The 138,640-nt window shown below is 37.6% G+C and overlaps 3 protein-coding genes across 3 annotated transcripts; all 3 read right to left on the bottom strand.

Annotated features, from left to right (window-relative positions):
• Nucleotides 1-31,332: 31,332 nt before the first annotated feature.
• Nucleotides 31,333-77,488, bottom strand: DSG4 (desmoglein 4). Its single transcript, XM_053571831.1, has 16 exons — nt 77,307-77,488; nt 65,679-65,714; nt 63,736-63,867; nt 62,064-62,219; nt 61,580-61,724; nt 60,401-60,567; nt 60,036-60,170; nt 59,003-59,188; nt 52,700-52,971; nt 51,244-51,383; nt 48,472-48,690; nt 46,104-46,400; nt 36,302-36,441; nt 36,091-36,154; nt 34,093-34,301; nt 31,333-32,424 (listed from the first exon to the last, which is right to left on the bottom strand). The coding sequence occupies exons 1-16, from the start codon at nt 77,352-77,354 to the stop codon at nt 31,657-31,659; spliced, it is 3,114 nt and encodes a 1,037-aa protein (XP_053427806.1). The 5' UTR covers nt 77,355-77,488; the 3' UTR covers nt 31,333-31,656.
• A 17,810-nt stretch (nt 77,489-95,298) lies between these two features.
• DSG1 (desmoglein 1) lies at nt 95,299-127,867 on the bottom strand. Its single transcript, XM_053571830.1, has 15 exons — nt 127,676-127,867; nt 119,240-119,275; nt 118,855-118,986; nt 117,615-117,770; nt 115,687-115,831; nt 113,723-113,889; nt 111,349-111,483; nt 110,869-111,054; nt 108,528-108,787; nt 107,097-107,236; nt 105,526-105,849; nt 102,708-102,841; nt 102,268-102,340; nt 100,134-100,342; nt 95,299-96,638 (listed from the first exon to the last, which is right to left on the bottom strand). Exons 1-15 carry the CDS (start codon nt 127,721-127,723, stop codon nt 95,643-95,645), a joined length of 3,141 nt encoding a protein of 1,046 aa, XP_053427805.1. The 5' UTR covers nt 127,724-127,867; the 3' UTR covers nt 95,299-95,642.
• Nucleotides 96,780-100,089, bottom strand: LOC128571963 (selenide, water dikinase 2-like). Its single transcript, XM_053571832.1, has one exon. It carries the CDS (start codon nt 99,657-99,659, stop codon nt 99,024-99,026), a length of 636 nt encoding a protein of 211 aa, XP_053427807.1. The 5' UTR covers nt 99,660-100,089; the 3' UTR covers nt 96,780-99,023.
• Nucleotides 127,868-138,640: the final 10,773 nt, after the last annotated feature.

The raw sequence follows: 138,640 nt of genomic DNA, 5'->3' as shown, positions 1-138,640 counted from the left end.
GGTGGGCATTTAGGCTGTTTCCACATTTTGGCGATTGTAAATTGAGCTGCAATAAACAGTCTAGTACAAGTGTCCTTATGATAAAAGGATTTTTTTCCTTCTGGGTAGATGCCCAGAAATGGGATTGCAGGATCAAATGGGAGGTCTAGCTTGAGTGCTTTGAGGTTTCTCCATACTTCCTTCCAGAAAGGTTGTACTAGTTTGCAGTCCCACCAGCAGTGTAAAAGTGTTCCCTTCTCTCCACATCCACGCCAGCAGCTGCAGTTTTGAGATTTTGTGATGTGGGCCATTCTCACTGGGGTTAGATGATATCTCAGGGTTGTTTTGATTTGCATTTCTCTAATATATAGAGATGATGAACATTTTTTCATGTGTTTGTTAGCTATTCGTCTGTCATCTTTAGAGAAGATTCTATTTATGTCTCTTGATATATGGGATTGTTGGCTTTTTTCATATGGATTAATTTGAGTTCTCTATAGATCCTAGTTATCAAGCTTTTGTCTGATTGAAAATATGCAAATATCCTTTCCCATTGTGTAGGTTGTCTCTCTGCTTTGGTTATTGTCTCCTTAGCTGTACAGAAGCTTTTCAGTTTAATGAAGTCCCATTTGTTTATTTTTGTTGTTGTTGCAATTGCCATGGCAGTCTTCTTCATGAAGTCTTTCCCCAGACCAATATCTTCCAGTGTTTTTCCTATGCTTTCTTGGAGGATTTTTATTGTTTCATGCCTTAAATTTAAGTCCTTTATCCATCTTGAATCAATTTTTGTGAGTGGGGAAAGGTGTGGGTCCAGTTTCAGTCTTTTACATGTAGACATCCAGTTCTCCCAACACCATTTATTGAATAGGGAGTCTTTCCCCCAAGGTATGTTCTTGTTTGGTTTATCGAAGATTAGGTGGTTGTAAGATGTTAGTTTCATTTCTTGGTTTTCAATTCGATTCCAAGTGTCTATGTCTCTGTTTTTGTGCCAGTACCATGCTGTCTTGACCACTATGGCTTTATAGTACAGCCTAAAATCTGGTATGGTGATGCTCCCAGCTTTATTTTTATTACTGCCTTAGAGAACTGCCTTAGCTATACAGGTTTTTTTCTGGTTCCATACAAAACGCAGAATCATTTTCTCCAAATCTTGAAAGTACGATGTTGGTATTTTGATAGGAATGGCATTGAATAGGTAGATTACTTTGGGAAGTATAGACATTTTAACAATGTTGATTCTTCCCATCCATGAACATGGTATGTTCTTGCATTTGTTAATATCCTCTGCTATTTCCTTTCTGAGGATTTCATAATTTTCTTTATAGAGGTCCTTCACCTCCTTCGTTAGGTATATTCCTAGGTATTTCATTTTCTTTGAAACTATGGTGAAGGGAGTTGTGTCCTTAATTAGCTTCTCATCTTGACTGTTATTGGTGTACACAAAGGCTACTGACTTGTGGACATTGATTTTATATCCTGAAACATTACTGTATTTTTTGATGACTTCTAGGAGTCTTGTGGTTGAGTCTTTGGGGTTCTCTAAGTATAAGATCATATCGTCAGCAAAGAGGGAGAGTTTGACCTCCTCTGCTCCCATTTGGATTCCCTTTATTTCCTTGTCTTGCCTAATTGTATTGGCTAGAACTTCCAGCACTATGTTGAATAGTAAAGGTGACAGAGGACAACCTTGTCTGGTTCCAGTTCTAAGAGGAAAAGCTTTCAGTTTTACTCCATTCAGTAAAATATTAGCTGTGGGTTTGTCATAGATAGCTTCAATCAGTTTTAGAAATGTGTCACCTATGCCTATACTCTTCAGTGTTCTAATTAGAAAAGGATGCTGGATTTTATCAAATTCTTTTTCTGCATCTATTGAGAAGATCATGTGATCTTTATTTTTGCCTCTGTTAATATGGTGGATAACGTTTATGGACTTGCGTATGTTAAACCAGCCTTGCATCCCTGGGATGATATTAAGAATTTTTATAATGTGGAATTTAGTGACCAAAATATTGGTTACCTTTCTGAATTTAGTGTTTGAATTTGATTAATAGTGATGAGAGTCTTGGCTTTATATGGATGTATATTGGTGCTTTTTTCTTAGAGTATAAGAGAGGAAATATATAAGCCTGGGCAAAGACTAGAGGGAACCACCATAATATACTACTAGAACTTTTTGAATGAAGGGATTATAGAGGTATTTTTTCATCATACCTTTATGTATTTTCTGATACTGTTTTTGTAATCAGAATTCATTGGTTTGATAATTAGAAAAGAAAATTATCTAAAAAATAACATAAGGAAAGCTAGCCTTTATGAATAACATTCTAAACTTCGGGGCAGAGAAGAAGAGACAAACTTAATAAACTTTTAATTTTTTCTTTCCCACCATCTAATATATCGCAATTCTTCAGAGCATAATTGTGCTAAAGACAAAGGAGATTTTTAATAAATAGTGGCCAGGAATTATGATATTTGTAAGTATACCCATTTAATTGCATTGTGGAATAAATTATAGGTATGGCTCACCTTATTCTGATTTGCCTTTCCTAAAACTCCTGTTTGCTGACAATTTTAATTAATTAGGACTTCAAAGTGGTAACTATCATTCTACTCTTTCCTTGCCTTAACATAGATTTGGAACTTCATCAGCATTTCACTTTTGTATTTTGAAATACCATCTAAGGATTCCTGGTTGGGGCTGGACACTTGATAGGAGTGGCATGTGTGGCATAGTTGGTTTGTGGCAGGATGGCTTCATCTACTTGTCCCAGACCAGGAGGATTGTAGAAAATGTGGGGAGATTGTAAGCAACAATAGTAAATCCCGTCTTGCTCTCCATAGGCAGACTGGGTTTTCTACTCTTTTTCTATGTGCACTTGACATTGCTGTAAGCCAATACTTCCTTTTCTTTGGAAGATCAGGGACCTCCATAAGGAAATAAAGCATCCTAGTTCTGGGGCCACCTTAACGCTGTGGTGGGAAGGTCGTCTGGAGGTGACCTTCTCCTGCTGCTGGGACATTTGCATTGTGCATTCTGGGCTAGGCAGTGCTTCCTCTCATTCTTTCATTTATGTTTGGGAAAAGGAAAGATGGAAGGACTTTCCAGTGTTTCCTAGTGAGTGGTTATGTTATCACTCTCTGGATAATGGTTTTGGAAAACCAAGTCCAACTTGAAACTGGCTCTCATTCAAGAGACTGAAATAAGCATAAGATTATAACAATAATAATCAGAATCATGAAAAGGGAAGTTCATTGCACATGTATATTGTCCTTCAGTTAGTGTGCCATGTTGAAAATTTAAGAGTTGGAGAGTAGATTCAACACATCACAGTTTTTGAAAGCTAACAAAATTAGTTTCTATTTGTTGGACATTGAATTATGACATACTGTGGCATGAAGATTGAAGCATTAAAAGTGAATATTCAAACGGGCAGTGTCTTCAGAGGATTCCATGATGCTCTGTTATCTATGGCAGTTCTATTGCCCATCAAGGAGAGAATGTTATTTAAACTCTGCCTCCCCTTCACTGCCTTTTGTTTGCTTTGACTGGGAACATGTATTTGTGTAACTTACATGTCAGATATTAGTACTTTTTGATATTTAACTGTTCTTGAATGTTCACAGATTTCATGAATTGAGGTATTAGGTTCACAGATTATGCATTAACAAAATCATACAGGTAAGCCTGGGATGGCCTGCAGTGGTAGTGACCCATCACTTTCTGTTTTTCAAGGTGATGGGGATCATGCACCTCTCCTGTTAGGACCATCCCCTGATGGCATCAGAAAAGTCAGGAAACGCAGTGACTGAGCATCTGCAGAGAACAGTCTGTGCTTTAATAATGAGAAAATGGAGATATTGACCCAATGTCTTGTTTGATCATATTAACAAGGTTCACTATGCTTCTGTGATTCCTAAAATGATTTCTTTAAAAATATTTGCATACTTTTTCACATACTTATTCAAATTCAGAAGGATAAATATGGATGAATGTAACTTTTAAAAAATGTTTCTTATGCTGTGGTCCAGGTCTGCTTCTTTTGGCTCTGATTTGGTATGATTGGACAATTGCTTATTTGTGGGAGTATTTTCTTTCTTTCTTTTTTTTTTTGTAGAGACAGAGTCTCACTTTATGGCCCTCTGTAGAGTGCCGTGGCCTCACACAGCTCACAGCAACCTCCAACTCCTGGGCTTAAGCGATTCTCTTGCCTCAGCCTCCCGAGGAGCTGGGACTACAGGTGCCCGCCACAACGCCCGGCTATTTTTTGGTTGCAGTTTGGCCGGGGCCGGGTTTGAACCCGCCACCCTCGGTATATGGGGCCGGCGCCTTACCGACTGAGCCACAGGCACCCCCCTTGTGGGAGTATTTTCACTAGGTCATAAGAAGTGTGAATGCGGAATTTTCCAATGACTCTTACTCTCACTTGCTTCAACAAAATGCTTCTTTTGGGAAAAACCTTTCTTTGGTTCTTGTTTGCTGAGAGTAAAACTGAGAAGGATGGATTTACTCACAAAACTCATCTGAACCCATTTAATTTCCTCTTCCTCACTAGTCAAATTCCTGATGTCTCTCATCCTCCTTACAACATCCAGTTTCAAGCTGGGCTTAGCTTTCCTCAGCCATTATGCAGAGTAATCTCACCACTGACCAGAAAACACTGGAAGATTCTCCCTTCTTTCATTTTCCCAAACATAGAGAGCCCTTGCTTCTTTCCCATCTCTTGCTCAGTTCACCCTCACTCAGCCAGCTGAGTGCTAGTCTTAAAAAGATGACAGCTTCCAGTGTACTTGGAACAGAATTGAAACTGTCTGCTATGGCTCAGAGGGACCTGCCCAGATCATTTCCCATTCTCCTCCTTAATCACCTCACACACTCCCTCCTTCTTGCACACAACTTCTTTTGTTCTTCCCAAACCCTCAACTCTTTCTGCCTTAGGTCTTCAATCAGTACCCGGCCCTCCCTCCCCAGACTGTAGCTAATGAGGCCTTCTGAGAAAGATCTTTATTCTCATAGCTTGGGCACCCTCATCCCCATTATTGTTATTACAATGATTATTATTTCTACCATTCATCCCAATTGGTTTCCTAATTAGTACTTAGTATTCTGGTGTGATTTATTTCTTAGCTCACTGCACTGAGGGATCATGTCTAATATTCCCAGGACTTTGCAAAGTGAACAAATGAGAATATCTTTAAAATCTGGACAAGTGTACCTTTTAGATCAAAGGGAACACCTAGTTTAAATTTTTAATAGATTGTCCTCTGAAAAAGGCAATTTACCTTCTTGTTGATAAAACGTGAGAATGCTTATCCCTCCTTCTTACCTCCTTGCCTCCCATAAAGTTTGTTATAGGTCATTCTTTTCTGCCTCTTTATTGAGAAAATATGACTTATGAAAAAGATAGATTTTGGTTCTATTAAGGATTATTATTTTTATTTTTTGAGACAGAGTCTCACTTTGTCACCCTTGGTAGAGTTCTGTGGCATCATAGCTCACAGCAACCTCAAACTCCTGGGCTTAAGTGATTCTCTTGCTTCAGCCTCCTGACTAGCTGGGACTACAGGTGCCTGCCATGATGCCCAGCTATTTTTAGATATGATGTCTCACTCTTTCTCAGGCTGGTCTCAAACCTGTGAGCTCAGGCAATCCACCTACTTCGGCCTCCCAGAGTGCTAGGATTATAGGTGTGAGCCATTGTGCTCAGCTCTATTAAGGAATATAAATGTTATTTTAGTAGTAATAATTTGTTAGACTAAAGGCAGTCCCTGGATTACAAATAAGATAGGTTCTGGAAATTTGTTCTTAAGTTGAATTTGTATGTAAGTCGGAACAGATACATTAACTTATTACCTGTAAAGGCCTCTGTTTGTAAGTATGAGTCATGTTTGTAACTTGGGGACCTGTTGTCATAGCCTCCATTCGTAAGTGGAAATTATACATAAGTTGGGAATGCCTGTATAAGAAATTCAAATAAAGTCAATATCATAAACGTATCAGTCTAAGACATTAGACTCAGAACTGAACAAATTCTGGATCTCATCCAGATCCGGGAGACTAGGGTCCCTCCTGGACTGAGCATTGTCCTGACCTTTCCATCCTTTTAGGTGATGTGATGATATGGTGTGAAAACGTATGAGAATCAAGTAGTTTACTATCCTCTCTGGTGATGCTACATCCCCTTCATTTGTATGTTATAAATCTGTGATGACAAAGAGCACATTTCACAGAAATCTTCAAACACTTTTAAGGTTTGAGGAAATGGTGACTTTTGTTTTTCTAGTAATCAAATGGTACAGTCTTGTTATTGGCAATACCCGAGGAAGGGGATTTTTCTTTTATAATTGCTTTAATTCAGATCGCAGCTGGGCATGGTGGCTCACACCTGCAATCCTATTACTCTGGGAGGCTAAGGTGGGTGGATCACTTGAGCTCAGGAGCTTGTGACTAGCCTAAGCAAGAGTAAAATTCCTATCCCTACTAAAAATAGAAAAACCAGTCAGGTGTGGTGCTGGGCACCTACAGTCCCAGTTACTTGGGAGGTGAAGGCAAGAGGATTACTTGAGCCCAAGAGTTTGAGATTGCTGTGAGCTATGACACCATGGCATTCTACCCAGGGTGACAGAGTGAGACACTGTCTAAAAAAAAGAAATTTAGATCATATGTGTTTCCTGCTTGTCACATATGCCCACTTGTGAAGGATAGAGTCTAAAGACAGCATAGAACACAAGGAAAAATACCCTCCATGGATTTTAGGATATACCAGCTGATCACCACCAGCTCTAGCATGGTGAGGACAGGGGATGCTTTTGAAGATGAAGAGCCTGTCATTCTTTATTCCTTGTGGTCAGCACATTTTTCTACCAAAGACTCATGTATTACTAGCTTCTTACCCACTGAGGCACCAGATGCTGATACTTTTGGGATCAGTAAATTCCAAGAAAGTTTGTCAAACCTGTAAAGCATGTATAGCTTATTATACTCTGTTTTAGTATTGATGTCCTAATGAGCAACTGTAAAACCTCTGGAAAAGATTGATCAGAGAGAGAGCAGAAATGTCACATGTATTTTGTTGCTGCCAATCTTCATGGAGGGCAGAACAACAGGTGATTCTGTTTTGTATTCACCTAATGCTTAGGGAAGCATTGAACTTCAAGTTTAAATGCATGAACATGTTTCTTCTACAATTCTGGGCATGTCTAAGTGGGCTCTTTTCAATAAACACCATTGTTCTCTTCACTGACATTAGGAAGGGGATTAGAGTCTGTTATTCACCGGAACTGTAATAAATCATCTTCCAGTGAAATGTTTTTTGGCCTATAGAATTTTTAAAATATTGTTTCCCATTAAGTTTTTTGAACATCCTTTCAGTTTCCTTGCCTTTATTGAAACTTCTTGAGACTCTTCTGGGTTCATTTAGTCTGAACTCTAGGTGTGTTTCTAAAAGCACAGTCTTCACAGCATGAATCTGTTTTCAATCCAAGACTAGCAGTGCTGAAGCAGGGTTGGTTTTTCTCTGGAAGGTGCAGCTACAGAGAGATTAGGGGTAGAGAAAACTCCACCTCTGTTCTCATTAGCACAGCACGTCCAAGAGCCAGCCCAGCCTTTGTTTTCCACGCATCAGACCCAGGCCAGTTTTGTGGGTGTCTGTGCATGTTTCTGAGCTTGTGCAACCTGGTGACTTAACGTTAATCTTCAGTTCTCCAGTGTGAAGTCAGGATTGACAGATTCTCAAAACAGCTTTTTATTACTTTAGACTTTGAAGTGATGCAATTTATGCAGAATTGGGTTGGTCAGTCTTCTTGTGAAGGAAATGCTTTGAAGTTCATGAAATTTGATCTGTAGTTACCAGCTCCTCAACAAATGTTGATCTGTTAAGTTTCTCATTTTTTTGGGGGGGTGACATTTTGGTAATTTATGTTTCTCTAAGAAATTATTTGTATCTTCCAGTGTTTTCAAATGTATTATCATATGTTTGCTTATAGCACTTTTCTTACAATTTTTAAGGTATACTTTTATGGAGTGAATGTAAAAGCAGTAATTTTCAATTGTCCTAGTAACAAGGATATACAAAGTGAATTGAGAAAAAGAATTCATTCTCATTTCCACTTAAAAATTGCAAAATATTTGGAAGTAATGTTCTTAAGAATGCATAGAAGAATATTAATGAAGGGCATAAAATAAGATCAAAGAAAGTAGAAAGACATTATTATATTCCTGGATGAGAAAAAAATGCTGTTATAAAATAACAATTCCTCTAAAAAGAAGAAAGAAAAGTTTAAAGCAATTCTCATACTTGATCCATAATCTAAGTGGGGGATAGAGGTAGAAGAGACAAAAATATCTAAAAGTGTGCATGGAAGAAAATAAGTCCCTAAGAACTAATAAAAGAATAAGTGAGAAGAATGTTAAAGAATCTTGCCTTAGCAGGTATCAAAATTTGCTGTAATAACGCTATTATCTTAAGAGCAACTGTTAGATAGAACTGTTGTTTCTGAGCTCATGTTCCTACATGGGGGCTTTGGCTACAGGTAGGCTGACTGCTTCCCACCCCTCCTTTGCTTTTATTTACGGACGCAGGAAGAGATCATCTGATTGATAACTTGGGAGAAGAAATTAAACTTGCTTGGTTCAGCCCACTGTTCCCTTGCCCCGTGAATTCACATGTAGGGTTTTCTCTCTTTTGGAGCTACCCTGATGACAAGACACATCTTGTGCTTATTCTAGCTGTAATCACAGAGGCACACTCCCTCCTTTGGTCACGGTGGTGGGGGTTGCCTGAAACTTGGAGAGTAAGTTCAATTCTGAGATGTCATCGTGATCACTTGTCTCAACCACATCATCCACATCTATTATATTACAAACAACAAAGCTTAGGGCTGTGCTCAGTGGCTCATTCACCTGCAATCCCAGCTCTCTGGGAGGCTGAGATGGATTGGTCACCTGAGCTCAGGAGTTTGAGACCAGGCTTTGTTCTTGACACAAGTCAAGAACCCTTATTGGGCACCTGTAGTCCCAGCTACTCAGGAGGCTGAGATAAGACAATTTCTTGAGCCCAAGAGTTTGAGGTTGCTATAATCTATGATACCAGGGCACTCAACCCTAGGGTGACTAAGGGAGACTCTGTCTCAAAAAAAAAAAAAAATGTGTATAGTTTTTACCTGTTTCCTATACCTTATATATCTAAAAAGAAAATGGAACCAAAATGATTTCACTATAAAGTCTTGACAGTACATATCCTAACATCACATTTATTTGTCTATGTCAAATTAAATAAATATGTATAAAACATTAAAAATATTTTGAGTCATCAGATGTTTAATATTTTTCTTTTCAAAGTATTAACTATAACAACAAGAGGGAACTTTACTGTTTGATGTTTAAAACCATTTAGAAAAAGATGAACTTGGCCTAAAACATGACAAGGTATGTGTAACTATCATTTTAGGGACTTGTCTGGTAACAAAAATAACATGAAAATACTGAGCTATTGAACTCATTTGAGTCATGTGTTTGCTCTAGATAAGAATAACATGATCTGAAAACACATGAATCAGCTATGCTTGTGGTGCCGAGGGTGTTGGCAGAGTGTTCAGTCCTGTTCATTTATTTCTTGTTATGACCGGTAGAGTTGTGCACTTGAATGGAGAGAGATGGAACAAAAAGTAAGAAAGAGTATTATTTTCACTAGCAGTTTGAAATGAACCCCCAAAGAGTATCTTTCACTATTTTGGAAATAATATTCTTATTGCTGAACATAAGAGAAGAAGAGAATTGCTGTCCTGGCAACATGCGTTAATGAAAATGGGACCTAATTAGGTGCACTGGGATTCAGTAGCAATTTCTAAGAGCATAAACATTTTCAAAAAGGGATCTCAGCTGCACTCGTGGAGAGCGTGGCCCAGAGCAGGTGGGAAGCTTCCAGGAGATGAGGGTGGGAGCCACTTGACTTCATCAACCAAGTCCAAGGCAATACTCTTGAAGAGTCGAGACGAGGGGTCCTCAAACTACGGCCCGCAGACCACATGCGGTGGTGTGAATTGTATTTGTTCCCGTTTTGTTTTTTACTTCAAAATAAGATATGTGCAGTGTGCATAGGAATTTGTTCATAGTTTGTTTTTTTAAACTATAGTCCGGCCCTCCAACAGTCTGAGGGACAGTGAATTGGTCCCCTGTTAAAAAAGTTTGAGGATGCCTGGTCTAGATGGCTGTGGGTCAGCATCTCCATCCAATGTGTCTAATCCAAAAGGCTAATGAGTGAGGAGAGGCAGTGGCTTCAGGAGGGCGGCTGCATGTTCAGTCAAGGCAATCCTGAGTCAATGTAATCAATGCAGGAAGCAGCATGCAGCCCAAGAGAAGGGAAGGACCAGACTACAAACTCAGAGGGCAGAGGCCATGTCTCTTTTATTTGCCATTTCTCACCTGGTCCACTACTTGGCTCTTAATAGCTATGTGTTGAGTAAATAAGGAATGGCTGATTCATTGAATGAGTGGGTAGAGATGAAGAAAACGGCTTTATGACTCTGGGCTGGGTTCCAGAGAGAGCAGAAAACTCAAATAAATGCTAGGAGCTGGAGTAGAGCAGAAGGCCTCTTAGGGGCCTTGGAGGTTATAGCCCAAAGAACACTGAACACCTAAACACACTTTCATTTCAGGCAGGCGAGGGGGCTGTTGTTTACTGAGTACCTACCCTTTAAGTACTTATGGGGCTAAGTATTGTCGTTTTACATTATTTATTTAATTATTTTATTTCCTAAAACATCCCGCAAAGAAGATGTTATTAACCCTGTCTTATAGACAAGACAACCAAGACTCAGAAGATGAATATAGGAATTCATTCAAAATTACTATCCTGGTAAGTGGTATATCTGGTATTTGAACCAGGTCTGTCTGGCTTCAAAGTTTATGTTCTTTTCTCAATACCAAAGCCTCTAAGAGGAGGGACATAACCACATACGAGAGAGTGTTTCCTAATGTGGCTGGTGGGTCTTTAGCCTGCAAGCCCCTTTATTTGGAGACTGAAAACAAAGCAACCTTGTATACCATTACTTTGGTTTTTAAAAAATCCTGGTATTTATTGGAATGTCAAATACCTACAGATTTGGGGTAGAGGGAGTGTGGATTCACGAAAGTTTAAAATACCATACTTGCCTATTTTGTGTTCACTTTCTTCTTAATATTTTAACTCCTTCTTTGGAAAGTTTTATTAAAAATAATCAATTAATTACAATATCTTAATATTTAACCAGGAGTTACTTGTTTTTTTTCTCCCCCAAATTTAAAGACTTTTTTTTTTTTTTTAGAGAGTTTTTAAGATTCACAGCAAAGTAGAAGAATGGTATGGAAGATCTCTCATGTGCCTGTTCCCTGTTATCTGCATTCCCTACCAGAGAGGCACATTCGCTACAGTTGATGACCCTACTTTGACGCATCAGAATCACTGTGGAACCTAGTTCACACTGGTTTTATGCTTGGTGTTGTATATCATGACAACCATCCATCATTATAGTGTCACACAGAATATTCTCATTGCCCTTAAAATCCTCTGCGCCCTGCTAATTTATCTTTCCTCCTTCCCAACCCCTGCACTGTCTCCATAGTTTATAGTTGGAATCATACAGAATGTAGTTTTTTCAGATTGGCTTACTTCACTTAGTAATGTGCATTTAGAATTCCTCCATGCCTTTTTATAGCTGGATAGCTCATTTCTTCTTAGCACTGAATAATATTCCACTATCTGGATGTACCACAGTTTATGTATCATTCACCTCCTGAACTTTGTTGCTTCTAAGTTTCGGCAATTATGAATTAAGCTGTTATAAACACCTGTATGCAGGTTTTTGAGTGGACATAAGTTTTCAGTTCCTTCAGGTAGATGCCAAGAATTGTGACTGCTCCATTATATGGAAGAGTATGGTTAGTTTTGTAAGAAATTGCCAAGTGTCCTCCCAAGTGCTTGCACCGTTTTACCATTTTACATTCTGATCAGAAATGAATGGGAGATCCTGTTGCAGCAGATCCTTGCCAGCAGTTGTTGTTGTCAGCATTCTGGCTATTTTAATTGATATTTTAAGTGGTATCTCATCATTGTTCTAATTTGCATTCCTTGATGACACGCCATGTGAAATGTATTTTCATTTGCTTACTTGCATCTGCATATCTTCTTTGGGTAGGTGTCTGTTAAGATCTTTGGCTCATTTTTAAATCACATTGTTCATCTCTTATTGCTGAATTTTAAGTGTTCTTTATAAATTATGAATAAAAATACTTTATCAGATTTGTCTTTTGCAAATAGATTCTTGCACTCTGTGGCTCATCTTCTCATTCTCTTGACATTGTCTTTTGTAGAGGTGGAGATTTATTTATTTATTTATTTATGTATTTATTTATTTATTTTGAGATGGAGTCTCACTGTGTTGCCCTTGGTAGAGTTCTGTGGCATCACAGCTCCCAGCAACCTCCAACTCTTGGGCTTAAGCGATTTTCTTGCCTCAGCCTCCCAAGTAGCTGGGACTACAGGTGCCCACCACAACTCCCAACCACAACTCTGCAACTGTATTGTTGCAGTTGTCATTGTTGTTTAGCAGGCCCCGACTGTGTTTGAACCAGCCAGCCTCGGTGTATGTGGCTGGCACCCTAACCACGGAGTATGGGCACCGAGTCAGAGACATTTTTATTTTAATGAAGTACGGTTTAGTCATTATTTCTCTCAGGGGTCATGCCTTTTATGTTTTAAAAAGTCATCGCTATACCCCAGGTCTTCTAAGTTTTCTCCTGAGTTATCTTCTAGGAGTGTCATAGTTTGGCATCTTACACGTGAGTCTATGGTCCATTTGAGATAATTTTTGTGAAGTGTGTGAGGTTCGTGTCTGGATTCATGTTTTTGCATGTGGCTGTTTAGTTACTCAGCACCATTTGTTGAAAAGACTGTCATTTCTCCATTGTATTGTCTTTGTTCCTTCATCAAAGATCAGTTGATTATATTTTTGTGGGTCTATTTCTGTGCTCTCTGTTCTGTTCCATTAATCTATTTGTCTGTACTTTTGCCAGTACCACACTGCTTTGGTTACTGAAGGTTTATGGTAAGTCTTGAATTCAGATAGTGTCAGTCTTCCAACTTAGTTCTCTTTTAGAATCATGTTGGTTACATTGGGTATTTTGCCTCACCTCATAAACTTTAGAATCAGATCGTCCATATCAACAAAATAACTTCCTGGGATTTTGAGTGGGATTGCTCTGGGTCCTTAAATCATGTTGGAAACATCTGACATCTTGACAATATTGAGTTTTTGTATCCATGACATGGAATGTCTTTTCATTTATATAATTCTTTGATTTTTTCCCCAAAGTTTTATAGTTGTTTTCATATAGCTCTAGTACATATTTTATTGGATTTATAGGTACGTACTTATTTGGGAGGATGATGTTAATGGAAATGATATGCTTTCAATTTCTTGTTCTTTCCTAATATATAGAAAAATTATTCATTTTTGCATATTAACATTGTATCTTGCAACTTTGCTACAATCATTTATTAGTTCCAGGTTGTCTTTGTTGATTCTTTCAGATTCTCTACATACACCATCATGTCCTATGCAAACAAAGACAGTTTTATTTCTTCCTTCCCAATTTGTATCCTTTTAATTTCCTTTTCTTGTCTCATTGAGTTAGCTAGAACTTCTAGTATAGTGTTGAAAAGGAGTGGTGAAAGGAGACATCTTTGCCTTATTCCTCATTTTAGTGGGAAGAGCTTAAAAGTCAGCTCAATTTCCTCCTTTATTTTCCACAAATTCAGCACCATAAAGGCACTGAAAAGATGTATCTGAATTGCAAATCTAAAATTTTTTTCTTACTTGAGTGTCTTCAATGTCTCTCTAGCTCTTGTAAGAGGAACATCGAGCTTTTTAGAGCAGATACAAGATTTTCTTTTTTATTTTTTTCTGAGGCAGAGTCTCACTCTGTCACTCTGGGTAGAGTGTTATGGCATCATATCTCACAGTAACCTCAAACTTTTGGGCTCAAGTGATCCTCTTGCCTCACCTCCCAAGTAGCTGAGACTACAGGCTCTCATCACAATGCTCAGCTAGTTTTTCTATTTTTGGTAGAGATGGGGTCTTGTTCTTGCTCAGGTAAGTCTTGACCTCCTGAGTTGAGGTGATCTACTCACCTCAGCCCCCCAGAGTGCTAGGATTACAGACATGAGCCACTGATCCCGGCCCAGACACAGGAGTTTCCATAATTGGTCCAATGAGCACTTCCAGCCTCATTTACTTCCTGGGCAGACATGGACTTTGTGCTTCTCATGTTTGTGTCATGCTGTTGCAGGAAGATGAGGCCCAATGGAGAGAACAAACACCCAAACACGGTGTTTAAAAGAAGAAGGGCTTTATTTAAGTTGGCAGAGAGATGGCACAGAAGAATTCAAAATGGCCGTGCTCCTTGACTGGCTCAGTCTTCTCCTTTTTATCCCCAGTCAAAAAGTTCTGGCCCACTGGTACCTTTTTCATTGGTCAGTTTGAATCAAGCTGCAAAAACTGGCTCTGGCTTTTACAGAACCCTGGACTTTTACAGAAGCAAAAGCAAGAATTAGTTTCCAGGTTCCGGGAAGTTAAGTTTACAAATTACTAAGAGCTGAGTCACCATGGGGAGGACCTCATAGGTGTATTCTTGGGGTCTCCTTGAGAAGACCTCTGTTTTCTTAGAACTCACTTCTTTTGGGTATCCTTTCTCAAGGCCTGACTGCAGACTGCTGGTGGCTGCCTCACCCCACAACAGCGCTTGCCCACCTCTTTGCCAGCAGCTCCCTGAACACTAAGCTCAGAATTCCTCTCCTGCTCTACCTCTGCATGTGCCTAGCATTCGGGTAGAGCTTTCTGAAAGGTTATACTAAAATATTTCCTTAAGAACTGATCTCTCCTGTTAGTCTGTAATATCTCCAAGGACAGGGTTCTCCTGGTACTCCCAGCATCTAGCCTGCCCATGGCAGACACTTCATAAATATTTGTTGAATTGAAGTGAACTCAGTGGATTGAAAGTTTGTGCAAGTTGTGGGCTGGGAATCATTCCTCTGAGGTTACATTAAAGAACAGGAAGACTGAGAGTCCTGGGAGGAAATCTAAGATCAGGGTCAGAAACATCAGGTCAGACTGTGGGATATGACATGTGTCTGAAAAAGATTTTGTTAAGCAACTGTTAGGTAGTTAGGAATGGGTTTCCTGTCCATCTTGGTGCCACCCACCTTAATTCTGCTCACACCTGGGGAGGAAGGACCGTCCTACCAATCTGCCAGTCAGAACTTAGCCTGCCCACTGCAAGAAGATGTAAAAGACTCTGTAGCCAGCAACAGGTACAGTAGAGTCTTGAAGGTGACCTAGAACAGCCTTAAGACTGTGCTTCCAAGGTGACCTCTGAATCACAAGGTAGGCCTGACCCAAACTGTACAAGACAGAACCACTGTCCATAACCTTGGCCTTGCATCCTTTTCTTTGTTTCAACAGTGAGGACCTGCGTGCTGTCTACGGCTAACATTTCTTGCTCTGTACATCTATACCTAGCTCTTACTCTGTAAACCTTTTCTTTGTCAATAGAACTTCCATTTCACTTTTCAATTATTTCAGCAACTGCCTTGAGCCACCGTGCTGCTCTAACACAACCATTCAGAGATCCACGTTCAGTATGAGGGGAGATGCAGTCAGAATAAAAGTAAAGACTTTGGGGTTTAGGACTAGCTTGAGGGGGAAAACCGAGCAAAAAGCAAGTGACAGGTCTGGAATACAAATTAGGACCATTACTTCAGGGATCAGAAGAGGCAGCTATTGAGTTCATCTAACTCCAAACCAGGAAATGATTGTCACAGGGCAAGGACACTCCCTGCACTCTGCCTGGTGCTGGATGGGTGTGGCTGGGTGGCGAGTGAGGCAGGTGAGGTGGGTCCCTCAGGGCTGGGTGCCTTGGCTTTCAGGCTGTGCCCTTCTTCCTGTCTCTCTGGATCCCGCCCACTCTCTCCAAGCTTCCTGTTATCTCTTCCTCCCTCCAGTTGTTTCAGTCCCTACCCACCCACATCCTTTTTTCTCTTTCCATGGTTTTTCTTTCATTTAATTGGCGAATGTCTTTCTCCTGCTAACTTATTTCCTTGGGACAGAATGTAGATCTGAAGTTTGTATCAATCTATTTAATGTGAGGAAATTTTAGGTTTTATATTTTCACTTGATAAAGAAAATGCCCCAAATAACTTTTTTTCACTCTTAAAAATCAACTAATTGGGTTTTTTTGGTTTTAATTTAGATTTAATTAAAACTTACTATGAAGGACTTGAATACAAAAAGCACGTTGTTGCATTTGTGGGGGTGTGAGCATGGGCGTCCTGAGCCTGACCCCAATAAAGGGGGACACGCTGGAGGTGGGGTGGACCCTGTCTTAGCCAATCAATAAGGGAAACCCAGGGAAAGGATGGGAGTACCACAGAATCCCCAGGAATTCTGGATATTCTATCAGAAGAGTTTTCCCTCAGGGGACAATTGTTCCTTGCTCTCTAAGAGGCTCTATCTCCACCTTTCTCAATTGGCCATAAAACATCCCAGGGAGGACATACTTGGGGTTTTACTCACAAAGAGGATTCTTCAGAACTGTTTTCTTCTTGAACAAAATGCCGGAAAGCCTCAAGTCACTCTTTTTTTTTTTAAATTAATTTATTTTTATTGTTAAATCATAGCTGTGTACATTAGTGTAATCAAGGGGTACAATGTGCGGGATTCATATACAATCTGAAATATTCTCATCAAACTGTTCAACGTAGCCTTCATGGCATTTTCTTAGTTACTGTACGTAGGCATTTGTATTCTGCATTTAGTAAGTTTTGCCTGTACCAATTCTAAGATGCACCATAGATGAGGCCCCACCCATTACCCTCCCTCCACCAAGACCTCCCCCCTCCCTTCCCCTTCCTTGGCCCTTTCCCCATAGTCTTGTGCTATAGTTGGGTATAGCCTTCATGTGAAAGCTATAATTTAGCTTCATAGTAGAGCTGAGTACATTGGATACTTTTTCTTCCATTCCTGAGATACTTTGCTAAGAAGAATATGTTCCAGCTCCATCCATGTAAACATGAAAGAGGTAAAGCCTCCATCTTTCTTTAAGGCTGCATAGTATTCCATGGTATACATGTACCACAATATGCTAGTCCATTCGTGTGTCGATGGGCACTTGGGCTTCTTCTATGACTTAGCAATTATGAATTGGGCTGCAGTAAACATTCTGGTACAAATATCTTTGTTATATTGTGACTTTTGGTCTTCTGGGTATAAACTTAGTAAAGGAATTATAGGATCGAATGGCAGGTCTATTTTTAGGTCTTTAAGTATTCTCCAAATATCCTTCCAGAAGGAACGTATTAGTGTGCATTCCCACCAGCAGTGTAGAAGTGTGCCCTTTTCTCCACATCCACGCCAACATCTCTGGTTTTGGGATTCTGTTATGTGGGCTACTCTTATTGGGGTTAGGTGATATCTCAAAGTAGTTTTGATTTGCATTTCTCTGATGATTAAGAATGATGAGCTTTTTTTTTCATGTGTTTGTAGATTGTGTGTCTGTCTTCTTTAGAGAAGTTTCTCTTCAATTCCCTTGCCACCCTGAGATGGGGTCACGTGTTCTTTTCTTGCTAATGCGTTTGAGTTCTCTGTGGATTCTGGTTATTAGACCTTTATAGGAGGTATAACCTGCAAATATTTTCTCCCATTCTGAGGGCTGTCTGTTGTTTTACTTACAATGTTCTTGGCTGTGCAGAAGCTTTTTAGTTTGATCATGTCCCAGTAGTGTATTTTTGATACTGCTTCAATTGCCTGGGGAGTCCTCCTCATAAAATATTCACCCAGGCTGATTCCTTCAAGGGTTTTCCCTGCACTTTCTTCTAGTATTTTTATAGTTTCATTTCTTAAGTTTAAATCTTTAATCCAGTGAGAGTCTATCTTAGTTAATGGTGAAAGGTGTGGGCCCAGTTTCAATCTTCTGCAGGTTGCCAGCCAGTTTACCCAGCACCATTTGTTAAATAGGGAATCTTTTCCCCACTGGATGTTTTTAATTGGCTTGTCAAAGATCAAATAACGGTAAGTAGCTGGATTCATCTCTTGGTTCTCTATTCTGTTCCAGACATCTACTTCTCTGCTTTTGTGCCAGTACCATGCTGTTTTGATCACTATGGATTTATAGTACAGTCTCAGGTCTGGTAGCGTGATTCCTCCTGCTTTGTTTTTATTGCTGAGTAATGTTTTGGCTATTTGAGGTTTTTTCTGATTCCATATAAAACGAAGTATTATTTTTTCAAGATCTTTAAAATATGACAATGGAGCTTTAATAGGAATTGCATTAAAATTATATATTGCTTTGAGTAGTGTGGACATTTTAACAATGTTGATTCTTCCCAGCCATGAGCATAGTATGTTTTTCCATCTGTAAACATCTTCAGCTATTTCTTAAAGTTTCATAGTTCTCTTTGTAGAGATCAAGTCACTCTTTATTTTATTTAAGAAGGCATATCTAATAGAGACTATCTGGTTAAACAGGAACAGGTGAGAACTGGGCAATTTCACACTTAGAGACTAAGAGTACAGGAGACTCACTTTCTGAAGGTGATGATCCTGAAGCCCAGAGGGGTCAGGGACCAGCCTCTCACTGCAGGGAGATGACAAAGTGCCAGTGGACCCTCTGCAACATGTGGTCTGTTTCATGTTCCACAAGTTGAAGGTCAAAGCAAAGAGAATAAAAAAATGGGGTCTTCTGGGTTTAATTTAAATGAATGAAGAACTATGATGCCCCTACAAACTACTGCCTCTTGTCTTTGTGTATTATAATTACAACACGCCTGTGGTAGGTGAGGATCTCTGAGGACTCAATTTTACAAATTCTTCTGTACTACTGCAGGGATTTAATGACTTATTTTTTCCAGAACCCAGTGCTAGCTTCCTGTGACATGAATAAAGTCCAGTACACAGATGCTTCTCCCATCTGCATAGCATTTTTGGCTTGCTCCTGGAGGCACTGCCGTGTGTCTGCTCTTTCAGTTTCCTGTTCTTAGTATTAAAATGCTTTATACATCTCTCTCAACTTGCTCAGAGAATTCTAGCATTTGAGAGCCCAAGGAAACTTATGATAAACTAGGCTGGTTTTTTCACATTTCCTTTAACTATAATTCATGGTCAAAAACATAGTTTATATCACCAACCACCGCGCACACACACATAAAGAAATGAAACAAAAGTATTGTGGACAATATTTTTACTTTGTGTGACATGCTGATATTTTCTTTTCTTTTATATCCTATTTAATTGCATTAAAAATGTCTAGATAGGGGCGGTGCCTGTGGCTCAGTGAGTAGGGTGCTGGCCCCATGTGCCGAGGGTGGCGGGTTTGAACCCAGTCCCGGCCAAACTGCAGCAAAAAAATAGCTGGGTGTTGTGGCGGGCGCCTATAGTCCCAGCTGCTCGGGAGGCTGAGGCAAGAGAATCACGGAAGCCCAAGAGTTAGAGGTTGCTGTGAGCCGTGTGACGCCACGGCACTCTACCCGAGGGCGGTACAATGAGACTCTGTCTCTACAAAAAAAAAAAAATGTCTAGATAGGCATGCTCAATTGACTTCATGACCCAGTATGGGAGGTGTGAGCAACAGTTTGAAAAACACTGACTTATTCAATTATCTAATTTTATAAATAAGCAATGAAAGGAGAATAGATTTTAAGTTACTAACCCAAGAATTAGACTCAAATATGATTAGAATCTCAATCCAGTCATGCAAAGCTATGAGCCTTGGTAGGTAGAATTTGAAGAATCAACTTTTTTCCTCTGACAGGTTAATAATATTTCTTTATGATTTCTCTTTTAGAAAGGTAGACTTTTTCCATAATCTACATAATTATGAGAGATAATTTTGATTAACAGTGTTAAGAAGTGATTGAAGATGGGTGATTCAATCAACAAACACCAATTTCACAGGCATTAATTAAGTACTTAATGTGTGCCAGGCAGAGTCTGGACTTAGAGATACAAAGATAAATGAGATTATGATACAATCTTGGATCAGGGTGTGCCCACAGGCATGGAAAGAAAGGAACTAATTTAGTTCATGCTATGAAGGATTGTACATGACAGATCGGGTCATGTGAAATTGGCAAATATTTAATGAGTTCACATTATAATGATAGTATTTTCTAAAGCTCAACCACTGTGATATTATGAATCTGTCCTGGAAATTAAGGAAGTATGATTACCATTAATTATGCACTAAATCCTAAGAATCACCAATTGTTTTAACTTTTAAAACTCACTAGAAAGCACTTCATGGATTTTGACCAGATTTTCTAGTCGGTAAATTGATGATGGTTTCTCTTTCAACTGCTAATCTGTCTGCTTATCACGAAACCTGGTGGTTTCAACTTCAGATTTCATTTCTCAGCCTTTTTCTTGTTAAGCCACATGCTTTTCTGTCTTAGCTAAGGGCCATTGACAAGTACTTTGCCAAAACATGCAGTGAACTAAACACACCCTTAGCGTCAGAGAAAGGACTCCCTTTTTTTATTCCACGGAAACTGTAATTCTTCCTAAGCCAGGGAGATTTTCTGTGATCTTTCCTTTGTTTCCCATCTTTTGACCTCTAGGGGAGGGAAGTGTGTAGAGAAAGGAATCAGGGAAGCCTGATGCCCCATTGACCTGCTGGACTTTGTTTTTGGAGGAAGAGCCTGGGAGAGGCTGGAGTGAAGAGAAGGTAGGTGTTCTATTCCCTTTTATTCTGCTAGAGAATTGCTTCCTCTTTCAGATTCTCGTGCAATCTTTCTCCCTTCAGAAAACAAGCCTCCCAAGCCTCCCATCAGGAAATCTGAAGATTGAGGTAGGAAGATACTAACTCCCTCAACTAAACTAGGGAACTTACCAGAATATGATAAAAAATTTTTCCTTTACTTTTTATTTCTTTAGATACTTAGCTGTTTTTTTCCTGATAAATTTTATGAAATTGGGCTGGGTGAAAAAGTGTTGAAGTTTCAATTAACTTTTTATAGTGTTTGCTCTGTAACTTGGTGCTCAAGTATTATACTATGAGATCTCAGTAGGTGGTGGAGGTAACTTGAGTTTTTGGATCCTAACTATGCTTATGAAGATTATATTGTTACCTAGTTTTTCGGTGTCATTTGTCACAGCACCTTCTTTCTGGCCAACACAGTGCAAGTGAGAAAAGAATGTAAATTCCCTATGGTAAGGAAGGCAAAGAGGAATGGAAATGGAAACTATAGAAATGGAAAATAACAGGGAACAGGTTAGTACATGCAATCCACAAGTTGTGGAAGATTAGCCACTGTGTAACGTATTCTGGATAGTATAAAAATCTCTAATGTTTTGAAATTAAGAATGAAGATAAGTAGTAAGTGCCATCTCAAGATGAGATTTACCATTATCATGTCAGATCGTCCTACCAGGGAATATTTTTCCCCCTCTAATGTATGTATTTGAATCTAGGATCCTACTTGATGGATGTCTACCTAGTTCTACCAATCAGCCCACATATGGTACCTGGGAGACGTTAGTATGACATCACGGTCCAGAGACTTTCTTTGGAGGAAAGGTTATTTTCAGGGTTCAGTTTGTTAGACATAATTCAATATTTTCTTACGTACAGTGGCTTTGGTTCTAGTATTATACTATACATACATAGGGGCTGGATTCACTGTAGAAAGCAGAGCCTGTATTGTCAGTGGTTAAAAATTAAGTTTTAGGCCTTTCAAATAACCCTGCCACAACCTAAGCCTTGAAAGCAGCGTTTGTCTATATAAATATTTTTCTATAATGCTTGCCTTCTTACAAACAATGTAATCTTCATGATGAAATGATACGTCTGTTAAAGTCACAGTCTCACAACTGGAAGAAAAACCGGCACTCCAGCGATTTAAAAAAAGGATAGCTATCATTACTGTACTTTGGTATATAAGATGTTTTCACTAATGTGCTGTTATATACAGATTTTTAAATGTGTGTATAGTATTTGACCCCCAAACTTCTATTCTAATGGAAATAATGTAAAGTGCATGTAAAGCTCTGTGCCCAAAGACATTAATCACATTATTATTTATGATATACAAAGGAAGGGGGAGAATCTCAATATTCATTGGTGGAATGAAATATCTCTTAAAATACTTTTACAAAGAATGCTAAATGTGAGAAGTAGACATTATACATAATAATCTACACTTTAAAAATATATACAATAAATAAGGGGTGCCACAGAAAGACTAAATGAACAGTAGCACATTTGGGTTCCTCAGTTGGAGGACTGAGTTGTGTCCTCCAACAACATTAACTGAGGAAAACTGTGCTAGTGTTCGCATTTTCTTTGGGCGATGGAACGTTATTTCCATTTTGATTTGGATATTTTCTAAATTGTCTACAATGAGCACACAATTTTATACTAGGAGAATAATCAATGCCACGCCAACAACAAAACCATGCTTGAAGTTTTAACACTTCATCTTTTGGTTTCATTTCTGTTTGTTAAAAATGTAAAACGCAGAAGTGGACGGCGGGGTCTGAGCCTGCAGATTCTGCTCCTCCCACACGTGACCCTGCTGGGAGCCTCTGAACAGTGTTTAGGGCCATTTTCCAAACCTCGAAGTTTTGGGGTGACAGCGCCACCTTTGGGATATAGCTGGCATCACTGGTTACCACTATTTGCTGATGTGAAATGCACAATTAGTTATGATTTTGCGATAGGGGCGGTTAGTTATTCGGTTATCCCAAGGATTAAAATGTGCAACTGGAATTTAAATCATTCTCCTTCTTCCTTGATTCATTGCACACCCTCCTCGTTGGTTCCCTTAGCAAAGACTTCATGTCCCTCCTAGGCAAGTTGGGGCAGACTCCAAGAGTGACTTCAAAGTCACTGCTTTCCTTTAAAGATTTCAACAATTCTCTCTAACTTTCAGGTTAAATAGAAATCCGTCAGCTTGGCGCACATGTCCAGGCTCTGACTGCTCGTCCGTGTAACCATCTTCCTTTTCTTCACTCTTACCAACTGCTTCCGGCTTTCAGAGGCCCCAAGCCCTTTCTCCACCCTCCTGGGTTCTCCTCTTTACTCCCATCCTGCTCTATTGGGCCTGGAATGCCTTTCTCATTTCTCATCTGACTGGATTTCCCGTGGTTCTTTCCAGACTCCGCTCAAAGTTCATTTCTTGTGAGAAGCCTTTCTCAACCCCCAAGGCTGGATGCCCTGCCCTTCCCACCATGAGCATTTATTTGATGCCATGGTATTATTTATCCCTTTGAGTCTTCCTGCATCTGACTGTGAGGTCCTTGATGTTAAGGACCCTAGTTCCCCTTTGAACCCTATCCCCTAGCTCACAGGCAAAGGGTAAAAATGCAAATGAAACACAACAAAACAAAACCATTTAATGACTGAGTGAATAAACATTGCACTAGGTTACAGTGACTTCCATATAGTTTTTATTTCTCTCAGTTACATCCATCTGTAAACAAAAGATCATAAGATGCATTAAATGAGAAAAAATTTGACAAGCAATTAACCTCATGCTAGGTGTTTAAGAATAAATATTTGTTTTTGTTTTTTACTGTTTTCTTTGTAAAATCCATCCATATCTGGTTTCATGTTCTCCACACCTGGTGGCTCATGCTTCACAGATACCGAAGTCCTTACCCAGCCAGTGCCTCCCTGTTAAATTCATAATGAAAAAGTCCTCATCAAACAGTATTTATTCTAATCACATGCACGCACTGTGACTTTTGCACCAACACCTCATCATCACTCACCACGAGTGTTAAATGTCATGGCCTGCCTATTAAACTCATATTCATCCTCTCTTACCTTGGACTCAGTCATCTTACTAATGGCTGAGTTCTGTGGATTTTTAACCAAAGCGTGGTCCTCTTTTTAAAGAAAATCTTTTTCAATGATTATGGTTGATCTTTGGTGCTAACAACAATACATTCTGGTAATCTCCAATGTCATTTGCTCCACTTTCATTCAATTCCCTTTATCTACATTACATATTGGCACTCCTACACTAATTTTCTTCTGCACAGTTCAGCCTGTACAGGAGCTAATGAGCAAACACTTTGTACTAGAACGTGCTGCCTGCCAACACTTTGGTAACTAGACAATAGCCACTGTTATCTGTAAAAAAGAAAATATTTGTATCATTATTTGGATAGTTTTATTGCTTTTTGTATTATTATTTTTTAAAATGATAAGACATCTCACAATCTCTTATTTATTTGCTTTCTTAGTCCATACCCAAAGTACTGGCAAAATTGACGCCAGGAATTCCTTCTCAACATAAACTCACTTTCTTTACTTTCTTCTACTGTTATTTCGAGTAAGCTAAAATACGATTTAAAGAAGTTGTCAATTTTTGTTACCTGTATTTATTATTAGTCTATGTTTAAACTACTGTAACAATCCCATTTACACATTTTAACCTTCATGAGGTAGTAAAGAATTATACCATATTTAGTGATAATAAGTTGACTTTCTGGAAATGGGATTTTTCTACCTAACATGTAAGTCTAATGTTTAGTGTTTGTTTATTTTGTTTTAATGACTGTTTTGAGAAATAGATTATGATTAAAGGTAAATAACCTTTATCCTGTTCTTAATATTAGGAACTCTATTTTGCCTCCTGCTGTGTGAGTTTTTTGGTTACTAAATTTATACATAAGAAATATCTTTTAAAGAAAATAAAAGCTATCAACCAATCAAGGCTACAGTGAAAGGCAGTTTTCTTATCAGCAACCTCTTTCATTGGCCTGTAAATTTCCGTAAGTTTTAACATTCTTCTGAAATATTTATCATGTGTAAAATATCATACCAGAAAAGGCAAAGACATGATGATGGATGCTGGAGTTTTGAAGATCTCAAAGTTATTAATCTATAAGTTCAACTTAATTTTAATCAATTCTAATCATATCTTTCAAGTCTATTTTTATAAACTTGAGTATATCAAAAATGCCAAAATAATTTTTTTTTTAAAAAGGTAATGGGTAGCGCCTGTATCTATCAGATATCAAAACATACTGGAAAAACAATATAATACAGCTGTACCAATAGACAGAATTATCGGCATGCCTAGTAACACATCAGTGTGGTGGAAGAGATACTAGAAATGTATTTAAGGATATATGGTAACTCATATGTGAGTGACTATAAAAGTTTTGAGACAGACTGTGTTATGATTCATTATTTCACTTCTAAGAAACACCGTGGACAAGTCCTTTCTGATTTGCCAGTGCTGGTTTCAACTTGCCTGGCTCATGGATGTCGCTGGGAGGGCTTCATTTGTTTCCATGTATGTGGATTTTACTTTTCTTGATTTTTGTGTATCTCATAACTTTCATAATAACCTGTGTAACATTCGCATAATAATTTATTCTTTCATTGAATTACCTGATAGTTACTGAGTGCTAGATTCTGTATATTACAATAGTATCAGTAGTCAGAATCCTTAATGGATCATTAAACATTCAAAAATTGATAACATACATTGTCTGTGGTTAAGCAAGCCTTGTCAAGAACGGTTGGTGGAAGTATAAATTGACCTTCTTCTTGGGAAGAAAATAGGAGAAAACTCTATTAAAAAAATTTGCACATTTTTTTGATATGAAAGCCCCCTTATGGAAGTATTTCCTATGGAAATACTTTAACTTCTGTGTGTTTACATGTATATACATATATATTATATATTATTATATATATATAAATGTTCGTGGTAGCATTGTTTATAATAGAAAAAACTAGAATCAACCTAATTTTCTGGTACTAAAGAAATGGTTAAAAAAATGTAGGGTACAAATTCATATTTTGCAGATTTTCGAAAGAGTGGGGTAGATATATGCGTGCTGATACAGAACGATGTTCATGATGATCTGAGCAAATCAAGTTATAAAAAAGTATAATAGAAAAAAATTTAATGACAAAATCTTGGAGCTAAATTCACATTCTAATATCTTTGTTTTGATACTCTGCTAGTACTACTTTAAAAACCAGAGGATTTCAGTATCTGTTTGTGCTGGATTGTCGTTGTCAATTTAGCTTCATCATCACCCACCTTTAAGACCTTTGAGGAAACTACATTTCTGAGATTCACTTTCTCTAATGTTTTCAGAATCGATTTCATTCATCTACGCCACAACTTTTCTTTCAGAAAGCATGGGAAATTATTTTCCAAAACTTTATTTTAGTCCTCTTTTTGTAAAACATTAATTTCTCCTGAAACTTAATGGTCGTCACAAGTTAAATGCTTGTATCTTGTTGTTCAGAGTGCCATGTACACAAGCTTTTCCAATGCTGTTGAACTGCAGACACTTGCTTTTAGGTGGTTGAGAGAATTTGACTTATTTTTCACTTTTAAAATTAGTGGAGACATGCTGTGTACTAGACATTCTAATACTGGAGACACGGGAGTGAGAAAAGCTTGTCCTTGTTCTCCAGGAGCTCCCAGGCCGTCAGGCACAGGGTGTATGTTAATTCACTGAATTAACAGTAGGAAGATCTCGCTAAGAAAGCGGTGGGAGCAATATCAAGAAATGCTTTTGAGAAGTGGTAATGCTTGAGGTGAGTAAGAAAAAGCTAAACAAATGAGGGAAGTGGAGAGGGTTCCAGATTAAGGAACTAGGGTGGGGCAGAGTGACCCAAGTATGAGAAGGCATGTCCTGTTCTAGGAACTACAAATAGTCCAGACTCCTCACAGAAAGTATTAACAAAAGGGCAAGGGCATTCAATGTGCAAACACTTTGACAAACATACAGAATGATTAATGGGAGTTACTTTAGATAGCCTATCACAGACCTTCTCTCCTTAGTAGTGACCTGAAGGATCTCCTAGGCCTGAGATGTGGGCTTATCAGGCCTGCCACAGAAACAAATACTGGGCTCTGTACTGAGATGACTGGGCCCCAGGGTGTCTCAGCAGCCTACTGACTATCATGAGGATTCCTGAGGGCTGTCCCAACATCACAGCACAAAAGGCACTTGTTCTCCATTTTCTATGGAGTCAGAACCAACCTCCTACCGGTATTCAAGACTTCTACCGTTTGCCTCTCAACCTATCCTTTCAGAATGAAATCAATAGAATTTGGTGAGTAAGAATAAGGTCTTTAGTGTTAGGCAGTCCTGGGTTTGAATTTTTAATTCTGCTATTCTCTTAGCTCTTACACGAAAGTGATGATTTCCCTCAGATTTAGCGTTTTCCTTTATGATGCGTATAAGAATTAAATAGGATAATATATTTTGGGTAGTTAGTATAGTAACCATCATTTAAAAATGGCTAGGTATATGCTAATTTTGTGATTCCTATTTTGCTTCAGACTTTTAAAATTCTATTTAATTTCACTACTTAATAGTATGGATATATCCTGTATTTCGGCTCTGTCAGACAAAATTCTAATTAGCTCAACTCAGATTTTATTATCTTCAAGAAGCCTTTCTGAACTCCCCTGATGGAAATTATGCTTTTATTGTTTCCACAGAAATTGGTATCTCTGGTACTGAAACATTAGTAATAATTTTGTTAAATTTAACTCCAGTGGGATGAGATGATATTTAATTCTATAATTATAATGTCCCTCTGTGATAATTTCTGAAGTTTATTCAATTGATTTGTCATTTTATAATGAACATTTCCTAGTAAAATAATGACTCTATTGATAAATTCCACCACTAGCAAACAAATTAGTTATTCTGAGTTTCAATTGTAAATGAGTTCATGCCCCTGTATTGTGCACATATGGTAAAGATGATAATCGTCTAGAAATGCAATGGAAAAAGATTTTTCTGAAGTGTGTCTGTGTTTATGTGTGGAATGCTACTACCTGTACCAAAGAGAAAATAGAACTTTTTTCTTATGATATGTTTTTATTTTTTTTTTATTTTTTTTTTTTATTGTTGGGGATTCATTGAGGGTACAATAAGCCAGGTTAAACTGATTGCAATTGTTAGGTAAAGTCCCTCTTGCAATCATGTCTTGCCCCCATAAAGTGTGACACACACCAAGGCCCCACCCACCTCCTTCCTTCCCTCTTTCTGTTTCCCCCCCCATAACCATAATTGTCATTAATTGTCCTCATATCAAAATTGAGTACATAGGATTCATGCTTCTCCATTCTTGTGATGCTTTACTAAGAATAATATCTTCCACGTCCATCCAGGTTAATACGAAGGATGTAAAGTCTCCATTTTTTTTATGTTTTTAATTGAAGAAATATATAAAACATTATTACACTTAACTATACAGAAATTTCTAGTCCAAAAGAGAAAATGTTTTTTTCAGAAATTTCTAGTCCAAAAGAGAAAATATTTTTCAAAAATAGCTCTTCTCTTTTATTTGGAGACAGAGTTTCACCGTGTCACCCTCTGTAGAGTATTGGGGAGCCACAGCTCACAGCAACCTCAGACTCTTGGGCTCTTGCAATTCTCTTGCCTCAGCTGCCTCCCAAGTAGCTGGAACCACAGGCTCCCACCGCAACACTTGACTATTTATTTTTGTTGTTGCAGTTGTCATTGTTATTTAGCAGGCCCAGGCCGGGTTTGAACCTGCCAGGCTCGGTGTGTGGCTGGCACCGTAACCACTGTCCTATGGGCACCAAACCTAAAAATAGCTCTTTTCTTGAACAAGTTCTGTCTGTGTTCTTAATATTTTCCTTTCCCTTCACCTGATAAGATTTTTCCTAGAAAACTCATTTATTCACTTAATAGGGCAAACTCCTCAAGTAATTCCATAAGGCAGGGAATGTGACTCAAACTACATGCTGTTATATTTATTAAATCTTGTTTCCTGGGATTTGGGGTTCATTTTCAAAACTTAACATAAAGACTATATCATCTACTTCTTAGACAAATCAACACCCAAATGCTTAAATAGTGAAGGAGAATCTCGGTTTATGTTTGACATAATGTGTAAAAGTAAGCCAGTGTCAGATGCTTGAGTCACAGATGAAGGACATTGACTATCTTGACATGGCAGAAGAGTTCCTCCTCATTAATAATGTTGAGAAAAAATGAAATGGTTCTGATCTTGTTTCCTTAGAGAGTATGAAAAAAGACATCTCTTAGAGGTAGATCTCTTCTGGGAGCACCTTTAAGTCTTTGTGTATCAAAAAAGCAAAGTATCAAAAAGTGTATCAAAAAGTTCAAGGAAAATTTTCTTACCCTTCTCACAAGGGGTTTCACCTCCTTTAAAAATTTTAATGTTATAAAATCCTCAGTACTATTTCTTGAATTTCAGTGTTTTCAGTTTTAACCCCTCTAACATTTTACATTTAATTATTCTTGAATTGTTTCGTAAGTCTTAGAAATACAACCAGACTACTAGAACGCAAACTTTAAGAGAGAAATATCAGTGCCAGGATACGCCACAGAATTGAGTGAACACCAGATGCTTATGTGGCTGGTTGTTGCTTGATTGTTGAATGACCATAAAACCCATGGACTTCATCAACTATAGAGCAGTAAAACTTAGCAGAATATTTGATATAAATAATCAAAATAAAGAATGGCTATTACAGCTGCCAGTATACATAATTTGGAAAATATTAGAAAATATGTAACTAACCTGACATTACAATGTTTTAGCCATTCTGCACTTAAAATTCATAAAACTATTTTTTTTGAGAGATACTTTTTCTTCTAATTAGGAAATAGCAAAGACCACACAATAGTCAAAAGGCATCCTTTTCATGTCTGATGAAGCTATAGTTTTGAAAAGCATACTGACCAGGGTATCTGAACAATGAGTTTAAGATTTGTACCTTGACTAGTTGACTGTGATCATTTAATTTTTCCATTTCTAGAATCCTTATCTGTACAATGAGAGAACTGGACACAAGATTGTGTGAGATGCTTCAAATTCTACAATAGTTTTATTCATAAAGGAACAAAAAATTAGCAAGCGGCACTATAATTATTTCCTTTCAAAAGGAAAAAAGCTCTCAGAATAAATTTATTCCATTTACACAATCCCGTTGATCACCTTGTAGAGTCACTACTCTATACTTTACATATTTTACAGAATTAAATAAAATTACTTTGCTAGAATTTCCTTTTCTCGAGCCAGCTTTGTTGACTAGTTGACTGTGATCATTTAATTTTTCCATTTCTAGAATCCTTATCTGTACAATGAGAGAACTGGACACAAGATTGTGTGAGATGCTTCAAATTCTACAATAGTTTTATTCATAAAGGAACAAAAAATTAGCAAGCGGCACTATAATTATTTCCTTTCAAAAGGAAAAAAGCTCTCAGAATAAATTTATTCCATTTACACAATCCCGTTGATCACCTTGTAGAGTCACTACTCTATACTTTACATATTTTACAGAATTAAATAAAATTACTTTGCTAGAATTTCCTTTTCTCGAGCCAGCTTTGTGCCTACTACAATTAAACAGTCAATGTGTATGTTTTCCATTCCATTATTTCAACACAAATAGTGGTATTAGAAAAAGAAACACAACTTGGTAATAGACTTAAATATTTTGTTAATTATTTTTTGTAGGAATTTAAAGCCATGTCCTAGAGTTTTATTACCTACATATTTACAAAGTCAAGCCTAGCATTCAACACCTACTACCCTGTTTCCCCGAAAATAAGACAGTGTCATATTTTAAGGTGTGCTCCCAAAGATGCACTAGGTCTTATTTTCAGGGGACGTCTTATCTTTCCTGTAAGTAGGTCTTATTTTCGGAGGATGTCTTATTTTGGGGAAACAGGGTAGCTTCTAAGTAAATATTGATGGATGTATGAATAATTACAGATATGCTTTTGGAGAATATGATTCAGGTCACTGAAATTGATGAAGCCATATTTCATATTTTTTTGACATAATTAGTAAGAGTAGGAAAATAATTCCTTATAAGAGGTTTCTCCTAATAAACTCTAATACTTCCCTTAAGAACTATTTCTACTGTAGGGTTATCCTAATTTGTTTTTTGCTATTCTAAATTAATTTATAGTTAAAGATATAAATCAATAAAGTGCAACAAAATTTGTATATGTGTATTTTGTCTTTGGATGAACCATTTCTAGTGATGCATATGGTTAGCAAATGCTTCTCTTATTATTTAAAGCATGACCTATTGCCAAATATTGCATATCTTGAAAAATGGTTTGAAGAAACAATTTCAGATAATTTCAAATAAATAATTACTGACAGACACTCATATTCATTTTCACTTTCCTTTTAGAAAAGTACATTTCATTCACTTTTTTCAATTAAAAAATTTTAATGTAACTATTTCTCTAATGAAAAATATGGTTAGTGGATATAGGCAAGACTTTTTTTGTAACTACCAAAAACAAGGGCATTTTGCTTTACAAGAGTGGTTGTACAGGCCTCAAGACCTGTGGGATTTGCAATGAGTTATATACTACTTATTAGACGGTAGTAAAGGATGAAATATGTTTTTTTCAGGATTTTTTGACACACTATTTAAAATCAGAAATAATTATAAAAGGCTTATCCCAAGTCCCTAGCCATATTCAGCCTCAAAAAGATATTGTCAAAGAGGGCCATCATATTTAGAATATTTGAATTTTTGTTGCCTGTTAAAATAATAAATATAGTACATTATGTGTCTTTGGTGGCTATGTTGGTGATTGCAAGATGTAAAATCTTAATACAGAGTACTGGCTATCAAGTACTCACTGTTGGGAGTAATGCACGGTACTGTATCGTGTTACTCTGTGTTGAGATGTCACTGGGGATGCGGAGCCCATGGTTTGGCCAGTGGGAATGTCTGGACTTGCCACTTGAGCCACTTGAATTTCTGGCCCTACCAAAATACTTCCACTCATCACAGGGCCTATACAATCTTCAGTCAAGCTGCTATTGCTCATGTCAGGTACACCAGGACTAGCCAGTATTCTCTCAGCGTAGATTACACTGGGTGTGTTGGCTAACTCAGCGGGTATACAGATATTCCCTTGAATGTCATAGACAGGTGCCATTACTGTTTCAGTTACTATAATATTGGGTGGAAGCTGAGGATCAAAGACAATTGTAGTGGGCTGCACACACTGATCGACAGTCGTGTAAGTCTCAGTCAGTATGATATCCCCATGAACCATGGGTTCAGGTGCTGCCATTTCTGCTTGGAATTCAGCTTCAGAGGGAGTCATTCCTGAAGATTCATTAACAAAGTAATGCGGTCCAAGCAAAGGAAGGTCAGTGCTGATAGGTATGCAGGCCTGGTGTGAAGGAAATGGTTCAATTTCTGTGTCTAAGCAAATTTCAGCAAGGGTCCTAAATTTGGGATCTAAGGTTTCCATGCAGCTTTCATCTAAATCATCCACAATCCAACTGCAACAGCCAATAGAGCCCACTGGAGACCCTGCTCCCTCATGGTCATAGATGAGTAGGCAGTCATTGGCTGGTCGACCTTCATCTTCATCAGCATACACATAAGCTTTCTAAAATTAGAAGAAAACAGGGAATTAGAAGTTTTATTTCCCTTTAAATAATCAGGAATAACAGCAACATTTCAGAAACTTCTGTCTTAAATTTTTATAGAATGAACAGATTACTGAATTCACTTATTTAAATAATCAATGATGTTCATGCATATTCTGTGCTAGTATTGTAATTACTAATTTTAAGATAGAGTTTATAATTGCAGCAACATCTTCAACATTTTTTTATAAAGAACAGGAGTGAAATTCATGTGTTACTGTGTGGGGAATAAGACAAACTAATGGAAATATGACATAAAATGGATTGCAATGTAAGCAGAGTAAACTTACTAAATAGGAATCCACAAGAGGATTTATTCACTCGTTACCCTACTCTGTTAGGCCAATCCAATACTTCTTGAGCTTTTTTCTTTAAAGTACTCCCAGACCCACAATCTCTTTTCTTTCTTTTCTTTTTCAAGTGGTACATAATCATTGTACATATTACGGGGTACGTGTGAGGTTTTGATACAAACTTACAATGTATAAATGATCAAATCAAAGTAATTGGGGTATCCATTACTTCAAGCGTTTATCATTTCTTTGTCTTAGGAACATCTCAATTCTACTCTTCTGGTTATTTTAAAATGTATGATAAATTATTGTTAACTACAGTCATCCTATTGTGCTACTGAAACTAAATCTTCTTCATTCCATATAACTGTGTTTTTGTACCCATTAACCGTTTGGACTTATCTCCCCTCCTCTACTCTCTTCTCAGCATCTGGTAACCAGTATTCTACTTTCTATTTCTGTGAGATAAATTTTTATGTTTTATTAAGCCCTCACATATGAGTACATATTTGTCTTTCATTGCCTGGCTTATTCCATTTAACGTAATGTCCTCCAGTTCCATCTATGTTATTGAAAATGATGGGATTTCATTCTTTTTAATGGCTGAATAATATTCTGTTGTGTACATATACGACATTTTCTTTATCCACTGATGGATTTAGGCTGATTGAATCTTAGGTTTATTCCCTATCTTGGCTATTGTGAATAGTGTTGCATTAAACGTGGGAGTGCAGATATCTCTTCAGTGTACTGATGTCCTTTTTTTTTTTTTTTTGGATATATACCCAGTAATGTGATTGCTGAATCCCTTTTCTTTGTGAGGAGCACTTAGTGGATGGGGCACTGGCCTGAGAATAAGAGACCTAGCTTCTAGGTCTTGATCCACCACAAGTTGTGGTGATCCTGTGTTCCTGAGTTTTAACTACCTTTTCCCAAGTCCCGCCTTTTAATTTATTTATTGTTTTCCTTTCTATTGGAGGAACCTGGAGAACATGAAGGACATCCAAAAGAGAGGTCACAATGCACATCCCTTTCCTTGACAAGCATTTTCTTGTTTTGTTGCTAGAAACAAGGTAAGAAATAAAAAAGAAACAGAAGATAGAAGGGAAAATGGGAGTGGAGAACAATGAGGGATGCCAGCCTTTCTCATGGTATTAAGATATGTTAAGGCAATTGAATGTGCATTGCTTTGTGTGTTTTAAGGAGAAGTGAAGTATTTTTTACTCAGGATTGGGATAAGGTTCAGAATAAATGAATATATTTCAGAAGTGGCCTGCTGCCATTATCACTGTTGTTATTGTCTCAAGACTATTTTGTGTGTAATTGTGAGATTACCTCTAAGAAGTAGCTTTCCAAAAAAGCTGTGTTGACACCGGTGTCAGCAAACTCCCGCAGGGTTCCCATGGTGGAACTCCTCCTCCTGACTGCTTCTGCAGCTCCTCCCGCCAGGAGGCCAGTGGCTGTCCCAAGCCCTGTATTGAGTTCCACTCCTGATACACCTCCTTCAACTGTGCCTCCACCCGCATAGGTGTTGTTGTAGATTTCTGAAAAGATAGGGTGTTCCTATAATAGTGCTTGAGTTGTCTGCATTGCTCGTCCATCTACAGCATTGCCAGTGCTATCACTAACACACCGAAGGGGGGTTCTTGAAAGCTAGGCAAGGAGCAATATGAATTATACCTAATCTCCAGGCTTGATGACAAAATTAAGTTCATGACACAGAGGGAGTCAGCTATCAGTTGTGGCCTTCTTCTATATGTGCAAGTTTCACCCAAGACTTACAGGTATAGAACTTGCCAAGAGGAGCTGTGATCTGCATAGGCAAGCCCATCTTAGAGGGCTTGACCCACTCAGGAACCCTCCAAAGCAAGGCCGGAGGCGTGAGACACCTCATGTCAGCTCCAGAGTTGGGCAACTTCTCTACTGGTCAAGCATTGCCCTGTGGCTGGGCATTTTTCAGCATTCTTTGATGTTCATGGGACTGATAAGGTAGGGTAGTATAAGACAGTGATGAGGGAAAAGCTTGCAGGAATTTAATGAAAAATCTTCAATGTAGGCTCAGTGCCCATAGCTCAATGAGTAGGGCACCAGCCACATGCACCAGAGCTGGCAGGTTTGAGTCCAGACCGGGCCTGCTGAACAACAATGACAACTGCAACCAAAAAAATGGCCAGGCGTTGTGGCAGGCACCTGTAGTCCCAGCTACTCAGGAGGCTGAGCCAGGAGAATCGCTTGAGCCCAGGAGTTTGAGGTTACTGTGAGCTATGACACCACAGCATTCTACCTAGGGTACCATAGTGAGACTTTGTCTCAAAAAAAAAAAAAAAATCTTCAAGTATCATTAGAACACATTTGCTGTTTTTCTTTTGCTCTTTTTTAAAAACAGCTTACATTATAAACACTATAGTAGCATGTACTCTATTCCAGGTGCTATTCAAATATATATTTTGTGATATACTGTGTATATATCCTCATACATACATACGTACACGTGTATTTTTATATCACGTACATATATCCGCAAATATACATTATATATGTAATTTGTGTGTATATATACAAGGTTGGACAATGTTCATGAACTCATCTGAGAAAAAGAGCTATCTATATACCTCATTACTAAATATCACTATGTTCACTTTCAAATTTCTCCCCTCGGCCAACTGGTGACCATCGTGATATTTAGCAATGAGGTATGTAGCACTTTTTCTGGGATGAGTTCATGAACTTAGTTGTCTGACCTTGTATGTGCTCATTTACTCCGCACAGCAACACTTTAAAGTAGGCATTATCATAAGCTCAGTTTCAAAGGTAAGCTGAGGCCCAGGAAGGTTAAGAGTCTGCAAAGAACTTACTTCATGCTGAGCATCCCAAATCCCAAACCTTTAAAATCCGATAGCCTCTAAAATCTGACACTTTTTGAGTGCTGACAGGACACTTAAAAGAAATACTCACTGGAGTATTTCAGATTTCAAATTTTCAGAGCTGGGATTCACAACCCATAATGTATATATCAAAAATCTGGAAAAATCCCAAGTCAGAAACACTTCTGGTCTCAAGTATTCCAGATAAAGGACACTCAACCTGCAGTAAGTGGCAGAGCTGAGGACCAAACCCAAGCGTTCCAGTTGCTGCCACACACTTTAGTGCCTGTAGTTTCAGCTTCAGAAAAATAAAGTGGCTACTTCAAGCATGTCACTTTCTCTCTGATTACACAGTCAACCAGAAAGACTGACAGATTTTTTTTTCTATGAGGTACTTTTACATGAGGTTGATATGTTTGAATCATTCTGCAAATTTTAAAAACATAAACAGATTTTGGTGTCCACTGACCAGAGGAATCCATACGATCCTGGGTGTTGGAGGCTGTCATGGGTACACAGATATTGGAAACATCCTGAAAAGACAAAAAGAATTAAATTCTTTATGTTAAATATTTTTAAATTGGCATGTTTTTATTTTAATGCAGTGTGTATTTGTCAAGACACACTCAATTTCCATGGAAACCCCCCTCTTTTTTTCTGGAAAGTGACGGTCCACTCACCCTGTCCTCGGGATGGGCCCCTTCTATTCTCCAGGTCTGCATCACTCCTTCTCCCCCCTCAGGCACAGGAGCAAAACTCGTCCCCAGGCCTTGGGGCTGTCTCCGTTTGCAGCAGCACATGAGCAGCAGGAGCGGCATCACTGCCGAAGACAGTGACACAGAAGAGCTCACACAAATTGCTCGGTTTAGGAAGTCAGTGAATGCATCATTTTCTTGGGTGGTATTAAATTTAGAACTCTCCCAAATACAAATATAGGAAAATCTCATTTTTTCCCTGAGTGTAAAGAATCCAAATTTGTAAACATAAAACCATCAAGTTACATGGCACTTTAGAGTTGGAATGGAGGGAGTTTCAGATCATGAACTTCAGGTTCTTTACTGATAGATTAGGAAAGAGAGATTCAGGTTTTCCTCCGACCAAAACTCCTGAGTAGATTGGTGGCAGATCCAGTACTTAAATCCACTTTTCTTATTTCTAGCCTCTCATGGACATGAGTGCATATTTATATATTTGTGTATTTACATATTAACCATCTGAGTATATGTATTTGTATTTATAAGCCTTTATATATATGTATACCCATGCACAAATGCAAATACCCCCTTGGGCATGCATACGGGCAGGGGGACACAAGCTTGTGTATCTGTGTCCACACAGCACATCTCTGCAGACAGATATGGATATGTATTTGCATACCTATACAGAAACTCATACTATGTGTATATTTATATATAAAACATGTACAGCAACATATATTTTAAAGAAGATTATGGGCAGCACCTGTGGCTCAGTGGGTAGGGTGCTGGCCCCATATACTGAGGTTGGCAGGTTCAAACCCAGCCCTGGCCAAACTACAACAAAAAATAGCCAGGCGTTGTAGTGGGTGCCTGTAGTCCCAGCTACTGGTGAGGCTGAGACAAGAGAATCACCTAAGCCCAGGAGTTGGAGGTTGCTGTGAGCTGTGACGCATGGCACCTTACCAAGGGTGATAAAGTGAGATTCTGTCTCAAAAAAAAAAAAAAAAACAAAAGAGGGCGGCGCCTGTGGCTCAGTGAGTAGGGTGCCAGCCCCATATGCTGAGGGTGGCGGGTTCAAACCCAGCCCCGGCCAAACTGCAATAAAAAAATAGCAGCGCCTTGTGGTGGGTGCCTGTAATCCCAGCTGCTGGGGGGGCTGAGGCAAGAGAATCGCGTAAGCCCAAGAGTTAGAGGTTGCTGTGAGCCGTGTGACGCCACGGCACTCTACCTAAGGGCGGTACAGTGAGACTCTGTCTCTACAAAAAAAAAAAAAAAAGGAAAGAAAATTGGATATAGTTTACAGTTATAGGATCTAGACCTTTCTTCAATCTCATTATATTTACACTTAAAACAATAGTCAAATATTACTTATTAAACTTAGTTGAGATATTTACAGTTACTATTTTAAGACTTTGCCTACAAAATTCAATGGAAAATTAAAGCCACCAAATGTTTCTGCTAACAGGAAAATTTTCTACTTGTTATCCTCATAGTTGCTTCAATTCTACTTTTTTTTTTTCTTTGAGACAGAGTCTTACTTTGTTGCCTGGGCTAGAGTGCTGTGTGGCATTAGCTTAGCTTCCGCAAACTCCAACTCCTGCGTTCAAGCAATCCTCCTGCCTCAGCCTCCCAAGTAGCTGGGACTACAGGCACCTGCCACAATGCCTGACTAACTTTTCTATTTTTAGTAGAGACAGGGTCAAAGTCTTGCTCAAGCTGATCTTGAACTCCTGGGCTTGAGGGATCCTCCTCATGAACCACTGCTCCCGACCTTCAGTTCTGTATTTCAGTCCATAAATATAGATATTCCTAAGTTTTCTAAGATTCTAGAATACCCTCAGTTTAGTTTTGTGGGTCCACTGTGGTTGCTTTATATACTTTACTAATTTTCCAGCGCAATATACATTTTACTGAATGGGAATATCAGTGGTTACAGAAGAGAATATCAAAACTCCTAAATTGGTTTTAATTTCATTAAAGCAGTTAATTGACAATTTTGCTATCTGTACTGTTAACAATGAAAGGGCAAGTTATACATTCCCAGAGAACTTTCTGGAAAAGGACTCAGACTAGAATTGGGAGCCTCTAAGCCACTGTTCCACCTGTACCATGTTTCTGTGAATTAAGATGCATGTGGTTTATGCACCACTGTGGGCTTGACCTCTAACAGATGCTCTGTCTAATAAATCAGATGATTTTAGCACATACCAAATACAGGTACTGTATGCATAATCTCATTTGAAGCTAACATCAAAAGTCTTGGTTTGAAGTCCTTCGGGAATAAAAGATTTGGACTAAGAACTCTCCCCCCACTATCACACAGATTTCTCCCCTACACTTAGACCATGAGGTTCTCCATTAAAAAATAAGTGTCTGGAAGGGTAGTCCCTGGCTACCTCTATGTGTTTAATAATTCTCATGCGTTCTTTGACACGGAAAAGAAAACTAAATTCTTAGTGCTGGTCTGTTGGAAATGCAGCCGACACTGGTTTTTAATAATGAACTGCTCATTAGCCTTACCAGAGGGCTTAAAGGCCTCTGAATGATTCTTATGTGCAATTAGGGCTGAGGGCCACCAACTTCAATGTTAGCTGACAGCTCTCTACTCAATTGCTCTAGAATCACATTCTGAGAAAGTATTTCTAATACCATTTTAAGAATTACTCATGATCTGATGATCTGTGTGTATCCTTGAAAGCTAACAGATTTTTTTAAAGAAAGAAAGTCTACCCCAAAGTCAGTTGTTATCTTTTTTTATGCCTTAATATGATACTGCTTTAATTTGTGCTCAATCATTAAATCATGAAATCATGTTAATAATATAGGGTTATTTTTGCTTGTTTGTTTTTTGAGACAAAGTCTCTTTTGCTCTGGGTAGAGTGCTGTGATATCATTCCTCACAACAACCTCAAACTTTTGGGCTCAAGAGATCCTCTTGCCTCAGCAGGGATGACAGCTGCCCACCACAATGCCCAGCTAGTTTTTTCCTTTTTTTTTTTTTTATTGTTGGGGATTCATTGAGGGTACAATAAGCCAGTTACACTGATTGCAATTTTTAGGTAAAGTCCCTCTTGCAATCATGTCTTGCCCCCATAAAGTGTGACACACACTAAGGCCCCACCCCCCTCCCTCCATCCCTCTTTCTGCTTCCCCCCTCCATAACCTTAATTGTCATTAATTGTCCTCATATCAAAATTGAGTACATAGGATTCATGCTTCTCCATTCTTGTGATGCTTTACTAAGAATAATGTCTTCCACTTCCATCCAGGTTAATACGAAGGATGTAAAGTCTCCGTTTTTTTAAACGGCTGAATAGTATTCCATGGTATACATATACCACAGCTTGTTAATCCATTCCTGGGTTGGTGGGCATTTAGGCTGTTTCCACATTTTGGCGATTGTAAATTGAGCTGCAAGAAACAGTCTAGTACAAGTGTCCTTATGATAAAAGGATTTTTTTCCTTCTGGGTAGATGCCCAGAAATGGGATTGCAGGATCAAATGGGAGGTCTAGCTTGAGTGCTTTGAGGTTTCTCCATACTTCCTTCCAGAAAGGTTGTACTAGTTTGCAGTCCCACCAGCAGTGTAAAAGTGTTCCCTTCTCTCCACATCCACGCCAGCAGCTGCAGTTTTGAGATTTTGTGATGTGGGCCATTCTCACTGGGGTTAGATGATATCTCAGGTTTGTTTTGATTTGCATTTCTCTAATATATAGAGATGATGAACATTTTTTCATGTGTTTGTTAGCCATTCATCTGTCATCTTTAGAGAAAGTTCTATTCATGTCTCTTGCCCATTGATATATGGGATTGTTGGCTTTTTCCATGTGGATTAATTTGAGTTCTCTATAGATCCTAGTAATCAAGCTTTTGTCTGATTGAAAATATGCAAATATCCTTTCCCATTGTGTAGGTTGTCTCTCTGCTTTGGTTATTGTCTCCTTAGCTGTACAGAAGCTTTTCAGTTTAATGAAGTCCCATTTGTTTATTTTTGTTGTTGTTGCAATTGCCATGGCAGTCTTCTTCATGAAGTCTTCCCCCAGGCCAATATCTTCCAGTGTTTTTCCTATGCTTTCTTTGAGGATTTTTATTGTTTCATGCCTTAAATTTAAGTCCTTTATCCATCTTGAATCAATTTTTGTGAGTGGGGAAAGGTGTGGGTCCAGTTTCAGTCTTTTACATGTAGACATCCAGTTCTCCCAACACCATTTATTGAATAGGGAGTCTTTCCCCCAAGGTATGTTCTTGTTTGATTTATCAAAGATTAGGTGGTTGTAAGATGTTAGTTTCATTTCTTGGTTTTCAATTCGATTCCAAGTGTCTATGTCTCTGTTTTTGTGCCAGTACCATGCTGTCTTGACCACTATGGCTTTGTAGTACCGACTAAAATCTGGTATGCTGATGCCCCCAGCTTTACTTTTATTACTAAGAACTGCCTTAGCTATACGGGTTTTTTTCCGGTTCCATACAAAACGCAGAATCATTTTTTCCAAAAGTACTATGTAGGTACTTTGATAGGAATGGCATTGAATAGATAGATTGCTTTGGGAAGTATAGACATTTTAACAATGTTGATTCTTCCCATCCATGAGCGTGGTATGTTCTTGCATTTGTTAATATCCTCTGCTATTTCCTTTCTGAGGATTTCATAGTTTTCTTTATAGAGGTCCTTCACCTCCTTCGTTAGGTATATTCCTAGGTATTTCATTTTCTTTGAAACTATGGTGAAGGGAGTTGTGTCCTTAATTAGCTTCTCATCTTGACTGTTATTGGTGTATACAAAGGCTACTGACTTGTGGACATTGATTTTATATCCTGAAACATTACTGTATTTTTTGATGACTTCTAGGAGTCTTGTGGTTGAGTCTTTGGGGTTCTCTAAGTATAAGATCATGTCGTCAGCAAAGAGGGAGACTTTGACCTCCTCTGCTCCCATTTGGATTCCCTTTATTTCCTTGTCTTGCCTAATTGTATTGGCTAGAACTTCCAGCACTATGTTGAATAGTAAAGGTGACAGAGGACAACCTTGTCTGGTTCCAGTTCTAAGAGGAAAAGCTTTCAGTTTTACTCCATTCAGTAAAATATTGACTGTGGGTTTGTCATAGATAGCTTCAATCAGTTTTAGAAATGTGCCACATATGCCTATACTCTTCAGTGTTCTAATTAGAAAAGGATGCTGGATTTTATCAAATGCTTTTTCTGCATCTATTGAGAGGATCATGTGATCTTTATTTTTGCCTCTGTTAATATGGTGGATAACGTTTATGGACTTGTGTATGTTAAACCAGCCTTGCATCCCTGGGATGAAGCCTACTTGATCATGATGAATGACTTTTTTGATGATAAGCTGTAATCTATTGGCTAGGATTTTGTTGAGAATTTTTGCATCTATATTCATGAGTGAGATTGGTCTAAAATTCTCCTTTTTGTTTGGGTCTTTTCCTGGTTTTGGTATCAGGGTGATGTTTGCTTCATAGAATGTTTTGGGGACAATTTTTCAGGCAAATGGAATTCAGAAGAAAAGAGGAGTTGCAATCTTATTTTCAGATACATGTGGATTTAAAGCAACTAAAGTCAAAAAAGACAAAGATGGTCACTTTATGTTGGTCAAGGGAAAACTACGACAAGAAGACGTTTTAATTCTAAATATTTATGCACCCAATTAAATGCTCCCAGATTCTTGAAGCAGACATTACTCAGTCTGAGCAATATGATATCTGATAATACCATCATAACAGGGGACTTTAACACTCCTCTTACAGAGCTGGACAGATCCTCTAAACAGAAATTAAACAAAGATATAAGAGATTTAAATGAGACCCTAGAACAACTGTGCTTGATAGATGCATATAGAACACTCCACCCCAAAGATAAAGAATATACATTCTTCTCATCACACCATGGAACATTCTCCAAAATTGATCATATCCTGGGACACAAAACAAATATCAACAGAATCAAAAGAATTGAAATTTTACCTTGTATCTTTTCAGACCATAAGGCACTAAAGGTGGAACTCAACTCTAACAAAAATGCTGGACCCCACCCAAAGGCATGTAAATTAAACAATTTTCTGTTGAATAACAGATGGGTGCAGGAAGAAATAAAACAGGAAGTCATTAACTTCCTTGAGCATAACAACAATGAAGACACAAGCTACCAAAACCTGCGGGATACTGCAAAAGCAGTTTTGAGAGGAAAATTCATCGCTTTAGATGCCTACATTCGAAAAACAGAAAGAGAGCACATCAACAATCTCACAAGAGATCTTCTGGAATTGGAAAAAGAAGAACAATCTAAGCCTAAACTCAGTAGAAGAAAAGAAATATCCAAAATCAAATCAGAGATCAATGAAATTGAAAACAAAAGAATCATTCAGAAAATTAATGAAACAAGAAGTTGGTTTTTTGAAAAAATAAATAAAATAGATAAACCATTGGCCAGACTAACTAGAAATAGAAAAGTAAAATCTCTAGTAACCTCAATCAGAAACGATAAAGGGGAAATAACAACTGATCCCACAGAGATACAAGAGATCATCTCTGAATACTACCAGAAACTCTATGCCCAGAAATTTGACAATGTGAAGGAAATGGATCAATATTTGGAATCACACCCTCTCCCTAGACTTAGCCAGGAAGAAATAGAGCTCCTGAACAGACCAATTTCAAGCACTGAGATCAAAGAAACAATAAAAAATCTTCCAACCAAAAATGCCCTGGTCCAGATGGCTTCACTCCAGAATTCTATCAAACCTTCAAGGAAGAGCTTATTCCTGTACTGCAGAAGGTTTTTCTATTTTTTAAAATTAATTAATTTATTCTTATTTCAGAATATTATAGGGGTACAAATGTTTTGGTTACATGGATTACTTTTGGACTGCTGAAGTCAAAGTTATAAGTGTGGTTGTCAGCCAGAAAGTATATACTGTACCTGTTAGGTACAATTTCATTCATCCCCTCCTCTCACTTGCTTGATTTCCGTTGAGCTTTTCCTCTATCTGTGCACATGAGTGCTGATTGGTTAGTTCCAATTTTGCATTGAATACAGATGGTGTTTGTTTTTTCATTCTTGTGATACGTCACTTAGGGGAATGGTCTCCAGTTCCACCCAGATTGTTGCAAAATGTACCAATTAATTGTTTCTTATAGTTGAGTAGTAGTCCATGGTATCCATATACCACATTTTATTAATTCATTCATGAATCGATGGGCACTTGGGATGATTCCACATGTTTGCAATTGTGAACTGTGCTGCACTCAACATTTTAGGCAGTTGTGTTTTTGATAAAATGACATTTTTTCCTGAAATAAATACCTACTAGTGGGATTTCCAGCTCAAAAGTAGGTCTACTTTTAGTTCCTAGAGGAATCTCAACACTATTTTCTCAAGAAAATCATCATGAAAAAAATCAAACAACCTCATTAAAGAGTGGGCAAAAGACATGAATAAAAGCTTTTTAAAAGAAGATAGGCTAATGGCCAATAAACAAGATAAAAGATGCTTAATGTCATCAAGGAAATGCCACTCAAAAGCACAAAGGGATACCATATATCCCAAGAATGGCTTTTATCAAGAAGTCTCAAGACAGTAGATGCTGGTCTGGATGTGGAGTGAAAGGAACACATACACTGTTGGTGGGACTGTAAACTGGTACAACCTCTACAGAAAATAGTATAGAGATTCTTTCAAAGTTTAATGATGACTAGAAATTCCAAAGGGCAATCATGGATAATATATGAACATTTGTTGTTGTTGCTAAACAAAGAATGCTTCCAATGTTCCAATACACAGCTACACTCAAGCTCTTTGTAGCTTCCCCATATCTTCACTGGCCAAAAGAAAATTTGTAATGACTAATAACTTTCCCTAAAATTTCAATGAAGCCTTATATCGGATCACATGAAAATACCTCCCTGAATCTTCCAGAATTCCCCAATATTTTCCTTTATAGCATATTCAGCACAGTCCTTGCACTCTTGGGGTATACATCCAACTAACGCTGTCCCTATAGTACCAACTCCCCGATCACCTGCCAACTTTTTAACTTGAGCTTCTATGTAATGATGAGACACATAAGAAAAATACTTGTCAAGGACACGGTAAGCCACGTATGGAGAGTCTTCTGAGATTTCTGTAGCTTGTTGGTATTCAAAGCACTCCACATTGCAAGCTATCTCAATTTTCCCTTTGTGGGGAAAAGCCATTGCTTGGACACCTTTCAATCCATTTGCACTGGAGCTCCAAATGGCACTAGCGATCTCTCTTCCCACAGACAAGTCTTGAGAATCAATGGTAACATTGTAGTTCATCACATATGGGCTAGCACTGACACTTCTTGCCACCACACCACATTCTTCCATTCCAACACCAGAGAGAGGGTAAATTGGAATCAAGTCCACAGCTCCCAGGCAGGGGTGGATTCCCTCCTGAACTTCCATATCAATAGCATGGAAGGCCTCCAAGCAAGCAGCCAGAACAGAGCTGCCCAACTTTTCAACAGAATCTGCTATTGTAATGACTGATCTGTTATAGTCTTCATCAGAAAATAATACATTGAGCACTGTTACTTCAGGATGTTTCTGCCCATTTTTGTCAAGAAGAGCTGCTTTTGCTATGTTCTCAACAACATATTTTCTTCTAGCTTCTGAAATGTTTAGTAAATAGGCAGCCAAACGGAGCCCCAGTCTGGAGGAAGACATGATTTTTCTGCACGCACCCAGAGGCCGCTGAGTAGTGTGGCCGCTGAGCCCGAGTCGCTGAGCACCATTTTTTTCTATTTTTAATAGAGACAGGGTCTCGCTTTTGCTCAGGTTGGTCTCAGACTCCTGAGCTCAAGCAATCCAGCCACCTCAGCCTCCCAGAGTGCTAGGGTGACAGGTGTGAACCACCGCACCTGGCCAAGAATATAGTTTGATGCATTTAGTTGTCTTCAATTTTAGAACCCAGTTGATTTCTATGAAATCTAAGTATTTCAAGGGCAACCGAAAATGCATGACATATCTTCCCTCTGTATGTTTTAAAATACATATCTGTATATTTTTAAAAAGAATAGCTTAGATAGAGGAGGACCCTCTTTTGAAATTTGTGCTTGAGGACCTTTCCATTCCTGTGACATGGTGTTAGTTCAGAGACTCACCCTGAGCCCAGAGGCTAATCCCCTCTTCCAGGCTCTCTTTGCCCCCTCCTACATCAGAGTGGCCAGTTCACCTGAGTTCACAAGCGCTCATTAACCCTTAATGCCTGTTGACATTCAGGGTGCCACGAACATTCCTCTGTGCTGGCCCCCAGACTACCTTTTAGCTTCTGTACTTCTGAGTATACTGTGCCTTTCCATCCCTCTCCCCTGTTTGTGTTCCTTTGTCCTCGATTGCCCTTCAAAATTCCTCCCAAACTATCCCCTTCTAACAAACTCTGCAGCTTTCAGGACCCACCTCAAAATTCCCTCCTAACTCTCCAAATTTGACTTAATTGCTTATGCCTCGCTACTCTTAGAGCAGCTTAGAGACACTTCCATTACAGGATTTATTTCATGCTTCTATATATTATACTTAGTGATTCACATGTGTTCCCCATCCTTAGGCCCCTCACTAACCTTAGACCTTCTTAGTTACCTTTATTGATTAAGCACATACTCTTCTCAGTCCCACTGTTTATTTCCAAGGGCACTCAGAAGGTGCTGTAGATACCCCCAAAGCAATGGGCAAATGAAGCCATCCCAGGGAGCACAGTAATAGCCCTACTTTGAAGACCTGCTGAAAAGAATAATTTAGTTAAGTACTTACAAAGCAGCATCAGGCCGCCCAGAGCAATCATGCCCATCCCTGCTGGTCCAAGACCAACATTGGATGCCTCAGCATGGTCCTCAGTGACAGGGTCATATGTGTCACTAGTTATGTCCCCAGTGTGGATGCCTGTGGTACTGGAGTCCAAGCACATGTGGTTGTTGTCACAATCACAGGTGTACAACTGCACCATCTGTGGGGAGTCACATATTCTGTTGTATCTGTCCTTCACTACAATGGGGATTTGGTAAAGGTCCAGAAGTAAAGGCTGCTCAGTTCTAAGAATTGCGGAGGTAGCTGAAAAGAGAGGAAACAGAAATAAACTGAAATTCTTTGGGTAACCCTCTCTAATACTCAAAACTGATTTCGACTTGATTTTCTCTCATGTTCTTTTAGTCATAGACACCCTGAACTTAAGTATCCAGCCATGGTCACCATAATAAATATCTCTATTTGGCTGGAGACTTTGAAGACAACTCTCTCATAGTTAATCGTTCAATAAATATTGCTTCTTGCTGGACTGCAGAGCAAGCAGGGATCTTGTCATTTATTTTCAAAGCAACAATTCTTGGCATGTAACACACACCCACTAAATATACACCCAGCAAATGAATAATATTGATTTAAAAAGAAAATATTGGAAGTCTTCTATTTAGGATTATAGCTTACAAAATACACTCTTTAAGACTGTAACTTGTATCTTATTCAAAATTCTTGCCCTATAATTTAAAATTATTCCCGTAACTATTATTCTTCTTGTTCTTTGTGCTATAATTGTCTGTGAATTTTTATAGAAAATATTGCCTAAAATATTGCTTGGAATTTATCAATCCAAAGAGTATTTAAAGATGATGAAATTTAAACCTAAACAATGAATAGTAATTGATTAATTCATAATACACAATTTTTTATTAATTCATAACACACAATATTATTTTGATTATAGTTTATTATCTTTAGTGAGCTCTGTGAGAAGCCAGCCGTGTCCACCAGAATCTAACTTGTGCACAAAATAAGAATTGAATTAGGCAATGTCACAGCATAGTAGGTGAATTCTGTTCTATGATACCAACATTGAAACAGGGCTTTAGAAATCTTATCTGCAGTGTGGTCATATTTTTACTGATGAATTTATAATATTTATAATATCATATCTCCATGTAGAACATTTTCCTGATATTTTTAATCATAATGTCTATGATATGATTGAGAAAAAAATGGTTACCAGTTATTATTTAAAAATGGAATACTCATTTTCACAGGGGAAACTGAATTTAGAGTTTTCTTGATTTGTATGGAATTAATTTTGTGTCCTTAGATTTTTAAAATATTATAGTGGTTTTGTTGAAAAGAGCTAAAAGGCTTGGGGATTAAAAACAAGTTGCCTAATTTCCTCCTTTAATCAAATCTTTATTGATGGCATGTTTCCTAGTATCATTTCTCCATTCACAGAATGGAGGAGTTTGGTGTCCTCAGAAAGGCCTGAAGTATTTCCTCTCACTTTAGGCTGGGTAGTGTGACCTATATCCCATCCTCCATAAAATCTTCCCCATGGCTCCATGAACATGAGATTCGGGAGCTTTCTTAGCCCAAATGAAGTCTCTTGTACAATTTGTTTTCTATTATACGTTTACCATTTTAGAAAATAGAACCCAAGGGGATAAAATGTTATGTCATCTGAAATTTACTAGTTGTCTATCAATGTCAGACATTTACTTTCATGTGGCTACTACAGTCAGCACACATACACATACCACTTTGGGATCTATTTTTCACTTTACACTCTTTGGTATCTAAATACTTGGCCTAATTATAACTTTAATGGCTGTGTATTATCACACCTTTATGTGTGTGTTTGTAGTTTGCTTGCCATTTCCTTAATGTGGATCAATGTGGATTTAAATTTTTATCTCTACAAATAAATCTGAACTTATAGCTCTTGTTAAATACAATTTCATTGATCTTATATGCTCCTAAGTGAGTAGAAGATTGCAAAGGTACTGATGGGATATCTGAGTTTCAGAGACATTTATGAACAGGGAATTATGGTATCCCTAAATCTTGAGTTAGGGTTTATTTTTATTTTAAATGATCAAACGTTGGTTTAGTGCCCCACTTATATAAAATGATGGTTAAACTGGTATTTATATTCTGCTATTTGTAATTCAAGTTTTGATGAAACATTCTGACTTTTATTTCAGTTCAAAAATTTCCAAATATCCTAAGTGTGCACAAGGAAGTTTTTTCCCATTTAATATTAATATGGCAAGGATTATGGAAACAGAAATAGGACGTGTGATTAAATGACTAATCGTGTAGTAGTTGTTTTGTGTTTGGCCTTAATGAGCTAAGTTCACATTCCACTTACCATTTCTTGGTATGATATCCCACATATCAACTGTTCCTGGTGGGTCATCAACGACGCAGAAGGAAAAGGGTGCCCCGTAGGCATCATCGCTGACAGAGATGACGGCTGATGGAAAGTCAGTGCAGATGGTTCCTCTGTGAGGAAACACGTCTGGACAGTGGTCGTCAACATCGGGAACCTCGATGCATATGGTTCCTGTCGCAGTTTTTCCTAAGCTGTCTGGAATAGCGAAATGACATAGGGTTGGTGTACATGATGTTAGGAGAAAATTCTGTTTCGTATTCCATGGTGATGCGAGGCATATGGGATTGTCGGAATGACTCTGGAGGCAGGAAGGCTCCCGCCCACCTCAGCCACCTGAAGTCCTCGTGCCTTTGGGCCCTGCCTTCCAGGAACATTGCTTCTTTCTAATCCATTGAGCAAGGTTTCTTACTCAAGAGGGCATGGTGGTCACTCTTCCTAAAATGTTTTTCAAAATCACTTCATTCTGCTAATTCCTACGTACCCCGAGATGCAAAATTAAAGTCCTTCCTTAGAGAAGACTTGCTGCTTTCTAATCTCGCCCTGTCCACGTAAATTAGACCCCCAAAGCTACTGCCTTCCTTTTGAATTCTTACTGAGCTCTGTGTTTATGGAAATGACCACAACCAAAATTAAATTTTGTATTTTGTCTTAATGTTTTCACTATTGATTTTAATTCCGATTAGAAGGCTTGTCTCTCTCTGTAATGAACTGCTGAAAACAAATATAAACCTATTCGATTTTTTCCCTAATCCATTTGAAACAGATTTCTGATTAATGCAAATTATTAGAAAAAGTAGAAGACTAATGTTTTACAGTTTGGGCTTTTAATCTACTTTTCTACCCTATGTTCTGTTATAGTGAGGATAGAATTTTTTTTTTTAATTGCTGTCTTGATTTTCTTATTTGTAAATTTATCTAGGGTACTTTACTACGTCATTTTCTGAGAAATTAATGAATTTCTTTTAAAGGTGCTTTCTGTGTGCCTAAGTGAGCGAGTCATTGAGTTAATTGAATGATAATAAATGGAGACCTTATCCGTATCTTCTATGATTCTGTGCAGTGTATTCTTATCTATTTCACTTCATCTGTCATTAGAGAGTCGTCACATCAGCCTACAGAGGGTTGTTTTTTTGTCATTCTCTGATCCTCCATAGCTTTCCTCTTGCCTCATGGTGAGGCAACCTCTGCTCGAGCTCTCGCCTGACAGCCCAGCGAGGTTTGCTGTCTGTAGAGCTCGCCCCCTTCACCTGCTGGCTGCCCACCCTCCATCACACTGCTCAAACCAGCTGGGCAGCTCTGTGCCAGTACAGACACTCTGCTTAAGTGAATAAACAACAAATTTTGTTCCTAGTTTACATTCTTTTTTTTTTTTTTTATAATTTCTTAAGATACTCTCATTCTATTGCCCCAGGCTAGAGTGCTGTGATGTCAGCCTACCTCATAGCAACCTCAAACCCCTAGGCTCAATCGATCCTCTTGCCTCAGCCTCCTGAATAGATGAGATTACAGGTACATCCCACAATATCTGGCTAATTTTTCTATTTTTAGTAGAGTTGGGGTCTTGTTCTTGCTCAGGGTGGTCTTGAACTTCTGAGGTGAAGTGATCCTCCCACCTCAGCCTCCCAGAGTGCTAGACTACAGGTGTGAGCCACAGCCTAGTTTTTAAAGATTTTTCACATATGACCAATATGAAAACATAGGGTATGATCAACATTGTTAGAATCCATTTTGGGAGCAGACCTTCCAGAATACTGAACATTATTAATACAATATTATTGATATAACTTCCCTGAATGTTAAAATCAACAGCCACAGGTGAGAACCAGGGTGTATAGACTATAACCGGCCTTCTCTTGGTTTGTTTTTGAATCTTATGCTGCATATCTCTTTTTCCTTCTGTTTAGCCACTGTACAGGTCAGATATCAACTTAATGCAAACCTATAGTATCTATCGTACCTTAGGCGTGTGTCTGGGATCCCTATTCTCCCTCTTTTCTGGTTACTGACCTTTCTCGTTTTGTTCTGTAGCAGCTGGTTTCCTAGACACTGCTCCAGAGAATCATTAACTATTGATAAATAAACAAATACCTGTTGCTTTTCACCAAGAGGAATGCTTAATAGATTTTCTTGCGTGAACAGTAGCTCCATTTCAGTGAATTTAGTGCGTCTGTGCTCATGACTTATAATTTGGACCTTGTATTTGGAACAACCTTGTGCTTTCATGGTCCATAGCATCTTCTACGGACAATATGTCCAATCGAGTACCACTCACACAGGCCACTCACTGCAGTTTAGCTTCAGTGTCTCCAAACTAGCTATAGTCTTGGGGACAGCACCTGCCTCTGCCCCTCCAAGGTGATCTCAAAATGCACTTTGTGCACCGCTTGTAGCCCTTACTCTAAGTAAATGTTCCTAACAAAGTCTGTAAGTGGGATTGGCCATTCTCAAGAGATTGGGTCATAAACAGAAAACTTAGTTTTATTTATACATATTTTAACTTTTATGCTGTGAACCATGCCATTCTTTTTTGGAAGTAGGTGAAATGAATTATGGCTTAAGTATAAATTATGGTTATAAGTGTATTTGAGTTCAGTTCTCACTCCATGGTGTTTAGAACTTTTCATAAGTTTTGCATGTATCATTAAAAGATAAATTTTGAATCACTCAAATATCCACATTAGAATGGTATTTATAATATTTAATATGATAGTACTAATTTCTTACAATACTGAAAATAAATTTTCTTACCATCTATAGCCAGGATCTCTGCTGTATATATCCCATTGGTAATATATTTTGAATTCTTATCAAATTCCCTAGAAAATTGTATCTTGCCAGTTCTTGAATGGACTTTTAACCAGCTGCCTGCATCATGCCCTATGATATACCTGTTTTGAAATAAGTAAGTCATCATTATGCTTTTGTAAAATTAGTACTTTCAAAATCACATAAGAGCTACCATATGGTAAACATATACTGTGTTCATGTGCTTTATCATGATAATTGTCTTGGTTTATAAAATGTACACATATATCAATAAATATCCAATAATAAATATATTAATGTACATATGACAACAGAGTTTTAAAATTTCATCATTCTTACTCTTCTAGTTGTTAATGTAGCTGTTAATAAAATGAATGAATTTATTTCAGATCTATTTATTAAATCATTAGCAAAATGATTTTTGAAATACATAGTGTTTACACATAAAATACTTAGGATGTTAGCTGCAGATTCTCAGGCATACATGTACTGGTTTCAGAGCAGTTTAGGCGCCTGTGGTATCTTCTGTTTAGCTAGACTGTCTGTGCCCTGTTACAGATAATAGATTTAAAGTGCTTGACCTAAACTGCAGGAAGAGCTGGTCTCTACCAGGCATGATTTCAAGTTTTCAGTTCGCTTATCTGACACCCCTTTTTCTTCACTTGTAGGAGGTAACAGATTTTGTAATTTTTATCGAGCCTGTCAATTATTAGCTGATTTAATACTTAAAATTGTTAATATCATAGTAATTCACAAGTCAATAGACTTGGCTCACTCCAAAAACATAAGAAGGAAAAGGAAAGAATGTGGAGAAGACCTATGTATTTCACTGTAGTTACTTCCAGAATATCGCACATAGCTCTAATTCATGTATAATCTATGTATCTAGTGCCCTAATGCTTCTTTTTTCTGTTTCTCCTGTTCAACTCTCTTTATGCTTATCAGACTTCTGAAACATTTGAGTTTCTAGCTTCTTCCATTGTTTTTTCCTCTTAGGTAAACAGAGGGTTGAAATTAGTCTCAGAGTCATCGATAACACAAGTTTAGGAAAACAAGCAGTGACTCAACTTTTATGGTGTCTTATTGTCCATAATATGGCTTAATCAACCCCAGTCCTCGGTAGTACAAATGGGCCACAAAAGATCAAAGAGACCCATGGAGTAAATTAGCTGACTCTTTGATCTCATAATTGCTCCCTGGACACAAATTACTTTTATAGACCAGTGGAGCCCTTACAACCTCCAAAGCACTATTAAAATTCTAGAAAGATTTCAAATGCCTCAATAGTCTTCTATAATAAAACAAACAAAATAAACAAATAGGAAAAGCAAAGCAAAATGCCAAAGGAATTGTAATGCACATATTCTAGCCCATACTACGTGCACTGAAACCAGCCAAGAACGGTGCCACAGTGACATGAGCAACGTCTGTGTAGTACCTGACATTTGTTGCAGGATGGCCTGTATCCAGGTCTATGGCTGTGTACGTGCCAAGCACGTAATTCAATAAGGAATCTCCTTTTATTCCTTCCGGCACACTAAAAGTCAAAGAACTTGGGTGAAACGTGGGTCCTTCTTTCACATTAACAACCTGAATTCTCACAGGAGTTGAGTGCATTTGGAATTGAGAAGCAACAGAGTGGTGAAAATCTGCTTGGTTTCTAACCCCGATGCCAAGATGAATATTAGGCGCTTGTTCATAATCCAGCATCTGAAATGACAGAAAGTAAAAAACTTTGGAACAGTAAAGGACTCTCTTTTGATAGAATAAGAAGCCATGGAAAGCGAGCCACACACTAGAATAAAGTTCAAGAGCTACGTGATTTAGATTTTGAATCAAAAAACCTTTACTTATTACTGCATTCGCCATTTTTAGATGTACTATTCTTTTTATCTTTTATTGTTAATCAGGTTTGTGGGTCATTTAAGGTTGTGATTTTCAATTGAAATCACATTTTGGAGCTTTGAACTTCTTTTTTTTTTTTTTTTTTGTGGTTTTTGGCCGGGGCTGGGTTTGAACCTGCCACCTCCGGCATATGGGTCCGGGGCCCTACTCCTTGAGCCACAGGCGCCGCCCAGGAGCTTTGAACTTCTTACAGAAAAGTGCTAAAATGAAAAAAACAAAACACAGTATTTCTTTCCAAATGAAGTTTTATTGAAAAATAAAAATAAATTTAGAATGAAATTAAAGTGTTCACAACTATTAAATGAATAAATAAATAGGATCCAGTTTTCCTAGATGGAACTCCCATCTGAGAAGCTCTTAAAAGTATCATCAGCAGAATAAAGGAGCCAATATACATGATGTCATTGCACATGTAATTATTTTTTTAAATGCTGTAAACACTTCTGAAGGATTTGTGATTATTATAGTCAGCCCTAAACTATAATTTAATTGTGCTGGGTTTGTGCCTTTACAGGGCACATTCAAGTAAGTAAAGGCCATACCCAGAGAAAAGTCACCTCTGAAGTGGGTTTCCAGGATAAAAAAATAAATAGAATCTTTTGATCCAGAATGATTGATATGGTGACAAGAGAAGTCACAAGTGAGAAGCATTATAAATAAGGAAATACTGGGTAAAGTCTGCTTAGAAGTGTTCTGGAAGCTATTGTAAGCATCTCTTTTAAACAAGTATATCAATAGGAGTAGTCAAGCTATCAGCTAGACCGGCCACTAGCAAGACCTGGAGGTAAATCTCTGCTTCCCAGGGAAATTCTGTGACATCTTGAATATGTTCCTAGGTTTTAGAGTCCAATATGTCAGAAAAGCTGGCAATTCAGAAATATTCTCAAGAATGCACTTGGATTGGAGATGCCTCAGCATGCCTCATGGATTTCAGCTAAAACCCTTGGGATTTGGGATCAAGATCCCAAATCCCAAAGCCAAAACTGCTTTTTTACATCTGTTCACACATCTACAGGTACCCTAGTGCACTGGCACACTTAATGGACTTCTGCACATAATAGCTAGCAGAGAGTATGAATTATGTACTAAAAAATGAATTTTCAATGGGAAGGAATCCCTTTTCCAAAACTCAGTTTTTATTGTCTAAAAGTTCATGTTCTCTTCAATAAATGAGATGTCTGAGAAACTCTATTCTGATAGAAATATCTTGGAGTTTTCTTACATATACACACAAAAGCACTTTTCTTTGTCAGAATATCTCTCTCCTTCCTAACCAGAGAGAGTGATGAAAATATATTAATATGTGTCTAAAGCTGTATCAATTAAAGATCTTCACAGAATATAGGGACAAGAAATCCTTGAGGGCCAATGTTTATGAGGGAAGATTACAAAAAACAGAGGAAACAAAGTCATTCATTCATTCTTTGCAAGTGGGGCCCTTTATCAAGGATTTTCTGATTGTGTCCAGAGGTCAGGAGTTTGTAAAGAGCAATAAAAATTGTTTACCCTGGAGTCTCTTAGAGTGAAGGGAGAGGCTGGAAAAACTTTGTCTTTGCAGGAAGGCATGAAGGAAGATTAACCACTTAAGAATATGCAGGTACATGTTAGCTTGGAGGGAGCTGGCCTGCAGTGAATCAGGAGGCTCTGGAAGGGCTCAAGATGGAGACAACTACTCTAGAAATGGATTTTGCCTCTGGCTGTGTTTTTACGTTAGGACATTTTAGTATAGAAGCTAAGCTGTTAGAGTCTTACATCCAGTTTATTGGTCTAATTTAAAATGACATTGCTGATTCTAGGAGGACACTGGTTCATCTTAGAACTAAGTGTGGAAGAGGGAGGAGGTTAGAAGTCTCCATCCTACAGGAGAACGTGAGAGATTTTCTATAGTAGGGGGCTGAGGAAATAGTCAAATCTGTCAGAATGTGTGTTCTGCTTTCCAGGAAGGCATATTTTCTGGTACAAAGGTGTCTGGAAGGGACCAGCAGGGGACACACAGCAGGAAAGGTGTTTACAGAGGTGAACAGATTGGGAGAGAAAATCTCAGGGTGCTTTTCTAAAACCTGTTTTACTGGCCCTTGACTACACTTAGCCACAGAGGGAGCTAAATATGACTTTGAGATTAGAGAGATCTGGATGGATCCTGTCTTTGTCATTTGGCACCTGGGAGAATTGAGACAAGTTATATTTTCTCTGTGATTTTATATCATGTCCAATAAAACAAGGAATATTTTTTCCCTAGAGTTCTAAGGATTAAATGAGAGAATATGTGTACAACCTCTATATACTCAGGGTAACACCACAGTTGGTGTTCGGTAATTGCTTAATTAGAATTACTTTAAAATAAAGAATTATTATTAAAATAGAGAACCAATATTTCTTAGCATTGCAGTTGGGTAGCATTTTATTTTTTCTCAATGTGGAAGTGAATGTGTATACACATATACACACATATATATTTATATTTCTGTAGACTTTTATCAATAAATATCAATGAGAGGTTGTTATCAACAGGGAAATTTTAATCTGCTCTTGTTAAACTAGAAGTTCCTTGAGTACAGGGACCATGTTTCATTCAGCCTTATATCCCTAGTACATAGCAGTTGGCAGTAAATTTTTATTGAATCATTTATAATGTCCTCAGACTAAGACAAGGTTTATATAAGGCTTAGTTAAAGGCCCATTATTGAAGGACCAGTTTCTACAATGTTAGCCGGTGGCTGGAATGAAAATATAGAGGGTGCAAAAGCACATCAGTGGTCTTATCCAGATACATTGGGGAGGAGTGACTGACTGCTGGCTGCTGGAAATGACAAACCTAGGAAAATTACATAACAGATAGTTCTTTTAACTCTGTACTAACACATATATTCAGGTTTCTAATTTCATTGTAATTATTCTTCCCATGTTATTTTGGTATCTTTAAACATATGTTTTTCTCATTATCTTTAAGAGAATATGAAAGTCATCATCCAGGAAAAACAGAGAGGAACTATGTCCATACAACATCTAACATTTTTTTTTTGGGGGGGGGACAGAATCTCACTTTGTCACCCCAGGTGGAGTGCTGTCGTGTCATAGCTCACAGCAACCTCAAACTCTTGGCCTTAAGCGATTCTCTTACTTCAGCCTTCCAAGTAGCTGGGACTACAGGTACCTACCATGACGCCAGGCTATTTTTAGAGATGGGGGGGTCTCACTCTTGCTCAGGGTGGTCTCAAAACTATGAGCTCAAGCAATCTACCTGTCTCAGCCTCTCAAGTTCTGGGATTACAGGTGTGAGTCATCACTCTTGGCCCAACATCTAACATTACATTGACCAATATTTTATTACATTGATATTTCAATAGGTTTTTTTTTTTGGCAATTAAGTGAGTACGGTTTGAAAAACTTTTAGTTATCATAGAAGACAAATTTTATAAGTCAGAAACACTACATTCCCTACATTTTTAAAATGTTTTCTTTTTTATTTTCATAATTTCATGTAGAAATTATGAATTATGCAATCAAGTTCAGTGACTCTCATTTGGGTGAAATCTACACCATTAATTGTAGGTTAATGTCTTCATCAAGACTATCCTCAAAGTAATGGGAGTCTCTCTTCTGGACACTGCACCAGGTGTCAGGGGTAGAAAGATATTTAGGCCAAATTGTTTAAGTGCAAAGTTCTTATTATTATTTTAGTAGATTGGGAGACACCAAAGACAAAATAAGGTATACATTGCAACACCAGTGATTAAGATAGATAATAAGAAGATAGGTCAGAATTGCGTGTCATGTCTAGTGCTTAATCTTTAACTATGATACAAAGTTGAATAATTCTGATCCCTAGAAGAAAGCCTGACTAAAATATTCCGAGTTTGCTATAGTGGTCGGTGAGCTCTTGTTCCTCTGCTCCTCTCCATGTATATTTGGCAATGACTCTTATACTTGTTCCTTCACTTCTATTTTTACTGCTATTGCCTTAGAGCAGATTCTTCGTACCTCAGGACTTAATTAATATAATAATTATTTTTATAACTTTAATCTTTCCAGAATTGAGCTCATAATTTTATTGTTATTTTAAAAAAATACCAGAAAGCTGCAACCAAAAAAATAGCCGGGCGTTGTGGCGGGCGCCTGTAGTCCCAGCTACTCGGGAGGCTGAGGCAAGAGAATCGCTTAAGCCCAGGAGCTGGAGGTTGCTGTGAGCTGTGTGAGGCCACGGCACTCTATGGAGGGCCATAAAGTGAGACTCTGTCTCTACAAAAAAAAAAAAAAATACCAGAAAGCTTTCCTAGAGGTTGAAAATGTTTGTTTGTTTGTTTGGTTAAGGACCAGATGGGGATCATAACGAGTTTTTGTCTCAAGTATTCAGCTCAGACATTGGCATGTGGAAATAGCCATAGCAAATACATAAATGAATGTGACTGTGTTCCAATAAAACTTTATTCATAAAACAAGGCATAGATCAGATTTGACCTGTAGGTCATAGCTTGCTGACCTTTAATCCAAAGTAATGTTTCTTAAATAGGAGGGCCATCATATATTCTTTGAGTCCTTGTGCTCTCATAAGCAATTTTGAAATTTTGCGTTTTCATTTATTGATAATCCTAAAAATCATATATAGATTTTTTTCATAATTTTGGTGACCAGCACATAAGTTACTATACCATAACATTTTAGTGTGCATGGTTGTGTTTTGGTGGTAAAGTAGTAATACTTTAAAAATTGCTCCAAACATTTGAGAAAAGAAAAGAGAAAGACTTAATGAATAAATGATTATGTTTGCCTCAGGTGAAGGCTGAACGCTTCCTAATGTATTAGCTGAAAAAAATTTTACAATAACTTGAATAATCATGACCAGAAGTATACCAAACTAAATACATATGTGTGTCTAAGTATATATTGTCTTAGCTATAACTGTTTATGTTAGAAGTAATTTCCTTTGAGAAAAAAATAATTTTCCTCATAAAATTAATATTAATTTGAATCTTATTGGTTGTGGTTTTATTTGTTCCTAATAGTAAATTTTTAGATTTTATTATTGTCCATGAAGTAAAAGCAAGTAATTTAAGAAAAATTAATCTGTAAAAAAAAAAAATCCAACCCCATAATTTAGTACTCAAGGTTCTCAGCAGACTGATTCCATGCAACCTCTCTGTTCTGGCTTTTTTTTTTTCTTTTTTTGTAGTTTTTGGCCAGGGCTGGGTTTGAACCCACCACCTCCAGTATATGGGGCCAATACCCTATTCCTTGAGCCACAGGCACCACCCTATTCTAGCTTCTTTTTGCTTCTCCTTGTAAATACTGTGCTGCAGCCCCGCAGAGCTGCTCACCACACCCTGCACATGCTCCACGTTTTCTTACCTCTCTGTGTTTTCTCATTTCATTACCCACACAAGAAATCTCTTAAAAGGTCTTGCTTAAATCTTATTTCCCTGTATAAAACCTTTTCAGAAAAATCTAGCTCAGAAGAATCTCCCTTTCTCTTGGGTCACTCATCATTTAATATTTCAGCCACTTGACAATCAATAATGTTTGCATCATGACATCTGTACCACCGTTTGCTATTTTGTTATCTCTCATTCATCATCTAATTTAGGAGTGACCTTATCTTCTCAACTAGACATCGGGCACTGAGAGGACAGAACGACCTTTTTGTTTTACTTGGTAACAAACACCGGGCTGTTGGGCTGAAAGGTGAAGATGGATGCAGTAGTTCACATAGGACACTTGGTGATATAAGCAATATTCAAGGCTAGCAGTAGTCAAGGAATACTTTTTTGAAGGCAGATTCTACTTCTTAGAGTAATTTAAAACTTCTTTGAAAGAAAACATTACAGATTCTATTCTGTACCTTGACAACTTTCAAAATGCCTTCGTTGGTTTTTGGGTCTGTTTGAATTTCGAACCAATTCCCCTCATTTCCGGAGAGAATTAAATATCTTGCCAACCAATTATCAGTGCCTTCTTCATCAAGATCAATGGCTCGTAAGCGCATCAGTTCTGAGGTTAAACAATTCTCTTCAATACTTGCTGAGTACTGAAATGACAAAGATCAGTTTTATCACCAGTGAATTTTCAAAAGAACAAATATACTTAATTGTTTAAAATTCTAACAGCAAACCACACCAATGAGTATATGATTATACAACATACAATCAATAAAATGATTTCATGATAATAAAATAGATTTTCATGGGCTATATACGAAATCGAGGTGAAATTGGAACTTTTTTTGGCTCATTTTTAATTCCCTTTACTCTTTTCTTCTAGATAAAGGATCATATTTTTTTTTTTTTCTGTAAAGGGCCGGATAGTAAATGTATTAGGCTTTTCTGGTCAGAGAGTCTGTGTTGCAACTGCTCCTCCCTGCTGTTGGAGAACAAAGCACGAAGTCCCATAAACAATGTGTTACAGAAATAAGCACAGCTATGGCCCCAAACATATATTTTTAACCCAAGCAGGCAGTGAACCGTATTCGATTCTGCTGGTTTGGGTTTTATGTTTCTTTATGCCTAAAGATGAAAATGCAAGTTGAGAATATATGGGGCTTTAGTAGAATTAATTCAGCAAATCATAAGGCATCTAAAAATACATCAATGTCCTTTTGTTCTTCCCAGAGTTATGTCAACAATTTTCCACATTTCTGTGAATACAGTATTTGGAGTAGATAGTTCATTGCTTTCACAGAGAAGGCTTGCGTGGAGTAATGAGCCAAAGACACGCTAATATGAAGGTATATTATTATTATACATAAGAAATCTCAAGGTTTATACAACAAAGCTCGGTACATTCAGACGTGTAACAGAAACGGGCTCATGAATTAGCAAGAAAGCCAATCAATTATTAACACTTATGGAAAAAGGATTGTAAGAATAACTACTTACTGAAGTTTTCTCTAAGGTGGGGATATTATCGTTGACATCTACAACCTTGATTCTACAGTCACACTCGGAAGATAGTCCATCTGCAGCACCGTCCCGGTCCGAGCCCCTCACAATTAAATTGTACATACTGTGTTGCTTGATTAAGATAGAAAAAAATTGTAGAACTTAGGTCTTGTCTTGAATGTAATCTAACACATTCAAATGCCACTATTTCTCATGTCTTTTATATGCACATCAAATGAAATTGTATAGTTGGGCTTTTCATTGTGATTAAAAAGTGAATTTTCTTTCCTCCTTTATATTGGAGTAAGGATATACACGGATAATTTTGCCTTTGTCTATCACTCATTCACAGAAGGCTTTACCTCTCTATCAAGGAAACTGGACATGGTGCGGACTTCTCCAGTGTATCTGTTCAGAATGAACATTGGTGCACCTGCAGGCTCCTGAGAGATGATCTTGTAGGCAATTTTAGAATTCAGATGATTTTCTTCATCTGCATCTGTGGCACTTAACTTTACTACCAGAGAATCTAGAAATGAAGATGGAGGTAGAGAATGGTTGGGACTTTGTTAGAAATAATTCAGCCAATCATTAGGTATAAGAAGAAAGAGTGGTTGGCTTGAGCTTTCCATGAGAATATAAGATTGTTACTTACAGCATACCAGTGATTACAAAATTATGGTGGTTTGCTTCTATAAAACTCTTTATAAAGTACTTGCATTCCTTAAATGATTAAATCCTAAATTAGTAGAGTTAGAAATGGAATTTAGTAGGATAGAAAGAAATGAAAAAAAAAAAAAGAGAGAACATAACACAACTTGTTGTGCAGGCTGTGAAGACAGCTACCCTCAGTGACTGATCTGATGGCACAATTGTACTTCATCCACCATCACCCTCTACCTGGTGTGATTCAGTCAAAATTTTTAAGGAAAAGACCAGAACAGAGTCTTTTTTAATATACATGGTTTCTTTATCAGTTTACCAACTTGGATTAAGTTAATCATCTTACCAGTAACAATCTTTGAGAAAGATGCTTAACACTGGCTACACATATAAGAAGATATTTAGCATTTTAGACATGATTTTTTTTCTAGCTCTAGTTATAAGTTATGATTTGTGGGGCTTATTAAAAGTACAAATGTGACATTTTCCTTTTTTTTTTGAGACAGAGTCTCACTCTGTTGCCCTCGGTAGAGTGCCATGGTGTCACAGCTCACAGCAACCTCAAACTCTTGGGCTTGAGCAATCCTCTTGCCTCAGCCTCCCAAGTAGCTACAGGAGCCTACCATAATGCCTAGCTAGTTTTTCTACTTTTAGTACAGATGGGGTCTTGCTCTTGCTCAGGAGGGTCTTGAACTCCTCAGTTTGAACAGTCTACCCACCTCAGCCTCCCAGAATATGAGGACTGCAGGTGGGAACCATCACACCTGGCCAAGTGTGACTTTTTCTATTCTTTAAATTCCCTGTGTTTTGATCCTCCAAAGCTTTTCACCAAGAAAAACAGATCCGGTGTGATGCACAGAAGGAACCATTCTACTTACTTGCTTCACTGTTTTCTTCAATGCTGGCCGTGTACACACTTTGTGAAAAGACTGGGGCGTTATCATTTATGTCCATAACCTTGACTCTAAGCTCAAGAGGCCTTTCTAAATCTTCACCCTTTGAATTCAGGGCCCGACAATAGATCTGTGAAAAGTTGGGAAAAAACTCTTTCACCACCAAAGGAACTTACGCAGCAGGCTTGAAAATACATCAGCAAATATGCGAAGAAACAATTTTTTCCCAGTGAATTCAGATCATGTTATAGTCAATAATTTAAATACTATCGAGACACTTGATTACATGCATATGCAACATGCCAGAAAATCCTCTACTACAAACTTACTTTCATACTTTTTCCATCCCTTCAAGCCCTTTATTTGGTTTCTATTTACTATGTTTTGTCAAAAATAAGCCTTAGTCCTGAGAAAATATTTTTTTAAAAGGGAGAGAAAAGCCTAATATGAACAGGCTACTGTGACTTACCAAAAAAAGTGGAGTTATCTCTCTGTCTACCACAGAAGTGATGTTAATTTCCCCAGTGCGAGGATTAATGGTGAATACTCCGTATGGTGGGCGATCAATCCCTACCCCAGAGATCCGGTATGTAATCTTGTGGTTTGATTCGCAGTCTGATCGAATCTAAGAGAAAAGTGGCTAGAATGTGATTTAATTTAGAGCAGATAATAAACTTCAGAGTGTAGTGGAGTAATAAGGAAATTATTAAAAAAGGAGTTTGTAGCCAGATGGCCTTGAATTGCAACCTGTGTTAGTTCTGTGTGTATTTGGAATTCACTTAACTTTGCCTAGACCAGCTTGTAGTGAGGATAATTCCGTCTATCTCATAGCTTTGTTGAAGGGGGTTGTATGAGGTAGCACATATATGGCACGTAAGCACTTGGTGCTAGATTTGTTATTATTAACAATACATTGTTCAATTATCTGGTATTTTTGCATACAGAAAGTTTGACAGAGGAAATCACAATATTTACTCTGTATTTTTTTAAAATTGTGTCACATTAATAAGTATCCTACCTAGACTCTGAGATTTAGTCAAAGTGGTAGTAGATAAATAGTGAAAATCAGAGGGGAGAAATACAATGTTTAGAGATATTGCTAAAAGTTATAATTTCATTTTAATTTAAACCAACTGCATCACTTTTCTGCCATGTAGATTTGATGGAAAATATTCCACCATGTAGATACTGTTTTAGTAGTTTTATATCTATTGCTGATAAACTTCCACCAAAATAGTTTAAATTTTGAAATCTTTTATACTGAAGATGAGAACATTCAGAAAAATATTAAGATTTAGTATCCAGACATTCACAGTCAAGTTAAGACAGCTGGAAATACTATGTACAACTTTGGTTAGCTCATCCCTAATTCAAAGATCTTTTTTATGCAGAAGAAAACCCAAGGAACTTCCAAAATACGAAGAAAAAGAAAGATTATGAAATGTAAGTGGGATAACATAAAGCTATCCCTATGTGTTGAATGGAAATAATGATTTTAAAACCTTCCCTCTGATTTGAACACTTCTGACAGAATAAATCTCTTTTCTTGAGCTGAGGCTGTATCTCTTAACATTATTGATAATTCTTACTGTATTGCTAATGTGAGGCTGTAAGAAGGAAGGAGGGAATTCTGGGATATCATTTTTTTAATTGATTTCAATAGTGCTCCAAGGTCAAGATGCCCAGAAAAAGCTAAGGAAGCTGTTAATGTGGATCCATCCTTCGTGGATCAATTTATTACATATCCTTTCTTTAATTCTCCTTCAATATCGGTAGCCGTTATTTGTGAGCCATTATTGTAAGATGCTCCTAGCCGCTGGATGTAGACAGCCATGGGAACTTTGGACACCGTCCTTCCTTTTTTGGAGTGAATTTGTCAAGTGCAGTAATCACTTGAATTTCTGGAGGGTTAGTCTTCAGACTATCGCCATGAGAATAACTTTCTTGCAGCATATACAGTCAGTATGGGCAGATGATGACTAATTGTGCTGGAGACCCAACCCTTTCTTCCAGGATCTTCCACTCGCCACCTGCTCTGTGTTAGCATCTCAGCAGCATGAGCAAATGACAGCCTCCTGGAAATGTTTGAGAACTTTCCTCCCCTGTGCAAGCATTTGTTGCCTGCTTGTTCTGTCACTTACTCTGGCAATTGGGTTCCTCTTCGAGTTGTCCTCGCCTTCTCGACAGGCCGCAGCAAACTTGATCCACTCCCGCTTTTGTCTTCTGACGGTCTGCCACTTTGTCGTGCCATTTTCAATGTCTAATTCTTTCACCTTAAGCAAAAACGGCTCATGTTTCTCACAGTGTTAGAACAATTTTACTAAGTGAGGACACTTATGTAACATTGTAAAGTACATACAGAAGAAAGGATGATATTGAATTTGAAGGACAAAGAAAGTTTTCCCTAATTTACGACTTACAGTAGAGCGTGATCACCCCAGATGCTATTTCTTTTATAATCATCTCACTCCCACTAATCTAGTGTAACAGGTTTAATCAGCTGCATGTGGAGCTCATAATGTGCTATACCATACAGATGGTATAGTTTTTCTTTTTTCAATCTGTCATCACCTGATAGGGGCTGTGCCTACCTTACCTTGAGGTCCTCAAACTTTTTAAACAAGGGGCCAGTTCACTGTCCCTCAGACCACTGGGGCTGTACTATAGTTAAAAAAACAAACAAACAAACTATGAACACATTCCTATGCACACTGCACATATCTTATTTTGAAGTGAATAAACAAAACGAGAACAAATACAATCACACCGCCGCATGTGGCCCGCGGGCCGCAGTTTGAGGACCCCGTTGGTCTACTCTGTTCCAAGTGAGCACATCCCATTACAAAATGAACATTATGCTGATGACTGGGGCTCACCCAAAAGAGGGAAGGGATTTTTTTTTCTGTTGATAAGGACACCACGATGGTTAAGCATCCCAATATATTATTGCAGGATTAGAAAAATAATGTTAACTAAATTGGTGGTTCTTAAAATAATCCCACGGACATCTGTGTGGCTCCTCGATGTACATGTGTGTCTCTGTTTGCTGTATGTTTTTCCCTTTGCAGTCTATGTTGCTACTCTTGATGGAAGCTTAGGAATCTCATATTATCAAAGAGTTCAGAAATGTTACTACATGTACAAACATATTCATATACATCCATAAACATTTACATATATACACTTATTTTTGTAAATCCTAATGTGCTTCTGAAACATAGATGCTTATATGTTTATTTAAGCTAAGCTTCATTTAATTACCATTTCGGGGAGGAATGGTAATTTCCATTTCCATGTTCCATCGACTGCAATATATCCTTTCAAAAACAAGTGCATTTGCATTTTTAAAAATCTTAGTTGGATACAACTTTCTGAAATGTACCATACATCCCCCACTTTTTAAAAAATTGAGATAGGGTTATAATCTGTTGTTCTGGCTAGCGTGCAGTGGGGTCCTCATAGCTCACAACAACCTCAGACTCCTGGACTCAAGGGATCCTCCTGCCTCAGCCTCCTGAGGAGCTGGCACTCACTACAGGCGTGTGTCACCAGGCTCAGATAATTTTTCTGTCTTTTGCAGAGATGGGGTCTTGCTCTGACTCATGCTGGTTTCAAACTCCTGGACTCAAGCAATCCTCCTGTCTCAGGTTTCCAAAGTGCTGGGATTACAGGTGTGAGCCATTGTGCTTGGCCTATATTCCCTGTCTTGCCAAACAGAGATGAGAGGAATAGTTTTATTTTTTCCAGTGACTTGAGATGGTTATAATACAAGTTGAACTACTATACTAAAATAAAGCCCTGCTAGACAGAGAAGGAGGCAGTAGCATCATTTCCTAAGTCCTACTCTAAATGGCACCGGGTTCTGTTCCTATTTACTTGTGATTACGTATTTTAAAATTTTTGTATCTTTCTCTCATTGATAAACAGCCAATTGTCTTGCTTGCTGATAAGTATCTAAAATTCCTCTCTTTCTTCTACAGTGTCACTTTGTTTCTTGTGCTTTGCAATAAGTTAAGAAAGATAAATGAACTACTAACATAGCTTGATAAATGAGAGTTAGGAAAATAGTCATATTATACATTACCTCAACAATAAATTCACTGTTTACTTCCAGCACCACCTGTGATAGAAGGTACAATATTAGTATACATTTGCATATTTAATTTCTTTTCTTTTTTTTTGATTAAGCAGGCTTAGGCCGGGTTCTAACCTGCCAGCCCCAGTACACAGGGGCTGGCTCTCTAACCACTGAGCTATAGGTGCCCAGATGCATTTACATATTTTAAAGGAAACAATTCATAAAAAGATTGAGAATATTCTTTTACTAATTCGTTCCTTAAATATACATTTTGTTAATAATATGGAATAAACATGGCTAATACAAATGAATAACAAGAGCCCTTTTTTAATTGCCCTGCAAAGTCTGTTAACTTTCAGAGAAGATGACCACAGGGCTCTACGGCAGGGGAGGATACCTGCCTCAACAGAGGCCCAGCGTGCTCAGCAGAGGGCAAAGCAAAAGACACGCGCTATGCAAGTGGATTTCAGGAAGCCTTCCAAGGAGAGTGGGGATTTGAAAGGGCTCTGCTGGGTGAGGCTGTTTTGACAAGAAGAATTGATGGGGAGGAACATTTCAGCCAGAGTAAAACAGGGACACAAGCGTAAGGGTTCTCAGTTTCAGGGAGTGTTACAGAAATGGCAAATAATATTATTAGCTGGAAGGTAGAGGAAATAGTGGGGAGCCATGGGAGACAGGGCTTGGAATGTCAGCTTGGGGGCAGATCACGAAGTGCTTTATAGACAGTGCTAAAATGTGTAGACTTCTTCAGGTAGAGACTGGGAGTGGCAAAAACATTGTCTTTAAAACAGATTATTGTATGGAGGGAGGGTTATAAAAGAAAACACTTCAAGTCGAGACACTAAGAATTAGCAGTTACTTAAGTAAGGCAAATTGATCACGAACCTAGGTGCTGAGGTGGCTCTAGAAAAAAAGAAAGTGGAAATATCCCCAAAGAACTGATAAGGCTGGGCTTACAGTCTGTGGGATGAGAGGGGAGACAGTTTTGGGGAGACAGTTTTGGAGACACACTTGGCTCCAGCCGGAAGGGAAGTGCTATTAATAGAAACAGAACACTCAGCAGGGGAGAACCCCTGCAGGGAGATGATGACTTAAGTTTGTTTTCTTTATTTTCAATGTCATCAAATATTTGAAGTAGATATAAAATCTGAAAAAGTAGAGTTTTTTCCAAACATTAGTGTTATTTGAAGTTGAAGAACATGAGCATACTAAATGCGACAGTTTAAGACAACAAATGAAGCCCGCAGCACAGTGGTTATGGTGCCAGCCATGTACACTGAAGTTGGCGGGTTCGAACCCAGCCCGGGCCAGCTAGAACAACAACGACAACTGCAACAACAACAACAAAATAGCCGGGCATTGGTGGGTGCCTGTAGTTCCAGCTACTTGGGAGGCTGAGGCAAGAGAATCACGTAAGCCCAAGAGTTTGAGGTTGCTGTGAGCTGTGATGCCACGGCACTCTACCGAGGGCAACATAGTGAGACTCTGTCTCAAAAAAACAAACAAACAACGACAACAACAAATGAAGTAAGCAGAGAACAATCTTGTGAGACTTCAGTGCAGGGGACAGAGGGAGACGTGTAGGAGCAGAGGGCTGAGACAGACCAAGAGCATAAGGGTTGAGAGAGCAGGGTTAGGGTGCGGGACGAGCTTTGTCAGTGAGAGAAGAAGGGGGGTGGTGAGGTTGGTAAGGAAACGGGGTTTAGGAAGGAGAAGGGAATTGACAAAGACGTGTGAAGAAGTATCTAGAAAGGAGACAGAACGAGCGGAGTGCACTAACAAAACGTTAGACACAGAGGGAGTTTTGATGGGTTTTCTGCTGGAGCAAGATCTATGAGGCTGGGAACCGGGGAAGCTGGGGACCTTACCGTGGGCAGTCGTCACTAACTTTCGCAGGTGTCAGGAGTCAAATCTTCAGGAATGAGTCATTGAGATGTGGGAAAGAGCAATTTTAGATGACATTTTCAACAAGTTAGAAGATAAAACAAATGTGAGAGGTCCGATGCAGTTAGAGGGCTTAATTAGATGAAAGCATATTTTTTAGATTGGGAAACCATGTTCAAATATACGGTCAACAGCAAGAGGAAAAGAGGTTTGTGGAGAAGGAGGGGTAGGGAGAGAAAAAAAGAGAGGAGGGTGAGAAGGGGGAAGAAACAGAGAAGTCGTTGACAGTTGTGTGAAGAGAGAACAGGAACGGCTGGATCAGAAATGCAGGTGAACAAGTTAGACCTGGTAAGGGGAAAGAATATTTCTTCTTCTGGAATGGAAGCTCGGAAGAATGCAATGAAGAAGAAACACCATTTCCAAGTTTAAGTGGAGGGAAATTATGCACTTGCCTATCACGGGGCTTTGGTAGCTGGGGTGAGCTGGAAAGGGGAGGAGCCAGAAGAGAAGTCAAAGGTCTCTCAGGGTCTCTGGTAGGGAAGGTGACAGGAAGCCAACGCTGTGAATACAAAGGAAAGGCAGACCCAGCCAGCATTGTGCCTTAGGAAACACATGAGCTCAGAAAAGTAGAAACAGAGAGAATAAACTATTATTCCACTGCTGATGCAGAGTTTGTGGACCAGGTGAGCTGAGGAAGTAAGTCTAGGACCTGCAGCCCATCGTGCCTTCTACGAACTTGGCCTTCTATGAACTTGGCCGCCCGAGAGTGGGAGGAGAACCCGCGAGGCTGGCTGTCCCAGGGTTGGGGTAGATCCTTAGAGAGGTCGTAAGATACTACTGTGAGCTTTGGCTAGTCAGGGAGGAGAGGAAAACCAATGAACCAAGAGGCTGGAGAAGGACTGGGACAGATAACTGGAGGCAGAGCAGCTTCCTCGGGTGTGAGGAGGTGCAGGAGAGGGTGGGAGGAGTGGGGGCTGAGTCCAGAAGGGGACAAGAGAGACTAGAAATCTGGCATTAGGGCAGACTCTCTTTTTAACTCAACTTTCTTTCTCACATGTAATTTTATTAGACATCAGTGAAATATTTAGACCTCCTGGAAAAGTAGATCATTATTTAACAGAAGATGGTCTTCTTCAATTGCTTATGATATGTCATTTTATATTAAATATTGCCTTTGGGGGGTTAGATTTTTGTTGTTGCTAAAAAAGCAGATGTATCTAGAAGATACATAAAAGTAAAAAAATCATGCAGAATCGCATTATCTGGAGATTGGCAAATTATTTTTTCAGACTTTTTCTTCACAAACACATATACATATTATATTTTTTTGACTCAAAAGAAACTGTACATGTAATTTTCTTTTTGTACTCAGCAATGATTGTGGTAAAATTTCACGTCAATTAACAGAGAGAGACATAATTTTCATACTTTGTGTATCACTTTAATAGCTGTTTTCCTGTTCAGATCACGGGGCCTTAGGATAGCTGAGAATCCACGCATTCTGCAGTTTGGTGCTGCAGGCTAAACTCCAGTATGGGATTCTCAGGCACCTGCTTCAGTGGGAGGTTAACTGGAAGCCCTGCTTGGATGGGTTCTAGAAGGTTGGTGAGCTCACCATGTGACTCCATTTTAATTATTTGTTTATGTAATTTCAAAATATTAAGGGGGTGCCAATGTTTTTGTTACATTGATACCTTGTATGGTGCTTAAGCCAGGACTCTTGGTGTATTGTCATGCCCTGTTTTTAGGAAGGACCCCCTTCTCACCTTAGACACACACTCATCTTTCTGCCTCCCCTTCTCTACTTTTCTCTTTCCTTTCCCTCTGTGATACTCTCTTCCTCTGGTTCCTTCCCCCCCCCTTCCTGACATTATCTTAGGCCTGACAGACAAACACAGCAGAGTTATCATATCATTTATGTCATCCAGTTTGGTGAGGAAAAGCCACCTGCCAAACCTCAGAGCTCTAAACAGCCTGATTACCTAATTTTAACTTGAACGTAATGAATGAGTCTAAGCTGGGGCTCTGCTCGTCTTTCAGAGATGTGGCAGGTAGTTTTCACTTTTTAGTAGAATGCGTACTCACCTTGGTTTCTGTTTGCTTCCAACAAGACTGCAAGGTTGATATTGTACCTATGCAGTGTTAAAATAGCAACCAAGAATGGACCTAAATCATCATTTTACTGATTATCCTATTTATTCAACACCTAAAGCTTCTTTTGAATCACCTGATATTATTTTACCAAATTGTTCTGATTTCATTTGAATTTTAGCATCATAAAATTTCAGCCCCTGGCTCTGAGTAAATATTGACATTTGTCTTGACTACTCTTAATATTGTCTTGTAGAGATTTTCAAAAGGTTTTGCTCATGCAATCCTACAAAATTTTTGAAAACACAATATGCTTCCTCAAATCTTTCTATAACGGCAGCTAAATCTTTTTATCATAAAGTTGAAAGGTTGCAAAGGATGGAATTTAAGAATATTATCAATATTGGGTTTTTGTTTTGTTTTTGAGACAGAGTCTCACTCTGCTGCCCCAGGCTAGAGCACCATGATGTGTTTTGGAAGAAACGTGACATGACGTCATCCCCTTAGTGCAACGTTGGGTAACGGCCTGAACCTCAGTTACACTACCCAGCAGCCCAGAAATTACTTGCCTATAAAAGTCACCTTTTCAGAGCACATGTGGCCCAGGTGCATCTTTTTATCCTTTTACATGTCCTGGTCTGGGAGCCTGGGTATACACACACACACACACACACACAGTGGAGGTGTTTGAATGGAGTGCCACAATGGTAGAGCCCTAGAAAAGGAAGTCAGAGGCAAGTTTCAGTTGAAGGAGCAAGAATAACCTGGAGTGATATGTGGTATCCTAAATGTGTTACAGTCTCTCTGCGCCTGGTGGATGAGAGTTTCCTGTCTTCCTTTTATCTTTGAGTGTCCTTATAACACGTTGCATTAATGGAATGAATATAATGAGTAAGACATGGTTCCTGCCCAAAGAGAGCTACCTGTTTAAAGAGGGGGTGTGCAGGTGAGTGAAAGAAGAAAATGAGATGGATCAGACACTGTAAAAGAAGGATTGGGATGTTGGCCCCAAAGGGGAAGGGAGTGAATTTGCTAGAATTCAAAGAGTTTTGGGTTCAAATTCTAACTGTCCTGATGGTGAGCTAATTTATCTGCTGAGCTTTTTTTTTTTTTTTTTAAGAGAAAGTGTCCTGAGCTCTGTTTTTAAATTTGTAAAATAGGAATACTTCTATTTACCTTTGAGGATTTTTGTAATATGTTGAAATAAATTTGACTGTAGAATATTTCTTTAGTGTAGGTACTGGGACTGCAGTGCATAACTGAAAGCTCTGGAGAACCAGCTCCCTTGTGGTCTCAATTGGGAACACTGAAGCTCTCTTTGAATGCCACCAACCACATTAAAGTTGCCCATCAATATGTAGGTGGAAATATAAGATGAAGTGACTTGGGAGGAATGATAAGTTAGAAATTAAAGCCATTCATCCATTGAAACATTTTCATTGCCAAAATATGATACAGACATTTTGGAGGGGAATCATAGGATGTACAATATTCTATTGTCATCTAATTTTTACCAAGTTGCAGGAATTTTTCTGGACCTTGTTTTCTTTTTCAATACTTGCTCCTACAGAGAATATGATGGTTGTATATAAGATAGGTGAAGTCTAAGTTAACACAGAGTATGTGCTTATTGCAATTGTGGAATAGATATTCTCATTCTGAATGTATTTAAAGTAGTAGCTACTGAAATGGGTTATTTTTAATCCCTGTGGTGAAACTGCCTTTTTGAAGTTAGTTTTGAATACATTTGTATCTAGGACCAACTTATTAATAACCAGTTTTTTCTTGAATAATACTTATAAAAATAACTGAGTAATGCAGTTGCCACCCTCCTAGGGACATGGTAGAGATGCCAAGTTCAAGCCTAATTATACTATTTTTGTTTATAATTGAAGGTATATCAATAATGGCATTTTAGTTTATAAGCCATGTAATTTTCTGCGTGGAAAGGAGGGGCAAACATTTCTCATGCAAGTAACGTCTGCAGGTTTCAGCCCAGGCGCTCTTGTCACACGGCCTTCTCCAGAGCTGCTCTCCATGAGTGAGGAATTCCAGCTGCAATCCCACTTTGGGAAGAGAAGGAAACAGCAGTGCAGCTCAAACAATGGATTCATTGCTGTAGAGGAAACTCCCTTGATAATTGAGACCTAGAAAGGAATCATCAGACTACATACTCAGGATTCAAAGGTTCTCTAAAAAAAAGAAACAGGGGTGTCTTTAAACAAAGGAAAGCTTCAAAGAGTCTCAAGAGCCCTGAAATAATTTAGGGCAGGATTTTTATCCCACAAGTCTGCAGGTAGATATTACTGAGTGATGCCCAACCTGCAGTTTATGTACGGTGGTAACACTAGATATCTCTTAGGATATAACACGTTTTCTAAGGTGGTATTCTCACCACAGAAGCTGTAGGAATTTGAAGGAAAAATTATAAATTTGTTCATTTGATTTAAAATGTATTTAGCAATTCCTTAGCCACTTATATGAAGAAAAATAATAGAGGTGAAATTTGCTTCCATGTAACTTTCTGTGTGATGAGGACATTTATAGTTTTTTTTTTAATAAGCAGACTGAAACCAATCATTTAATGCTGTCTAGGCCATTCTGTTTAGTACAAATAAAAAACCAAATCAGATAGTATATTTCCACCACGCCCCCATCATTATACTTTTGGAAATTTGCCTGGCAAAATAAATAAAAACAAATTTCTGTTCCACGTTATAAAAAATGGCACTTTTTTTTGTGTGTGAGAACTAAAATGGTAAGTGGCTAGTTTAGTTTTAAATGTGTTTTTAAATTTTGTTGCCTGCTTTCAACTTATAATGAGATGATATCTGTATGTTTAACTACCCAAATTCTTTACTTTCCAAGAGTCAGGCTCTTTAGTGGAAGTGTTCACATCTTTTTAATTTAATTTAATTTATTGAATTTATTATTAGGTTTTATTAAATCATTACTTTGTACATTGATGCATTTATGGGGTTCAGGGTACTGCTTTGATGTACAATGTGAAATGCTTACATTGAACTAAGTAGCACATCCAGCACAATTATACTCATTTCTTAATAGTTTTGAAATGTACCATTGAATCATGCACATTAGGTGAGGTCCCCCCAAATACTCTCCTGCCTCCCATATCTGCCCTCCCTTCTGGGAGAATATATGAGGCAGACCCCCCTGGGAGATTGAAGCAACACCAAAACTACATTACTGGGATGTGATCAAACTAAAAAGGTTTTGCACAGCCAAGAGTACAGTAAGTAAAGCAAACAGACAACCTTTAGGATGGGAGAAGAGTTTTGTAGGTTATGCTTCCAATAAAGGTTGATAACTAGAATCTACATAGAACTCAAACTAATCAGTAAGAAAAGAATAAATAACCCCATTTCTATGTGGGCAAGAGACTTGAACAGAAAATTCTTTGATGAAGACAGGCGCACGGCCTACAAACACATGAAAAAATGCTCATCATCCTTAATCATCAGAGAAATGTAAATCGAAACCACTTTGAGATATCATCTAACTCCATTAAGATTAGCCCACATCACAAAATCCCCAAACCACAGATGTTGGCATGGATGCGGAGAGAAGGGAATGCTTCTACACTGCTGGTGGGAATGCCAGCTAATAGGACTTTTTTGGAAAGAAGTTTGGAGAACACTCAAGGAACTAAAAGTAGACCTACCATTTGATCCTATAATTCCTCTACTAGGTATATACCCAGATGATCAAAAATTATTTTAAAACAAAGACATTTGCACCAGAATGTTTATTGCAGCCCAATTCATAATAGCCAAGACATGGAAACAGCCCAAGTGCCCATCGACCCGTGAATGGTTTAACAAATTGTGGTGTATGTACACCATGGAATACTATGTAGCCATAGAAAAGATGGAGACTTTACAACTTTTATGTCTACCTGGATGGAGTTGGAACATATTCTTCTTAGTAAAGTATCTCAAGAATGGAAAAAAAAGTATCCAATATACTCAATACTACTATGAAATGAGTATATAATCACCTATACACTTATATGAATGGCAAAAAATCACTATAGTTCACATCTTATATGTAGCTTAAATTGTCACTATATGTAGACAAAAATTCTTATCTGATAAATGACTCTTTTTCGTTGATCTTATCCACTTGATCAAATAGAGGCCTCTTTTATTTAATCACTGTTCTACTTTCAGCAATTTCTTTCTAATAAAACGTACACAAACCATAACATCACCTAAGTCTGTAGATTCTCCAGCCAAATTTATAAAACAATATTCTGAAGTTCTAACTATTCAGTACAGATTATTATAGAATTGCAGAGTTTCCATAGTGGAAGAAACTTGGTGCTGTCATGTCTAATCGTGCATCCTCACGTGGGGGACAGTGAAGCCCTGTGAAGCTGGCTGCTTTTGCTGAAGTTACACAGCCACTGAGAAGGGGAAGGGTGACTCAAAGCCGAGACTTCTGAGTCTCAGCTCAGGGTTGATCCCCTTGTGGGTTTCATGGCTGGAGAACAGGATAAACATCCTTAGATCCTCTAAAAAATGCCAGAGGAGTTGTATAAAATCAATGCCCTATTGTAACTTAGAGTTTTGGGCACCTTTATTGGTTAAGTCAGTCAAAACTTTGTTTAAAGTACTCCTGTGGTTGAGATGTGGCAGACATAAGTACCTGTAAGTCTCCGAGAGGTCGCCACACCCTCATTAGTGTAAACTGCAATGATGCCCCAGAGATTCTTTGATTTAGTTAATGGAAAAGGGGCAGAGTTCAAGTTCAGAAAATTAAAGACAGGTAGGCATGTTTATTTTCCTATAATATCTCTAAGAGCATATTGATTCTCCTTAAATATTTCTTGCATTTGTTTTAATCTTGAAATACGCTAGAAGTCTTCACTTCTCAATTCCAGACATTAATTGATATCCTAAAGATATATTGGAAATGCATAAAGAATTTAATTCTATTATAATTACTATGAACTATTAAACACAAATACTTCAGCATTAATGAAGACTGGGAAAATTAAGTATCAAAAAACTAGGTTTACCCAGAAGAACAAACTAATATTACCAGAAAGAGATCCTGAGAATCTGACATATTATATTCTTCCAAGATCAAGAAGGTGAAAAATTAACTCTTTAATTAAATAATATTATCATAAAACATGCCCAAACAGAATTTAGCACTTAGAAGTTGCCTCTAAAAATCTTGACACATTCAGTTTTCCAAGAGAAAACAAAAGCTTTTTCTGAGTCAAAGCATGGAGAGACCCAATAAAAGTGTAACAGAAGGGGTATATTGATAATTTACTATTTCTATTAACGACAAAGTCATGTTCTTGCTTCTTTCTCTAGTGACTTTAATATTACTTAGTAAGCAAATAATGATTACTTTCCCAGGGTATTATGCTTCTATGTGGTGTTTCTCAGTTTAAAAATGCTTTGGTTTTAGTTTTCAAAAAATGGTCTTTTTAAAGAATCATTCTCCTAAGCTCAGAAAATGCAAAGTTATGCATCTGTTTCCACCTTCCCTTCTATCTGTGTGCCTTTTGGTTATTTTGGGCTCTTGCACTACTTTTGAAGTTTGGGAACATCTATACTCCTGAAGAATGGCACTCTCTGTGCCCACGTGCTCCCCTAGCCATGGCTGCCCTTGATCTCTTGGAATTGATGTTCAGAGGAGTCTGTATCAAGCCACTTGCCTGAGAATAGGAAGGGAATCATTTTTCAAACTTATGATATACTCCCACTGCAGACACTCCCAGGAGACTGAGGTGTGACCAACTACGGTGTATTTGTCTTCATTCACTTTGGAAGAAAATATACAATTTTCTAATAACCACCCCCCAATCTTTCTGATGATTTTTCTCAACTCTTTGACTGAATTGTTCTGTCATATGACCATCAACAGATTTAAACCTAATCTAGTCCAAACTAGCTTACCTCATTTTGCTGTGTATAATGTGCTCCTGTGTATAATGCACACTCTAGTTTTTGGCCCAATCTTTCAGGAAAACTTCCCTTGAGAAAGTAGCAGGCTTCCAGCTGGGAGAGACCTATCTGAGGAGAGCTAACTCTCCCCCGGTAAATGTGCAGATCACACTGTTTGCCCATAGCCTTCTGCTCTGTGAAGGCTCCTTCCTGCTCTGTTAGGAGCCTTTCCTTCACTGCCAAGTCAGGAACTGCAGCTGAGATTGTGACCAGCAGGGTGGGAATTTCTGAGGTCATTTGGCCCATGGGCAGCCAGATGGGTCCCTGGGGTCTGTGTGTGTGGGGGGGTCCCAGTTCCCTTCATACAACTGGGCCTCAGGCCTTGACCCTCCTGCCTCTGGCCGAGGGCTGCCTCACCAGTCCCACCATCATCCCTCCCCATCATGGTGCTCTGCAGACACTGCTCAGGCCAGTTCCCACCAGATCCTGGATCCTGCCAGACTGGAAGCCCAGGAGGGAGGATCCAGGGGACCCTGGGAAGTCCTCAGGGTTCCCCTACTCCTGAGCCACACTACCTGTGTACCACATGCATCCTTATTTTTCCCCCCTCAAAAATTCGGGCAAAAGTGCATGTTATATGCAGCAAAATACGGTAATTGATTCTTGTTCTTTTGTTTGTTTTTTGAGACAGAGTCTCACTATGTCACCCTTGTGAGTGCTGTGGCATCACAGCTCACAGCAACCTCAAACTCTTGGGCTTAAGGGATTCTCTTGCCTCAGCTTCCCAGGTAGCTGAGAGTAATTGCTTCTTTAAATAAACTTTTCTAATTGTGTTGGGAATAGTTTGGTGAACTGGCCAGATGAATCATTGTTCCTCTGTGGACCTGGAATTAGAAGCTGCCTTATCTCTTCAAAGGTAGGGTACTGGCTATGCCTGGTACCTGTACAGAAATCACTTCTCACCTTGGGCACGCAACGGTTGCGCTTCCAAAATGGCATGTCTACTTTAACAAAATAGCTCATTTAAAATATTTCCTTCCTGCACTGTAGGAATGCTTTAATGATTCCAGAAGAAGTTTATCCTGATTGCTAGGCTTTTATCATTTTTCTTTAGCTATTTCTGCCTAACGAAAAATTCTTACATACCTTAAATATTTCACAGTAAGTTGTAATGTAATGTTGACACAGTTAACATGCCTCTACTTTGGAAGAAACTCACAGAGAAATAACAGTTTAAAAGAAACAGGCTTGGGTGGCCCTTGTGGCTCAAGGAATAGGGCACCGGCCCCATATATCTGAGGTGGTGGGTTCAAACCCGGCCCTGGCCAAAAACTATCAAAGAAACAGGCTTAATCAACTTTACTATATTATAAATTTAGAACCCATTTGCCCTGGGAATTTTCACAGCAATCTGATTTAAGTGTAAGGTAATAGAAAAAATATTTTATTTCCAATTTAAAATTTTAGAACTGTTCAAGCATTTAATTCATTTTAGGTTATGTCTCTGAGGCCATCCGAATCTAATTCTTCCATATTCCCACTCTGCATCTCTGTGGCTTTTGGTCCCTTGAGGCACAGAGAGTCCTCCGAAATCAACAGAGACTGAATTCCGGGAACACTTTTTGCATCAAGGGGATTACAATGGAATAAATTCCAAATAGGAAGCCAAACAGTAGACAGAGGAGAGGAGACCCCAGGGCTGCATTTTCTTCCCAGGCCTTCAAGTTCTACTTACCGTGACAATGATGAAGAGGCCAATGTTTCTGGAAAGAAGCCAGTCCATTTCTTCGGGTCAATCTCGCACTCGAAGTCCAGTGAGATTTAATTTTAGTCCTGGTCTCCTGGGTCCTGAATTCAGCTTTGCAGCAAGATGCGCTTCGAGACGCCCTTTTAGGAGGGCATGGGTGATAACTCTGGCACTCTCTGGGCAGAGGGATGAAGATGCTCTATACTGACTCTGTTTTCCCACCCCAAACTCCTGGTCTGGTCTGGAAGGCTGGCATTGTTGTTTGGGCTCTGGGTAAGAACTTAGACACACCTTGATTCTTATTGCAATGAAACCCTTTGTTGGACACCAAAGAAAAATCTTACAGGGTGAGGATGAGATTTATGGGGAAGATAGCCAATGAATAATAAATTACTCACAACATAAAAAATAATTAAAACGCCGGGACCTATCATCATGCTGAATAAAATTAGAAGCCTTCTTCTTACTGCCAACATTGTAAAAGCAAAATTACATATACTAACAACACACACACACACGTCCACGACAGAACCAACTTCAAGGAATGACACTTTTAGCAGAGGCCATCGTTAAAAGGTAGCAGGCCTGAAGTATGGTAGGTACAGAGAAAAAGACAGAGTGATGAAACTCGGATCTCTTAATTCAGGTGATTCCTGCTTTTCTCTGCATGAAGTCCTGTGCATGAACTGCACTCTCAATTTTAAGGAGGCTCTGAAATAACAAAATCAAGATGAAGAAACTCTGATTTAACTAGGACCAGGGTGTTTGTTTCCATATAATGGCACCTTCTTTCTTGGTTATTCAATTCAAACTCTGGGAGACAGGATTTATGAAATTGTCTAGAGTAATTGTCTTAAAGTAACCGCAGAACAGTTTTCTCACTCCTGTGGCATTTCCACATATGAGAAAGCCTATAACATAGGGGAAGTACACCTTTTAAATAATCACCCGTGTTTATGAAGGAGGAGCTGAAGCTGCAAACCCGAGAATCTAAGAGAAAATGATCAGAGCAACATCTGGATATTTTAGAACATGATTTTCCACTTTTCATTTCTCTCTTCTACTTTGTTAGGATGGGTTTAGGAGAAATGACTTCCTCCTGAGGCAACTGCAGCCTGGCAGCAGCTTCAACAAACATGAAAGGAAAACACAGTAAAATGTTCTTCAGTTGATAAGACATGTTGGTTTGAGAATTTCAATAGGAATTTGTATTTTGCCTTCACTATCCCATCACTGTAATTCAGAAGCAAAGCGGACTCTAGTCATGAAATGTATTCTTTTTTTTTTATATGCATATATTTTTTATTGTTGGGGATTCATTGAGGGTACAAGAAACCAGGTTACACTGATTGAATTTGTTAGGTAAAGTCCCTCTTACAATCGTGTCTTGTCCCCAAAAGTGTGGCACACACCAAGGCATGAAATGTATTCTAAATAGCACTTGCTGTCTTGAGAAACTTAGTTTTAGCATTTTTGAGAGCAATAGGAAAGCCTGTGGGCAATTGGAGGGCTGATATAGTATCTTTAAATGAAGAGAAATGAGTTATATGTTGAAGATATTTGTGAAAAAGAGAGAAGGAAATTACATTTAAGCAAGTGAAAAAATATTGTTACAGAGAGACAGTATTTGGCACAGGCAAATCTTAAATTTGGGAATATCTACCAAATTCGAGAATATATAAAGTGACAGGATAAAGCATATATTTGGTATCATTTTTCAAAATACATCATCACGTCCCAAGTGGTGGAGTCTACCCAGAAAGAACCTTAAAGAAAGCATTTCCAAACAGAGGCCTTACTTGAAATATCTCAATAAAAGTCTCTCCAGGGACTAAAGAACTTGACTTGAAATTGGCATTAACTTGTGATTTATTTCAGTGTCTTCCAAGAGTGGAACAAGTATTTTAGATTGGCATGTAATTTGAGGGCAGATTTGTTCTGAATGCTAACACAACCTTCATTTGCTGGGTGATTTATAATCCACTACTCATTATATTCTAGATAAGTCTTTAAACCAAGAGTTATGATAAGCTATGATTGAGTAAATAATCTTTAAAAATATTCTTTTGTAACTTTTTACAATCTGACTGAGCTTTTGCCATTATTTTTGTGAATTCCTTTTTTTTTGTCCAAAGGATTGAAAGGTGACAATTGTATCCACCAAAGAAAATTTTTCTTCTATGTATATTTTTCTTTTAGGTCTGAACAGCATTAAATTATTTTCACCCACGAGCTGCATCGTCTGTCGTAGTTAGTGAGCTTCAGGCTCTTGGGACGCAGTTGAAATTTCCTCTTACCACTCAATATGGGGGAATTTACAAGTGGTGCTTCTGCTTGAGGTCATTTTCAAGAGACAGAGTGGTGGGCAGCAGTTCTCTCCAACCCAGCCTACCAAGATCTTTTCATTGGCTATGACCTTACTATGGCCTTATTTTTATCCTTTTATAAAGCATTTGATTTATTTTGGGATAAAGTAGGGCTGTGAGAATTTGTATTAAGGAGTGAGAATGTTCCTTGGCTGACAACATGTTTGTATTTCTATTTCATAGGCATCTATGGAGATAGTTTGTGTTTAATGGATATTTAGTGTGCCACACTGTTTAGGATTTGAATGACAGAAACACAAGAGGAGAATATAGAGTGTTTCGAGTCCATGGAATTTCAGGTTTAAGAAAACATGGCTGATGCCGTGCAGTTAATTAGTGTGTCTATCATGGCCCTGCAAGTAAAATTTGTTTTTGTGTCTGCATCTGAAGGAGAATTTGAGAGGATGGTGGAGAATGTATAGAAGCTTCAGTGCTTCCCATACGATGTTCTGGGCTGTCATCAATAATAAATGTCAGAGACCTTTGATTGTAGGGGGACTTAATTGCAGAACAGTAGAGAATGGAGGAAACCAACAGGAATGCCTTAGAGGATTTATGGTTATAAACAATGGGTCAGTCAGAGCTTAAGAAGGAACTCAGAGATCGGGGAGAAGTTTAGTGTCTTTCTGTCACTACTTCCAAGCAGGCGGAGGCAACCAGTAACAGCCTCGCACGTGAACATGTGTCATATGGAAGGTTGACCATTGTGTAGGCAGCTAAAGGAATGTATTTTTGTATTATTTCAGGTAATTTTGAATTAGAATAATTTAATTTGCCTAAGGGAATTAAAAAATTCTAGATCCTTATGTGACATCCCTTTTCACAAGGAAATTCTTCTCTACTGTTGTGTCTGATGGAGATATTTTATAAAGGTTTTCCACTTTTTGTTTACACTATGAGTGGCTGATTTCTTCTGAAATATAGAATTTTTGGTCTACTTGAATACTATTTATAGATTGAGTTGTAAAGGACAAGCAATAGAAATAGCTTCTAGATCATTTAGATGAATTCCTCCAGCCTTCCCCATGAGCCTTCCTCATTCAATTTCAAGAAATGGAATCCAGAAATTATTATCATGATCAGGTTTAAAAGATTCTCCAATAACTAAGAAGAGATGACTAGGAGCCCCATCATCTCATTTGTGTTTACTCCTTGGGACACTTGTGGGGATATTTTAAAGTAGAATTCCCAGAGACAAAGCTTGGTCATGGTTGTGAGTTTGGGTGGATAAAGAACAGCTACTTCTGTTTTTCTTGAGTACCAGTCATGAAAGGAATGAAGCATAAAATATTAAGGCTTACGGGTTCCATCAAGACTGTATTGTCCAAGGACCTCTCTCTTTCTTCTCTCCCACCCGTGTTGTAGCAATAGTTCAGAGACGCCATGCAGTTAATTAGTGTCTAAGAAAGGGCAAGAATTCCATCTCCTTATCCATAGTCAATTTTTACAAATTCTGAGCCACTTTCCAATATAAGTTACATATGTGAAGTTAACACAGTCAATGGATGAATATTATTAGCTTTAAAAAACTTTCCCATACTTTAGCATTTACTCAACTATTGAGGTTAGCAGTTAGTTCTACAAGCAGAATATTTTTATGCTACTTATTTTTGATGTCAAACCAGTGGCATTTCATTTGCTCAGATGACCGTGTACGTTGAGTTTTAGGGATGCTCTTGCTATTTAATTGTTTTTCTCATGCTTTCATAATATTGTCCAACAAGGCAGGATATTTTTGTTGTCCAGATCATATCCACATAGAACACAATTGCATTTTTCAAAGTAATCCCACAGGAGGCTAGTAATTTAATATGTGCCCAGACAAATTTTCTTTGAAAAAAAGAAATGTAATTCTCTATACAGGCAAAGACATTATGCAAATGATGTTAGGCAACGTTTTCCATCAAATTATCATAATATTGGGTCACTAGTAGGTGCTATTTAAATATCCAAGGGCAGCTCTATTTCTTGAAGGCAGGTGTTAGGGGAAAGGAAATTAAAAAATATATATATTTGTGGTCCTAAACTGTGTTTGTCAAATGAAGTACAAGTAGTTTCTAGAGCTGACACAAGCAAAAAGGGTTCATTAGCCTGGGCCTGGGGGGATGGACGAAGGTAGACAAGGCTTGTCAAAGGTTTGACCTAGAGTGGTTGCTGTGAAAACACATCTGACTGTTCACCTACTCCACTGAAGATAAACATCCTGTCCCCTCATTAAAGCCAGTTTATGTATGGCAACAAGGGGCCAGCCAACCAGGTTATTTAGTGGGTGTTAGAAATCACAGAGATTAAACATGAGTTCCCTAAATGTTACGTTAATGCCATAAAGATGATGTTAGTTTACACCCTAAAATCTTACTTACACCCTGACAGAGGTGCCTTTGTTGATTCTTTCTGTGACTTCACAGATGTGGGATGTATTCAAATAAGTGGGGACAGAATAGTGCGACTTCTAGCCCTGTGTTAATTAAAGCATATTACTCACATGCTTATACATACTTGCTACATACTTATCTTGGAAATGTCATCTTAGTTTGCTTCCTGACCCCTTATACAGCCGTTTCAGAGTGTGGTAATTATTAATACTTAGGTGTCACTGTGGCTTCTTTAACAACGCCAGCCGTGCCTCTCTTTGGCAAAGTTGGAAAGTGTATGCATAACCATGGATGCTGTTAGTTATACAACTGGCATTCTCGGACATGGCAGTTGGGCTGCTCAAGATGTTTGGGGATGAAATCGTGGAATCGGAAGGTCAAATGGTAGGCAGTACTTTTTGAAATAAATTTCTTGGACCCATATGTAAAAAATGCAGTAGAAAATCACGGCCCCAGATTTACTGAGTCAGAATCTCTAGGGATGAGACTTGGAAATACTCATTCCCAGCATGCTCTCCAGCTAATTCTGGGGTTGCAGGCTGAAGTTCAAGAAGTGAGTCAGGGTAGTTACCTGGTCCTATGGGTGGTTCAGGGAGAAATGACACCAGGTACACAAGGACATTTTTTAAACGCAAGAATAGCATCTTTTCGTGAAGGGAGAGGTTGATCTTTGTATTTCGTTTATTTGAAATGTTTACTTCCTTTTCCTTTTTTTTTTTCTGTGCTACTGATGTTTTTAACACAGACTTATAAACATCCTTCATATGTAAAAGAAATTAGTGTCTGTCATATGTGTTGCAATTATTTTTTACTTAATTACTTTTTTCACTTTTAAATTTGCTTTGGAGTTTTTTGGTTTTTTGGGGGACGGAGTCTTACGATGTCGCCCTGGGTAGAGTGCCATAGCGTCACAGCTCACAGCAACCTCAAACTCTTGGGCTTAAGCGATTCTCTCTCTCTCTCTTTTTTTTTTTGCAATTTTTGGCCATGGCTGGGTTTGAACCTGCCACCTCCAGCATATGGGACCGACGTCCTACTCCTTTGAGCCACAGGCGCTGCCCTTTAAGCGATTCTTTTGCCTTAGCCTCCCAAGTAGCTGGAACTACAGGCTCCCGCCACAATGCCCAGCTATATATATATATATTTTTTTTTGGTTGTTATTGTCATTGTTTTTTGGCAGGCCTGGGCTGGGTTCAAACCCGCCAGCTCTGGTGTATGTGGCTGGTGCCCTAGCTGCTGAGCTACAGGCGCTAAGCTTTGGATATTTTTTGCTATTGGTATTTATTTATTTATTTGCACAGGCTAGGCTGCTATAAATAATTCACTTTCTGTATTAGTTTCCTCTTGTTGTAACAGGGTTATCACAAACATAGTAACTAAAACCAACATAAATTTATTACCTTACCGTTCTGGAGATCTCAAGTCTGAAAGGAGTCTTAGGCAGGGTATATTCCTGCTAGAGGCTCCTAGAAGAGAATCCATTTCCTTGCCTTTTCTAGCTTGTGGAGGCTGCTTTTATTTTTTGGCTTACGCCTTTCTTGAAGCAATCACCACATCTCTGCTCCCATCCTCATAGCTACTATATCAGCATATGCCTCTGACTTCTCTAGGTTGTATACAAGGAGTGCAATTTCTGGGTCATAAGCTAACATTTCTCTAACTTGTCTTCCAGGTGACTATACCAATTTGAGCTCTCATTAGCAGGAGAAGAGAGTTTCCTTTGTTCTCCATCACCCACACCCAAAGCATAGTGAGACTTGAAAGTTTCGGCCAGTCTGTAGGATGGGTATTATATTTCGCTTGCATTTCCCTGATTACTGTTGAGTTGACAAGTTAAAGAAATGTTAGCTTATGACCCAGAAATTGCACTCCTAATCTAATCACCTCCTAAAGTTTCCACCTCCTAATACCACCTTCTTGGTGGTGAGGATTTCAACATATGAATTTTGGAAAGACCCACACATCCAGGCGATAGTAACTCTGAAAGGGATTTGGATAGTTACTAGTTCTAAATCCTGCTTTTGGTACAAGTTTTATATTTAGCAGACATCCTTGTGTTTACATGTATATGTTTGGTACAGAGGAATTGGGAACAATTTTTGAGTTCTTTTTGAAGACAGATTATTTTCTATTATGTATTCTTATCCTATTTGTTATTTTATTTAGTTTCTAGAGCTGAGTGGAGTAAAACTATCTTCTCCCTGCCATCATTTGCTGAAAATTCTCAATGTCTTTTATTGTTAAGGTAAATGTGACATGCCAGTGTGGTATATTGAAACATAGAAAGATTCACATCAAATTCCAGGAGTTCCACTAACTTGGTTTGCTTTTATAAATGAGTTAGTTTAGCTCTCTAAATTACAATTTCCTTGTCTATTTCATTCCTTAGTTGGCTTTGGGAGATAAAATTAGATAGTTCTGTATAAAGAAACTGGTGCAGTTTTCTCTTTGAATGGTGAATGGTATTCTGCCTTTCAAAATCTCTAGAGTATTTACATCTTTAAATATTTTTATTTATTAAAACCTATGGTATGAAGTACGGATTTAAGTTGTTTCCTTCCTATATTATTGTCTAATTTTTAGTGACAGCTATTAAGTACGATTTTCCTTTTTCATTTGTTACTTTCGTTCACAACACTTAATTTCTAACCATTTTCTAAGTGTATTTAAAATTTTATTTTATTGAGTTTTAATCTTTATTTTGGTTTTAATGCTTTTAAAATACATTATACATTTTTTAAAAATCTGGTTTGTTATCTTTTCTTTGCAAACAATAATGTTGTTGCGGAAGAAAGGCTTTTGGGCTGTTTATAAGAGTGTTGCTGAAAGACATCAGCCAGAAGGCTGATTTCCCATGAAAGACTGAACTCAATTAATAATAGGACCTATTGATTACATCATGTGTCTTGAGTGTTCCCACAGGAAAGTTTATATTCCAACTTTTCTGGCTCACATTTATTTTTATCCTCATATTGAAAGCAGATTATAATCATTTTCTTGGTGCTGAATTCTCAATAATCAAGTTTATAGAAGATGATATATAAAGCAAAAATTAATCTATTAATTTTCAGTGATTAATAATTCTTCACGGAGGATAGTTATAAAGTTTATCTTCTCTGTAAAGAATGCTCTAACCATGAAAGTTGCTGTCTAAAATTTATTGAGTACAGAGCAAAGACGAATAGATATTTTGACATATCCTTCATCTAATAGGACTACTTAGCAAAATATTTTTGCCCCATGAGAAAGAACTATTAGATTTATTCTCCCAGGCAACAGCATATAGAAAAGTTTAGAACCTTTATGTATATTTGATTTCATTTATTAGGTGATCTTTTATATTAATATATTGTTTTTATTTATCATTTTCACAGTTCTGGGAGCATATTTCTGTTGCTACTATGCTCTTTTTATGGGAAGAAAATCACATTTTTGTCTCTATTTTATTATTTCATTTTTTGAGACAAGAGTCTCACTCTGTTTCCCTAGGTAGAGTGCCTTGGCATCATCATAGCTCATAGCAACCTCAAACTCTTGAGCTCAAGCAATCCTCCTGCCTCGGCTTCCTAAGTAGCTGGCAATACAGGCACCTGCCACAGCGCCCAGTTAATTTTTCTGTTTTTAGTAAAGACAGGGTCTGTTCTTGGTGAGGCTGGTCTTGAACTCCTGAGCTCAGTCAATCCACCCATCTCGGCCTCGCAAAGTACTAGGATTGCAGGCCTGAGCCACTGTGCTCAGCCTTGTCTCAATTTGAGGGTTCTTTTTTAAATCAATTTTTAAAAAATATTTGGAAAATATTTATCCATTTAAAAAATAAACTTTTTTCTTTAGTTTATGCTATAGTTCTAATCAAATAGCAGTTAGTTTTACATTTTTCCTGAAACATACCTAAGCGAATTGGCCAAGATAGTTTTACAATGCAACAAAATTAAATCATATTATTCCTCAGTTAAATAAGCAATTTGGAACAAGTAGTTCTATTTGGAATGGTAGGAATTGGACAAGCAAGTGAAGTAATCTAGGGGCTCAGTCCTCATATAGGCTATCAGTGCACAGGGGACTTTAGAACAATGTGGGTAGCGAATGAACTGCATTGATTTGTGGGTCAGAAAATAATTCTTGAGTTTCTGCTTGTTGCTGGGCTGACCTCTGTGCATCACACATTAATTCAAAACCCTTTACTTGATTACTTGCATATCCAACTATGACCATGTCATTTTTGTTGTGCCTTTTAAAATAAGCTAGACCAAAACCATGTCTCAGAGACTGAGTGAATTGGTCTGATGTCATTAACAATAAGTTATTAAAATGTTGGGCTTATCTCTACAAAAAATGATAACTTTCACAAATTCATGGCTTTTCTTTCTGGAAGGAATAGGCATCAAAACCAATTATCTATCCAGATCATTCCCAAGTTTGTTAACATGTATGGTAGATGAATGATTGTACATCTGTGCACTCTGTGGGTGGGGGGATAAACATCTAATGAACATAAATAATATAAAATCTGAAGGTACAAACTAATGATACAGGCAATCTGAAGACGTTCCTATTTCACACATCGGGTTTTGTTACCTAATCTATCAATATATTAGCTTATGACCCACGCTCGCTTACGGGGAAGGCTTGTCAAATCAGAAAATTCTGAGGGTTCTCAGAGCAGGTTCTAACAGAGTGTACACCAGTGGTGTTATCAGCCCTCTGCGGGGCTTGCTCCATATTTTGGTTGGTGGTGCTCGCTCACCCAAATTGCCAGCTCCTGCATTTCTTCACTGATGCCAAAGTTGCTTTGCCCATCATGAAGGAGGCCCAGAGAATTAGCTCTCTCCAGAGGCGGCCCTGAATTACTAACTGACGGTAGTTGTGTATAAATACACTGTCTCCCTGATTTCTGTCATGCATGTACCACATGCCAATTTCTGTAGACAGAAATAAGGGGGATAGTGTATTTATACACAACAATTTCCAGTGTTCTCCCTGAGGTCTGAGCTTCAGTTGTCTGTAAATGGCTTGGTGGTACATCTTTTATCAGTTGCTTTCCCTTCCCTGTTTCATCTCCACGTTCCTGCCAGTGGTTCCTTTACCTTCTTCCAGAATTGCCCTCTCACTCTGTCTCAGGGTCGTCTGCTCCTGGGTGAACCCAATATAAGCAGTGATCAAAACAAGCTGGAAGACCGGGTCTGTAATTTATCAAGGTGAAACTAGTATACACTCTGAAAGAGACCCCTAATACACTGAATGGAGCAAAATATGTTCCTTTGGAAAAAGAACAAACCAGATGTATACTTTGGCAAGAATCAGAGCTTGATATTCTGAACAGTTCTGAGAAAGTTCTGGAGGCAGAAGCTCTTCTCCCCAGGTTTTACATAAGTGCTTAAGACAGGATGTGAATGGGAAATGGGCATAGACTGGGGCGTACCAAGTTCATAACTTTTCTTTGTAGAACTAGGAAAAGCATGTCTCCCAGGGGCAGCTGGAATTTGTCTTATTTGAACTCAGACACCAAGTACATGACTAGAAACTGGCGTTATTTCCAAACCATTTGAACAACATTACATTCCTTCTTTGCACGTGTTATGCTTGGATTTTTTTTTTCAAGGCAATCTATAATGAGATTTAAATTGAATCTGTGGCTATTTTTCCTAATTTTGTTCTGCACGTTGCGTTATCGCTCTGTCCGGGATATTTTTTGTCTTTGTCACTTGTTTTGGTACCAAGTGTTAGGATTGAACCACTCACTCACTTTAAACCAGACTCCTTGATTCTGTGCCTTCCATCCAAAACCATCAACACAGTAGTTACAGTGATCTTTTAAAAATACCAATCTGAGCAGAGCACTCCTCAACCCAGACTTTCCGGTGGCCTCTGTTATATTCAGAGTAAGTCAGAGTCCTAACGAGGGCCTTCAAGGCTCAACTCAGTCCCATTCCCTGTTACTTCTGAGACCTCACCTCCTACTACTTTCATTCTTTTACTCTTTCCAGACACACAGGTATCCTTGTTCTTTCTTGAATACCCCTCTGTCTGAGATGTCCTGTGTCCAGGTAGCCACATGGCTTTGCTCCTCAATGCTCTGCAGGATTCCATTCTACTATTACCCATAACAAACCCTGCCTCAATTTCCCTATGCACAACCCTCCTCTCCTGCACTCTTTCTCCAATGTTACCCTTATTTATTTTTCCCATTTTTCCTATATGTTTACTTGTTCAGTTGTTTATTGTCAGAATGGCCCATTACTGTCTTATCCTGACTGTAGACTCCCTGAGGAGAAGGACTTTGTCTGTTTTGTTTACTACTGTATCATTGCTGTTTGACATTAACTATTCAGGATTCAATAAATACTTGTAGAATAGATGAGTGAATGAGTGAAAAAATCATCGAAGGAAAGAATATAGTAAGAAATAACATTTAGATCAGTACCCGAGGCATGACAGGATGAGGAAGAAATGTTCCAGGAAGAGGGAATACCATTTGTGGAGGCCTAAACATTTTCTTTATTCTTCATTTCTTACCTTCTCCATTACAACTATCCTACTCTAACTTGTATTATGGGCCAATGCTGGATCAGGCAGGTTCCTGTAAGTTATTGGAGGACACGCACTGGAAATTCATTGAAATTCTTAAAACAGAGGGTTGACTCAGTGTAGTTTATACACTAGTAGGTTAGCTATGGTTATCTGTAGAGAACTGAAGAAAGGCAATGGGGAAGCAGAGAGACTACTTAAGAGACAGTTGCATTCAGATGGTAGCAGATGGGGACTAATGCTATTAGAAGGCTCAAGGTATATTTTGGTTATAGAAGCAACAGGACTTCCTAATGAATAGAATGTAAGGGAGAGAAAAACAATGTGATCAGAGAGAAGTGCTTAGTTTCTGGCTTGAGCAATGGATAGTTGGGGTAATAATTATTGGGATGAGAGAACTCTGGGGGCAAAATCATAAGTTTAATTTTGAACATTTAAGAAGAGGTCTGGATGAAACTTTATAGAGACAATGTGGAGTGTTGGGATAAGAGGACTTTATCTCTTTTATCTCAATCAAAGTTTACCTCAAACTTTGGGAAAACATCCCCATTTAAAGGTTGGATAGATGAGTAACAGACAAAATCTAATAAGAGAGAGTGTCCAGTGAAATACAGGAATAAGTAGAAGAGGATGGTATTATAAGAGCTGGGAGAGAAAAGGGTTTCAAGGAAGAGAGAATTGTTACTTTTTTAAGATAATTTTTTAGATTCTTCCCACTGGTTCAGAAGGAAAGACAACAGGAAAGTGAGCCTTATATTTGACAACAAAGAGATCTTAGACAAGCTTGACATGAGCCATTATGACAATTTGGTGGGAGGGCTTTGAAGTCTGATGGGACATGGGAAAGAAAGAGACCATGTGTTCAATGAACTTCAAGAGGCTTGACGGAACAGACAAAAAATGAGGCAGTGGGGGCAGGAATGGTGCTGATGGAAATGTTAAAGGAAACAGAGAGAGAATAATAGATATAGGAGTATTGGGGAAGAAGCAAAGTGTTTGAGCAGAACTGCAGGACTGTCTTTTTATATGGGGAAGCCACTAACTAACATCATGGAACAGGCCAGTGGGAGGAGGAGGAGATGGGGGCAAGGGAGGTGGACATGTAGGTCTGGCAGAGGAAGATGAATGGGTTTGGTGGGATGACTTTTGTTTTCTCAATAAGAGAATCAGATCATCCACAAAGAATGGGAAAGGAAGAGGAAGTATGGAAGGTCTGAGGAAGAGAAGATGTGGAGTCTGAGGAGCCTGGGACTGTATTTGAGAAATAGGTAGAATTCCAGGGAAGCATTTGATGTAAATCTGAGATTTGAGATCAAGTGTTAAAGTGATAAAAAAAAAAAAAAAGCAGTTTACTTGAATAACTGTTTAGCTGTTTGTGTGCAGACAACAGACAGAGGGTGAAAGTTTTGAGATGTGTATGAGACAGACCAGGGCAAGGAGGTGGAAGGTATTCACAGAGAGATGACTCCAGTTGGCTTTACAGAGCTAGATTAGACAAGGAGAGAGGGGAAGCTGACAGACAGGGAGATGGGCATCAGTAGCCTGGAAGAAGCTTTGATGCAGTGGTGGAAAGGCCTCAATGGAACAGTGAGCAAGTGAGCTGGAAGGATAAGGGGTAAGTGGTCAGCGGCTGGGACGAATGCAAGTGAAGCATTTGAAGTATGACATACTGGGTTATGACAAGGAAAGGACAGCTCAGTGGAGTGGGTGAAATACAGGTCTAGAAATGAGAATCCAGCACTGAGTGGTTCGTCCATCCACGTGTACATTTAAGTTACTGTGAACAACCTCAGAAATTGGAGGTTGCAGAAGACTATAGACCATTAGGGAAGTTCTCAACCTCCCTAATGCCACGATGTATTTTCATTGTTACAAAGGGGTTGCGACCCACAGATTGAGAACCGCTGCTGTAGACCAGTATGTAAGAGTCTCCCTTAAAAATTGAGACACTATTGGGCGGTGCCTGTGGCTCAAAGGAGTAGGGCACCGGCCTCATATACTGGAGGTGGTGGGTTCAAACCCAGCCCCAGCCAAAAAAACCCAAAAATATATTGAGACATTATTAAGAAGAGTAAAAGGGGAGGGATCACATGTTTCTGAAAGAGGTAAGGTTGTGTGCAAGACAAAAATGATGATTTGTCTGGAGGTGGCATTGAAGAACAAAAGCATCTTTACTGTGCCCCAATAAAGATGAAAGGTAATGGGTTTAAAAGCAAGTAAGAAAGCCATTCTAAAGGAAATAAAATGCTGGTGTAGACAAAACTTTAAAAGTCATGTATGAAAGAGAGAAAAATGAAAGCATAAAGATGCTAAAAGTATCAAATAAAAGGGTAAAATGCAAGGGTTTTATCATCTGTGAATTTGCACTTGTGCAGGCTAACCACCTGATACTGCATAGAATAGGCTCCTCACTATACAGTAAGAAAAACCAAGCTAGGAAATGGAAAATAAAAATATATCTTAATATTGTGAAAATAAAATAATTATGCACCTTCCAAGAGGAGATGAAGATGATAACCATATTTGATAACTTCCAACCATTCCTTAGAGTCTAAAGATGTAATTCAGAGAAGATAATGGAGGCTTGTCAATCATTTTATTGCTGTAAACTTAACTCTGTGGAAATTACAAACCAACATAAAACAGCCAACAGACAACCAAGCCAGGTACTAGCACCCAAATAGTCCAAACACTTTGTTAAAACCTGAAGAAAAATACCATTTTAAACATCACCAGAGATGAACATTACAGTTGAACATGCTTGTAAAATAGGCAGCTAAAGAAAAATGAGTTAGACCAGGTACAGTTTAAAGATAAATTAATTCAAATATAATTAAATAGGGGGGAATGTAGACAATTAAATACTTTTATTTATTGTTTTAAATTTTTTTGATAGATAATAGGTTGACCTATTTAAGCTTTGTCCTAACTTAAATGGAATAATCTGAAACTGGAAGGCAGGTTCAATTTCAGGGGTACTAGCCATTTACTGTGGACTGGTGTTTTCTAGTACAATGTGAAGTAGGTCTGAAAAAATACCAGAAATCCACCAAAAGGGTGGAATTTATAAAATAGGCATGGGAAAATGTGTCGAATACTTTTAAAAGTTTTTTTGGGGTTTTAAATGTGTTTTCAAAATAGCTATAACCATTTTTGCTAATGATTGTAACACCTTTAAACTCCTACCAGAATTTAAAAAAGTGTCATATATGCTATACTTTGGCCAGCAATCAAATTTTGGTGTGAATTCAGAAGATTATATAGGCGATTAAAGATACCCAGTTAGTAGAGTAAAAAATGGAATTTTTGAAGATAGACAAACTTTTATAAGAATGTTACCTTGAATAAAAATTATGATGCTAAAAACTATATTCAAATGTAGAAAAGATATCCAGATGGAGGTCCATAAATAACCCTAAATAGATAATGTTTTTTGTAAATTTTTCAGTGCAAATACAGTTATATCAGGCAACATGCATAAAGGTGAATGATACATAGCAGATACATCTAGAATTCGATGTCAAAATCAGGTCAAGATGATATTTTGGTTGGTACTAAATGTTGAAGTATTCACGATACACTAATTTTTTCCCTTAAGGATAACTTCTTTAGAAAGTCAGAGATTTTATGTTTTACACATTATGGCTCATTTTCAAACTATATATAGTTTGAATATATATATATTTGAAAATATTAAATTCCTATCTCTTCCTTCTCCCTTTTGTTAAGAGCAAGTTGACCTGAGATCCAGCTTGGATCTGAATTACAGATGGTTACTTATAAAATGGTATCCATATCTCTTCTCTGTCTAAGAAATGATGCATGTGAGTTAGAACAAAGCATCTAAAGAAAAGAATGAAATTTTTGCCTAAAGGCTGTTTATTGAAAAATAGCATCCTTTTAAATAACTGTCAGAATGGTCAATGCCTTAAAAAGATAATTTTAAAATTTAGGAGTAAACAATTAGAACATCAATGTGCAGTCCTGAAAAAAATTGATTGGAAAGTATCTTCCTAGAAAGATAGATGAATAATACTGCCATTTTTTAAATTGTAAATTGTATCTTCCATGGTTTTATATAACTAATAGATCTCAACAACAACAATTATTAAAGATGGTTACTCTGTAGGTTATTAAACAACTTAAAAAATAACTCTGGGCCAGGAGCAGTGGCTCATGCCTGTAATCCTAGAACTCTGGGAGGCCGAGGTGGGTGGGTTGCCTTAGCTCAGGAGTTTGAGACCAACCTGAGCAAGAGCAAGACCTCATCTGTGTTAAAAATAGAGAAACTAGCTGGGCATGCCTGTATTCCCAGGTACTTGAGAGGCTGAGGCAAGATCTCTTGAGCCCAAGAGTTTGAGGTTGCTGTGGGCTATGATACCATGGCAATTTACCCTGGGGCAACTGAGTAAGACTCTGTCTCACAAAAAAACAAAAAAAGAAAAAAAGATAGAAAAAAAGAATACCTCTGGAAGGTGTATTTATACAAAATGATTTATGATGCTATGTCTCATCAAAACTACAAGTATCCTTCCTGTGCTCAGATACCTTTAGTTAATTTACTACTTACTTAATTAATTAATTCATATTTCTGTTCCTTCAAACTCCTGGACCCAGGCATACTCAAGTATGTTTCAATAAGTACCTTCTGACTTTATTTATGGAAAGATGAGCCATCCTTAATGTAGCCTCCTATGTATAATGGCAGAAAGAAATTAAAGACTCCCTTTGAATGACTTTATTTACACCTCTGCATTTTGGCATGCTACAGACTATCAAAATTTTACATTTTCTATAGAGTTAAAATAAGATGTATATTGTGGCTTTTAAAATATTAGCCTTATCTGCTTTTATATACAGCAAAATAGCTCCAGGTAAATAATTTACTCCTAGCTCTTGTGGACAATTGTTGGAAGTTGAATAACTATTCTTTGATCTTGTAACACCCTGGGAAAATTGAGTAAGTGGAGAAAAAAATCTTTAAAAGTTGTATATAATTCACAACTCCAGGGCAAATAATTTTTTTCTAGTTTTATTTTGTCACATTCCGTTTTCCTTTAGTGAATTTACAGTTAACATTGAATTGGATGGGCACCAAGGCTCATGCCTGTAATCCTAGCATTCTGGGAGGCCGAGGAAGGTGGATTGCCTTAGCTCAGGAGTTCAGTAACCAGCCTGAGCAAGACAAAGACCCCTTGTCTCTACCAAAAAAAAAAAAAAAGTAAAATAAAGAGGGAGAGAGAAAAAATAGCCGGGTGTTGCGGCAGGTGCCTATAGTCCCAGCTACTTGGGATGTTGAGACAGAGGATAGTTTGAGCCCAGAGTTGAGCCCAAGATTGTTGTGAGCTATGATGATATGGCACTCAACCCTAGGGTGACCAAGTGAGACTCTGTCGCAAACAAAACAAAACAAAACAAAACAAAAGAAAAATAGTAACATTGTATTTAAAATAGAGAAAAAAAATGTCTTTACCATGCAATAGTAAATTTACTTTTTTGTTAGAATGCTTTGATTCTCTTTAGAGATTTTAATTCAGGTAAAACTATATAGAAAACACACAGAAATGGTAAATTATAAATAGAATATTACTACATTTTGAAGCTAGAAAAATATACCGCATAATTTGGAAACTATGTATAAATCAGAGCATATATAAGCCAAGAGTTTGTTGTCAAACAAGTCAGGAACTTAAAATTTATGCTAGTAAGAAAATTGAGTGAGGGGGTAGAACAGACTAGTTTTATCTAGTACTAGTTTAGTCTTTTCAACACAATATCTCAACTCTGTTAAAGGTTCCTGACTGATCTCTTCAAAATAGCAACAGAGGGTTGTTAAGAGATGGTACTAAACTCAAAACTAATAATTAGTACAAGAATACTTTATAAAATTATTTTTTCTAACTCTCTCCATTAAACATTTTGCATGTTCTAAAAACATTTTTAGATCCCCTTAAAAAAATTTCCCCAAAGCTTATCCAGACAGCCAGCTTCTCTCCCCACCTCCCCCGCCCCCCCCCCCCCATAGCTTGGTTTAAGTAAAGCATTTAAACTTAGGAGCTATGTAACAAAGAACAGAATATGAATGTATAATACATACTAAAAACAAAATCTGAAAACACAATACAGTTCTCATCTACTTACTTAAAATAGGAAAGTAATTTACTACTGGTGATGACATCATGACATCAATTGAGGGGTAAACTTGGCAATTTTCTTTTATTCTGTTAGAACCGGAGTGGTAAAGAGAGAAGAGAGTGCTCTAGTCCTCAGCCCTCCCAGTAAGCAGTATTTGTCAAGTTGCATCTACCCCTAAGCACAAACTAGAATTAGAAAAGTTCTTAACTGCACAAGACATTTAACTGAGGCTCCATCTTGAGATTCAGGCTTGGACATCAGTTTAGCCCAGACAAATCTCACCCTATTGCCACTCTCTAATGCAATTTTTCTCCTAGGAAACATTTCCTAATCTGAAGTTTATTTTATGTAGTGAAATTATTAAGGTAGGAGTGCATGGTGGCTTGTGGACCTAAATAGTCAAACTGTTTTTTAATAATTGGTTCAGCCTGGTCTTGGGATTTTTATTCACATTGTCTGTGAAATCAACAGGGCACATATTTTAGATTTTCTCCACAAACATGAGCACATTGCATATTTTTTGTTCTTTTTGAAGGTTGCCTGGGCTACGTGGAAAATCAAAACAAAGCAAGGAGAGTTATGCCAATTGCCATCTGAAGGCCAGTGCTTTTACTTGATTGAGTATTGTTTAGTCCACATGTTGGAGACGTACGATTGGCCGCATAGATGTGAAGACGACCTTGTCTCAAGTTTTAGTTCACTTTCATGATTACATTAGTCCTGATAGACGAGGAAAAAGTTTGCAGATGCTATAAGGAGAGCTCTTTCTCTACAGGAATATGTCCACTTATTTTTCTCACTGGGGTTCTCACCTTGCTCCACAATGATCTGAGCACCGAGTCGTGTGTCACAAATCATATGGTTAGTTTTTGGGTGGTGGGAATTAGATCACAGTGATCCTGGGTGAGTGTGCTGGGACTGGACTACTTGGTGTATTGCACTGTACTGTACTTTGTGATTCGACTTCGAGCTGTGCTGGGGGAGGCAGCTCCCAGGGTCTGGGTAAAGTGATGGTCAGAGGAGCTCCTCGTGTGGCCGATGGTGGCTGTGCCCCCCATGCTGCTACTCAAGCCCCCAGCACCAGCACTAAAGCTTCCTATGCCACCGCCTCCACTTATCCCAGCTGTGCCGGTTATGCCGGCACCAGAAACCACCCTCTCTGTCACAATCACATTGTGGGCATTGGCTAACTCGGGGTGCATACTCAGACTGCCTATCATGCCAGAAGCTGGTTGGATGACTCTTTCTGTCACTACCACATTTGAGGACTCTGTAGGATTAGGGATAGTCAGAGAGGTGGGCAAACTTGAGCTTGGTGCTATTACCCTTTCTGTCACTATAACATTCGACCCATCTCTCAGGTCAGGCATCTCTAACATTCCATGCAAATCAGCGCCAGAGATGGGGCCGAGCACTCTCTCTGTCACCACCACGTTTGATGCATGTCGGTTATCGTGAACATGCACAGAGGGCTTCAGTGTGCCAGAGGTAGTGTAAGACTCGGTCACAGTGACATTACCATAGCCCAGAGGATCAGGAATAGGCTTAGGATGCTGTACACCAGGTCCTGAGGGATAGATGCTCTCAGAAATTACTTTTGTGCTGACATGTGGGGAGAATGGTGGGTGTCCGCTGGCAGTGAGATCTGTGTCCTGATGGAGGCAAACTGGTTCAATGTTCTGAGGTGGCCAAGAAGGATCAGGGTCTGGATACGATTCAGTTTCTTTTCCCAGGGTGATATCTGCCAACTTCTTAAATTTTGGCCCTAGTGTATCCAAGAAGCTGTCATCCAAGTCTTCTCCAATGAAGCTACAACAACCCACGGAGCCAGCGGGGGAGCCTACACCTTCAATATCGTATATGAGCAAACAATCATTGGATGGGCGTCCTTCATCTTCATCTGCATAAGCATATGCTTTCTGAATCGGTAGAGGAAAGAGAAAATGAAATTATGAATACATATTTCACAATAGAAGAAGAGTTTTAACACCATTAGTTTTCCTTCTAGAGCATTACCTGAGCGGAATATATATAGAACAAATTCTAACCTTCTAACATCTACTAGAGATGCTTTAAAAATCATTTTATAATTTCTTGGAAGAATTTTGTTAGAAATTATTTAACTATAAATCCAATAATAATTTGAATACTAAAAATTTACTTAGACTTGTTTATAATTGTGCACTTAGACAAAACATCACAAACAACCGCATAATTAGTTATAGCCAAGTTTAGAAGAAGGCACATAAAAATGCTGAACTTGAATACACAAAAATGTCTATTCTTTATTTTGTCTAAGAAAGGTAGTTCACAGTTTATTTGAATCCATTTAAGACAGTGTTTTCTTTCTTGTAGATGGACCGAACATGATGGTACTGTGATAGTTCATTGCAGTGTGGCTTTGTCAGTATGGTAACAGGAGAATTTAACTTAGGGTTTGCACCACTTTGGATTAAAAACTAAAAGTGATCAAAGCCAATTTTTAAACATGTAACCTCTCTAAATCTAACCTAAAATCCCATAGACAAGTGCACGTTTATTTCATCTTTGCAGTTCATAATACAAGACTGAAAGCTTTCAGGTAAAGTATCAGAAATTCCTTCTAGGAAACCAATTCATTGTGTCATTCATTATAAAATAGTATTTATCAAGTCCTTGTTATTTGCCACTGTTCAGAGCTATTCAGTAATAAAAAATACTGGATGAAAGTTTTTGTAGAGTGAGACAGATAATACATAAATATATGCCAGGAGGTGGTATGTGTGGGAAGAGGGATAGGTGCTGGGGTTGCCCTTTTAGACTAAGTGGCCAAGGAAAGGATTGCTGATGAAGGGATGTTTGATCAGAGATTGGAATAAGTGACAGAGTAAAGTAGAGAGAATGTTCTGGGCAGAGGGAGATGTAAGTGCGAACATTTTGAGGCAGAATTTTACTTTTCATGAAAATAATATTCATATGTAGGGACATGGCTCGGAAGTATTTTTATGTATTTCAATAAGCCTCACTATTATCCATTGCTATTTGAAAGGCTTTCACTCATATTTTCTTTAAAAATATCAGCCACCCTAGAGGGAGTTAATGAAGGCATTATAGACCAGAATGTAGAAGGACAGAAATCTACATCCAGTTGGTATTAGAGACAGCAACTTCCTGAAGGTTTAGTATCACCTGGTGTGTAACCATGGGAAATTGTGTCTTTGCCTGGGGTTGGCCAAGATAATTCTCCTTCAGTTGCTTCTCCAGGAGTCAAACATTTCTCATGATCTGCAGCTGGTTCTTAGAATATTCTGAAAGTGTACTATAGCTCTTGTACCCACTCTTATTTTGAATGTTTACTATGTGCCTGGAACTTAGCTAGGTACTGACAATATAATGTAGAGAATATAGGGATGACACATTACAAAATGGTGGTAGACATATAAATTGACAGATTCTAGCAATGACAGTTTCTATAAAACGTACAAGGTACTGCAGAAATAAAGATGAGGAAGCATTAATCCTATTTTTGATGAGATGGGTAACTGTAAAAATGTTAGGGGGGGTCTATGATATTTTTTTTTTGTTTGTTTGTTTTTTCAACGAATTCCCTTTTTATTTATTTAGCTAGAAGTTATTCTTTATTAAATCACCAGGAATTTTCAACACAAGATTTAACATCTTAATGACCACCAAGGCCTAGGCTCTGGGACTTGCTCTGCCTCTCCTAGTCCTTAATGGGGTTTAGTCGGAGAGACATCATGAACAGAGACCAAATCAAATGGTGGCAGTCCTCCTTTCCCAGTCACTGGACAAGCTGCTCAATTCTTGTCCAGAGCAGGAAAGAGTACTTAAGAAAAATCTAATAAAGAATTTAACATAGCATTGTAAGATCTCTTTGAACAATTTAGATTTATCAACAGCATTGGTCCAAACCCATTTGTTTCTGATCTGAATTTTTTCATTTTGCAATTTACTTTTTGTGTATTTTTAATAATCTCACTCCCTATGCAGTTAATGAATCAACCTAATGCAAAGAAAAATCCCTCAAACCCAAAAAGTGTTATCTTATTCTGGAGAGAGGAAACAGAAGTTTTTCTGCTCCTTTTCTACTCAAGATGAACAAACATCCCCCCAAAGTTAAAATGTTACCTCTGGCCTTGGAATGTACATACAAACAGCTTTTGATGGGCTAATTCAATTAGAAAGGGCAGCTGGAACCTTTATGCAGTCTGCCTTCTTTGTAAATTTCTTAAAATCAACTCTTGAGAATCATTCATGATTGTGTACAAAGGCTCTAAGCTCCACACAGCTTCTGCTACTTCATCTCACAAGCTAGACTCAGAGGAGGCATTTGAACTGTCAGGAGCAAAAGCAGTAGCAGTAGCCCCGCGAGGTAGGACCTCAATAACTCGAGGCTTGTCAATGATCCAAGCAGTCCGATTCCCCTTTTCCACAATGCCAACAATCCATGTTTGGTAACCTTCTCCATACTTGGAAGATTTGATTTCAGAACAAAAGCGAGCCGCTTGTTCTCTTGGCAGACAAATTAGTATTCCCCCAGAAGTTTCAACTGAGGTTCCTTGAAGGAGCCCAAACCTCCCACTGGCCTTGCTGATGGCAGCCATCTTGGCAATGATTGGCAGATTATGAATGACAAAGGACACTTCATTTCTTTGTTGTTTTGCTAGGTTCTGAGAGTGTCCTAGAATGCCAAAGCCTGTGATATCTGTGGCTGCATGGGCATTAAATGTGTGCATTAATCCAGCAGCAATTCTGTTTAGGGTAGCCATGTTGAACATAGCTTCCTGATAGGCCAGCTCTACCTCTTCTCTGGAGACCACCATCTTTACTTTATTCCACCTTTCAGGATTATCAAGCCATTGGTGAGCATTGACGGCAACTTGGGTTCCTAAGGGTTTGGTTAACACAAGCACGTCCCCAACAATGGCACTGTCAGGCATGAATTCATTTGGCTGACACACCACGGTCTATGATATTTGAACTTGGTCTTGGAAGATGGGTAGGAGTTTATGAGAGAATTGGTGGGGAAACAGGCATTTCAGGAGGTTTATGGCATAAGCAAAGGCATTGAGGTGACAAAATCTGCTGTGAACAAGGCAAAGGAGCTCAGCATATGGAGTTGATGCAAGGATTCACTGGAGATGGGAGGGAAGGTGCCATTTTGTGAACAATCTTATTGTCATATTGAAGATTTCAGATATAATAGAACTAGGAGCCATTGGACATTTTTAAGTGGGAAAATCTTGTGCTCAAGTAGGGGTTTAGCAATAATATGGATTGTTGGGTGTGAGGACTAAAGGCTGAGGAACCTAGTTAGGTGGCTCCTGCCAAAGCACCTTTGGGAATTAGGGAAATCCTGGAGTTGAACAACAGGCACATGGATGGTGAGGAAGGCACATGGTTAGGAAGCTTACCTGACAGAAATAACTTTCCATGAAATTCATATTCAGGCCTCCTTCTCTACATTCCCTCATAGAATTTCTTCTTAATGTTCCAGAATATTCTTGACATATCTCAGGCATTCCTGACGTTTTAACTCCATCTGTTATTTCGAATCCTGTTGTTCTTTCTCCTCCTCCCAGATCTTGCATTTCTCTGCCACCATATTCATTTGTATAAACTCCTAAAAGTGTCAGTCAAATTACATTCACTTTCTATAGTGTATTGCAAGCGGAAAATTAACAACTTACTACAACATATGGTTTCTTCATTTAGGCATGCAAAGAAATAAAAAGAAGGCAAGACGTAAAGAAAAAAATAAATATGATATTGAGCTAAAAATAATATTATGTATTTGTTCATTTGGTAATTATCTGTTAAGAGCCTATTATTTGCTGTGCTCAACAAGAGAGATGAATAGAAAAAGTTTTGAAAACCTAAAGAGTTTGATTTGAACTTGAGGGAAATTGTGGGACAATACTGAAATTCTAAAAGTTAAAAAGTAGTATAAGAGTACCTCACTGCATTATTGGAAGCACAGAGCACCCAGAAGAATTCACGTGAACCACTGGCTTTTAGAGAGGAGGTTACCGTGAGAAAAGGGGTTTCATGGAGAATCTTGGGTTTGCACTTGGACACGAAGGGTGAATAGAAGGCTCTTACAATATCTGAGGCCAGAGAGATAAAATGAGGGCTTAGACTACGGAACTATGATAGAAGGGACAATGTTGACACGATGGTGCAAAGGTATGTAGATTAATGAGGGAACAGATGCATCAATAAATACTGGTGTATCTGATGATTTGACAAGTCTTGAGAACTGATTGGGTGTCCATGAATAGGGTTATAAGGGTCGACAGTGAGTGTCCGCTATCGAGGTGGGGACACAGTGGAGATCTTACTGAAGATACATGAATCAGGTTATATAACTGACAAGTCAGGTGGAGAAATAGGTTTAAAGAGGAGTTCTTTGAAACAGATCCAGTTCTATAAGTTACAAAATTCTATTCCTGTTACATTTTACAGAATTCAAAGTAAAAAGGTAATGATTGCTGTTTGAAAAAGACTATGAGAACAACAAGCTGATCAATAACACTTATTTACCTTGAAAAAGGTAATATGGTACAACTGTTTTATAGATATAAGAAATTAATTTTTAAATTAGAGTGGTAGTTATTTACTTCTAAGAAATTTGAATCATTCCCTGGTGTCTGCCCATAAGTTGATCTAGACACCTGTTTTAAGGCAAGTTGTATTCATAGTCTTACCCATGGGCAGGAAGAAACTCCATGACAAGTGTACTACCTTATCTGAGAGCCTGGAAAGATTTTGACAATGTTTCATCTACTTTCAGTTTAAGAAATAGATCAAATATTTCTAGGTAACATTTATGTTGATGCTGAGACTGGATGTAGTTATTTTCTTTGTCAGAATAAGTAGCCCAAATTGGAGCAATTTTGAATCATTAAGCCAATTGCGCAGGAAGATTTTAGCCTCAAAACGTAAATGGCAGATGTATTTTAATTGGGTTGTAATTTAATTTTAATTAATGTATTTTTTTTGATAAATAACATTTGTTCTATTAGATAAAAAATCTTGACCAAAATTGACTCCTAGTTACAATTCATTGCTTCTATTTATGAAGGTCCTAATTAGGTCATCTACTAAATATTCTTTGGTGATTAAAGAAGGTTAAAAAAATACAGCATGCGAAAATAATTATTACAGTAGGTTTTCCCTTACTACTTAATTAATGAATTAGTTATTTTAAGAGAAATAACACAAACACTTTTAAAGAAAAATAAGTAAGGTAGGTAAAAAAGAGAAAACAGAGTTCCTTCTTAGTCATTTGAACTGTTAAATTTTTTTTTTTTTTTATTGTTGGGGATTCATTGAGGGTACAATAAGCCAGTTACACTGATTGCAATTGTTAGGTAAAGTCCCTCTTGCAATCATGTCTTGCCCCCATAAAGTGTGACACACACCAAGGCCCCACCCCCCTCCCTCCATCCCTCTTTCTGCTTCCCCCCCATAACCTTGTCATTAATTGTCCTCATATCAAGATTGAGTACATAGGATTCATGCTTCTCCATTCTTGTTTTTTCTTACCTGAGTTGTCAATGCATTCAATTATATTTGCATTATCAGGTGGTATTTGTGTTACAGAAATAGGGATCAAATCCTAAAAGATAGAAAACAACATTTGTCAGTTTGTAATGACTTCTTTTATGTCCGGTGTTTGCTTTATTCTCAAATCACCTTGGATTTCCAAAAAGAATACTATTTAGGAAACTTTTGGCATTCATTGAACATCTGAATCTCCTTTGGAAAGACTTCCCTGGTTACTTCCATCTAATTTTGGTGTACTTTTGATTCCTTTTCATTTTCCCCATTAGCTTTCCCAGAACACACTGTGAGTGATGACTGATGTCTGGGTTCGTGTGGAAAGCCCAAGTTCAGGTGATGAACGAAGGCCATTTCTCATAGGTCAGCACTTCCCGCGGGTTCAAGTGACTACCAAAGGCCATGTCTCATAGGTCAGCACTTACCGTGGGTTGAGGCTGTGGTCCTTCCACTGCCCATGTGTGCATGGCTCCATCTGAACATTCAGGGACAGGCTCAAAGCCGGCTCCAACACCAGATGCACCTCCACAATCACAACAGATCATCAGAAATGGGACCACTGAGGATGGAAGGGGAAGGATACTGGAGTTAGCAGCGGGCCCGTGTGGAAACAAAACAAGTTACTTTCTGTGCTTAAACTTGAATGTAAGTCTTTTGACTGTAAAATTATTATGAAGGCTTCGGAAAGCAAACTGAATGATGTTCAGACACCAAAATAAATGTGAGCTTCATTATACTAGATTGCTATCAATTTTAGTTTGTTTTATTGTATGGAAGTTATAAACAATATTATACTATTAAAACTGTTAAGTCTTTTTCATGTCAGTACTCAGGAAAATATTAAAGGAGATAAGAAGGAAGGGTGGAGAGGTCAGGAAATATGTTTGTTTTTTGTGTGTTCTTGCTTCTATGTCTTTGTTATTATCTTTCTGCTTTCACATGTGCAGGCCTTTATTTGATCATTGTAATTGTATATATGCTTCTGGCAATTATTTTCCATGAGGCCACTATTTCCTCTCTACACATGGCTTTTCATCAGAAATAGAGAACATTACATTTCTTAACAATGTCTTTTGCTGTTAATCAATTAGAGTTTTCTCATTCAGCTATTTTATATAATGTAATCTTGATAAAGGGTTTTGAATGAATGAAAGAATGTGTAAATAAAATCATGAAGAAGGAAGAAAGACATAAAAATGAAAAGAGACAGGGAAGAAGAAAGATGTAAAAATAAAAATAAGGGGGAGAGAAAAGAAAAATGGGGGAAGAAAGAGGAAAAAAATCCCATATGTTGCTTTTTTGAAAATGTACAAGCCTGAGAGAAAACTTTGGCTCCAGAGGCAATGACTTTATAATCTGTGAATCTTTTATTAACTGCATTACCGAAAGCTAGTTGCCAACATAAAAGACAAATCCATCTGTGTAGTTAAGATACTTTTATAATATATTAAATTTTAAAGCTTTATAATGTTGATAATAAATATGGCTAAAAAATGAGACAATTCTCTCATCTCATATATATATATATTACATTACATTTTGCAAATTTGTTAGCATTTTTTTTTCCCTGACTCATTTTGATGAAAATGCTTTCTTTTCTAAAACTTGTTCCCTCTTTCATAGAACTTTTCCTGGTCATTACTTCAATTTATTATGAGCCAATAAGAATGGACTCTTATTTGTCAATGTAGCAATTTCCTTTTTGGGGGGAGGGAATATATTTCACATAATGGATAAAAAGCTTCAACTCTAACCTGTATTTTAGCATGTCCAAACTCATTGTGGTTTAGATTAACCCCGTGTTCATTAAAAAGTTCAAAAGCCTCAGGAAAAAAAAGTTCAAAAGGGCGAATTATTTAAAATTAGAGAAAACCCAGGTTAAGATTAAATGTTGCAAAAAATGATTTACTTCTGTACATGTCTTAGGAGAAATGAGGACAGAAACAGTATTTTGCCTTTAAGTGCTCTGACTTCACGTGTGCGTGTTTAATTACATATCTGAGGTGGCTTCTGATACTAAGGTTTCACGATTCTGCACTCAAAATGGAAATATTTGCATCAATTGAATTAGAATGGGCGAATTTCAACCTACTGACGTCAGGGCACCCCTTCTCATTTCTCAGAGACTTTAGTACGTGTCTCATCCACAGTCTACTTTTTTTTTGTCATCCGGGGTCAAGCTAAAGGCCACCTGGAGAATTTAACCTCACAACTGGGTCCCTGACTAGTGCCACTCTGGTGGCCATGGAAGGTTCTAACTGCTTCATGTGTGGCATTTCTTTTTTTGTTGTTGTAGAGACAGAGTCTCACTTTGTCGCCCTTGATAGAGTGCTGCGGCATCACAGCTCACAGCAACCTCCAACTCGTGGGCTTAGGCGATTCTCTTGCTTCAGCCTCCTGAGTAGCTGAGACCACAGGCGCCTGCCAGAGTGCTTGGCTATGTTTTTGTTGCAGTTCGGCCAGGGTCGGGTTCAAACCCACCACGCTCAGTATATGGGGCTGGCACCCTACCCATTGAGCCACAGGTGCCGCCTTTTTCATCATCAAAACAATGCCGTGCAGTAAATATTATTATTTCACAGATGACAAAAGTGAGGCTCAGAAAGATTAGGTAATCTTTGAAAGACTCAGACAATTCAGCTTAGAAACTGGAGTTTAGCCCTAAGTCTATTAGACTGCGTTTTTCACGAATTAGGCTACACAGCATTAGTGTAGCATGGCATCCCTTCAAAGTCTAGCCCTTGTCTGTCTTTCCAGTCTCGTCTCTCACCACACTGTCACACACATCCTTCATTTCTCCCACCCTGGAGTTTTCTGTATTTCAGTACCTTGCATTCTCATTCTTTTGGGTTTTTGCACATGGATTTTTTTCCTCCTTTATATTGTGTTCCTTTTCTCTTATCAGCCTAACTTCTATTCATCTGTTAAAACCCCACTCAGAGTTTATTTCTCTATGTAGCCTTTTTTGATTATGTTTACCATTCAATAAGCAAGTTGAGCCTGCTTGTTTTGGCACTTTCCCATTACACTGAGACTGGCTACAAATAGTCTTATGTGTACAAGGGGTCAAGAAGTTTAATTTTTTTCATCTTATAAACCCAGTGCCAAGCATAGAAATTTCATGATTATTGCATAAAGTGAGAATTTGTAAAATATATTTTATCAAAAAATCAGAAAACTTATTTTCCTGACACCATTTTTTTTGGGGGGGGCACATGTAAATAGGACTGTTATAGTACTTACATCCTAGGACTAAGAATCCCATGATGAGCAGGCCAATGCCAGCAGGGCCAAAATGGACATTATCTTCGGGAACACGTGGCCTGACCCAGGGGTCTTCTACAGGTTCTCGCCAAGGTGTCTGGCTAACTAAGCCTGATGAGGTAGTGTCCTCTCTCCCGTTAGCATTGGTGTTTAGGCCACCACCTCCACCGTTTTCACTTCCAGTGGTGCTAGTGGTACCTGTGGGAGTATCTGTAGCAGGACCTGTACCACCATTAGTATCTCGGTCATCCCAGTTTTGAAGGTCAATATTAATGGTACCAGTGCAGGTTCGTTGAAGACCATCTGTAATAAGGTTCAAAATGAGATCAACATTTTACACATTTGCTATAATAATTGTTGAAATATACAGAACTATTTTTTATTTCAATGTCTTTATTCCCACCAATTCAGTAATTTCACAAATCATCTCTTGCCTGTTTCTTGGTTTTTAAATAGTTGAATTCACGTAATATTATGAAGTTAATTTATTGTTATTAGCTACTTTTTATTGAATTATTTCTTTATATTATAGTTGGATATTATATATAATTTGAAAAGTATAGAGTTATTGAAAGAAGAAAAACCAAACTAAAACAAAAACAAACTCAAAATAGTAATACTCAAGGACAACCTCTGTTGATATATTTTTTAATGATCTTTAATCTTTAAAGAAAGTTGCTGAAAAGTTGCTTATTGTTTTTGTTACTTTGAGATGATCACATGGTTCTTTTTTTTTATTTAGTTTAAGCTATAAGTATTCTTTTATATTTTAATAAACTTTTCATTAACAGAGTTCTTGGTGGCTACTTAATTTTATAGCAAGAGGAGAATGGTTTATCTACCCAGTAACCTATCATTGATAATGCTTTCAATATTTAATTATTAAAGATAGTGTCATAATTAACATCTGTGTAGTCAGAGTTTTATATTTAGAATTTTCCTAAGATTATTGAAAATAAAATTATTGGATAAAAACATAGAAATAATTTGTTTGAGGTTATTTTTGTTATCCCTATTTTACATATGTGACCTCAGTTATCTGACTTTGAGCATTGATGTAACCCTGGGATCTGGCATAATGACTAACAGTTATATATACTTTCTAAATAAATAAGACATTTCTGGAGGCATACAAATAGATTTAATCTAGTCTATCTCATACCAAAGCCTGTGTCCTTTTAGTTCAACTATGTTAATTCTATTGTTATTGTCTTCGCTATTTTTATCATTATTATCACATCTTTCTAGATCCATACTGTTATTGTCCCATTTTAAAGAGGGGAAGACTGAGGTATAGACAGGCTAAATTTCTTCTCTCAGATCCCACAGCTAGTAGGTAATGGTATAAGGTAATTCAGTCTTACTTGAGAGCTCATGGTGTTAGCATGAAATTATACTCTCATACCATTAAATATTTGAGTCTATAATGCTCACCTTGAGAAGTTTTGTTAGAAAATGTGTTACTTTGAAACATAATAATGAAATTTTTAATGTGCGAGAGTATATATAGTTTCCTCTGTAATAGAAAAAAAGGTCAATTGATCTCTTACCATCTATAGATAGAATTGTCCCTTGGTATTTTCCTCCAAGCATTTTAACTTGTTCCCAAGTAAGTCGATTTCTCAAAGTGATTTCTCCCGTTCTTGAGTCAACAGACAGCATATCAGCTGGATTACTTCCCATTACATATCTGTATTTGAAAGAAAAATGGTACAAATTAAAGTCTGTTATCCTATAAAAGGAGGCATTTTTCCAGTCGGTAGTTGTAACTGCTGGACATAGTTACAATTATTAGAAACTTATTGTTTCCCTCCCAGGGCCATCTCAGCTGCTTTAGGCTACCCAGAAGTAGACAAAGATTTAAATTTAAGAAAAAGAAATTGCTGAGCAGACATTTGTAATATCTTTTATGCCCACTTGGATGTCAGAATAATCCTTTGATGCTTGCAGTCTCATTTCCTGGGATTTCTTAGGCTTCTCCTAATTCCAAACTATTCTCTCACCAAAGAAGTTACTTCTTCATCAGCCTGCCTCTCCCCCTCGTCCCACTCTGCCTCCCCACGTGCACAGTGGACACCTTTAGAAGACTTCTTTGGAATGCCAAGTGATGTCCCTGCTTTGGGTCTCTGTCCTATTTTCTCCCCGTCTCCGACCTTGGCATTTCCCTTCTCCTTTATGTATTTGTGATCACTGAGCAGATAATGCTGTGTCTTTTACAGGTATTTTATGAAGCTCAGGGAAGAGAATTTTTAAAGGGGGAAGTTTTCCCTCAGTGAGCTCACTCTTACGGGGTACAAGACAGCCCAGGGGCCATAGCAGCACAGTGTAGTCAGACTTGTAACTTTACTGCTCACCCATGGGAGGAGAGCACAGAGAAAGAACTTTGAAGACACATTTGTGAGGTCTTTCTACCGCTATTCTCAATCACAGTCACGTGTGCAAAGACAGGTACACACACATTTTCCATGATTAAGTAGAGATATTTGGATACTTAGAGTTTTAAAAATGGCATAACATCATTTTTCCTTAATATAACCAATTTTTCAAGCCAGAGTTATTGACCAATAATTAAGCGTTGATTAAAGCAAAGAATGTAATTGAAAAGAGCTAACTAAATCGAATTGATTTCCAGCTGGAAAGACTTGCAATGGGAAAATCAGATCCTTAAAATCTTTTGAGGGATTGGGACATGTGGTAATTAGCTAATTGATATATAAAGATATATAAACACAGGAATGTCAAACCTCTGAGATGTATAACTTTTCACATATTATGTCTTTACAGTTTAACATCTTACATCTTGCACATATTTTTATATTTTCTTAAGTTATACACTCTAACCACTTAGTAGTTAGTACTTTTTTACAATTGAGTGATGGTTCCATAAATAATGAAAAATGTTTCAATTCAGATAATTAACATTTGTAACAAGAACATACATTTAATAGTGGTAAAAATTAGTTGGAAAATGTCATTCTTACCTAGCAGTTGTTGAAGTTTGATTAGTGTCCAGGTCAATAGCTTGGAAAGTTCCCACTTTATCATTTATTCTCATACGGCCAGTTACGACATACGTTTTTGACCCCGGACGAAACACTGGGCCTTCCCTTACATTTTTCACAGTCACAGTGATTGCAGTTGCTGTGACTTTATATTGAGACATAACCGATTGGTGAAATTCGGCTTTATTTCTAACACCAATACTAAGTTGCAGGCTCTGCATAGCTTCATAATCTAGGGGCTAGACAAATGGAGTAAAATAGTTTAACTGTAAGAAAAAAAGATACAAGAAAAGTCCTTCAAAAAAACTTATGTTTTCTTTCTTTAATTAAACATAAATACATACAAATGTATGATCTATTCTTACTTTTTAATCTTCAATTCAGTGTTAGTGTGTACAAGTAAAGTAAAAAAAAACCTAGATCCATTGCTGAGAAGTTGAAAACTTGTAACATGAACTCTAATTGTTCACCAAACAAATTAAAAGCTTAAAACAATACATATGTTCAACATTTATACATTTTTTAGTGCAAAGACAACTTATGTCACCTTTAATCATTCATATTTCTCAGAAAGTAGCTCTATTTATTAAAAAGTATGGGTCAAATATATTAGAGGATCAATCATGTGACTAGTTTCATTCATAAAAAACTATGAAAAGACATTTCACTTCTATAATTGTAACTCTTAGAATAAGTCAGGTAATAGAATGTAATATGTACATAATATAAAGAAATCCTTATTTTTTCAATATAGTCTAGAAAAAGTTTATTTCATATTATAAAATATCAAGTAGTGATTTAATTATGAAAAATGATGCTGATAACCACCACACATGAAATCCAAAAACAATTCCGCCAGTACACTCATATATATCAAAATACATTTTTCTAAATTTTCACAAGAGTAATTTGGAGAACAATAGAGATTCATACATTGAACCCCCCTATTCAGCTAATATTTGAATTTTTGTTCTAATGTTGATTTTATTTTCAATTCAAGGAATCTCTATAAAATCATATATTCAGATACATTACACACGTGTATGTATATAATTTTAGCCAAGTATTTAATATATGATCTTATGTCTGGGGAAAAAATTATCATTTCCATATCACAAATAAGAGACATTGAGGACAAATAGGCTGAAAAATTTTCTAAAGTAACATAATAGTTTGAGGTGAAATGTATTAGGGCCCATTTTCTCCAGTATTGAAGCATAGGATGTATCATGGAAAGAATGTGAACTTTACATCTAGAGAAAAGTAGATGTGAATGTGGGCTGTACCACTCACTAGCTCTGAGAACTTGTGCAGGTCACATGCTGTCTGTGCCTCAATGTTTTCATCTTCAAGATGGGTCTGCTATAACCTAATTTATTAGGGATGCTTGAGGGTTAAACTAAAGCTGTGCATGCTGCTTTAGGTTAAATAGAAGCTGTATGCCTGGTGACTCTTATGAAGGCATATGAGGTGAAACCCCACCATTCCTAAAGGGACAAAGTTTCTTAGGAGTCTGTTTCCCAAGACAATTCTGAAAGAAATAGCTAAAATGGAATTACATTTTACCATGAAAGTTACTTACTGCATGCATTACATAAAATCCATGTACAGGTACTACAGATTGAAAAGATTAGGCCCTGTAAGTCTTGTAGCACAGGGAGAAACTTTCACTGTCGACAACCTAGGAGGCAGAATTTTTCTTCTCACATCTTAGAGGAAATTGTAACTGGAGGTAAGCATGGTAGACCAACACGTGGAGGACACAGGACAACACTGTTGAGTAGGACCAAATCTCCAGTCTATTTGTGTTCCTAATAAGCCTTGGTCAGCAGCCGGTGAGTTGGGAGTATGATAATTGTACAATTACTGTAACTCAATTTTAATTTTGTAAAAATGTATTGAAGGAATAAATGCATTTTAATTTACATATTAAAATTATTTGGTGCATAATAATTGACCTTACAATGTTGACTTGGGCACGTTTTTTAAGCCCATGTTAAATCTGCTTTAAAAATTATTCTTCAAACATTAACTTCAAGGCTTACTCATAAGATTCTTGTTTAAAAATGCTTTCAGTTTACATGATTTCTTGGGGAATATTGGATTGATAAAAGGTTTCAAGTTCAAGTTAAATGCCTGTTTTCCTGAAATAAGTAGAAAGGTTGTACTATAAAAAAATGTCATATATAATTTTAAAGCATGGTAATTTTTATTCTTTCACTGACTCAGGTTTGTGAAGTATTAGCATTGTTTAATTTTAAGCTTAACATTTTGAAAAAAATGGCAAGAAAACAAAATGTTTGGGATAATCACACCGTACCTTAACAACCTTTAAAATTCCCACGTTTGTTCTTTCATTCATTTCTATCTCAAACCAATTTCCCTCATTTCCAGAGATAAAGAAAATCACTCCCATCCAGTTAGCTGAGAACTCTTCATCCAAATCAATTACTCTAAGTAGAAGCAAGTCTGAATATAGAGCATTTTCTTCGAGGCTTACAGCATACTGAAACAAGAAGTAAAAAACTTAAATAAACTTTGTGAACCAGAGAGGAACTATGTTAGACTTATACTGGGGTGTCGATAATTATTCATCATTTAGAAAAGATATTTGTGTTTATAATCTCACTTTTCATTATTTTAATGAATTTATTTGGCATAACATAATATAAATAAACACAAGAAAAAAGGTAGGCATCTGCATTTGGGCTGGAGGTCACATGTACATCTGTAAACAAAACTGCACAAATTTTAGAATATAATGAATTCAAAGTTACTGATTTCGAGAACAAAAGCTTACTGTGGGCTGTTCCAAGTATGGGATGTTATCATTGACATCGAGGATTCTGATGTTGCATTCACACTCCGCTGACATGCCATCTGCCCCACCGTCTCGATCTGAGCCTCTCACGGCAAGAGAGTATTGGCTGTATTGCTAAAAACACAGATTACAAACAATACCACGCTTGACCTTGAAGTCTTTACTCTCATGGAAAGTTCTTTTAAATGTTGGCTCAATGTTTACACAAATCTATGACAGAGGTAGGATAATTCCAAATGTTGAAATCTGCAAATCTCACATGTATATTTCCAACACTACTTACCCATCAGCATTTGAAAGAGGCAATACTTTTTAAAAGGCTTCATTCCTTTACAAATCATAGTATTCCAGAGGTTGAAAAGCTTATAAAGGGTGAAAAAACCCATAATGACCAAGAAGAGAGAGATGAAGGTTTATGAAATATCTGTGGTATGAAAATTCCATAATCTAAATAGCCCCTGAATGTGCAAGAAGAATGAAGAGATGACAAATGGTTCATGTTTTTGGAAGGCAGGGGGTTGTGGCAATGGAGTCACTGATAATTTATCTATTCTTGATTCTATTCAGTGGTGCTTACATTTTTAACAGCTGGTAAAAGCTATGGAAGCTTTCCTAGACTCATGCATAAATGCAAACTCATTTAAAATTATGGATAAAATTTTACAAGTTTTATAGTCAGAGGTATCTTGAGGCTGCTCCACGGACTCCAAATTTAGAATACTTGCTCTGGTGGTCTCCCAGTGTTTGCAGGGATCCTTTACTTTTGACATTCTTTTCTTACAACTTTTCACCACTGAAACTCCTTTCACTTTAAAGAAATCCCACTGGGCTGTTTAAGAAAGTTTGAGAGAGGAAAAAGCTGAATAGTCAATTTCTTCTCATGGTAATTTTCAAACAAGTGCCAAGGGAGACTTACATAACCTGGAAACTGATAACATTCAGATCATTAAGGAGGGCAAAAATAATTTGATTTATCCTATACCTAAAATTCAACAGCAAAGACATTGTCATTTTTAAGAAACCATAATAATTAAAATAAAATTTAATTGCGTATCAGTTAGAAAATACAGCTTTCTCATGTATATCACGAAACAGGTCAGCTGCATTCTATTCAAAGATAATATTTTCAAAAAATTATGAAAAAGTGGGTATTTTAAAATCAAATCATGGGATAATATGGCATGACAGAAATCACATAATTCTGATTCTAATCTGTTAACAATTACTAGTTATTTTCTTATTTGTAAATGAAAAGATTGGTCTGGATATTATGTAATTTCTTTTTTGTCTTTTTTTTTTTTTGCCAGGGGTGGGTTTGAACCCACCACCTCCAGTATATGGGGCCGGTGCTTTACTCACTGAGCCACAGGCACCACCCAGATATTATGTAATTTCTATTGTCCCATCATTCTGATCCTATGATTCATTTCTCAAAGTAAATGAATAGGTAGGCCATCAGTAAGTGCTATGTATGTAGAGAGAAAAAAAGAGTTCCATTTTCAAAGGAGTTCAGGATTGCTGGTTTAAGGAAAGAGAAGCTAGTAAAGTATCTCAAGAACAGGAAAAAACCCCAATGTACTCAGTACTATTATGAAATCAGTATATAATCACCCACACTTTCATACGTTAGATAAAACACAATTATAGCCCAGAAAGAAGGCGAGAAGAGGAAGGAGAAGGGAGGGAAGGGGATGGGCGGGTGGAGGGAGGGTAATTGGTGGGACCTCGCCTACTGTGCACATTATAAGGGTACATGTCAAATATATTAATAGTAGAGTATAAATGTCTAAACACAACAATTACATAAGGGAGGTAAATGCGATGTTAACCAGTTTGATGTAAATATTCCAAATTGTATAGAAAATCAGCACATTGTACTCCATAAATGAAGTAATATACACAGTTATGATCTAATTAAAAAAAAAGAAAGATAAGCAAGTTTTTTTCTCTGTGAATACTCTTGGAGCCTCTATCACATTCACATGCATTATAACTCACTAAGATGGGAACATAATTGTGTCTCTTAAATTTATTTTATAATAGAATGTCCTTTTTTAAAAGCTGGAGTTTTGCCTTTACCTTAGGCATATTTTTATGTCCTTTCACAATATAGTTTTCTTACATAGAGGTCAGTTTTAATTAATTGATTATATGAAAAACGTCAGTATAAAACATAATTGAGGAATCTCCTTTTTTCATTTAAAGATATTTCTCATGTCATTGCCATTATGTAAAAAAATGATATAATTAAAATTTTAAAACATTAGTTTTTTTTATCATTCTCTCTTAGGTACCCTTGCTTTTGAAATCAGTTTCTTTGAGAACAAAAACCCACTTCAAGAAAATAAATTACCTCTCTGTCTAGAAAATTATTCATTGTTCGAATTTCTCCAGTATTTCTGTTGATGATAAACATTGGTGAATCTGAAGGTTCCTGTCTTATGATCTTGAAGGCTATTTTTGAGTTCAAATTATTTGGTTCATCTGCATCAGTAGCATTGAGTTTCATCACCAGTGTATCTAGAAATTAAGGAATATTGATTGCAAATGGACAATTTCTATTTTTGTTAAAATATAAAGTATCACTTTCCAAACAAGGTGTTAGAATTAGTTGGTTCATATGTTGTGCCCTTTGCTATCTTCCCTTTCTACTCCTTTAACATAGACGTACGTTAGCTCCCTTCTATACCTTTGCCTGAATAAAAAGATCACATTTTAGAGTAACCAAGACTTTACTGATAATTTGAAAACAAAGGAAATATGTTATTCTGGCTTTCTAATCCTTATTCTAGTATAATGTCTTCTTTTTTGTTTTGTAGGATGCTATGGTGAAACAAAATGATACCAAGACAAGACCAACTTTTGTCCAACTTTGACCTTTTCTAGCTACATGATCTTGGCCTCAGTTTTCATATTTAGAAGTGGGGATAATATTAGCACCATCCTCACTGAGTTCATGTGATAATTAAATAGTTAATAAAATTATATAAAATTCCTATTGAATAATGTGCATTCAATAAATATGGATTATTATTCTGTTTTGGGTGGCCCCTTGTTAAGCACTACGTAACTTGTAGATGTAAAGTAATGCTTTACATATGTTGTCCTGTCCCTTATCTTTGTCATTAATCTTGTAAGAAGTTCTGATGAAGAACACTGGAGTATATGAAAAGCTGCCATTTCTCATTCATAAACTAGAATTCTTTCATACTCTTCAATGCCATTTCATTCTTTCTTTCTTTTTTTTTTTTATTGTTGGGGATTCATTGAGGGTACAATAGACCAGGTTACACTGATTGCATTCAATGCCATTTCTTCCTATTATTAGTATTTAGAGACAGAGTCTCACTTTGTTGCCCTTGGTAGAGTGCTGTGGCGTCACAGCTCACAGCAACCTCCAGCTCTTGAGCTTAGGCAATTCCCCTTACCTCAGCCTCCTGAGTAGCTGGGACCACAGGCACCCGCCATCAATGCCCAGCTATTTTCTTTTTTGTTGTTGCAGTTTGGCTGGGGCTGGGTTTGAACCTGCCACCCTCGGTATATGGGGCCGGTGCCCTACTCACTGAGCCACAGGTGCCACCCTCAATGCCATTTCTTATACAAATTTCTTATAGATACCCCAGTGCATCTCTCCTTTCTGTGTATATGTTCATGTGTGTATATGTGTGTGTGTGTGTGTATGTGTGTATAAGTTATTCACTTTAGCATTCTTAAAAATGTTTTTGCTAGGTAATTAAGTAATCATGGGACATTCATATAATTAAATTCAACATAACTGCTAGAAGGAGTGAAGAAATATACATGTCTTGATATGGAAATATGTTCAAAATATATTTAAATTAAAATTCATGCCATGGATTAATATGTAAATAGCATGATCTCATTTATGTCTATAAACATGTTATTTATGTTCCTGTAATTATAGAACGATTGTCTGCTTGCCTCTGAAAAACAGTACTAGGGAGAGCAAAGAACAGATTCCCATTCCCTCTTATTTTCCATATTATTGAATGAATTCCATGAATTATTGAAGGTTGAAAGTATAGGTAGAGTACTTTAATGAATAAAAGTAAAATGTAAGGACTTTTGGAATTTATAACAAAGCATAGCACTTAAAAGTAACTATGGAAAGCAACTCCATTGCTTCGGAGTTCCTCCTTGTGTGTGACGGAGTAGAGCAGCTTCCATAGTTGAAGGGAAAGCCTTTCTGCTCTGCGTTTTTTCTGTAACTTACATCAATGATGTGTATCTAGATATAATTTAGCCTCTAGTTAGGTACCTGGATGTTAGGAGTGATCTGGAAGCCAATATACTTACTTGCATTGGAATTTTCTTCTATTTGTCCTAGAAATGTAGACATTGAAAACACTGGAGGGTTGTCATTTATATCCAAAACCCTGACTCTAAGCTCTAAAATTCTCTCTAAATCTTGGCCCATTGAATTCAGAGCCCGGCAGTAGATCTAGGAGAGAAAAGAGAGAAAATGATAGAGTGTAACGCATATTAACAAGGTAATTTATATAAAGGAAGAACAAAAATACTATGACTCTTCAGAGCAAGATGTAATGATTGAATTGCAACAGACAGAGCTGCAAATTTTCATGGGTTTTTCATGTAAAGCGATTCATATGAAAAAAGAAATGGAATGATGTAAATGTAGTTTTTAAATTAGGAGGAGGGGCTTGGGGGGTTGAGAACATGGTAAGGGGAGAGTCACATGGAAGCTTTAAAGAAATGTAGCATTCTTTTGCTGGTAGCATGGACGGTTGTACTATTATTTATATTTAAAGCACATATAAGTGTAATGTATACTATCTAACATTTGTGGTTTGTTTTGGATAAAAATACATTGGGCTTCAAGAAAAGCTAATAGGGCCAGGCGCAGTGACTCACACCTATAATCCCAGAACCTGGGAGGCTGAGGTGGGTTGATTGCTTGAGCTCAGGAGTTCAAGTCTAGCTTGAGCAAGAGTGAGACTCTGTCTTTAAAAAACAACTGTGCATTGTGGTGGGTGCCTGTAGTTTCAGCCACTTGGGAGGCTGAGGCAAGAGAATCACTTAAGCCCACACATTTGAGGTTGCTGTGAGCTGTGACACCATGGCAGTCTTCCTAGGGCGACGAAGTGAGACCCTGTCTCAAAAAAAAAAAAACAAAAAACAAACAAACAGAAAAACAACAACAAAAAAATGCTAATAGGCTATTAAGCTGATTTAAAATTTGTGGGAGAACATTGTGGCAGGAATATAGATTTGGAATTGAGGGCTAAGGAATTAAAGTGATCTGAAGTATACAGACGAGCATCATGAATGAAAACTGCAAGTGTAGATTATTATTTGAAGGTGTTTTGGGGTATGGGTTGATGGGTTTTCAGTAGAAGAGATTATAAGAGCAAAGTAAGATTTCTTTATTTCTTTACACTTATATTTTATGTTAAGAATTAAGAAGCATTGACCATGATTGATAGCAATGGAAGTTGCCAATGGAATAAGAAGAAGAGTGAGAAAAAAAAGGTGGCTGGAATAAGGTTCTTGAAGAAATGGGTAATGGAAATGTCTTGGAATAAGCCGTGGGAAAAGATTCTGAAAGAAAATTGATCCTGCTTTTGGCGTTAAAGGAGAACATTTCTGAACTGGATGAGGGGAAATTAATAGCAGGAGGGTGTGATGGATTCCCTCAGCCTTTTGGGGGAAGTTGGTCACCAGGCTAATTGAAGTGACAGTGAGCTTGAGGGTTTGAAAAGACAGGATACTTCAGCCTTGTGACAGCTCCTGTAAGGGATGCAGTGAGAGTCAGCTGAGGGTGAATGAATTCTCAAGGCACATTTGGAGCTGAGGGGAGTTTGGAGCAATGTGAATTTATTATAAAATATGTTTGCTCAGAAAAGAGTCCCTCAGTAGCTCCAGAATCGTTACTCAGCATTGGAGTTAAAAGGAACCAGCTTTCTTAATTGCATTCAAGAAAAAGAGAAAGTTAAAGAGTACGACATCATTCTAAACACATTCTCTAGTTCGCCAAGGAGGACAGAGTAGAGACGTTAGCATTTTTGCTGGCACTTAAGTGAAACACTTCTTTCTCTCTCAATCTCTTCTGCATTTGTTCTGAGTCATGGAATGCTCATGAATTAAGAAGTAACCCAAATGCCTACTATTGTGACTCTTGAAATCAAATTAAGTATGATCTGACATTAAGATTTTTCAGGAATAATTTAGGCTTGAATTTATATAGTGGCATGAAGTACACTTACAATGAAAAAAGGGGTGACCTCCCGATCAACTATGGATGTTATATTAATTTCACCAGTTTTTTGATTAATAATGAAGATTCCGTAAGGTGGTTGATCAATTCCTACTCCAGAGATGCGGTATGTAACTTCCTGGTTTGCAGCACAGTCTGAGTGAATCTGCAGAAAGAACCCAAGTGAAAATATTATAGGAAACAAATCAGGAGATCTCTGTTTGTTACCTGACAGCTTCTTGAGAATTGTTGCTTGTGATGACCCTGTCATTTGAAAAAGGCTGAAATGGAGAATTTGTTTTTAGATTAAGTGTAATAATGACAGCTATAGTATTTTCAATGGTGAATGACGTGATTTAAAAATTCAATTTCTATTTCTATCAAGCAAGTGACAAGTCAAATATCACTGTACTGTGTATAAATCTATGTAGTCATTCATTCAACAGTTATAATTTGATCTTTTTTATTTTCAGACTGTTCAAGCACTGGGCCTAGAGTAGGGACTACTTTTCCTACTTAGGGGGTTTTTCAATGCTGTTACACAACTTTGATCTTCAAATTAAAGATGATATAAAGAACCTGAAGAAAGTTTTATGTGGATTTATGTATGTGACAAGAGTTATCTGATTCTGTGTAGCAGCTCTTAATAAAGAGGAGAATGTGTTAGTAGAAAAAAGAAAGGAGACCAGTCAAATCAATGGATATCCACACCTCTTTCTTTGAAATAAAATATTGTATGCCTGCAGGCAGCTTTCCGTGGGGAGGATCAGTGAGTATTTGCGTACGTGTGTGTATTTCCATATGCATGTGTCTGCATGTGTGTTAATCTGTGTGTGTGTGTGTATGTGTGTGTGTAAGGGAAAATGAGAGGAAGAAGAGAATAGAATAGAGAATTCAATTCTAATAGTGTGTGAGGCAAAAGGGGCACACGTTGTGGTAGATCTTCTGAGTGTTCTGAAAGCTACATTTATTATTTAAATAATTAAATTTTTTTCATCTAGAATTTGGTACTTGATTAAAGCAAATGATCACACGTTTTAATTTTATCAGCAAGGTGAGTCAGTGTTTAACTGTTTCTCTGAGTACCCACGTTTCTTATCTTCCAGGAGCTTCAATTTTCAGCCTCTGAGTGACTAGAGTTCTGTTTTATATCATGACTTCTCAGCGAGGTATGTTTATAAAGCATTTAAAAGACAACCTTAACCCTCTCCATTCAGATTTCAATTGTGTGCTTTGGGGTTGACTCTTACTTTGGCAATTGGGTTTCTCTTTGAGTTGTCTTCACCTTCCCGACAAGCTGCAGCGAACTTGATCCACTCACGCTTCTGCCTTCTGATTGAATTCCACTTGATGGTGCCATTCTTAGTGTTATAATCTCTTACCTTGAATGAATAGAATAAAGTAACAGTATCTATTAGCTTCATTCATAACTCAGAGTCCACTGAGATTTTTAGAGGAGGGAGTAATTGTGATGTCAGAAAGCGAGGTTGTTGGACTTTTGATAACCCATTAATTTTAGCATTACAGTAACTTTCTTTACTTGCAAGAATGAATTTTCTTTGGAAACTATGGTTACTCCCAAACCATTTTCTTTTTTAAAAATGTGAAAAAAAAAAAGAATTTATTATATATTACCTGGACTCGGAATTCACTGTTAACTTCCACTACCACCTACAAAAAATAAGATAATCACAATAATTAATTTTTAATTCAATACTTTAAAATTCATGGTATCCAATTATTTAAAAATATGAAACAAATACCTTGTATTAGAATAATTTCATCATTCTGAATAAACAGTGGATCTTGTTTACCCTTAGGTCCTAATCATCATGCTAAAAATTTTTGTTGTTACCCTTCAATTTTGCTCTTTTTAAAATTTTTTAACTTTTCTCCCCCTACTTAGGTAAGATATTTGAAGCTAGAACCCAAAGGAAATGAGGTTGGAAACCCAGGCTTTCTTAATAAATCTTATACCTGAAAAGCTAGAGATACTCTAATTCTGTTCAGTACATTCAGGAATAAATACCAAGATAGTCAACTATAATTTCAAGATCTGACTACTCACAGACAGAAATAGAAAACAAGTTGGATGAATCCCCAACAATAAGAAAAAAAAAAAAAAAAAAAAAGAAAACAAGTTGGAAGTGAAGGAAAGATATCAGTATAAAGATATCTAGAAAGCTTCGGAATATTTGCTCCTTCATATTCCAATTCTACATAGAAGATTTCCTTGTATTCTTGAAAGTTTTAAGATGACAATTTTTTTCATCTGCTTTGAATTATGAGAATTAAAATTTCTAAAAGAAAACAATTTCCTTTATGTAAAAATGAGCTTGTATTTGATGTTTTATTATTAGCAACAAACAAAATAGATGATGTAAAGGTATCCTTCTATAGTAAGGAGAGGAAATTGCAGGAGTATAGGGAAAAGTTATTGGGTTTGCAATTTCCATTATGTTTTTTTCTCCTGTGGGAAACGATCTCATGTCTGACAAGTCAAACAAGTATGCTAGTGAAGAAGAGCTCTGCCTAGTTACAGCTCTGGCTTTGATCTTCAAACATAACTTGTAGTGAAAAATCAGGATAATTTTTTTTTTTTTTTGCAGTTTTTGGCCGGGGCTGGGCTTGAACACGCCACCTCTGGCATATGAGGCCGGCACCCTACTCCTTTGAGCCACAGGTGCCGCCCCCAAATCAGGATAATTTTAATTATTTTCCCTAAAAATCACAGGCATTTCTAAGGACAAAGACGTTATATATTGAGTTTACAATGAGGATACAAGTATCCATATACTAGTTCAAAATGTCAGAAGAAAATAATAGTTTGCATTTAAAAATAGTAATAGTAGTAATTAAAAATATAGCAAATATCCATTAAAATGAGGTATAGATTTGAAGTCTAATTTGCATTTATTAAATTTTAAATTGCACTTAGCATCAATTAAAGATGGTGTAAATCCTTAGTTTGTATTTCTCCCTAAATGAGAAATTTTCAACTTCTAATTGAAGTTTTTTACAATTGCACAGTACAAAAACCATTACCATAATTAGACTTTATCTGCATCACTGATATAAGAAAATAACAGTTTGCCTTTAAAAATAGTAATAATAGTTCAACCACAATCGGTATAACCTAATTCTTTGTACACTCAATGAACCCCAAACAATAAAAAAGTGTTAATAATAATTTTAAAATATAGCAAATTTCTTTTTATAGTTGATTGCAATTTCACCATTAGAGAAAATATAAAATTCGAGTTTCCGAGTACATATTTTTAGAAATTGCCACAATTGATGATTTAAGAAATGTGTATTGATGGCTGGTATGAGTAGTGTAAAAAGATTATGTTTTTAATTACAGGGATTAATACTCATGATATCTATTTAGTATTAATCATTATGGTTATCACTATTACAATGTATCAAATGATAACTAGCACTAGGCAGTGTGTTTAGAGAAATCCATGTATTTAATCCTCACAACAAATGTAGGTGTTCACCACTATTACTATGTCCATTTTAAAGATGAAGAAACTGAAGCTTGAATTAATACTTATGGCTAACTATAATCCAATGCAATGCAGCATCAATTTCTGCTTGAGTTGTGGGGTTTACATATAAGTACATATAAGACAGCTGATTCCCTCAAGCAGATTACAAAGGAAAGCATACTACACAGAATTGACATGACAACTCTGAGAGCTCAAAAAATTCCGATTTTCATCTCATCATATGTTATTCTTCTGACTGGTAATTTTTATATATAACAGTAGCAGTACGGAGCAAGGAGAAAAAGAAAGAAAAATAAATGGTCCAAATGGGTCGTTTGGCTGAGTGTCATCTGTAGAGTCCATCCTGGGTGCAGAACTGAAATGATTTTAATTCTCTCTTGTTTGTGGGTGTGGATAGAGAAATGAGGATACTTCATTGGTCTGTGTGAAGGTCATTTCTTCACACAGCTGCATCTGTTACCTGTTACTGCACTTCCTTCACTCAGCGAAGCGTCACTGCCTGCTGTTTGTTTTAGATAACTATGCCAGATGACTAAGAAATCTTCCCAACTTTATGAAGCTGGGTCATTCTTTTTCCCATGAGAGGCAACTCAGGCAAAAGACCAAGTAGATTTCACCATAGTGTCAGACTCTCAATTGGACTGGTAATTAAAAAACTGCCAAGTCTGCTTAAAAAGTTGGTCGGTTGACCTAAGCTTATTTTCTTTTGCTGAGTAAACTCTGAAACAAAATCACTCTTGGACTTCCAAAGGTAAAAACAATAAAATAAAAAGAGCACCTGATAGAGTCAGAAGAACTGCAGTGTGTTTTTTAATTGCTCTGAGCTCTCATTTTCTCATGTGTGGAATGGCAATAGACTAAATTACAGACGTGCACTGGTAACTTTCCAGGTCTAACGCCAAATCCACGTGTACAGGAGAAAAATGTGGAAGCATTTCAATCGTGGAAATGTCATAATGAGAGTTTAGATTTTTAAAAATTATTCTGATGGTGTCTGGGCAAGGTGGGAAGGGGCAGTGATTACTGGCTATGAGTAGTTTTGTGAGGCTCTTACTAGAGGTGAGGAGGAAATAAACAGGACCAGAGGCAGTGGGAACAGACAGGGGAAGATGAGGAAAGGGGATACAGTGTGGATAGGATTGGCAGGGCTTGAGAACAGATGAAACAGTGGAGTCAAGAGAGGAAGGAGTCTTAGGGCAGGGCAGGTTTAAACTGTGCAACTGGGAACAGGTGAGAACAGAACTTGGCATCTTAGAACACATTGAGTTTGAGAAACCAGAGAAATGTCCAGGTAAAGATGATCAGTGCTTTGAAATATGCATCAGTATTTCGAGCCAAAGTTCAAGCAGGATATGAAGATTTGAGGTATGTTTGCTCAGGAGGAACACTGAAATCCTGGGAGCATCTGAAATTCCTAAAGCAGAGGTGACAGTGAAGTAACAGACCGTGGCTGAGGATCAAACTGGGGAATGCCTACATTTATATAACTGGGATCAAGGACAAAAACAAGAAGAAAAACAAGAAAAAAGGGGAGAAGCAGTGGCCAAAGAAACAGTAGTCAGAGGAAAGGGAAATGGGAAGGTAGGTGGGGGTGAAAGAGTTGGGAGAGTGGATCCTGAGGAAATCGTGAGGTCTTGAGTGACCTTCAAGAGAGTATTTTCAATTAGATATAATAACATTTGCATGACAGGGATTAGAGAATAAGGAGGATGAGGATATAAAGATGGCCATTTCTTCAGGAAATTTGTTGATTAAAAAGCCCCAGAAAAACAAGGTGGTAGAATTAGATGCAGCATTCAAGGATATTTTTGGGGGGAGAAGAGACCTGTGGATTTTTGAAAGAGAAGTAGGAGATTTTGGTTTAAAAGAAGAAAGATTCAGAAAGAAGATATTTGATTAAGGCGTGATGGTGAGAGAAGGGGAATAGTCAGGAAAAGAAAAGACTTCCAAGGCAGAAGAAAGGAAGAGACGAAGGCTGGAGGTTAACATTGACCAACGAAGGAGGGAAATTCAAGGACATTGCCCTAAATGACCTAGGCCTTGTCCCTGGACTAAGGGTGAGGTTATTTTTCTGGCAATCGGGGGAGTACTTTAGATTCAGAAATAAGACTACGAAGTGTGCAGTGAAGCTGGTGATGAAGATTCACTTAGAGATGAACACAGGGGTTGTCAATGTGGCCAAGTATATCCCAGCAGTGCATGTGGGTGCTGGAGTAAGTTGCTGAACTGTGCCTCAGTTTCCTCATCTGTATGCGAGTCTAGCAGCCTCTTTGCATCCTAAAATCCTATGAAAGCAGTAAATAATTCATCTAAAGTACATCCTTGGGGAGTCCTTCCTTGCTCTCTGTTTTAGGAGCCAATCCATTTTATTTTTTAAAAGCCATAAGGCACAAAATGGCATGCTAATTTTAATGATTTCCTAATTACAATCAGTTTTAGTGTTTTTTTCATACTGAAGTACAGATTTCTTTGCATATCATAAAAATGCACTTGAGAAATGGACTTGCATTTAATAATTGTGAGATGCTCTTCCACAGTCATTTGATAGTTTTTGTTAAGTATTAAATTCAAATGTATTTGTTAACTGTTATATCCATCACAGGATGAACTTGAAAGAAAACTAAAATACAATAATTTGTTTCTTTTTAAAAACCTCCCCTTTTTTCTTTCTTTTGTACTGTTCTGACAAAGGGTATCAATCTGGGGTTGACAACACCTCAGTGGATTCCACTGGTTTATTTATTTATTTGACATATACACTGAATGAGTAGAATGTGGATCCAAGGCTAGCATAAGACATTTAAAGGCTGAAGCCCTAAAAATATTACAGTAAGCTTTGGATGAAATCCAAAAAAATACTATCCCATAAAAATATTAGGGAATCCAACATACATGATTATTTCTATGTTTAACACCTTGATACTTTTTGGGAATGTGTAGGGGAAGAGAAATAAACAAAAAATTTCCTTCTGGTCCATCTGCTGCATGTGATTAGACATCCATTGTGTAATTCTGTGTGGGGGCAAGGCAGGGTGAAGACACCAGTGTGAATATGCCACAGAATCTGTCCTCAGATAACTTACAGTCAAGTTGTTCCATGAGCACTGGGCAGCCAGTGATTGGTGGAGGCATAGCTTCTCATTAGACAAGGGTCAAAGATTGCATTTTATTTTCATAGACCAATTATAATAGCATGGGTTAGTAGCCTATGAGATTTAAAAAAAAAAATTGATGTAAGTCTATTAAAGAAATTTGTGTGCCAAGCATAGCCAGTGAGGGGGGCATGACCCAGCACTCCGTGAGGCTCTGTGAGGGTGTCCCCTCAGCTGAGAGAGCACAGTCACGCTAACTGCAATGCCCACCATGGTGCGCTCCCTGCAGATGTGTCAGGACACGGGGATAATCAGCAAGAATGTCTTTGTACGTACGTGACATAATACGTACACAAGAGAGCATAAAGCGCCTTCTCTTTCTTGTGTTCTATTTGGTCAGTAGCAGGCTGTTAGTGCTTCCCTTGCTTTTAGACACCAGTGAACGAAATTATGGGATCTTGAAGATGTCGCGTTCACATAAGTTCATGAATTATGTAATAAAATATACATCAGTTTTTGTGTACTTTAGCCTGAATGCTGAGAAGTACCCTGAAAATCACTTGCTCATTACCTCAATGATTTCAGCTAAGTTCAGATTGTGAAGTTGTTTATCAGGTGGTTAGAGGGATTTTTTTGAAATGAAATAGTAAGCCACAGAGAGAAGGGGAAGATCTGTTAGTATGATGAACTGAAAAGTCACATCATTCATGGTAATAGATAAAAATAATTTTCTCTGTCCTTTGAGTTTGAGCTACAGAAGTTTATCGTAACAGAAAGTGACGTCTTTCAGATTTTGATTAGTTTGAATGGACTAACTGAACCTGCCCAAGTTGCAAGTAATATTCGAAATGATTAGAACCATAGAAATTGCACTCGCTCTAATTTCCTCAAAATGGTAAAAATGTACTTTTTACCTCTGACGCAACCATGCACACAGACTTCTTATATTTAGCGTTTAAGTTACATTGTTCTCTGGCCTGGAGAAAGTACTTTCTAACTCCTCCCTTCCTCACTCCATACGCTGATTATAGAGAAGGAAAAAAAGAAAGAGAGAGAGAAAGGAAGGGAGGAAGGAAGAAAGAAAGGAAGGAAGGAGCAGAGTGAATGAAATGTACTTGGCTTGCCCATGTAAACGCTTGTCTGTCCAGGAGGCTTGTCTGGGTAATGGAATGGCCGTGAAGCAATCTTGCTCACTGGAACAAGGTCTAAAACCTTCCCCTATATTAAACAGAATACACAATTTGCTTGCAAACAGTTTCCTGGTTCTCAAACAAATTTGCTTAAAAGTGTTGCCAACTTAACTGTCGTAAAGGTCTTAACAATTGCACAAATGTGCTTCCTAACATGAATTTTCACTTATTGACTTTGAGCATAGGTGCATATAAAGACTTCACGTGGATTTTTTTCTTGTTTTGGTAAAATCAAGCTTTTATCAGGAGACTAGCAGAAAGGTAATTGGAAGCATTCTCTGTAGTGGTGGTTGTTTTGTGGAGGAAACGAAGTATTTTAAAAGAAAAAACAGATTAGGTAACTCCAAAGAACAGTTATCAAAATCACCTGGTAAAGTTGGTAGTTAAAATAAATTATGATCTTCCAAACCTTATAAAGTGATATGTTTTACAAAAGAAGTTATGATATCATGTGAAAATGAACCATTATAATTCATTATAGTATAAATTCCTTGGGAAATATTTTTCATAAGGCAGATGAGAAACTTGTGATTCCAATATAAAATATGGCAGCCTCCCCTGCCCTTCCCCTAAAAACCAATCCACAAACAAACAAAATAACTATCCAGGCTCAGAAAATAAAATATGAGTGACCATAAGTCTCTCTCAATAAAGAGAAAGTTCAATAAAGATATAAGATTTCCATAATGATACAGTTTAATGAAGAATGACTAAGTAAGTGGTGGTTATTTAAAGGAATTTTACAAGGTGTACTTAATTAGAAATAATCACATAAATCAAAAAAGAAAGCATATATCATAGATTCCATGGAAGTTAGTACATAAGCATGTAAACAAACTAATCAATTGAAACTATAATAATGGATCAAATTTATATGAAATTAAGAATACAAGTATTAGATGGCTGGAAATACACAAATGCTCCTATGTTCAGACGACATACGCTAGCAGTGTTCATTGATCCCTGCTACCACTAAGTTATGGTATCTACTAACCCTAAAGATCCATTAAAAATCCTTGAAATATGGGCGGCGCCTGTGGCTCAAGGAGTAGGGTGCCGGTCCCATATGCCAGAGGTGGCGGGTTCAAACCCAGCCCCGGCCAAAAACCACACACATACATCAAAAAAAATCCTTGAAATAAGACTAATGTTTCAAGGCCAACTTGGAACTAAAGCCACACCTTTATTGATGCTCATTCTAAATAAATTCACTGATTATGATCCATCCGAATTAATAAACTGAATTCAAACTATCCAACATTTCTTGAAGCAAAGATCTGACTTGTTATTATACCAGTCCAACATTCCAGCTCAAAAATTAACAAGTAGAAACAAATGTGAACCACAGCACCTCATCCTGCCAAGTCAGAGGGCAGTTTATCTGGCACCTGCTTCCTTTGGAATACATCAAACTTCCTGAGAGAGAAATTATGATTTCCACATTTTCACCGAAAGTGAAACTGACGTAATATGTTAGAGTTGCACTTAGTATTATCTCTACAAAGAGAAAACTAATAACATACAAGGGGAACAATGATAAAACATTATTACATTTGTCTGACCATCAAATGTAGAACTTTCATATCAGTCATTACTGACATTCCCGTAGTAAGAACAAGTACAGTAATAATTATACTTACTCTTTAATTATAGCCATTCCTTCATCTAATATGTCATTTAGAAATCTCTTATACTGCCATTTTTTTAGAAACTAATAATGTTGTTTTAATAAAAGTGTAGTTAAATAGCGTGAGACTTTTGATAGCCGTAGAATGAATTCTAACCACACATAGAACTCATTATTTGTATAGTGAGGCTATGATTTTAATTTATGTGGATACTATTTTTGTGTTTTAAAAATTATAGTGACGCCACCAAAAAAGATACCAAAAGAACGGAAAAATATGTAGGATAAAAATCAAGACATACCTATGATATTTAGTTTAAAAGTCCCCCTGCAAAAGAGGATTTGAACCACAAAGTGCTATTAAGTAGTGACGTGAGTTTTCTAAAGTCACTACTTTCCCAGCATGACCTAGCAATGTCAGAGTCGTGACAGGATGAGTTGACACTGATGCCTGAATGTGATCTTGAGTCTTCCATTAAAGATGGAAACACTATTTAAAAATCTAGTTCATAAAATCGCCTTGTCATTAGCATAAACTTTTAATGAGTTTAGGTCAGAAACAACACAAGCGACCATTTTTTTAAAAGCTCTTCTTCATTTACACTTCTGAGGATGATTCTGAAGGCATTTTAACAGAATCCACTTACCAGAAAAAGAAACAGCACAGCAGCTGTTCTGAAGAAGCTCCAGTCCATTGCTGCTGGGTTCTCTTACATCCAAGACCAAGGAGTTTTGTTTGCTCTTCTCTGTTCCTTTCCCCCACTCAGCTGGTGTGTCTGATTAAAATAATTTCGCAGTAGATGTTCTTACTTGCAGGCTTTGAGGTGTTTCTGCCTTCCTCCGGGAGAAGGACTGAAGGGACGTATAACCAGTCTAGATCCCCACCCTAAAAACTTGGGCTGGTCTCACCGAAATGCTTGACAAGATCATCATTGCTCCCAGGTAAAAGCTTAGTGACACACCCTTCTGCCAGCTGAAAAGCAAGTCACTATCAGGCAAGGAAGATTCTCTCCCTCATGGAAGATTTTCAGTGGCAGGCACTTACAGTCACCAAAACCATGGAGGGTTACACGGAGGAGGCTTCTCACCCTCTGTTTTATTTACAGATTGTTTAATTTCTTCCCATATTAAAAAGGCAAGTGTAATTCAGAGGATTGTTCAGTCCATGTTCGTAGGTCACAGTAGAAAATTGTAAACTTTCCATTTCAGTAGATGTTGGAAAAGATTCAGTATTTTTAGCTGTTAAAAGAGAGAAAGTTTGTTAATGTTGAGAGTGAGGGTTTTTTTTTTAAACTATATTAATTCAAACAAGTAAAACTATGATACTTATTAGATCCTTTGCATAAACCACAATTCCCTTTAAGCGACCAGATTAAGAACAGGAAATCCTTTTTCTCTCCAAATGAACATTTTTCACCCTAGTTGTTGTTCTTTTTTTAAGATCCTTTTTTAAATGCAATAAAACATAATTTAAAATCTACTGAGCCTGATTGAAAGTAAACAATAAGAACCACAAATTAAAATTCTGTTGATAATTTTTAAAATGAGATTCAGTGGCTGAACTGCTAAGGAAACGCAGAAAGCTGCCCTTCAGGTGAGGGGGTTGAAAGTCAGTGACGGTTGCCAAGCATGGAGCCAAGATTCTGTACAGTGAGCCAAGTAGGACTTAGGGAATACGCTGAAGAAATGGTTGCCCACACATGCCGATGGGAAACGGAATGCAGCCCTGCGGTCTGTGGAATAATCAGAGACCTTCACAAGGCAGAGTTTGAACACACTTGGGATATCGTCTCTCCACCTGGCACTGTCTGGTATAAACATTGTGAGTGGCAGGAAGCCTGTAGATGCTGGATGTCGTCAGAATTTGAAATGGCAGTCTGGAACAGAGGCCTATCTGATGAGATATTGATTATGGTCGAAGGGAAAGTAAACACTTTGCTAAAAGGAAGACTATCTCTGAGGATTAGAGGGTCTGGAGAATGCTAATCATTCCACTGTCCCTGTTGGCAGAGATTACTCAACAGTGCTTTGAAATTTCATGTTACTCATCATATGAAACGTAGAGGGGAGATGGGCTGCTATATTTACTCACAGCTAATGTTTATTATTGGAACTGGTTGGTGTGAATCAGTAAAATCTCAAGTGATGGACAGACCAAGTTTCTCCTTAGTCAAGTAAAATAGAATGTGAGTGTCAATCTATGACTTAGTCTGAGCAATGTATTCGTGGTAGGATTGTCTGACCACAAATGACAGAAGACTCACTGGTATCAGAAATTAAAGAACATACCCTTGCAGCTTCCCAGTGGCAGGTCAATGTTTTACCCACCTCAGATTCTGGGCATGATGCTGGGGCGTGCACAGGCCCTCCCCATCCATTGAGTTGCCCTTCACAAAGGCCAGCTCTGGCTCCACCCCTCATTCAATGACCAGCTCCAATTAGAGGCTTCATAAGGCAGCAACCCCCGCAGCAGCTTTCTGCAGAGGTGTAGTAGACTCCAGGGTTGCAGAGAAGTGTCTGTCCTGACAATCCCATGAGAGCTAGTGACATTATACATAGTGGGACAGGGAGTTTATGAATCACCCTTTCTCCTCCTTTGCTCCTTCCCTGCCTCTTTCTCTTACTGATGCCGTTCCATTGTCCTTAGACCAATGCTGTCCAATAGAACTTTCTGCAGTGTGAACATCTTCTCTGTCTGTGGGGTCTGGTACAGTAGCCACAATACTATATGTGGCTCTTGAGAATCTAAGATGTGGCTAGGATGACTAAGGAACTGAATTTTTAACTTTATTGAAGTTAATTTAGATTTAAATAACCATATGCAGCTAGTGGCTCGCACATTGGGCAGTGCACAGGGGTTAGAATAGCATTGTTCCATTGTCCATCTTCTACCGCACTCCAAGCCCTAACTCCCTCTAATCTTCATACACTCAACGCCCTTTAATTTGCCTTTTCCTATCTGGGTAACTCTACCTTTGTTTCAGTTTCTGATGAGCACCTTTTACTTCCCTTTCCTTTCTGTATTATTATCTCATTTGGTCCAGTCTCTTCTCCTCACTCCTTCTGCTTCCTTTTCTCAATGCCAACAAGTTAAGATCCTTGAAGACACAGGAAACACAAACGCCTCTTATTTCTGTTTTCCTATTTTTTTTCAATCTTTTCTTCCAGCAGCCTCATCTGTAGCCTCATACCAGGCTGTTGCTGTTTCTGCCTGGTCTGTGTTTCTACCCTGAACATTGCTCAGTACGTGCACCTCTGCATACATACCGACAGTTATCCCTTCATAGGCATTTTGTAAAATTGGAGGTATTTTTTCTGTCTGGAATTACCCTGGTGAGAAGACAAAGTTTCCCAGAGAGATCAAGTTCTCTAGAGAAGGGGATTTTTCTCTTTTCCAGAAGGCATTGTAAACTCCAGAATATCATCTCAAATGTCTGCATTTTTATACTTGTTCAGAGCTTGGAATAAAGTAATGTCTCCTTGAAAAACAGTAATCAGCATCTTTAAGGGACCAATTTTATTTTCCTGGAATTTCTAACCCTAATAATAGTAACTGACTGTGTTAGCCGTCTCTGTTTACACGGCGTCCACAGCATGAGCTCATCTTTGGGGTTCATGTGAGGTTTTGATACCTGTCTATGATGTATAATCATCAAATCAGGGTAATGGGGATGTCTATTACTTCAAACATTTATCTATTATTTATTTATGTTGCAAACATTACACTTCTTCTCTTCTAGTTATTTTGAAATATACAATCAGTTATTGTTAACTATGCTTTTATGTTATGTATGAACCTCTGGTTTTATATCTTATATGTATGTCTAACTTACCCTAATCAGCTCTCCAAATTGTTTAAAACTAGGTGAAAGATAAGGGTACACGTGAAACTTACTCAATGTAGAGTATGGATGTCTTAACACAGTAACTAAGAAAATGCCAGGAAGGCTATATTAACCAGTGTGATGAAAATATGTCAAATGGTATATAAAACCAGTGTATGGTGCCCCATGATTGCATTAATGTACACAGCTATGATTTAATAATAAATAAATTGAAAAAAACTAAGCTTAAAAATGAAGAAGAAATTGAAGTAAATATGTCAAGGATAATACAAACAAACATTTTAATATATTTCTATATTGTATTAATGTTTCTATGACATGCATTGGTTCCATATCTTCTCCACATTATGTAAGATTAGACTATTCCTCAGGGAGTCACACGCATAAACAAGTTTGAGGGATGGGGGCTACTTCAGATTAAAAGAGACTTTTCTTTCCATATATAATTCTTAACTCAATTCCTGGCTTGAACAAAACAGCTATAGAAGTAATTTGGGGGATATCTGGAGAAATTTAAATATAAACTGTAAGGGAATTATATATTTTACCAAATTATGGAGTACCCTGTCTTTAAGTTTATAAATTTGTGCTTAATTGTGTAGGAGTGAAATCTCCTGATGATGAATTTACTTTGTTTCAGCAATAAAACAGAAAATAAATATGGCAAAATATTAAAAATTATTAAATCCAAATGATGATACATGGCATTCTGTCTGTTTTGTGTGTATTTGAAAATTTTTATAATGAAAGTAAAAATAATGAACTAAAGTAGGAGTTGGCAAATTATGGCCATGGACCAAATTGGGCCCAGTGAGTTATTTTTTTTTAATTTTAATAACAGGCACAGTCATTTGCTTCTTTATTGTCTGTGGCTACTGCCACTCTACAACAGCAGAGCTAGGATTTATGCCAGGGACTATGTGTCCTGGAAAGCCTAAAAGAATTACTTATTTGGCCCTTTACAGGCAAAGTTTGCTAATACCTGGACTAGATGAACAGATGATAGTTTGTAGTACAAAATATGATTCATTAGTTAATTAGTTAATCTTAGGAGAATCCACAAAATTGATCTAAATAGTGGGGAAAAAATCAAGATGACTGAAAAGAAGTAGTATAATTAAAGGAATTAATCACTGAAGAAAAGGTATGTTTTTATAAAAAATTATATTTTTCCTTTTATATTTTCAGAAAGACTTTTTTTTAATTGACTAGAATAATCTACAGCCTAACTCGTTTTCTTTTCTTTTAAACCAGATCTAAGGAAAACCTTAATGTTCTTTTTTTCTAGTTAATTCTAGAATGAGAATTCAGCAGCGTCACAACTTTATGTATTTTCTCTATGTAGAAAGATTGTTTATGGACAGGGAAAGCTCTCAAATGATTTTGAGAACCCTGAACTCTAATGTTGAACTATCTTATAATGAAATAAGAGTAGTGAATGAGACTTAGCTATTATTTCTTGTGCTTTAAAAATTTTTTAAATAATAATTCTAGCTGAACCTCCAGTGTGTGTTCATCACAGTTCTAGGCACTGTGTTCAGAGTAATTTTGCGCTCTGCACTTAAGAAGGTTACATTGTAGGTACAAATCTAACAAAACAGAAGTATTACTCCTCCCATCTGGAAGACTGTCCTGGTCACAATCCTGGGTACTATCTAGTGTTTGTACTTCATGTGCAAAGAGAGTCCATTGTTTCACTTAGGATAAATTATCATCAGTTTGGTTCTATAACATGTTTTTTTTTTTTTTTCCTACTATGTGTGTTGTGCTCTAAGGACTGGGGTTATGAAGATGGATACAATATGGTCCTTGACCTCAAGTGGCTCCAGAATACCCAGAATGGGAAAAACAACAGATCCCCCCCCGCCCCAAGTTGCTGAATAGAAACATGCATAGGATGGTTTGGGGGCTCTGAGCCCAGTTTTGCTGGAGGTAACATCAGAGAAATTATGTACTGTTAAAGGCTATACATTGGTGACATGATAGAAAATCAACCCATCCTTCCTTCCTTCCTTCCCCTAAATCCTTCATTTCATACTTTAAATTTAATATTTTGTTCATGTCAGCTTTGCCTTTCGGTCCTCATTTCTGTTATAGAGCCTCTCTGGTCCCCTCCACCTCGCGTCACTGTGCAAACTTCAGAATGTACCTTTTATCAAGAGACTTTTCATACATAACAAATGCACAGTCGGATGTGTAACCTGCTTCCTAGCTTGAACAAAAAAGCTATGGAAGTAATTTTGGAAATACCTGGAGAAATTTAAATACAAACTGTTAGGGAATTATATATTTTGTATATATATAAAACTCTTCCTGTTAATCTATTTTGTATTCATTTTTCAGAATAGTGTCTCTGAAGCTTTGTGTTCCCATGTCATACCTCTTCTCAGAGAAGGGCAATACCTCCTTATTACCTCTCAGACCAAAATATCTTTGTATGGTAACCCTTTGGCTGACAATTCCTATCTCCAGGTTATTTACTGTGTCTGGTGTAAACAAAATGCCATCACTCTCCGCAGTCTTCAGAATTTCTATCATTGCCTTTCATTTCTGAAGATCCTTCTTTTGGTGGTGATGATACCAGTATGTTTCAAGGTAACAATGGTGGTTGGTGTTTGTCCAGAATACTTTCCATTCAGGGGTATGTGTATATAGTGCATGAGCAAGTAAACAGTTATTTTTAGAGAATGTTTTCACTGTAGCTCTAAAAGTTCAATTCCACCAACATTTCTTAAGGCCTACGAAGGACTGTGCTAGTTGCCAGGAGAAATAAAAAATAGATAATCGAAGTTCCTCACTTTAAGAAGGCTGTAGGTCTTCACTAGACCTCAAAAGAGTGATATCTGGCTACGGGAAAGACTGAAGATGTCTTACGAGCACCTGCAACAGGGAAATAATTTTCCCATTAGAGGAACTGGAGAGCACTTTATGGAAGAAGTAGATTCTGAGATTTTCAGGACTATATGTGCAACAGATAAAGACACGGATGGGAAAGGCAGTAAGGAATATGTATTTTTCTGGCAACTGTGCCAGTCCCAAAGGAGTCATGTTGGACCTGAGTATGTTACCTGTGGGGGGCAGCAGGGATGATAAGTGGGGAGAGTAGGTGGGGATAGAATGGGAAGGGCTTGGGACGCCCTGCCGAGAAAGCTCCACGGTACTGCACGGCAGAGAACCACGGTGGGCTGTGCTTTAGGAAGTTTGTCCTGGGACCTCTGTAACAAATGGATGGGCAACACATATTAGAGGGAAAGATGAATTTAAAGGCTACCATAATAGTTCAGGTAAGGAACCTGACATCATGTGGTTTTGGCGGGACTGGGAAGAGAGATGGAAGCGTGATGAAGTTAAAACAGACAGTAGCAGATGGCACATTCAAAGGAGGTGGAGGAAGAGGGTGACAGAGGTTCTGGGGAAACACTTCCCTTCTTTTGAAATTAAATGTAAGAGGAAGATTCGGATTCTATGAAAAACGAAATAGAAATATAAGATTTTCATGGAAAAACGAATCCGTTTTCAACATTTAGTTTGTGTTTTATTTTTCCCCTTTTTTAATTAAAAAATTGAAAACTTTATTTAGCTTTACAATATATTAATTTTTGCTACATTAGCTCTTTTTCTGTGTACACACAATTATTATTATTATTATTTTTGCTGAATAATGTGAAGGTAAGTTGCAGATACCGTGTTACTTCACTTCTACACTGTGTTATCTTCTAATGATAAAGACTTCTGCTACATAATCTAGTTTGTGTCTTGATGGAAGAAGTATCAGAAAGAATAGGATGTTAATGAGCTATGACTTGGTGAATGACAGAGTCCATGAGTCTATCATGTTCCCCCAAAGGATGGTGGTGGTGAAGAGTAAGCTCCTTATAGAAGATTGCCAGCTAAAAAATATAGAACAAAAATAATAGAACTTAGAAAGTTTCAGTATTGCACCCAGAAAAATAAATAACTGATTCAGACAAAAATCATTAATGGATATTAATACTATTGAGTGAGAATTTGTTAGGAATCCAAGAGTATATGGTCTCAAAGTATCACACCATCTTACCAATTGGCAAAACTTAACATTCTCAATACTGAAACAAATTGACAATATGCACCTCCTTTCACGATGCAAGGAAAACTACACAATGTTACACAAAACTACAAAAATGCTTAGAGTATGTTTGCCCAAAATGTTTAACTTAAACCTTAAAATGAGGAAAAAATCAGAAAAATCTCAATTTTAGAACATTTATCTTAAAAATGACCTGAATCCTTAAAAAATGTCATTGTTATGACATATAATCTATAACAGGGGACTATCCTAGATTAAAGGAAATTAAAAAGACATTATAAGTAAACAACGCACAATCCTTGATTGGATCAAAGAACACCCAGTACAAATAAAGGGCATTAAAATAATAATGATAATAAAAACAATTATTTGGGGGCATTTGAGACTCTAGAAAATACCATGTTTTTAATGTTCATTTCTCTAAATATTTTTAGTGTCAATGTATACAGCACAAAATGCATTATAATTATTGATAAAATAATATTTAATTGAGGTAAAAATTTTTAAATAAAAATGCATAGGTTGCAGTCAATCTATGGTGAAAATAATTGTCATGAATATTTTGGTATCAAGCAAAATAGGATTACATGCTCAAAGGAAAGATGCAGGGGAAATAGGACAAAAAAAATTTATATCTCTAGTCAGATTATAAAAATATAATTCTGAAAACAAATTGGACAAAGACAATGAAAACAAAGAGCAACATAACAACAAAAATCCAAAAGTAGTAATCATACTCACTAATATAATTGTCAAAGTTTGAAATAATATATTGACATATGAATTTGGGGAGCATGTTAAAATGGTAAGTCATAACCACCTGTGATTTTCTCTAGAAATGCCGGGTGATTCAATGTCAAAGAAATCTATGTAGTAATTAACCACCATAGCAACACAAAAATAACTTATAGGTGTTTTAAAAAGCTTGATGTAATTTATTTAATGCTTTTTTTTTTTTTTTTTGCAGTTTTTGGCCAGGGCTGGGTTTGAACCTGCCACCTTCGGCATATGGGGCTGGCGCCCCACTCCTTTGAGCCATAGGCGCCACCTGTTTTATGCTTTAAAAAAAAAAAACGAGACAGAGCCTCACTTTGTCACTCTCAGTAGAGTGCTGTAGCGTCAGCTCACAGCAACCTCAAACTCTTGGGCTCAAGCGATCCTCTTGAGTCACCCTCTCAGGTAGCTGGGCTACAGGCATCTGCCACAACACCTGGCTATTTTTAGAGACAAGGTCTCACTCTAGCTCAGGCTGGTCTTGAACTCCTGAGCTTAGGTGATCCACCTGCTAGGATTACAGGCATGAGCCACCATGCCCAGCCCTAATTTTACATTTTTTAAATAAAAGAGCAAAACATAAAGAAATGGCAAGCTTAATAAAAACAATTCATCATACAAAAGTTTACCATTATGACTAGTGTCAAAATGGTAAATACACAGAAATCAGGGAACAATCCCACTCTTACCTTATTTAATATTTTCTGGAAGTCATAGCCAAATTAAACCAATGGAATGTAATTAAAATTATGAATATTCACAGCTCATAAATTTTTCTATATGGAAATTCCAAGAGAATCAATTAAAAATTGTTACAAAACACATGAAAATTTATTAAGGGGGCTGAGTTCAAAATTAATAAATGAAATTTAATAATGTAAGTAATCATCAGTTAGAGAATATAATGAGAGATATGCCCCACAATAGGTCTTTCACTTAAAAGGACAAAAATGGTTAACAGAAGAAAAGATACTCAATCTCAGTCAAAATTAGATATATAAATAACAGCAGTAATAATAACAAAGCAAGTAAAAAATGTTTTACTGATCAGATTGGCATTATATAACAAAAAATGTGAGGTAATACTTAAATGGTGAGGAAGAAGTGGGGAAATAGGAAGTCATCTTTTTGACCAAAAGTGGTAGCGTAAGTCGATTTAATGTTTTGGGACAGCAGATTGACAACAGCTAACAAAAGTTTAAATATAAATACACTTCGGTGAAGCAATTTCTAGTCTTTGAATTTAGCCCTAGATACATTGGTTGTAATAATGAAAAACTGGAAACAACCCCAATGTTTATCAGAATAAAATTTGTTCAGTAAATTAGAGTACATTTGTACATTTTATTGGAAATAAAAAAAATGAAACAGATCTCTATTGATTTAGAAAGACATCCAGAACAGGGGCTGGAAGGATTAAAAAAAAAAAAAAAAGAAAGACATCCAGGTTACCATAAGGATAAAATCCAGGATGTAGGATAATGTGCAAACATGAAAACTTTCATATAAAAATAAAAATATATTGTGTACATATGTGAACACATACAGCATATATATATATTTATTATTATTTTTTTTTGAGACAGAGCCTCCAGCTGTCGCTCTGGGTAGCGTACCATGGCCTCACAGCTCACAGCAACCTTCAGCTCCTAGGCTTAAGTGATTCTCTTGCCTCAGCCTCCCAACTAGATGGGACCACAGGTGCCCGCCACAATGCCTGGCTATTTTTTGGTGGTAGTTGTCACTGTTGTTTGGCAGGCCTGGGCTGGAATCCAACCTGCCAGCTCTGGTGTATGTGGCTGGCACTTTAGCCGCTTAAGCTAAGGCACCAAGCCATACAGCATATTTTTATGAAATATGGTCTGCATCCATTCTGGCCAGGCTTCGATGTGTTTACTTCACTAGTGGTTGAAAAAGTATTTCAAAGAGCAAATCTGAGCATACCAATCTCTTTAGAGAACTTAGAATGACTTTTAGAATAAAGAGGCACAAAGTCCTTTATCTGGACTGCAATGGGTAAACTTTTTCTGGAATTATTTACAAAAATCTATTTACTAAAAAGGGAATGGTATGTTTAATTTGTATCCTTCTGATCCATGCCTACAGTCTAATGTTAGTGGCCCTTTATTTTATAATAAAAAGTGAAAATATTTTATGCTGCCTCATTGACCTTGTAGGATGGTGTGTGTGTGTTTGGTGTGGGGGCAGCAACTCGGTGAGATGATGTTAGGTGTCCATCTGAAGGCACAGAGGTAAAGACTAAGGATTATATATCTGAAAGTTGTCAATTTAAAGGTGTTAATGAAATTGCATAAAGTAGAAGAAATCACTTGGGGAGAGCACAAAGAGAAAGACAGGAAGACATCTGAAAAGCAGACGGGCTTGTTTACATTTGCTTTAGTGAAGGGAAGAAGAGTCAGCAAAGGGGCAGAAAAGATGCTTCAAAGTGGAGGAACCAGTTCAGTGCAGTGTAATTTAAATCAAAGGGAGAGCTCGAAGATAAAAAGTTTCCAGAAGAGTCCTGAAGATAGGAGAGAGATGGGAAGAGCACTAATATTCTCCTGGTTCCAGCTCTCTGGCTGTTGCTTTCCTTTTTTGCCAGCATGTTCTTGGTGAAACTTGTTCAGTGTCCCTCTCTCCCAGAAGTGAGCTCGCGCAGTAATAACTTACATAGGTAGGTCTATGGAGTTGGGGCCTTTTTTCGGACCTCCAGACCTATACGTCTAAATGCTTATTTGACATTTCTCTTAGACGTTTTAATGAGTTGAAAACTCATGGTCTTGCTTTCCCCATTGTTCACTTCCCAGGGAATAAGACCGCGATTTACGTAGTTGGGCCAAGACAGAAGCCCAAGTGATATTATCAACACCTTTTTCTTCTTACCCTTCCATTTCCAATCTATAGTCAAAATCTATTTATTTTACATC

The sequence above is a fragment of the Nycticebus coucang genome, chromosome 19 (genome assembly GCF_027406575.1).
Source record: "Nycticebus coucang isolate mNycCou1 chromosome 19, mNycCou1.pri, whole genome shotgun sequence".
Classification (NCBI taxonomy): Eukaryota; Metazoa; Chordata; class Mammalia; order Primates; family Lorisidae; genus Nycticebus; species Nycticebus coucang.
Note: the sequence above shows the minus strand (reverse complement) of the source record. Positions and strands in the feature narration are given on the sequence as shown.

Bases quoted from the DNA above. Each gene is read 5' to 3' on its own strand.
- DSG4 (XM_053571831.1), bottom strand. From the start codon at position 77,354: ATGGACTGGCTTCTTTCCAGAAACATTGGCCTCTTCATCATTGTCACG. The intron at 62,220-63,735 runs GTAAGTGACAGA...CTTTTCTCTTAG, and splicing joins AGAGGAACCCAATTGCCAGA to ATTCGATCAGACTGCGAATC. The intron at 48,691-51,243 runs GTAAGAAAATTT...TCGCTATTCCAG, and splicing joins AGAGATCCTGGCTATAGATG to ACAGCTTAGGAAAAACTGCG.
- LOC128571963 (XM_053571832.1), bottom strand. From the start codon at position 99,659: ATGCCTGACAGTGCCATTGTTGGGGACGTGCTTGTGTTAACCAAACCC.
- DSG1 (XM_053571830.1), bottom strand. From the start codon at position 127,723: ATGGACTGGAGCTTCTTCAGAACAGCTGCTGTGCTGTTTCTTTTTCTG. The intron at 111,055-111,348 runs GTAAGCTTTTGT...TTCTTGTTTCAG, and splicing joins CATACTTGGAACAGCCCACA to TATGCTGTAAGCCTCGAAGA. The intron at 102,842-105,525 runs GTAAGTACTATA...TTCCATCCTCAG, and splicing joins GGGATTCTTAGTCCTAGGAT to TGGTCCCATTTCTGATGATC.